Genomic DNA, 143,466 nt, shown 5'->3' with positions numbered 1-143,466 from the left:
TGCACCTTCTTCAGGCCGGGACTGGCCATCTGGCATGCTCTCTGTGACAGGGCCTGGTCCTGGGTCCACGCATGGTGCTGAGCAAATCATGTCATTATGCTCAATGCTCTGACACCACAGTGCTCGTTCTCACTGATCCTAAACTGAATTTCTTGTGTTTACGGGATGCCCCACTCACTCTCAGCTCTTAAAATTAAATGCTGTTCTTCTATAAAGCCAAGGAAGTTGCCCAGAAAGACCCATAAAATAGAATCAAAAAGAAAATGTCACAAGACTTTTAAAGGGCAATGGAGGAAAGATGTAGGATGGTGATAACAGTGCAAGGGACTACTGTTGGCGACTGCTCCACAAGGGCACATAAGTACTGTGAATATGTAATGAATGGTGAAGAAGAATTCGGGGGAGTATCAAGTGTAGAATCAAACTCAACTTGCACGTGTTCCTGTGTGTCTCACACTGTGATGGGCTGTTTATTTACATGGCTGCTCTGGGCTCCAAAACGATTGTCCTAAGGAACAGGTGGAAGTTAGTGGATCCTCAGAAGCCACGAGTGTCTCTTCTGCCACATTGAGGCAGGAGATTAGGACCATAGCAGGCTGGCTGGAAAACAGGATGTAACCTGTCAATTAGGAGGATCCCTCCTAGAGGCTGGGAACAGGATATGCCTATGTAACCTGATCAAGAACAAATGTGACCTGTCAATTACAGCGAGGATGCATGGGCAGAAGAGCCTTCAACAGACCAGATCTGGAAGGATATAAAAGGCAGAGACCATTGACTTCAACACCATGGCTGCAACCTTGCTGTTCTACCGTCCTGCTGTTTTTGCAGTAGCCCATCCTGCTTGAAGGACATGCCTCTTCCTTCTCTTTTCTCCATTCTTTCCTTTCCTTCCTTTTACTTCACTTTTCTTCCTTTATGTTGAATCTTCTTCCTTTACATTAAATAAAAGTTGTGTTTAACTGTTCCTTGGTTGTCCCACCCAATTCTTCTGTTGGCACAGAGAGAGCCTGGAATCTTCAGATACTGCACTGTCCAGCAACACCATGCTGTTGCTCTAAGTGGGTCACAGACATATCCAGGCTCAGGGGCCAGGTGCATAGATCTCACCTTTCAAGAAGAGGAGTGTCAGAGAATTTTGAGGCCACCTTTTTTGGTCTGCTACAGGACAGTAAGAATCTGGAAGCCTGGACAGTTGGCTCCAGGGTCCTGCTCAGGCGACCATAGCCATGTGGGAGGACCCAGCGAGGGGACACACGCCAGTTGGGTGAGGACCCACAGGCAGGTAGAAAGGGAGAGAGAGGGGTGCTGACAGGGGTGCTGCCCAGATCCTGGGCAGTGAGCCCTGGGCTTATCATCATGAGCCAAATCAGGAAAAAGATCAAAGTACCTTCAGCTCCAACCAAAGAGCTGGAGAAACTGTGCTTGTGGTGGGGATCAGACAGGAAGGAGGAGGAGGGAGAGGCATGGGAGGACCCTGCAGGGATGGGCTGGGAGTTCCGTGTCCTTCTACTCTGGCCCTGCCCTCTGAATGGGGACAGGGAAGCGTCAAGGATAGGGCTGGACTTGGGACTGTCACCCCCACCTGGCCACATCTCAGCTTTGGGATTATAGCCAGTAGGAGTCCCTGGATATCCCCAGAAGCACCTTTCCCTGGGCCCCTTCTCTAGCCCCTTCTGTGCCGAGCACTTTCCTGCATCATCACATCACTCGCTTCTTACCCCAAACCCATGAGGGAGGTCTAAGTCTCCCCACCTCTAAGATGGGAAGATGGAGGCTAAGAGGAAAGAAACCTTCGAGGGTCAAATAATCAGTCAGCTGAAGGCCGTCTGGAGTTGCGTGTTCCCAAGAGCCAGGCACGATGAAGTGTATGACTAAGTCCAAAAGGCCTCCTTTACTCACTAGTAAATACAATGCCGAAGAAGTCAGCGGGTGTCACCATCAGTGGGCAGCATCCTTTTTGTTATTCCTTAAAGGCAGGTGAAACGCAGCTGTATAGTATAACAAGGGCAACTTAGATTGGGCAATATTTGATATTTATCCATTCAGTGGCATTTGTTGGTGTCTGCTGTGTGTCAGCCGAGGGTGACAGGGCTCCTACCCTTGAGGAGCTTATGGTCTCATAGGAGAGTGAGGAAGATAAGTGAAAAGCTTATAAGGCCACACCAGAGAGGTCCGTGGGGAGCAGGTAGCACACCTGCTGCAGAGAGGTGGCATTTGGGCAGGAGAGGGCTTAGGGAGGTGGAGATGGCCCCTTAGGGAACTCTGCAAGCACCCAGTCCATCCCAGTCTGCCCACACTCCGACAGGTCTGGCCACCTGCAGGGCCAGGGCAGCGTCCAGCGGGCCCAGGTCAATGTCACAGTTCCCAGTACAAGGCTGTTGGGGAGCCAAAGAGCCATCGCTGAAGAACAGGGGACCGCCTCCCTGCCCGGGCTGTGTCTGACGAGCAGCCGGAGTGAGTGGTGGAGGAAGCAGTGCAGAAGGCAGAGCATTATGATTTGGGGCAGGTGAAAAAAATTCTATGGGCAAGCTTCAAACTTCAACATGGGGACAGTTTCTAGTTCACCCTCTTATCCACAAAATCTGGTGAAATTCCCTCTGTCACGGCCTCCCCAGAACCAGACACTCCACACAGCAGCAGAGTGGGGAGACGATTGGGAAGCAAGCCAGTTTCCAAGGTGATGCCCCAGGTTTAAAGTCAGGCAGCTGGGACAGTCACTCCCCTCTCTCTCTGCACTCACACAGGGCATCGCACTGAGCACAGAGTCAGGGAGGAGTAGGGCTGGTGTCTGGCTTCTCCTGTGGTCGGGAGGTTCAGTGGCTGAGGACCTCAAGTGGCTCCCTGCCCACGCCCTGCAGAGAAGGCCTGTGTGTGTTTTCCAGGGGGTGTTGGCAGAGTGCTGGGTTTAATTACAACAACACAACACAACACACCACTTTCCCATTCATAAAGCAGTGCATTTCAGCAGCGGATTAAATTCCATAAAGGAGCAAGTTGCCCGGGAAAGCGAAGGCAGTTCAGGGATGAGGACAATGAGCAGCTTCGGGGTGTTTTATGAGATGATGCATGGTGGTGGGCTGATAAACGGAGCTGCATCCATCGGCTCGTCAAAGTCAGCTAACAGGACCGGGCTTGTGGCGAGGGCGGGAGGAGGTGTAGCTACCTGTCCACCCCGGTCACCCAGGGGTCTTTGAAAACTTTCTTTGCATTAGCAGCGTTAGAAGCTTGTCATAACCCAGGGCCATGGAGAGGAGCTGGCTGCCTCTTGGTCTGTGTGGCTCCTGATGCTGGCAACAAAGGGAAGCTGGCGCTGGGACCCAGAGGCCATGCTGTGTTCCCAGGAGTGGGCCTGAGGGAGCAGCTGCCCAGCACCCTGGCAGGATGAGCAGGGGCAGCCTGGCTGTGGGCCCGAGGAGTGAAAGCCCATCCGAGCCTCTCTGGTGACTCCCTGCTGGCCTCGGATGCAGCTTGGAGGGACACAGCTGAACACAAAGGTGCTACAGCCCAGCCCAGAGGCAGCAGTGCTTGTCTGCCTTGTTCATCTCTCCACTCCCAGAGCCACACGTGGCATGGAGTAGGCACTGGGTAAGTAAACACATGTGAGAAGGAATAAACGGATGAGCACCTGGCAACTGCGGCTGGTGGGACCAGAGGAAGCGGGAATGGGATCGTGAAAGCATCCTCCTCTCCTTTCCTCCCCTTTCCTCCTCTCCATTCTTTTTCTTCTCCTTCTTCTCCTCCTTCTCCCCTCCTTCTTTCCTGCAGATTGAACCCAGGATATTTGCCCTGAACTATATCCCCAGCCATTTTGAGACCAGATCTTGCTAAGTCATTAAGTCGTCCAGGTTAGGCTCAAATTTGCAGTCCTCCTGCCTCAGCCTCCCAGAGTGCTAGGATTACAGGTGTGCATCACCTGATTGTTATGGATGGTTACAACTGATATGTATTGACTTATCATTGTCATGACTTTTTCTTTTTGTTGGATTCTCCCCCTTTGCATTTAATTTCTTGTTGTGGTCGATGGATTCATTCTGCTCGGTTTCCTGGGGTTGTGATCCTCATTGTCTTTTTCTAGGATCTTGTCTAAAATTTTTTGGAGTGCTGGTTTGGTATTCATGCAGTTCCTAAGGTGCTCTTTGTCATGAAAGTATCTTATTTCTCCATCAGTTTTGAAAGATAATTTTACAGGGTTCATCAGTCTAGGTTGAAGGCTGTTTTCCTTTAGGGCTTGAAATACATCACTCCAACCTCTTCTTGCCTTGAGGGTTTGCATTGAGAAGTCTGCTGATGGGCTTTTCTTTGTATGTGATTTGTTTCTTTTCTCTAACTGCTTGTAGAATTTCGTTCTTCTGTCAGGTTTCTGGAATCTTAACTACTATATGCCTATGTGTAGATTTTTTTTGATCAAGGCTATTTTGAGTTCTATATGCCTCACTTATCTGTATGTCAAGTTCTTTTCCCCTGCTTGGGAAGTTTTCGGCCATCACTTCTGTGAACAGATTTTTTTATGTCATCTGCACTCTCTCCTGTTTCTTCATTGATTCTGATCAGTCTTATGTTATTCTTTTTTGCATCATCTAGCAGCTGCTGGATTGATTTCTCGTGGTCCCTTACTATTTTAGAGAAATTTTTCTTTTCCTGGTCACTAATTGCAATCTTATCTTCTATATTTGAAATTCTGTCCTCACATTGGCTCATTCTGCTGTGTAAACATTCAATGAAGTTTTTAATCTCCTGGAAATCTGTTTGCATCTGTTTTATTGATTCCATTTGTTTCCTATGTTGGGATTCCATCATGGTCCTCAGATCCTCTATTTTTGTATCTGTGTCCTCTCTAGATTTATTAATCCTGTCTTGCACCATGAGCAAAATCTTTGCTGTTATCTGAGTAATTATTTCTGATTTCATTTTTCCCAGGTCCTGTTTTGTTGCCAGTTCAGAGAGTCCAGGTGGTTGAGTATCAGATTGTTCCATCTCATTTCCCTTTGGGATTGCTGTAGGTGATCCAGAAGTCTGTTTTTGAGGCTTGTTTACATGTCTTCTCATTTCCACGGGGTGGGGGTGGGGGGTTGCTTCTGGCACCCACGTGGCTCACCTTCTCTGCCCTAGGAGTGTGGGATAGTGGCGGGGGAGCTTCCTTCCAGGTTCTCTCTCTAGATTTATTAATCATGTCTTGCACTATGGGCACAATCTCTGCTGTTATCTGAGAAATTATTTCTGATTTCATTTTTTCCAGATCCTCTTTTGTTGCCAGTTCAGGGAGTCTAGGTGGTTGAGTATCAGATTGTTCCATCTTGTTTCCCTTTGGGGTTGCTTTAGGTGATCTGGAAGTCTGGTTTTGAGACTTGTTTAGTGTCTTCTCATATGAACAGGGTGGGGGGGGGTGCTGCTGGTACCCACGTGGCTCACCTCCTCAGCACTGTGGTTGCTCTGCTCTTTGGCGCTGGGGGCGGTGGTACAGCGGCCCAGAAGGCTCCTCCTCAGTCCTGGGGGCCACTCTGCTCCTTGGCATTGGGGGAAGTCTGAGCTTTTCATTTGAGAAAAGCACTTTACTGCTTCCTTTGGCATGTCCAAATGGCCAGTATAACTCCTTTTGCTCTTCGGGGCCATTACTAGGTAAAGTGAGGATTATTTAGGCACAGGCATCATGCAGTGATGTACACAGCTTGAATGTGCTACTTGGGGAAGATGTGCATCCCAACAGGACAGAGCAGGATGGCACTGGTCACACTGCTGAGGACAGTATGATATTTAGCACTTATGAACTGTTTATTTCTGGAATTTTCCATTTAATATTTTCAGACTGCCATTGACCACAAGTACCTGCAAGTACTACAAGTGAAAGTGCAGAAGGGGGGACACTATGTGTTTTATATGTACCTGCAACTCATTCTAGGCCAGTGGTTCTCAGCCAGGGACCATTTGATTCCAGGAGATATTAGGCACTGTCTAGGTTATTATTATTATTATTATTTTCTGTGCTAGGGACTGAACTCAGGGCCTCATACATACTAAGCAAGCAGTCTACCACTGGGCCATACTGTGAGTCCTGGGGACAGTTTTGTTTTTGTTTCTGTTTTGGTACCAGGGATCGAACTTGGGACCTTGTGCTTGCAAGGCAGTTGGCGGAACCACTGAGCTAAATCCCTGGCATAAGATGGTCTTACTTTCTTATCATTTGTGTTCACCAGAGAAGCACTTTTTTTTTGGTACCAGGCATCCAACTTGGGTCCTTACGCTTGCAGGGCAGGCAGCAGAACCACTGAGCTAAATCCCCGGCCCTTGGGGACATTTTTGATTGTCACAATTTCAGTCAGAGTTGGTGTAGCCTCAAGGGGCCAGAGGCCCTGGGATGCTGTTTTATATCCCACAGTGCCCAGGATGGACCCACAGAGAAAAAAATTCTGTCTCAAATGTTAACAGTGCTGAAGTTGAGACACTGAGACTAGTAAGCTATTTTAGTCTCCTCATGTCTTGCTCTTATCCCATAAACACAGGGTAAGACTAGTCCCCACCTCATAGGATTTTAGGAAGTAAGTGAGCCAATACATGTAAGGCACATGAAACCAACCTTAACTCTTACAGTAATACATGTGTTGATTTTATAAATAACTCCATGTGTTGTGGGTACAAAATTTTATTCTCACAGGAATGTACAATAAAAAATATTGGAACGAGACAGATAGATACTGTATAATGCTTTTTGAGTGGTGGGCATTTGCTGAGTGTGCTTGAAATGCATCAGCTCAGTAATGCTCTCAATAACCCTGTGGGGTAGGTGTTGTTATCAATATATATCTGTGGCTTAACAGTTAATATTAGACAATATAAATACCTTATAACTGGCACAGATAACTTTGACCGGAGATTTGGAAGGGGAGATTAATTTCATCTGAGATGCTCCTGTATTACTCCATGAAGAGGTAGAATTGAAGGAGTAGATACAAATTATGCAGGCATGAGGGTTTGGGGAATCATACAGAGCCTCAAATGATAGATGAAGGGGGTTGGATAAAATAGAGATTCAGAGGGTTTTTTGCACAAGATTTGTGAACTACAAAGAGGGGATTCATTTGGAGGTCACCCTAAAATATTCTATGGCTCCATGTGGCCAAGTCTTTCCCTGAATTCACCAAAAACAGGTCAATAAATGAAGAGTAATTAAACACCTTTGCCTGCACATCTTTGAGCACAGTGAAGCACTGCTACACTAGCTGAGCCCAGTTTCAGAAGTGTAGCCTTGTGCCTCCTGGGCCTGCTGTTATCCAGTGTATGTCTGATGAGGCTGGGAGACCATAGTAGCTTCGGAGGAAGCAGCAGTGTGGGAAACTGATACCCTGACCTCTCTCTGCTCCTGCCCATTAGACCTGCTGGAGCTTCCTGTTGGTGAACCCAAGAAGCCAGGCAGCAAAGGTGTTCTGCATAAGCAATCATGTTATCTGTTGAGGGGAGACAGCTCTACTTATTCCTCTCTCATCTGATGCCATTTCTTTTTCTTTCTTTATTGCTATGGCAGATCCCAATGCAATGTTGAATTGCAGTAGTGAGAGAGGATAGCTTTGCTTTGTGTCACCACTAGATAAAAAGTTGGCTGAAGTTTTTTGTTGTTGTTTTGTCTCTCTCTCTCTCTTTTTTTTTTTGTAAAAGCCCTTTATTAGGTTAAGGGAGCTCCACTCTATACTTACTTTGCTGAGAGTTCAGATTTTGAATCGATACTGAATTTTGTCAGATGCTTTTTTTGAGACTATAGAAGAGACTATAGATGATCATATGATTTTCCTTTTTAGTTTGTTAATACAGTGAATTGCATTGGTTCCTTTGGTTGATGCCAGAATGTGAAACCAATCTTGGTATGGACCTTATTCAATCAGGATATATAATCCATTTTATAAAATGATGGATTTTTTCTGCTATTTTTACATCTGTGTTCATGAGGGATATATATATATATTCATAATATATATATTTATAATATCTTTGGCTTTGTATCAGGCTAATTCTGACCTCATAAAATAAGTTGAGAACTATTCTCACCTCTTAAATTTTAGGGAAGACTTTGTACATAAAGGGTATGATTTCTTCCTTAAATGTTTGTCAGATTCACCAGGGAAGCCATCTACTTGGATTTATTTTCATGAGATAGCTTTAACTATATCAGTACCGCAAAAAATAAAATAAAAAATTTATAGTGATTTTCACATCTCTTCTTCCTCCTCTTCCTCTTCCTCCTCCTCTTTCTTCTTTTTCCTCTTCCCCTTCTTTTTTCACTGGGGATTAAACCCACAGACTGTCTATTTCTTCTTGAGTGAGGTTTGATAGTTTGTGTTCTTCAATGAATTTGTCCCTTTCATCTAAGTTGGCAGAAAGTCATTCACGATATCTCCTTTATTAGCCTTTTAATTTCTGATGCTCCTTGTGTTATTGCTCATACTGAACATCTATATTTTTATATTTTTCCTGATTAGTCAAGATATAGCTTTCTTAAAAATTTAATATTTTTGAAAGTTCAACTTTTGCTTTCTTTAATTTTAATTTTTTACTGTTTCATTTAACTTATATCATTATCTCCTTCCTTCCACTCATTTTGGTTCAATTTTTTCTTCTTCTTTTTTTTGTAGTTTCTTAAGATGGAACCTTAGATTACTAGTTTGAGACCTTTCTTACTTCTAATGTTAGCTTCTAAAGCCTACAAGTTTCTCTCTAGGCACAGCTTTAGTTGCATCCCAGAATTTTTATATATTGTCTCTTCATTTTCATTCCTTTCAAAATATTTTCTAATTTCACTTGGGATTTGTTCTTTGACCATCTGTATTTTATAAGTGTATTGTTTAATTGTCAACTATTAGGGAATTTTCCAAATATCTTTCTCTTATTGTTTTTTAATTTCGTTACTCTCTCTTTTATATGGTTTCAATATTTTTTTGTTTGTTTTTTTGGCTTGTAATGTGGTGTGTCTTGGTCAATGTTCAGGGTTCACTTAAAGGGATGTCTCTTCTTTTGTTGTTAAGGGGAGTGTTACTTAATATAATTTAGATTAAATTGGTGGATAGGGCAGTTCAAGTTCTATATATGGTTACTCATTTCTTGGCTTCTATCAATTATTGAGTGCAGGGACTGAAAATTTCCACCCGTATTTGTGAGTTTGTCTATTTCTCCTGCCAGTTCTATCAGTTTTTGGTTCATGTGCTTTGAAACTTGGTAGTTAGGTAAAACTAAACTTAGCATTGTTATCACCTCATAAATTGATCCCCTTCCCATGAAGTGTCCCTCTTTTTTTCTGCTATTCTTTGTTCTGACATAGTCTTAGTCTTTTGTTGATAATGATATGGCCACTCCTGCTTTCTTCTTACTAGCATTTGCTTAATATTTCTTTTTTCCACTTAAAAAACTTTAAACATATATATTCTATTTAACATATAATGTGTATCTATACCCAGTAGATAGATAGATAGATCTTTTATTTAAAAGGAACTTCTTACAGAAAACATAATTGTCTTTTAAAATTCACTATTTTTTCTCCTCTTTTTCTGACTTATTTTTCTTGAGTACTTTTATGATTCGAGTTTTTCCCCCCAGTAGTACCTCATTTGCCCCTCTGTTATTCAAGTGTGTACAACGTACATCTTTCCTCACAGTTTGCCTTTCAATAATCTTATCCCACTTTACAGGTATTTTAAGAACTTTGTAACATCACGAGTTCCCATTTCCTTCCTTCCGTGTTTTTGTTGTCATACATTTTGTGTCTACAAACACTGCACAACTCGCAATGTGAAATATAAAGTACAAAAATATTAAAAAGTACTTTATATTTGCTCATTTATTTCCCAGTTGTGATTTTTTTTTTCCTTTGCTTAGATCCAAACTTCCATTTGGAATTTTCCTTTTGCCTGAGGGACTTTTATTAATAGTCCTCACTTTAAAGTTATTCTGGCCATGAATCATCTTAGTTTCTGTTTGCCTCTGTGAAAGATATTTTCCTGGGTACAGGAAGTTAAGTTGCCTTATATTTCTTTACACTTATAAAAAGCACTCCGCTATCTTTTACATCATTTTATTGGAGAGGTCAGTTGTCGTTCTTATTTTTGTCTTTTCTTTCCTCTTTCAGGGATTTTTTCTTCATTGCTATTTTCCAGCAATCCGCCTGTGGTGTGCTTGGTGTGGTTTTCTTTGATTTCTCTGCCTGGTGTTAGTTAAGGATCTGTGGGGCTTTTGGTTTTCTTTTTTTTTTTAATCATCCTTGGGACGTTTTCACCCATCATTTTTTTTTTCAAGCATGTTTCTTTTTTACTTTCTTCCTCATTTCTGTAGCGCCCTTACTATTGCCCCCCGGGACTCCAATGTTCTACCCATTTTTTCCAGTCTTGTTTTTGTTGTTGTTTAAATAATTCTAATTGCTATTTCTTTGATTTTATTAATCATTTTGTCTTAAGTATCTAATGTACTGTTAACACTATCTAGTATATTTTTATTTCAGATATTGTACTTTTTGGCAGGGGATTTAGCTCAGTGGTTTCGCCTCCTGCTGCACAAGTGCAAGGACCTGAGTTCAATCCTCGGTACCAAAATCAAAAAACAAAAACAGATATTGTACTTTTTAATCTCCAGACATTTGATCATTGTCTTTTCTCCATCTTTCATTTCTCTTTTTGTTGTGTTCATTTTTTTTTTTTTGCTAACTATTCTAACATCTTATTCTGTTAATTTTATCTTTTATGTCATCTTAGGACCTTTCCCCTACTTGCTGATTTTGCCCCTAGTTATAGAACATATTTTCCTATATATTTCCATTTATTTCCTATTTATTTATTTTCTATTTCTTTCTTTCTTTTTGTTGGATAGTAGACTTTTAAACTTCTGTTATATATATATTTAAATATCATTAAACCATGTTTGAGGACACAGAAGTTACCTGTAATCAAGCTAATGCTTTGAAGAATAATTATTTTATTTATTTTGCAAGGCTGAGGGTCAAGCTCAGGGCCCTGCTCGTGCTGAACAAGTCTCTACCAAGTCTGCTGCATCCCGGGAGAATCATTTTTTAAGCTTTGCTAGGGTACATCCAGAGCATTATTTATTCTGGGACTGGTTTGGTATCAAATTACCTTAAAGTGATGCTCAAGGGCAGAGTCATCAAAAATAATTTTACCTTATTTATTATTTTATTGTTTTACCTTGTATTTGAAGAGCGTTTTCACCGTATACAGACTTCTAGGTTAACAATTCATTGTTTCAGCACTTTAAAGAAGGTATCCCTTTGTTCGCTGGCCAGTAAGGAGTCGTGGTGATCCTTATTGTTTCCTCCCTGCTGTGTTTGCTGAGTGCCTCCACTGTGTACCGGGGTGGCGAACCTATGGCACGCGTGCCACGGCCAGCTATTTGATATCATTGAAAGCTCTGAAAGGTTCACCCTGCTGCTGTATACTGTCAAAGCCTGTTGTTCCAAAGCCCATCCAAAGCCCATCCGAAATAACAAGCTGCCTTACTTATTTCATCCACTTTTGTAGTTGTGTGTGGCAGGATGGTGAGTCTGGCACGCATCACTCTGCCACGGCCACGTTGCCACGTATCTTTCTAATTACGGAGCTGGTTTTTCTCAGGAGCCATCCTCTGCCTGACCCCATCATGCTTATCTGTCCTTCTGCCCAGCCAGCTGCCTCCCAGGTCTACACCTGAACAGTCACTGACAGGGGAGTGTAGTCACCATGATTAACCTCAGCAAAACTAACTCCCACTCAGGCTGGGGATTCCCGCCTCCCGGGCACAGGCTGTTCTGCTGGCAAGGACACAGGGAAGAGTGGGTGTGGAGTGGCCCAGCAGCTCTCCCTCGCCCTGTTCCCCAGCTACCTAGTTCCCAGACACAGGCTCCAGGAGGCTCCGCTGTGCTCTCAGCCACTCCTTGTGAGGGGGAGGCCTCTTTGTGTGTAACATTTGCACTGGGTTGAAGCACATCCTCCCCAAGTTCATGTCTACCTGGGGCTTGTGAATGTGGTCTTACGTGGATAAAAGTTTGTTGGCAGTGTAACCAGGATAAAATGAGATCATAGTGGAGTAGGGATGGATCCTAACCCAGGGACTAATCCTTGTAAGAAAAGGGAAATTTGGACGCAAACGTGCTCAGAGAGAAAAAGACCCAGGGAGATCCGGAGTAGGCAGCTTTGTGAGTCTGAGACAGAGACGGGACTGATGTTCTCATCAGCCAGTGAATAATAAAGACTGTCAGTAACCACCAGAAGCCAGGAAAAAGCATGGAACGATTTCCCTCACAACCTCCAGAAGGAACCAACCTTGCTAACACCTGATTTTGGACTTCTCTGCTCCAGAATGGCGAGACAATGCATTTCCCTCATTTTAAGTGGCCCACAGTTTGTACTTTCACTATAGCAGTCCTGGGGAATGAATGAACCTTCCACTGACAGCCGTTTCACTGAGCTGGCTGCAGTAGCTTTCTGTCCCTTGGGTCCTTAGCTATAACCCTCCTCTTTCTCTTCACACTTCTTTGAAGATTCTACTTCCTCCTACCATGTGAGTCCACACAATGCCCTCACCAGCCCTCCCTTTCTCTCTGAGTCTGGTTCTTGTCCTCTTGTGCCTTCCAACTTCAGCCCAGGACCTCTTCTCTGGGCTAACACAGACCCCACAGGGCATCTACTCTGTCTTCCCCTGGACACAGTGTTCACACTCCACTGTTGACACCCAGAGAGTAGAGGAGCCTGTGGGCGTTCTGGTGCCTCACCCAGGGCCTGTTCCACAAGCGCTGGGAAGGTTAATCCTATGCATCAGTTGCACCAGGTTGAGGGCCGAGCAGGGACCTGGTGAGACATTATCTCTGGCGGGGCTGGGAGGGTGTTTCCAGCAGAGATTAACACTGAATAATCAGATTATCCAGGAAAGGAAAATGAAATGTGAGTGGGACCACCCAGTCCACTGAGGACCCAGTAAGACAAAAAGGCAGAGGAAGGGAGAATTCGCTTTCCTTGACCTGAGGTATCTATCTTCTCCTGTGCTCAGACAGGATCTCCTGGTTCTGGCCCTTCTGACTCCAGGACTGACACCAGCACACCAGGTTCTCCATCTTCAGCCTCCAGCAGGGAGTTACATCATTGACTCCCCTGGCTCCCAGACCTTCAGACTTCACCTGAATTACACCACAAGCTGTCTGGGTCTCCAGCTTGCAGGGCATGGGACTTCTCTGGGTCCATAACCACGTGAGCCAGCTCCCATAATGAATGTCTGCTTATCCATATCCACACCTCTCTCTGACCCACTTGGTTCTGTCTCTCTGAAGAGCCCTGATGAATACAGGTGCCCCGTGGGAATGGTTTGGAGACAGTGGCACCTATGTGAATTGGAAGCCTACCAACCAGACGGTCCCCATGCCCCAGCTCTACACTGGGAGCCACTTCCCTCCATCTGTCAAAGCAAACCCGAAGTGAAGGACGCCCTGGGACCCAGGATTATGGACATTTATAACTAATGCCAAATAAACAGACAGAAGTATACGAAATTACTCCTGAAGTCTTCTACTTGTATCCGTAATTGACCTGTGCATTCTTTAATCTTTAATGCTCTTTTAAAATTCAGCCTCAGGGAGCCATCATGATTATTGGCGTTTGTCATGGTAAGGACTCTGGAGGCATTAAGCTTTGGTTAAGGTGTCCTTAAAAGAAATAGCCAATTTAGGGAGCTGTGACTTTCACACACCTGCAGGAAGCCGCAGAGTGAGGGATCGTAGCACCTGCATCCTCCTGGGTTGGGGTAACAGTGGTGGTGGTGGTGGTGGTCGAGGTAAGGGTGGCACTGAGATGTGTTGGTGGCTCAGCATGATTTTGACTAAGCCCCTTAAGAAGCCTTTACAACAGGAGCTATCATGAGCCTCATTTCACTGGAGGAAACTATGGTGGAGAGAATTTAAGTAATTGTTCCACAGCACAAGCTGTGGGATGGTGGAGCCAAGCTTGACCATACATCTGCAAAGCCTCCGAGCCTTAGCCTCCTGACCCTCCAGCCACCACCTTGCAGTGTCCCTCTAAGGCCACCATACCTGCATGTGACCCTGGATAACTGTCTCTCCTCTCCAACCTTGCTTTTCCTGTGTGCGGAGTTCGAGCAGCTGTTCTTACTCCATGGCGGGTAGTGAGGATCACACAAGGGTGTAGCGAGGTGGCTTTGTCGTGGGCAGTGGCTCCATTTGCTTCCTCCTGTGTAAGGCTGGACAAGGGAGTTGGGCCAAGCTTGGGCAGCTTCTCCTCATCTGACAGGGCAAACGTGGTGGATGTGTTGTTGCTCTGGTTCTACCCCTCTGAGTGTTGCCCAGCTGGTGTCTAACGTTGGATAAAAAGGTTACACGGGGCTAGTTTTGGGTGCAAGCTCCAAATCTCTCTAGGACAGACTGGAAATATTGGTGATGTTTGACTAGATCTCGGCTCTTTTATCTCAGCCACTGGTGCTTCCTGGACGATGCCCCGAGAGGCTCCCCCATCCTGCCTGGGCCCAGGTCCCGTGGCCAAGGCTAGGAAGAGGCCAGGGAGCACCTTCTCAATTTGGACTGCATTGAGGTGAGAGGAATACGGGGGTGAGGGCACAGAGTGGCCTCTGTGAGTGTCCACCACGGAGCGGGGCCGGTCAGGAGCGAGATGTCCGGAATGGCGACTCCACCTCAGGACCCAAGGCCTGGACTGGGGTGAGCGCTGCAATCTCCAGGTCTTCCCCAGGCCCCACACCTGCAGTGTCCCAAAGAAGCTCCCAGAGCCACACCCCTCTCTGACCCCCAGGTGCCAGTGCTGCTCATGTTCTGTCCTCCAGCCTTGGGCCAGCACCTGCCTTTCCTTCCCATCTGAGGCCTGGTCAGTGCCAAGCTGGGCGGCCCTGGTTTCCCCCTCAAGTTCCTCCCGCCCTTCTTTCTGCCTCTGGGTTAAGAAGCCCGGAAAGTGCCCTCTTCACAGACCCCTTCCCCACCGATCGATCCAGCACCTTCCTTGAGCTGCACTCACCAAGCCATGCCCTCTTCCTCATGCCCCATCACTAGCACCCGCCAAAGCCACAGTCGCCAACCCTGACGTGTCACACTCAGGCCAGACTCTCTTTGGTGGTAGTGGTGGTGCTGGGGATTCACACTAAGCTTCAGTCTGAGTGCCTCCCCACTTTTAATTTTTTTTTGAGACAACATCTTACGAAGTCCCTAAATTGCCCAGGCTGAACTCAAACTTGCAGTCCTCCTGCCTCAGTCTCCCAGAGTGCTGGCGTCACAGGTGTGCACCACCACGCCCACACCCAGACTCCTACTTTCTGACGCTGTTTACCAGCAGCCATCCTCTCCCCCTCTTCCAAGCTGGGCCCCCAGCCCGCTTTCAGCTGCAGGTTCCCGCTCCTGGCTCTGCTTCCTCTCTCCCCGACCCACGTTCCCTGGACCATACACAGAACCCAGCCCGGCTCCTCTCTGGAATCCTCAGGATCTGGGGTCTATTTCATGATGTTCCTGTCATCATACTCCCTGAATGAGCCACTCACAGGGGCTTGAGGGGGTGGTGTCCAGGTCCTGGATTATCCTGCATGCCCTTGGCAGCCAGCCTAGGGCTGGGCAGTCAGCACTCAGTCCACCTCTGCCTAATGAACTGGCTGAATAAATTAATCTGGGTGCTTTTCCTGGGCCTCCTGCTCTGGTGGGGAGGCTGCCTCAGTGTCCTGACCTGCGGGGTGAGCCCCCCCTGGGTGGGGGGACAGGACAGGATGGCACTGTGCCTTGCAGAACCAGATGCCTCGCATTGCAGCAAACGGAAGGGGGAGGGAGCAGGAGTCAGGAGGCCACCAAAGAGCCTCTGTCACAGGCTATTTAAGGAGATGAGGAGAGAGGGGAAGGCACTGGCTAATTGTCCCACATTAATCACAGCGGGCTGCCAGCCTCAGCCTGTGGGAATGTTAATTTGGTAATTACTGAGGAGGGGGAGGCTGCTCTATAACCTTTGGCCTTTGTCATTATTTTTTAACTGAAGTATGAAATGCAAATGGAAAGAGGGAAAGATTTCAGCAAAGATTTAAAGCTGGGTAGTCCTGATCTCTCTCTCTCTCTTTTCTCTCTCTCTCTCTCTCTCTCTCTCTGGATTGAATGCAGGCCGGGGCCTTCACACTAAGCCATGTACACCCCCTTTTCTGAGACTGACCCTTACTAAGTCCATAAGTCGCCCAAGCTGGGCTTCAACTTGAGATCTTCCTGCCTCTGCCTCCCAGAGTTCAGGCGTGCTCCTCCACACCTGGCTAGCCTCCCTTTCCTGTTGCCTGATTTCTCCACTGCTCTGGCTCCTCCTTGCCCTGCACTAGTGACTTTGCCCCTATAAAGCAGTGGTCCCCTGTGTGTTGAGTTTCTGGGTCCAGTCACTGAGAGGGGCCTTGTCCTATTCGGTTTCAGACAGGACGAGGGTCCACACTTGGTACAAACGACACAATGGCCGAAAGATTCTAGACCCTCCAGGGGACTCAAACCCCTGCATCCTCCCCACCCTGCATCCTTCTTCTGGGCGCTGGTGCCCCCATGCCTCCCAGACCCTGCCCAGGCAAGGCTTCCTTTGGCCGTTGCCTGAGTGTCCTCCATTTTACCTCTCTCCTCCCGACTGTCTGCGCCCCATCATGGTTCGGACCCCAGATGGTCCCCAGGACTGGGGCCTCTGTTCCAGCTCCATGCGGGTTGGTGTTCAGGCACAGAGCCGCACAGCAAGCATGCAGCCTGGATCAAGAGCCAGCCTTGTCTGCCCTATGCCTGGGCCTGATGCCTGTTCTCCCTCCAACTGCCTCCACATCTAGCTCTGCCTTTCTCCCCGTTCCCATTGCTGCAGAATCTGAGTGCAGACTCTGAACTCTTGTCCGGACTATGCAGCTGTCTCCCCCTTCAGCCAGGCTTCATTCCCTCTGGGTCTCTCCCTCACACATGGGTGGTGGGGACAAACAGACCCTGTTGGGACCTCAGAGAAAACTCCCAGCTCCTCAGAGCAGCCAGCTGGGGCCCTCAATGCCCAGTGTCTCCAGTGTGGCCCGGGTCCATCTTTCCAGTTTCTCTTCCTCCCTGGTCCCTCCTTTTCCTCCTCCCAGTCCCCAGCTCACATCACATCAAAGCCCCGGCCATGGCTGTGCAGGCAGGACCTCTGCTAGCACTCAGATATCCCTCCAGCCTGGAGCTCCCTGCATCTCCTCCCAGGAGCCCCAGTGACCCCAAGTTCACTGTCTTACTTCATCCTTTGGGTTCAAAGAGCAAATTGCATCTACTGCTAACAGTCCTGTCCTGTGCTGCATCTAAACGTTTATCTATAGACTCTGAGAATGGGGAAATGTAGAAGCCCTGGTCCCACAGAGACCTGGATTTAAATCCTTATTCTAGCACTGACATTTTATAACAGCTCTGAGCCTCTGTTTCCTCTTCTGTGAATCACAACGATTCTCTCAACCCACTTTTTGAGCACCTACTATGTGCTGTGCATTTCAGACCTATCTTCTCTTCTCGTTTATTCCTTAAACCAGCCCTATGAGAGAGCATGTGACATTTGTAGGTACAGGCTGGGTACACGTCCAGCTCCATCCTGGGTCCAACTAGTCAACCACCACTCCCAACCCTAGATGTCCCCGGTTGTCCTGTGTGATGCCTCCTGCAGGAAAGGGGTGTGAGTGTCACATGAATCAGACCCACCTAGCTCTGAAAACACAGATGCCCTCAAGGCCTTCAGCTCTCATTGTCATCTCTAGCTTATCTTTGTGGGCCTGGCAGAGAAAGAGCTCCTGTACTTTCAATCTTACAGGATCAGTAAGAAGATTAAATGAGATAATACATATAAGTCTTACCATGTGGTAGATTGCTTAAAAAATGTTTTCTTCCCTCATTCCCTTCCATAGGCCTTAGGGACTTTGTTCCTTGGGCAGTGATTACAGCCTCTGTGCTCCACACCCAGCAGAGAGACAGGCATATCTTTGAGCTAAATATATATCAGGACAAGGATACTCACACTGCTGGTGCTGTCCTCTCTCTCCCAGTCATGTTGGCACTGCCTTGGAGAACCTGGACAGCCCCATGTGGTCACCGTATTTGGCTGCTGGCCATGCTCCTTTTCAGAGCCATCTGTGCTTGGCAAGTCTGGGCACTCACTTCGTATGTGGCAGCTGCATGGTTTCCTGAGGAGCAGCCACATTTCCAAGATGTTTTGGATCACTTTACTTTTCTCATCTATTCATCTATTCATCTACCCATTCACTTATCCATCCATCCATCTACCCACCTGTCCATCCATCCACCCATCCACCTATCTACTCATCCATCTACTTATTCAACCATCCATCTACCCATCCACTCATCCATCCATACATCCATCCACTTATTCATCCATCCACTCATCCACCCATGCACTCATCCATCCATTCATCCACTTATTCATCCATCCGCCCATCCACTCATCCATCCATCCATCTACGTATTCATCCACCTATGCACCCTTCCACCTATCCACTCATCTGTCCATCCATCCAGGTTTCCATCTTCCTGTCACCTGTCCCCTCATCCAGCTGACTGACCCCCACTTGTGTTACCCACTATTCTAGATCATAGTTCTTGTCCTCAGGAGCTGACCCTCCAGTGGGAGAGGGAGTGCCACAAACTGACAAAGATCTACCTGCTCTGCATAATCTCAGGTAGAAATGAGCACTGTGAAGAAAACCTAAAAGGGAGTAGAAGGATGGAAATTGTTTCCTTTCCTGAAGGCAAGGAATTATTTCCAGTACAGTATTTAGAAAAGTCCCCTCTGAGAAGGTGACATTTGATTATTTAAAAAATAACATACATCATCAAGGACATTTCAGGAACTGCAAAAGAACCAAACATTCTTCCACAACCCACCATTCGGAAAGTGCACCATCCAGTTGCCTTGTCTTGGTCTTCTTGGTTAGGAGCACAGATTTATATCGTGCCTTCTCTCTTTAATGTTATGTGCAATTAGACTGTGGCTGTGTTTGTGTTTTTCCATGTTCTGTGTATTAACATGAAAGATGCTTTTCTAAAAAGTTGGTGCCTTAAGTATATACGAGGTCCTTCCATCTTTACAAAGGATTAGTGTGCTGTTGGACAAATTGTAGGACATGAAGTTCAGGAAGAAAATCAAAATCATTGATAATCTTACATCCTTCCTATATTCTCTTTCCTCTGAGAGTGGAAAAGTTGTACAGAGTCCAGCAGTTTCTTCCATGAGGCTCTTCCAGACCTGGCAGGTGGCAGGAAGCCCTCACGTGTGCAAAGGCCCGGAGGCATCGTCAGAAACTGTGGTTCTACCCATGCTGCCGCTGACTCTGACTCTGCCGAGTCTTTCATCTCTGAGTCCGTATGCAAAAGGACATCATAAGTTCTCCTGGCTCCTAGGCCTGAGTAAGAAGCAAAGGTTGGGGCCTGAAAGGCATTGGAGGAGGGATGCCTGCCTGTAACCTTGTTCTGGGTCAGACATGCAGAGTTTACCTGGCGGAGACTCCCAGCACTGTGCAGAATTTACTAGAAGGTCCTCTGAGCACTCCTGAGTGCACTCCTCTCTTAGGATTTTCATCTTTAGTTCTTGCAATGTCCCTTTGAAGTCAGCATCCCTCTGCCCTTTGACAGCTGGAAAAGTGGGCTGAGTCCTGCAGCTTGAGGCTGGGTGTGGAGGGGTAGGCCATGGAGTGGGGAGGAGAGGTTGTTCACACCTGCATCAGTGTGGCCTGCAGCTGCCTAACCGGCCAGCTGTGGGAAATAAACATGAACACATAGCTCCATGACGGGGCGTGGTGGGTGAGCCACCCCAGGGAATCCTGGGAAGGGCAACTTATTAAGAAATGTATTAGTGCACATTTGTAGTACATAATGATTACACTCATTGTGTGAAGTCGGTACCTGTACTTAACACATTTTAATTCTTTTCATTCCTCTTCACCTCTCTTCCTATTCCCTCCATCTCTAGAGTCTCTTCTCATTTACAAAAGATCTATCTCTCAGTTTCCTATTGTCTATCTTTGGCTCTTTAAATTTTTTATACTTTGGAGTTCTCATGTACTGGCACAAAAACAGACATGTGGATCAATGGAACAGAATAAGAGATGCAAAACAGCAACAACAACAACAACTCAGGCACATTAAGTCATATAGAATCGAGTAATTGCATGTACACAAACAATTTCTGGAAGGATATACAAGAAATTCCCAATAGTTGCAAGTCTTTCTTTCTTTCTTCAAACAAGCTCAGGTTCATCAGAGATTTGTGCTTCTCTATCCCATAGGACCTGTCAGCCATGCTGCACCCTGAGGTCCCTGTGTCTGGGGTCCAGGGTTGGAGGATGGAGGGTGACATCAAAGCTGCTATTTCTCTGGCCCTGGATCTCATTTCTGGGTCGGCTCTAAGTTAGCTAGGGGAGAGTCCATGCTAGTGCTCATTCTCCCAATTTAACTCGAGCAGTTTCCCTCTAGTGTATGCTTTTGGCAAAGAAAGACTTGCAACTATTGGGAATTTCTTGTATATCCTTCCAGAAATTCTTTGTGTACAAGCAATCACCCATGATTGTGTCTCTGTATTAAACATTCTGCTCTGCATCTTTACTTTGCAATAGCCTATGTCTGACACCTTTGCATATCCGTGCATTTGGATCAGCCTTTGTATTGGTCATACGGTTCTCCACGGCCTCTGAGAGGACCCAGTTTAACTAGCCAGCCCCACACTGCTGGATGTTTTGGGCTCCAGCAGCTTGTTGCTCCTGGGGACATTGCTGCACTGACCCTTCCTGGGTGGCCTCTCCACATGCGTGGCCACATATGCCTATCTGTGCAATAATTCCTAAAAGCAGAACAGATTTCATTACTGCTCTGGAGATCCCAGCAAATAGAATAGAAGATAAGAAATAGAAATAAGAGGTACATGAATTGGAAAGGACAAGGCAAATCTGTCATTATTTGCACTCAGTGGAATCTCCTACCTAGAATAGCCAATAGAATTGACTGACAAATTATTAGAGCTAATAGGAGAATTCGGTAAGATGACCAGATACAGGCTCCATATTAAAAAGAAAATCAATTGGTTTCCTATGCTTCAGCAAAACCCAATTAGAAAATGTAATAGAAAAAAGAAAGGAATAGGATTTCTGGGCTTTAATGAGCTCCCAAGCAACAATTCTCAAAACTTAGGCTACATCAGAATTACCTGCAGGGTTTGCTAGAATGTATATCACTGGGCCCACTCACCGTTTCCAGTTCAGTAGGTCAGTGCCTGGACATCTGAGTTTTAACAAGCTCCGGGGGCGGGGAGGCTGGTGCTGGTGCTCTTTGGACCCTGCTTGGAGTACAGCAAGGATCTAAAGAGATTGTTCCGATTTGCGACATTTACAGTCTTGGGAGGGGACAGCTCCGTGCCCACTTCTTCACCAAGGCTGGCTACTGTCACAGTGTTTGCTGTTTGGCCAGTTGGGTTAATGAAAAATCTTATTTTATAGTTTTAATTTGCATTTCTTTAAATATGGATGAGGTTGGGTAGCTTCCCACATGTTTGGCCTTGGTCTTAAAGCTTCCTTGCCACCAGATGTTAAAGGGACTGCCATGGGCTAGAGTAAGCTCACATCACCACATCAGATGGCAGTGCCATCTCCCACCGAGTCCTGCCCACCCCTTCAGCTACAAAGTAGGGCATCCATAGCCCTGCAGTTCACCCCTTGCCTCCAGGAGGCTGCTTCTCTCTCCACTCCACCAGGGCCCGGGGAGCCAGTATTCACAGCCTCTGTGAGGGTGTTTTCCAACGTCAAACTCTTTTAAGTAGAAAAAACAAAGAATGTGAATCCAGAGAACCTAACACCCCCAGCTGTGACACCTTCACTGACAATGCAAAGTGATGCTGGATGGCAATGTTGAATTGCAGCATGCTTGCATCTCAGCAGAGGGCTTTATTATTTATTTAAAGCGAGGCTTTGACACCCAGGAGATAGTAAGATGGATCGAGGGGCCTGGAGAGCCACCCTGTGTAAGGGGGGAGGTCTTCATGCCATTTACATAGTGTGATTTTAGCAATGCATCCCGTCATATTTGTTAATAAAGACACAGAGCCAAAGCAATGCATAGTGGTTTGGTTTCAGCCCATTGTCTATCTCCAGAGAAATGTTATTGGAATCACATTGCACTTTCAGGTCCAATGAAGCTGCAGTAATACAAGCATTTTATGCGAATGTGTTGCGGTGGAAAGAATAGCGTGTTGTGTACCATAAATCTTAAGGTGACACGAGTCCTTGTTACTCCTCAGTGTTAACACATCCCGATAGGAAGCAATTATTTTGGACCAACATACTGCTTTTCATGGAAGTTTGTCTGCTTGAAGCTAGAGCCTGTCTGCTAAGATGGATTGGTGGGCTGGGGACAGGCCAGCCTGGGAGGCCATGACCCCAGCCATGGAGAGGAAGGCTGGCCCAGTCACTATCACCCACGCACCCTCTCTCCCCCCTCTATTCACTGTCCCTCTGTACCCCTCCATCCTTCCATTTGTCCTTCTGAGGGACAGCATCGTGTCATGGACAAAGAAGTTTCTAGGGCCAGAGCAGCTGAGGTAGGAGTGTTAGCTGTTCCGCTCGCCACCTGGGGATCTTGTGCAGGTATCCTAACCTCCTTCAGCTTGTGTTTCCTCATCAGCATCGTAAGGCCAACAAGGAAGTGCTTAGTCCTTGCTTGGGATCCTGGTCAGTGAATGCAGCCTCGATCACGTCTGTTCATATGACAATCACAGCGTGGCCATTGGTCCCCACTCCCTAAAGAAGCCAAAGTGAGAAGAGGCAACTGAGGGTGGGGTGGGGGCTGCATTCTGCAGACCACAAGAGGCACTGCAGGTTTGCAGGCTTGCACATCTGTGGCTTTTCCCCTACTCGTCCATGAGGAGTCTGCAGAGATGTCTTGGGAGATAGCTCCTCATTCTACCCCACAGCAACCCTCCCATGGAGACTGGACACTCCGTCTCAGGGGTTGAAGGAGTGAAGAACTCCCCCTACCAAGGCAGCCTCCCACCAGACTGCATGCCCAGCAGCTCTCCAATGTCCCCTCCCCACTCCTGCTCCAGCTCACTGTGGCCCCGGGAGCCAGGGGGCTGTACTCCTGCCCCTTTTCATCCCCATATGGGGACACTTACTGGCCACCCCAGGTTGGTGGCAGGGATGACTCCAAGTTGAAGAAGACCAATCCTTCCTCTCTGGGGCTGATGGGAAAGGGAGAGGTGGCCAGGCGACTGTGACTTCTCAGGTGAGCGTACTGTGTAGGAAGGAAAAGTCTGGGGAAAACTGGGGAGACTTCCTGGAGGTGGTGCAGAGCATCTTGTGGGAAGGTTGGCTGTGCCTTTGTGCATGAGAAAGCCTGGTGTTCTGTGGAAACTATGGCTCCCTGACCCCATTCCATATCCCCCTGTTCCTCCATAAGCAAGACCAAGGGTCATGGAGACTTCATACAAGTAGAAATAGGCTCTGTGTGGCCATTTGGTTCAGCTTTGTCCCCTCATCCTAATCTTTTAAGGTCCACCCATGTCGCTGTCACTGGCCAAGACTTCTCTGTTTTGTGGAAGGTCACATCCCTTCCATTTGTCTCTGCTCCTTGGGCTCTTGCTGTGAAGAGTTATCATCACTTTCTAAATGCATCTGTTCCTGGGCCATCTTGTCTGTCTTTTCTACTGGGCTTTGTGAGAGGCTTGTGAGAGCAGAGGGTGTGCTGACTGTATTACTGCCATGTTCCCAAGGCTCACAGGCGGTTTTGGGGGGAAAACTCCCAGAGTATGCAGGTGGATGGGCAAAGGGGGTTGGCTCAACTTCAGTACAGGACAATCCACCCCCTGACCAGCCTGGATCTTCCAGCAGCTCCTTGCCTGGGAGGTAACATCCTCCAGCAGCCTTCCCCCTTCTCCCCATGGAGCTCTGGGAATACAGCCAAGAAGGCAGAAAGGAGGGAGTGGGCAGGGGGAAAAGTTGGCCCGTGGGCTCTAGTTTTGAGAGGCAGAAGGCAAAAATTGTTACGGCCTGGTCCTGGCCCACATGAAAAGGCCAAAGACCTTTTCTTTAAAAAAGTCTTAGGGCAATTAACAATGGCAGAAAAACACAGACATTCTGGGACCTGGAATTGAGACACCTAGAAAAAAACTTGGTAAAGAGAAAAAAGTAGGTCTCCAGGAATCAGGAGGGAGCTGACAGGGAAAACAGAAACCACAGAGAAGCCAGAGAAATGGCGCACAGCCCAGAGAACAGAGCAGTCTGGAAAGCTCATCCCAACTCCTGGGGAGGAAGACCTGTCCCTGCTGACACAAGTTAAGCCTGGAGAGGGTCAGCAGCTCTAGGGAGAAACAACAGACGAGGACAACAGTGACAGCCCCAAGAAAAGCCCATGGCTATTGGAAGCTGCAAAAACTGTGAGATTTCACTCTGGAAGTGATTCCTTCCACGTGGCAGGCTAGAGTTGGAGAAGAAATCCAGTGCAGCACCCACCATATTTGAGAGGGTTTAATCAGGAGCCCTTTGAGGGAAGCAGTTAATTGTTTAAGACTGACCTACAGAGAAACTACAGAACAATTACACTTCATGGTTTCTGGGGTCATCCTACAACAGGGACTGGGTGAGAGATGGCCACAAGAGACAGTCACAGAGGGTGCAAGCTAGACATATACCCCCTGAGAAGTTTAAACTCAGGCCAAGGTAACCAGGGCCCTGCCCTACATGGTGAGAAGCTAGTTGATTGTGTGTGGCTTTCAGAGGAGTCTGGATCTAAAAGTGCTGGCATTAAGTCTGTTAGTCACCTTGAACTCCCACCTGCTATCTACATCCTGCATAGAACTTGGTGGTCTGTTTGCTTTCCCCATCTAACAACACAAGCAAAGATACAGCTTGGCTGGGATGGTTGCCACAGCCTGGAGTGTACAGAAAGAGAGGCCTCTGGAACATTGGGGCACTTCACAAACCCCCAGGCTGTAAGGCTAGGTGGAGAAAAACATGAGTTGGGGTGCACAGAGGGACACTGGGAGCTGCTGGAGTGATATAGCCTTAGCATGGGCACCACTGACCAATCATGCGCAACAGGAAAAGCAGGACAGGATTCACATTTGCATACAAAAATGTGAGCATGGAAACAAGACAAGTCTTAACATGACTCACCATCCCTTCACCATATCTGCTGGACTCCAATACAGGAGACACTGGAAAGAAACCACTCATTGAAAAAGATGGAGAAATTTGGGATGGACTCATTTCTGTTTTTCTTTAATTGGCTTTTTCTTTTTTCTTTTTTCTTTTTAGTTTTGAGGGGTTTTCCTTCTCTTTTTGCTTCTTGTTTTTCTTTTTTCTTATTTGTTCTTTTGTGTTAGTTTTATATAATTCTACTAATTTTCTTTTACTCCTTTAATAGTATTCTTTATCTCACTTTTCTCTCTTCATTCTCATCTTTTTCTTTATTTTTCAAATTTTACTTCTTTCATTCTCATTCCCTGTTGCCTCAATTTTACCAGTATAATAATTAAACTTTATTAATTTTTAGATATTTAGTTAACTGTATGCTATTATTATTATTTTTCCTATTGTTAGTGGTGGTATAATGTTGCATTTTGTAGTTACTTACTGTATGCCAATATTTGGCTTCTCTTTGTGTTTATATCATAATTCTAGATATCTTTTCTATATCTATAGATAAGGGTAGTTAAGGTGGTACAGTGGTAGTTTTATTGGTACTTATGGAATATCAATATTCAGTTTGTCTTTGACTCTATTATTGTTGCTATTGTCAAAGTGACATAATTGGTGCTATTAACTGGTTTTCACCATATGCCAATATCTGGTTTGCCTTTGTGTTATCAATGATACAGTGGTACCTTGGCTCACGAATTTAATTCATTCCACGATTCTGGAAAAGATGGCCATGTTCGTGCTCCTGTGAAAGATGGCTGCAGTCATGTTTGTCACTCAATACAGTTTGCAAACAAAAACAAAATTTTTCCAAACACTCCTATTTGCAAACCAAATCGTTTGCAAACAAAAGCCTTCATGAACTGAGGTAGTATTGTACTGTGGTTCATTTCTGGACAACTGGGTGCTGGAGCAATTACAATGCACATTCCCTTCCCAAACTAACAGAGGGAGCTGGATATTGGGGCAGAGGAAAAGGCCTATAGTTAGCCATGCCCAGAGGGCATTACTGAAAAGCAGACACTAACTAGAGATCTTCATACTAGCAATGAAGTCTTTCCACTATAATTACCCTGCAAACCACAACACTCAAAACTCCAAAAACTCACAACTTCCACAAAGCTGATCCATGGGGCTTCAATGAGAAGGAAATGAAAAACCAGCTGAATTATACAAAATCATAAAAGAGGAGACAAAAAATCAATCAGGTGCTAAGCAAGCTCAGAGAAGATATAACCAAACAGATAATGGACTTAATAAACAAAATGATCAGTGATCTTAAAGAAGACACTAATAAAAATTCACCTGAGCTAAACAAAATGATACAAAACATGAATGACCATTCTAGCAAAGAATTTGAGTCCATGCAAATGCACCAAACAGAAATCTAGGAGATTAAAAATTCTATTGAAAGTATGGGCAACAGAAGTGACCAACCTGAGGACAGAGTATCAGAACTAGAAGACAGGACTAATGCAGGTAACTATATTCTCAAAGATGACCTGGAAGGAAGCTCCCCTGCCACCATCCCAAGCTCCTAGGGCAGAGAAGGTGAGCCGGTCCCAGAACCTGGAAGGAAGCTCCCCTGTCGCCATCCCAAGCTCCTAGGGCAGAGAAGATGAGCCTCACAGGCACCAGAAGCAGCCCCTCTTCCCGTGGAAATGAGAAGACACTAAACAAGTCTCAAAAGCAGACTTCTGGATCACCTATAGCAACCTCAAAGGGAAACGAGATGGAACAATCTGATACTCAACCACCTGGACTCTCTGAACTGGCAACAAAACAGGATCTGGGAAAAATGAAATCAGAAATAATTACTCAGATAACAGCAAAGATTTTGCTTATGGTGCAAGACAGGATTAATAAACCTAGAGAGGACACAGATACAAAAATAGAGGATCTGATGGAATCCCAACATAGGAAACAAATGGAATCCATAAAACAGATTTCCAGGAGATTAAAAACTCCATCGAAAGTCTGTGCAGCAGAATAAACCAATGTGAGGATAGAATTTCAGATATAGAAGAAAAGATTGCAATTAGTGACCAGAAAAAGAAAAATTGCTTTAAAATTGTAAAGGAACATGAGAACTCAATCCAGCAGCTGCTAGACGATGCAAAGAAGAATGACATAAGACTGATTGGAGTCAATGAAGAAAGAGGAGAGAGTGCAGATGACATAAAAAAACTGTTCACAGAAGTGATTGCAGAAAACTTCCCAAGGAGGGGAAAAGAACTTGACATACAGATAAGTGAGGCATATAGGACTCCAAATAGCCTATATTCACAAAGATACTTTAAAAACTAAAAAAGAACATGCAAAATGGAACCAACACCTGCTAGATGACACAAAGAAGGCTAATCTAATATTAATTGGAATTAGTGAAAAATCAGGACACAGAACAAATGGCATATGAAACCTGTTTTCAGAAATAATAGCAGAAAACTTTCCAAACATGGGGAAAGAATTTAATGTAAAGATAAGCAAGGGATACAGAGCCTCAATAGCTACAATCAGAAAATCATTCCTCCACAGCATATCCTACTCAGGATCTTAGAAGTCCAACACAAGGACAGAATCTTAAAAGTTGTTAGAGGAAAACAACAAATCACTTATAAAGATAAAAGCCATTAGAATTACTGCAGGGGCTGGGGATTTAGCTCAGTGGTTCTGCCACCTGCCTCGAAAGCAGAAGGACCTGAGTTTGATCCCCAGTACCAAAAAAAAAACCTTATCAGCTAGAATTACTGCAGACTTTTCAACATAAGCCTTAAAGACCAGAAGGGCTTAGAGTGAAGTGTTTCAAGCCCTAAAAGAAAACACTTTCCAACCCAGACTGACATGTTCTGTAAAATTATCTTTCAAAATTGATGGAGAAATAGTCTTTCCAAGACAAAGAGCACCAGTACACTAGCATTCCAAAAAACTCTCAAGGATATTCTACAAAGAGACAATGAAGCCAACAATGCCAAAAAGTCTAAAGGAATGAATATACCAGGAAGGGTGAGCATTTAAGCAAAAGGGAAAAAGAAGAATCAGCAGCAAGAAAATTATGTAATGGCATGAATCATCAATACCTTTGAGTAATAACTCTCAATGTGAATGATCTCAATTCCCCAATCAAAAGACACACATTGACAGATTGGATCAAAAACAAAACTCAATAGTATGCTGTACACAAAAAACAAATTTAACCCAAAAAGAGATTTATAGACTAAAAATTAAAGAATGGAAAACAATATTCCATGCAATGGGAACTCAAGAAGGAGCAAGAGTACATATCCTATTTTCAAAGTGGACTTCAACCCAAAACTGGTCAAAAGAGGCAAAGAAGGTCACTACATATTGGTTAAGGGGACTATTCAATAGGAAGAGATAACAATTATAAGCACATGTACCAATCACCAGTGTACCCAATTTCATAAAACAAACACTACTGGACATAAAAAATCAGATAAACATTAACACAATTCTAGTGGGGGACCTCAATACCCCACTGTTACAAATAGGTCAACTAGACAAAAAAACCACACAGAAATATTAGAGTTGAACCACCTTCAAAGAAATGGACTTAATAGATAACTACAGTGTTTCATCCAACAACAAAAGAATATATACAGTCTTTTCAGCAGTACATAGAAATTTCTCCAAAACAGACAACATACTAGCCCATAAACTTGCTTAAGTAAATAAAAAAGAATTGAAATTATCCCATACATATTATCAAATCATAATCCTAATGAAATTAGAAATCAATGGCAAAAGAAACCATAGAAATTATGCAAACACGTGGAGATTAAACAATACACTCTTGAATAATCAATGAGTCATAGAAGAAATCAAGGAAGAAATTAGATAGTTCCTAGAATCAAATGATAATACAATATACCAGAACTGATGGGATACAATGAAAGCAGTCCTAAGAGGGAAGTTTATAGGTGTGACTGTCTATGTCAGAAAAAAAAAGTGATCCCAAATAAAAAATTTGATGATATACCTCAAGTTCCTAGAAAAACAAGAGCAAACCAAATCCACAGCTAGTATGAGGAAGGAAATTATAAAGATCAGAACAGAAATCAGTGAAGTTGAGACTAAAAAAAAAAAAAAATAACAAAGAATCAGTAAATTGAGCTGGTTCTACAAAAGAATAAGCAAAATATATAAACCTATAGCCAATCTTACAAAAAAAAGGAAAGAAAATAACCAAATCAAGGCAACTAAAAATGAAAAAGGTAAAATCACAATGAATACCACCAATATCCAGAGGGTTATTAGTAACACCTTTGAAAACCTGTACTTCAATAAGTTGGAGAACTTAGAAGAAATGGATAGATTGCTAGATACATATAAATTACCCAAACTGAACCAAGAGATTTTTAAAACCCTGAATAATCCAATAACAGGCAAAGAAGTTGAAGCAATAATGAAAAAACTACCAACAAAGAAAAGCTTAGGGACCAATGGGTTTGCCACTTGATTTTACAAATCTTCAGAGACGATCTAATGCCAGTATACCTCAAACTCTTTGATGAAATTGAAAGGAAGGAGTACTCCCAAAGTCATTCCTGAAAGCTAACATCACTCTGACTCCTAAACCAGACAAGGTCTCAACTAAAAGAGAAAACTACAGGCCAATACATTTAATGAACATAGACGCAACATTCCTCGAAAAGATATTGGCAAACAGAATCCAACAAATGATATAAAAGATGATATATCATGACCAAGTAGATGTCATCCCAGAGATGCAGGGATAGCTCAAGATTCACAAATCAATAAATGTAATACATCACATAAACAGAAGCAAAGACAAAAATCACATGATCATTTCAATAGATGCAGAAGAGGGGCCAGGAATTTAGCTCAGTGGCTCCATTGCCTGCCTTGCAAGCACAAGGTCCCCAGTTCAATCCTCGGTACCAAAAAATAAATAAAATAAATAGATGCAGAAGAAGCTTTTGACAAAATCCAAAATCCTTTCATGATAAAAAAAACTTGAAAAAATAGTTATAGAAAGGTCTTATCTCAATCTGATAGGAGCCATGTATGACAAACCTATGACCAACATCGTATTAAATGGGGAAAAGCTGAAAGCTTTCTCTCTAAAATCAGGAACAAGACAAGAACGTCCACTATCACCACTCCTGTCCAATATAATACTTAAAATATTAGGGCAAACAAGTAAAAGAAAGAAACGAAAAGGATACTCATAGGAAAGGGAGATGTCAAATTGTTACTTGCAGGTAACATGATCCTCTACCTGGAAGACCCAAAAAGTTCCACTAAAAGACTCCTAGAATTAATAACCAAATTTAATAGTGTAGCAGGATACAAAATCAACACACAAAAGTCAATAGCATTCCTGTACACCAGTAATGAACTTACTGAGGGAGAAATTAGGAAAACAAGACCATTCTCAATATCATCAAGAAAAATTAAATACTTAGGAATTAACCTAACCACGGAAGTGAAAGTCCTCTAAAATGACAACTTCAGTACTCTGAGAAAAGAAATCCTACAGGACATCAGAAAATAAAGATATCCTGTTCCTGGGTGGGCAGAATGAATATTAAAATATCCATACTATGAAAACTGATATATAAATGTAATGCAATCCCAAGCAAAATACCAACAGCACTTCTCGCAGAACTAGAGAAAACAATCCTAAAATTCGTATGGAACCAGAAGAGACCCAGAAGAGCCAATGCAATTGTTTTAGCTACTTTCTGACCACTGAAGCACAATTACTCAACACTCACAACTCTAAGGAGAAAAGGTTTATGTTAGCTCACAGTTTGTAGAGGTTTCAGTCCATCCTTAGCTGGCTCCAAGGCAGGGTGTCATGGCAGAGGGGCATGGCAGAGGAGAAAGAGCTTATGGAGTGGTGGCAAGAAGCAGAGACAAATCGAGGGAGGAGAGAGGGAGTCAGACTCTTCTGACTAAGGCTTCACTTCCCAATCCAACATCATATTTAGCTACAGGCTTATCAGTGGACTAATCCACTGATGGGTGTCACACACCCATGATCCAGTCACCTCCAGAGGCCCCACCTATAAGTGCCTGGGGTTGGGGGGCGGGCATCAGATATAAACCATAAGAGAAATCCTGGGCAATAAGCAGAAAGCAGGAGACATCATAATCTTCAACTTTAAGTTACAGCTACAGTGATAAAAAACAAAAACAAAGCCAAAAAAGCAGTATGGTCCTTGCACAAAAACAGACATGTGGATCAAAGGAACAGAATAGAGGATGCTCAAACAATCCCAGGCACATTCAGCCATCTGATTTTTGATAAAGGGGCCAAAAACGTATGCTGGAGCGAAGATGGCCTCTTTAACAAATGGTGCTGGGAAAACTGGCTATCCACATGCAGAGGATTGACTCTAGACCCATATCTTCACCATGCAGTAAACTAATTTCAAAATGTATCAAAGATCTAAATATTAAAACAGAAACACTTAAACTGCTTGAAGATAAAAATAGGTAAACTCTTGAAGTCATAGGTAAAGGCAAGGACTTTCTGAACAGAATCCCAGTTGCACATGAAATAACATCAAGAATCAATAAATGATGTCAAATCAGATTTAAAACCTTATGCACAGCAAAGGAAACAACAACAGAATGACAGGACAATCTAGAGAATGGGAAAATTAGGTGAGACAATCTAGAGAATGGGAAAATATAAAGAACTAAAAAAATTAGACCCATCAAAAATAACTCAATTGAGAAATAGACAAGTAAAACTAATAGATACTTCTCAGCAGAAGTACAAATGGCCAATAAATACAAGAAAAAAAAAAAGTCCAACACCTTTGGCCATTAGAGAAATGCAAATTAACACTGAGATTCCATCCTACTCCTGAAAGAATGGTCATCATCAAGAAATCAAATAATAACCAATGCTGGTGAGGCTTTTGGGGGAAAAGGAATCCTTCTACATTGTTGGTGAGAATGTAAACTAGTACAACCATTATGGAAATCAGTATGCAGATTCATCAAAACACTGAAAACAGAAATTCCATTCAATCCAGCTATTCCCCTTCTAGGTATCTTCCTGAATGAGTTAAAGACACCATATTATAGCAGCACATGCACACCTGTGTTTATAGCAGCAGAACTCATAAGAAAGACCTAAGTCTTAAAAGTAGTCTGTATATCCAACAACAGATGAATGGATAAAAGAAATGTGATATTTCTTTTATTATGATATTGTAATTTCATTATTTTACTTATATTTTATTATGATATTATACACAATGGAGTACTACTCTGCTATAAAAAGGATAAATTTGAGTCATTTGTAGGAAAGTGAATGTACCTTGAGACCATAATGTTGAGTGAAATAAATCAGACACACAAGCTTAAACATTACTTGATTTCTCTTATATGAGAAACCCAAAGTATAAATAAAAGAGTAAAATAGAAGGTAGATAATAAGAAACAATGAGTCACTACTTTTGCAAAAGGGAAGAGGATCAAAAGTTGGAGGATAGGGAAGGAGTTGAAAAAAGAATTAAGCTGTGTTATGTACATGATCCACTCCCTGTGATGAATGTAATCATCATGTACTGCAAACAGGTACTAATAGAAAGAAAAAACAAAAATGTCTTACTGGGCTGGGGATTTAGCTCAGTGGCACCGCACCTCCCTTGCAGGTGCAAGGTCCTGAGTTCGATCCCCAGTACCACACACAAAAAAGTCTTGCTGGTCATGGTGATGAATGTATATAATACAGGAACTCTGGGAGGCTGAGGCAGGAGGATTGGAAAGTTAAGCCCGGCCTGGGCAACTTAGTGATTTAGCAAAACCCTGTGTCAACATTTGTATCCATCAGTGTGTACTAGAGAAACATATATAATAGAAGATATACCAATATGTAAGAATTTACAGATGGGGCTGGGGATTTAGCTCAGTGGTGCCGCCGCCTTCCTTGCAAGTGCAGCATCCCAAGTTTGATCCCCAGTACCAAAAAAAAAAAAAAGAAAGAAAGAATTTACAGGTGGGCTTATGATGACCACCCTCAGAGTTGGGTGTGGAAGAGCACAAAAGGTCTATCTGTGCACTGGGGTTCTGAAGGATCCAGTAGAAGGCCTGGAGCTCTGAATAGTGTCCCATGTGAGTCCATATCAAGAGGCCGAGGGAAGGCTCAGGGGCTGCACTGGAAGCCAAGGGATGATGTCCAAGGTGAAGGTGAAAACTGGAGCTCCTCCGAAGAAACAGAAGCAGATCCACCCTTCTTCATTTTCCCTTTATACCACCCAGGCAACAACCCACCCTAGGGTGGGTCTTCCATACCCTAGGGTGTGGAATTGCTGAACCAATTTAGTTGAGCTTCTCTTACTCAAATTGACACAATCAATCAACCACCACAATCCAGCCCTTGTCACCTTGATAATCAGACACATTTCTTTTAACCAGTCTTCAGATACAAAGACGATCTCAAATTATATGAAACATGTTATAACTATCCTGTATACAAATGGAAATGCACTTATTTCCTCCCCAACATAGAAGGCAAGTTTTCTTTGGGTGATGCTTACTCTTAACAATTCATAACTTGAACATGATAACATACGCTTAACAATCTTTCAGAACCAGTATTAAGCCTATCAACATTATATTACATTAGAATCATCTTAGGAGAGAACTAGTACAATTATAATCCTCGTTTCTGTAGCTGATCATGGGGCTGTAGCTGGTATTTAGAACTACCTTTTTCTACTATCTATTCTGTATTCCCTTGACCTTCAGCAGCAACAAAAAAATAACTAAGACAGAATTTGGTACCAGAGAAGTGGGGTCATCCCTGTACCTGACCATGTAGCTTAGGAGCCTTTAGAACTGGCTTTGTGGGAAGGGGAAGAGTTAGGAAAGGTTTGGAGTTGTTAGCTAAAAGAGTAGAGCTGGAATACCTGAGGCTGTATTTGAAGGGAGATTCTGATCAGAGCTCAGAAGACCGGAAGGCTGACAAAAATGATGACAGTCAAGACCAGACTCAGGAGGTTTCTGCTGGGAAGAAGAACTGCATTGGCTGTTGGACTCCACACAATGCGTGCTATACCTTGGCAGAAACTTTGTCTGCATTTTGCTCATGTCCAGAGACTCTGCCTGAGACTGCAATTAAGGCCAGCAGCCTAATTAATCTTGCGGAAGAAATTTCAAGGCACTCTAATATTGAGGCAGTGGCATGGCTACTGTTGGGGGCTTTCAGCCAGTTTTATGTTGAGAATCAAGAGTAAAGAGCCCAGCAGAATGATTTAAAACGTTGTGAGTTTGGCCAGAAGGGAAGCTCCGGTAAAGTTGTGGACTGCAAAGATGGAACAGAGGAGAAATTGGTCACTGAAAAGACTAACAAGAAAAGCCAAGTGCTTCAGAAGACAACAGAAAAGATGGCCCAAGGACAACATGAGAACTAGCATAACTCCAGCATTTGCAGCCTCAGAGTTGCAAAATTAAGACTTTGCTTTGAGAAGAGAGCCCCAGAACCCCATGTTCCAGAATGGCGGTGCCCTACAGAGGTTGTTCCTCAGGATTTGGTTCATAGGAACTCGACCCCTACAGCCAAGAGAGAACAAAGCCTGGCTACTGCTCCAGCTGGCAGCAGACCTTGACATCATCCATGTGGTGCTGGTTTTGGGTGCATGAAGAATGCAAAAATTGTGGGGTCAGGAAGGCTTCCACCCAGATTTCAGAAGAAGGCCTGGGAGGCCAGGCAGTGTGCCCCTGAGAGGGCAGTGTGTGAAGGTGCAGTGGAGACCCCAGAAGTTTGGAGAAGCCAGGAACATGGATCATCTGAGGAAAACTGCACAGAGGGAGCATAACGGACCCAAGAGAGAAGCCATGGGAGCTACAACCAGTACCAGAGCCATAGGGACAGAGCCACCCAAACCCTTTATAGTTCACAATTTGCCAGATTGCTGGGAATACTGGAAGTGGACTCTGGGATTTAATGCTTTCCCTACTGGGTTTTGGGCTTGCTTTGTTCCCATTCCTTCATATCCCCCCGTTTGTACCTTTTGGAATGGTAAATGTCTATCTTGTGCCCTTGAAAGTTGGAAGTGTTTGACTTTCTTTTCCTTTGTACAGTGGCTTGCAGCTAAGAGATTGCCCCAAATCTCAGAGGAGACTTTGGATTGGACTTTTCAGCAATGCTGAAACTGTTAAGACTTCAGCAACTCTTAAAGATGGACTAAAGGCCTTTTGCATAAAGGGATGTACATGAGTCTTTGGGGGGCCAGGGGAATAATGTTAGTGCTGTGTCTAGATGTCCCCCACAGCATGCAGTCATAGGTGGGGGTTTTTCGGAGGTGGCTGGATCTAGAGTATGTGATGCTGGGATTGATTCATGGTGCAATATTAGAAACAAGGGTACTAAGATTAAGGGCGTGAGTGCTGCCCGCCCTGAGTAGCCTGGATGAGATATAAGGAAGAGAAAGAGCTGTGGTCGTCCCTTGCTTGCTTTCTACCTTCTCCCCACCATGAACTGTTTCTCCTCTGTGATGCCCTCTGCCATGCCACCCTGCCTTGGAGCCAGCTGACTATGAAGTGAAACCTCTACAAACTGTGAGCTAATTAGATCTTTCCTCCCTTAACTTTGGGTGTCAGATATTTTATCTCAGGAACCAGAAAAATAGCTACATTTTAATTAATTAATTAATTGGCTGAGGAAGTAGCTCAGTGCAAAAGCCCTGAGTTCAATCCCCTGTACTGAAAAAAAAGGGGCCTGCTGATGTAACATTAAAAAAAACCCAATACCCTCATTGCCATAGCGGACCTCCAGAACTGTTATGCTGCATGTACTACATGCCTCAGGGCCCACATCCCTGCGAGAGCCACAGCGGCCGTTCCAGCCCTGGCAGGGTCAGAGGCTCCAGTGAGTTTCAGCAGGCCCTCCCAGATGGGTCAGCCCCTGCCACTTCTGCCACATCCAGCCATGGGGATGGGAACCCGGGACCACTGGCCCCACCAGGCTGTGGCTGCAGGAGGGGCAAGGCCTCTTCTATGGCACTAATTTGCCACATGCTGTGTACGGCTGGCATGTAGTTGCAAGAGGCATATATCAATCACCCCACCAGTGAGATGCACCGTTTGTCCAGGCTAATTGTCAGCATTAAATCTTGCTTGGTCACAGTTTTAAAGCTTCATTTCAAATCTCTGTCTTTTAAGAAATCCATACTCCCTCCCACCGCAGGGATAGATTTGATGGGTTTAGCTGGACTATGCGTGTAGTGGCCCAGGGTGTAATTAGGTGTGGGCAGAGCAGATGTGTGGCAGGCAGGGAGCAGGCGGCCCCTCCTCTGAGCACAGACAGGTCCTGGTGGGGATGCCCAGGTCTTTGCTCCCCACAATGAGTCTCTGAACTAGGAGTTATTGCTCAGAGCCCCCGAGCACCCCCTTCCCCACTTATGGCACAAATCTCATCTGTGTGCTTAGAGGTGGGGAGAGAAAGCATCTGCAGAGGTGGGAAGGCACCAGAAAGCAGAGCCAGGAGCAGGAGCCAGCCGCTGGAGGGAGGCTGGGCCAGGGTTTCTCTGCTCGGGGTGGGGTCAGAGAACCCAGAGTGCACCTGGTCCACTGCCACCCTGGTGCCTGACCTCCTTGAAGGCCACTGGGGCCTGCAGCCTGCAGACACAGTCAGGAGCAGCTCAGGTGCAGACGACTGCTGGGAGATGCCTCCAAGGGTCCCCAGCCTCACCCTTTACTGTCCCAGGGAAAAGCAAGACCCAGAGAGGAGACAGAGCCTGTCCAAAACCTGCCCAGAGACACATTCATTTCCACAGTGGCCAGGCAAGTCACTTGGCCAGTGGATGCACTTGGAGATGAATTGCTAGTAACACACACATATCCATATGCACGGGTATTCATGCCTGTGCTCCCTCTAGGGGCTTGCACAGGTATGGAGGGGCGGGTGGAGACGCTGTGGATGGGCTCAGTGTGCCATGCCTGGGGACAGGCGAAGAGGTGCAAGAGGTGTCATCCGTGGTCCCTTCAGGGAGCCCGGACTTGGCAGGATCAAGCAGCGAAGGGGGTGCTGGTGGCTGGAAGTTGAGGTCAGATCAAAGAAGTGTCACTGTGGGATGGGGAGAAAATCCAGCAGAGGAAGGGGTGGTGCTGGTGGTGTGAGTTATGCCCAGGTCACTGTGGGAGTCAGTGAGCCTGTGACAAATGGCCCAGACGGTGTATGATGAAGGTCAGTGGTATCCAAAGACCCAGGAGCGGCAAGGTCAGAGCTAGCCTCAGGGGACGAGCCGGGGAAGGAAGCCCTGTCCTGACCTACCTGAGGAAGGTGTCATCTTTCTTCTATGCCAAGGGTCACATTTGGGGACGGTCTAACGACAGCCTCTGGGGACAGCCCCTCCCTGTCGTGTGTTTTGGGCTCTGCAATCACTTTGTCCTCCCTGTGATCTCCTTTCTAACAGCTGGGATCTGACAGGGTCTGGCTGAGGACACCCAGAATGATCTGTGCAGGTTCCTGGAGCTCAGAGTCATGGATGTGAGCTGGAGGGATGGCTGCCAAGTGCCCAGCATGAGGGACAGGGAGGTGGGAACGGGCCTTCCACATCTTTGACCAAGTGACTTCCCTGCTTCCGGGGAATGCAAACCAACAGCCACCCTCCTGTGGTCCATCCCAGCACACACCGGTGCCCCTCTGGGTGTTATCTGCAGACAGGCCTCTGGAGCCCACCGGGGGGCATCACAGCAAAGCACCATGCACCACGCACCGAGCAGTGGTGGCCAGGAGAGAAAAAGCGAGGTCCTGCAGGGTTAGGGTTAGGGTTAGGGTTAGGGTTAGGGGTTTGTTAGGCAGAATTTTAGAGGTGCATGCTCAGAATGGAGCCCAGGTTCCCAGGAAAGAGCAGGGCCTGTGGTCTGGAGCTGGGTACCCTGAGGCGGTTTTGGGAATCTGTGGAGTCCGTGAGTCTGTAGAGAGGTTGGCTTAATTTACAGGCAAAAGGGGCTGGGCAGTCCACAGGAAAGGCAGTGCCCATTCTATAGGAGAAAACACAACTTACAGGTAAAAAGCTTGGCTCCCAATTTACAGGCTTATTGTGTCTTTAAGACCCTTAGAATTATTTTTTTAGTGAGTTTCTTGGAAGAGAAAGAGGCTTGAATAACTTTTGCATCCCAAAGCGGCAGCTTGTCTTAAAAGTCGAATTTTGAAAACACGATTTGCCTGGTCTCCAGCCTGTCCTCCTTCACCTTGGCACGTGGGGCCCTCACCCGCAGTGTCCGCTGCCATTGCTGCTGTCTGTATCTTCTGAGGACCCTCTCACTGGATGTAGGGCCCACCCTAATCCTCACCGTAATGACATCGAGAGGCCCTTATTCCAAATAAGGACCGATTCTCAGGTTCCCAGTGGGCATGGATTTGGGGCACGCGATTGAACCCACTGGAGAAGGAAAGCAGAAGGAAGCAAGGAAACAGAGCCACGTCCCCGGGGGGAATGGGGCACCGGCTCCTCTCAGCTGACTGGGGAAAGCGGTGTCCAGGGAGCTGAGGGTAGATGAGCCCTTACCTCTCAGCCCTCCTCGGCCTCTCTCCTTGACCGGGGTGGGACAGGCTGGCATGTTTCGATTTCATTAAGTTATCAGGAATAAGCAGTACTTAATGATTACCCTGTCAGCCAGGTGATCTGGGATCTGTGCAGACAGCTGAGAACAAAAGACAGGAAGCAGCTCGGGAGACAGAAGCCTGGGTTGGTCTTGGGGGGACAGGGAGGGAGGATGGGGTTCTCCTTCCCCAGCACCTTTCCTTCCCCTCTGCTCTTTCCCTTTTCCTCCTGCCCCTTCTCTCCATGCCCTGGAAGGGGAAGCCTGGCTGCGATTTAATATGCAAAGGTGGAGAGGCTGGCACGGGAGGGAGGCATCGCTGCTGCCGCGGGGTGCAGTATTTCAAACAAAGAATGCACAACAAAGGGGCGGCCGGCTCGGGGATTTGTCAGAATTCAGCGGTGGGCGAGATTTATCTAAGCGAGCAGAGGGGCCTGTGACCTTGGGCTTGAGAGCTTTAAAGGGAACAGGCGGCTGTTGAAGACGGAACAGAGAGACACTTGTGATTATCATTATTTAATATAATGGCTTTAAACTGTTGGGAGGGGGATGGAGATGGCAGGAGAGAATTGTTTTTTATTCCAGGAGATGTAAGGAAGATGTAATGGAGGAGAAACCCAGTGGGGAGGAGGAGGGAGAGGCTGGAGAGATTTCTGATGTGCAGGGGAAGAGAGAGGCAGTCTGAGCTGCAGTAGATAAACAAGAGCGAACCTCTCTCTCTCCACCTCTCCCTGAGCTCCCCTTCAGTCCTGGGGCAGAAAGGTGGAACAGGAGACTGGCTGACAAGGAGAGAGGGGCCGCCTGTGCCAGAGAGGGCCAGGGACTTCAGGAGCACCCAGGGAAGGGGGACTGGGACCCGTCAAAGCCTGGGTGATGGGGAGGCAGCAGGGCTGGTGGATCCCAGGCTGGGGGTCCAGGGCTGCCTGGGGGGTGAGGAAAGAGCTTGTGGGGTCCTTACCCCAAGGCCCAGAGAAGGTGGGCTGTGCCTCCCCCTGCAGGTGCCAGGTCCCTGGAAGTGCCAGGGGGGAGGGAGGGCATGACAAGAGGTCATGGCCAGCTACAGCCCAGATCAGGCTGGCCCAAGATCCGCCCCATCTCCGTGCGAGGTGTTCCTGGCTTCCTGGAACCCAGTAGAGCAGATCATCCTGATAAAGTTGACTTCCCCTTCTTTCCCTTTGTAATTTTGTATTCGTTTTCTTAAAGAGCCTTTCTCCTATATCCTCTGAGTTTCAGGTCTCACTAAGCCAGGATCAACAAAGTATTTCAGGAAATAACTACGGTTGTCCCTGGAAGGTGCCTGCCTGTGGGGTTCACAGGCAGTGGGGCTCAGTGGAGCGTCAGTGTGTGTGTTGGGGGTGAGTAGCAGAAGCTGGTTCTGGCCTGGTGCGTGGACCCAAAGGCCCCACATCTCCCACCAGGGCGCTTACTCATCCAGGCCTATTCCCTGAGAAAGATCTTCCTGGCTGTGGCTGCTTGGACACAGGAGGCAGGAAGATGGAGGTGGGAGTCAGCCTGGAGGGAAGAGTCTGGAAGGAGAGGGGACCCTGAACACTGTTGTCCTTGCTCTGTGGCTGCTTTCCAGGCAGCAGGATAGGTGGCTGCTTCTTTCTCCTCTTTCTCCCCTTCCTTCCTGGAGGGAGGGGGATTTGTGTGGACACAACAACCAGCTGGATGCCAGCTTTTGGGAGGGGCGGGCACCTGGGCTAGCTGCTCTAGGGCACAAAGAGACATAGGCAAAATGGGGCCTCGGTGCACAAGGGACACCCAGAGATTTTTGTGGGGAGTCAGGGTACCTGGGCTAACTCGGCCACCTATGCCAGGGATGGCCCTGGGGCTCAGTCTTGTCATGGGGCCAACAGGAGCCCCCCTCTGGGAGACCGCAAGAACAGGAAGTGGTGCGCATGAGGGTCTCAGAGGCTGCACAGCCTCCCACCTGCTGCCTCCCCCACACTCTGCCTCTGAGTCAGCCCAAAAGCAGCCCCCTCTGCTCTCCTGAGAGGAAATACCGGGAACGAGAGCTTTACCCAGAGAGAGAAAACCTCCTCTGCTTTCTCCTGCATGGTGAATAACCTTCCTAGAGCCCAGCTTCAAAGCCAGGGAGCCCTTCGAGAGGCCACCGTGGGAGGTAGCGGGGAATCGGACCTGGTCAACTCGCAGTGTGGCCTAAAGTGAACACCTGCATCTGTGTCTCCATCGTGCTCACCCTCTAAGCCCTGCCAAGCCCCACCCCCACCCCCCGTGTGTTTCCAAAGCTATCGGTGAGGCCATGACCCAGAGACTATTTGGACTTTGAGCTGCCATCTGGCAGCTGTCTAGTTCTAGCACAGAAATGCTCTCCAAAAAGAAATTTCTCCCCAACCTGGTCACGAAATGTCCTGCCTCTGGGGAGAGCTGAGCCCAGCTGTAATTCTCTTACCAGAAAGTCCTTCTTCTCATCCAACCTAAACCTTCTTGCTGTAGCTTCCACTTATTTCATGCTCTGCTTTTCACAGTCTCTCACTTCTCTATTTAAGGGGCTCAGGTAGTCGAGAAGGGCCCTTGGCAAACTCTTCGTTCCATTTCTGGACCCTTTGCCCTTTCCTGCTCCAGGGGACCCCAGCCTGCTGAGGCTGCTACCAGGGATCCCAGGCGAAGCCCTCAGCAAGCTGTCACCAGTTTTGGCAGGATCCAGCTCTGGGGTCTTCTTGCCTTCACTCCACGTCGTTATCAAGGGATGATGCAGGTCTGAGAGCAGGAACCCTTTGGCTCTGGAAAAATTATGTGTGACACTTTACATATGGATCAAGTAATTAATGGATGCCCTGATTTCCTCCACCGTAACATAGAGAAGGTGCGGAGGGTGCTCTAATTCCAGATAATTAAAGAGCGATCGAGTTCTCTCGAGCTGCTTGGGAAGCGCAGGCTGCTGTCATTAACACCACTGAGCCCTCTCCATTCTCTGCACCTCACTGCAAACCACAGGCCTCCCAGCTCCCCGAGGCCACCGCTGCCACAATGCAATTGAAGTGGCCGCATCTGCTGCTTTGCTGCTTTCTGGGTATCTGTGAGTGTGCACGAGTGTGTATATGTGTGCATGTGTGTCTGTGCACACACATGAACATGCATGGGCATATGACTGCCCGTGCAAGTTTATGTGCATGTCTGTACACGTGTGTGTGTGTGTGTGTTGGGGGAGGACCCCAGACTGCACTTGCTGGAGCGGCCACATCTGATCTTAGAGACCTAAGTAACAAGGTCTGGAGCTCACCTGGCTGCCGCTGCCACCAGCAAAAAGTAAGCACATTGCAGAGCAGTTTCAAAGAGGGTGACATCTCCATGCCAGCTCCAAGAAGCCACCGTTTGTCCCCTGGTCATAGGAGACTCGGAGGACATCTATGGGGCCAACCTTCCCAGAGCTGAGGGTCTCTGGCTTTCAGAAGTGACAATAATCCGTGCACCCGAAGACAAAGACCAGCAGTCCCATTCCAAAGGGTCGTCTGTTCCTCTGAAGTCCTGGCTCACCAGGCTGCTGTTGCTTGTGGGACAAGGGCAGGGGGGGACAGGAATCCCACTGTGAGGGCAGAGCCTGAGTCCTCGGGGGCCCTTGCTGCCTCCCCGGGAGAAAGGAGCACCAGTTAATTGCGGCCGAAGGGTCTGACAGATCTCCCTGGCTCTGACAGTGCCTCTGTCACATTTCCTGATAGACATCAGCCTTTCGCTGTCAGAGGGGCCTCCCAGGGTCTCTACACTGCTCTGCTCACTCCTGGCTGGTGGCTATGACTCATGGCTATGACTGCAGAGGGCACAGTGGGCACTGGCTCCCACTGAAAGTGGGAAATAACACAGCCTGAGCCTCTTTCCAAGCGTGTGTGTCTAACTGCTCTCTTGACGTGGCCTCGTGATGGTGTCTCAGACTCAAGGTGGAAACACCGCCTCTTCTTTCCCTCCTTGCCTGCTCCCATCTCTGCCGCCAGCGGTTCCATCTTTTCATGGCCAAGAGCAAAACATCACAGTCACCCGAACCCCTCTCATCCTGATTGGTCAGGAGTCCTACGGGCTGCACCTTCAGAATCCTCCAGAATTCAATGTCAGGGGGTAAATGGAGAAACCCTAGCACTCTGCGCTGTGTGGTTAATAGCATTGTGCTGCTGTTAATTTCCTGGTTTAGACAAGTGGGCCGAGGCTACATAAGATGTTAGCATGGGGGAAACTGAGTGAATGATACATGGGAACTCTATGGAACATCTCTGTAAATGCAGTTATTTCAAAATAAAAAGTTTCATATATACATAGATATGTGTATTAGTTTGCCAAGGCTGCTGTAACAAAGTATCACAAACCAGTGACTTAAACAACAGAAACATACTGTCTCAAGTTCTGGAGGGCAGAAGTCCAAGGTCCAGGTCTGGGTGGGGTTAGCTCCTCCTGAGGCTGGGCCCCAGGGATCTCTCTGCTCAGCTTTCTGATGGCTTCCCTCTCCCCACATGACTTCCAAGTAACAGTCCCCCACAGACAGTGAGAGCACCCCACAGCGACAAAATGCTCACCCCTCTCTGCTGTCCCGTGTCACTGACACCATCTCACTTGTCTATGAGCACACCTAAGGTTGCATAAAATAGGAGATATGATAAATACAGTGAATATTTAAATTTTTTAAATGTACTGCAGTAAAAGACACATTGCCACGATGTCCTGAATCGATTCAAATCATTTGCCTTTCACGGTCATTTTGACTTTGGTGAAGAACCAGAAGTCACACAGTGCCAGACCCAGTAAATGCAGTGGATGAGGACAAGCCATCATGTTTTTATTTGGCAGAAATTGCTGTAGACATTTTTACACAATTCAGGATGTAGAGGCAGCCAAGAGAGCACATCTAAAGACACTGAGGAAAGAGGACTTCCAGAACTGCTTCAGAAAGTGGCAAGAAGGATGGGATAAGTGTGTTTAAAGTGAGGAGGAGTATTTTGAAGAGAAATTCATGGCAATGTGTCTTTTACTGTAAAATTTTTAAAAATTAAAAAAAAATTTAAACACACTTTTTTTTGAGCAGCCCTTCACGTAACATAGGCTACAGTTCCATTGTTGCTAGTATTAGTCTGGGCTGACTGTTAGCTTTCAGGTCAATTAAGAAAAAAAGAAACAAGAGTTTTCATCTGACTTTCACTAACTCCTTCACAGCGCGTCTCCTTATGTAGTTTCTGGCCTATATTATTTTCTTTCTTTCTAAAAAAAAAAAATCCCTTTTTAAAGTTTCTTGCAAGGTAGGTCTACTGGCAACAAATTCCCTCAATTTTCATTGGAGAAAGTCTTTACTCTCCTTTCACTTTTTTCCTACGTATTTATTTTATTGTGACAAAGTATATACGGGGTTAAAATGTACCATCTTCCCTGTTTTTCAGTATACGGTTCCGTGCTATAAAATACCTTCGCAGCAGCATTGTGCAGCCGCCACTGTCTGTATGGATGTGACTACTCGAGGATCCTCATTTAAGGGGAATCCGACAGGATTTGTCTTCGGGGGCCTGGCTCACTCTCTTGGCCAAATGTCCTCAAGGTTCCTCTGGTGGTGTGTGTGCCACCACTTCCTTCTCCTCAGGAGAGAGCACAAGGCTCGCTGTGTGTGTTTACATTGCAGTTTGCTCACCCGCTCTTCTGCCCCTGACACTTGGGTTGATTTCTTTCGCCTCTTAGCTCTTGTGATTAATGCTGCTGCGAACAGAGATGTGCACATTCTGCCTGCAATTATTTTGAGTCTATACCCAGAAGAAAAATTGCCAGAGCGTCTGCTGATTCTATTTTTAGTTTTCTGAGGAAACTCTGTCCAGTTTCCCACAGGGGCTGGATGACTTTGCATCCACCAAAGTGGTGCACCGGGCCCGCTCTTTCTGCTCTATGTCCTCACCCACACTTGCTGTGTTCCGGCTGGTTTGCTAGTCATCATCCTACCAGTGTGGACGGCTGCACAACTCCTTGAAGGTAGGGCACTCATTCTAGTTTTGACTCCTATTTTTCTCACGAACACAATTTAGCTGGGTTTATAATTCTACATTGCTGCTCCCCCCGCCCAACCTTGACACTATGTATTTTGCTTCATTCTTTTTTGCTTACATGGTTTCTAAGGAGAAACTGAATGTAATTCTTATCTTTTGTCCCCTATAGGTCAGGTGTTTTTATCTTCTGACTTCTTCCAGGATATTTTCTTTGCCTTTGATTTTCTGTGGTTTGAGAGCGACATGCCTTTATGGGGTAGGATAAAAAATGCAGTGAATGCTCCTGCTGAGTGTCATCCAACAAGAAGACAGGCTTGTAAAAGCATGACAGTGTCCTCACCCACCTTGGAACTTCTGGCTCTTCCCCGAGTCAAAACGAACATGCAAGGTGAAAGTTTTGAATCGATTCAGTACATCGAGACAGCCATGACAGCGTGAGTAAAGACACCAGGAAAGAGGGCTTCTGGAGCTGCTTTAGAAAGTGCCGAGAATGATGAGATAGTGTGTTCAAAGCAAGAAGTATTCTGAGGGAGATTAATGGCCATGTGCCTTTATTTACTGTAATAGACTTTTCAACCTTTACCACACTTTGTGATCATGCCTTTTTATCAGAACACCGGTCACATTGTGTTAGGATTCACCCTTGTCTTAGCCAACTATCTCTCCCATGACCCCATTACTATATAAGGTTACATTCTGAGGCACTGGGGGTTAGGTCTTCCGTATATGAACTTTGGGAAGCCTCACAGCTCAGTTCACAGACACATTCCTATATCATAAACATACATATCTCCAGAACCCCATCCCTCCAGAGCCTCCAACCTCCTCACGGAGGCTTCTCCTGGAATCCCGCCACCGGCCTTCCACAGCTGTAACCAGAGGGATTCTTTTAAACAAGGACTAAAGTGCACCTCTCCTGGGCCCCTCTCTCTCAGTAAAAGCCCTGGTGATCTAGAGAGAATCAAAGTCTACAGGAGGATGTGTGTAAGTTCTGCGCTAATACCACCCCTTTTCGTAAAAGCGAATTGAGCCTCGGTGCATTTTGCGCTCCTTGCTGGTCCTAGAGCGGGTCCCAGGGGCCACTGGGTGAAGGGAGGCCTCGGCCCCGCCCACCGTCGGACGGGTCACCTGACCGCCAGCCGCTCCCCACACTCCCCACCCCCACCCCCGACTTGTCTCTGTTGTGTCAGCAGCGGCTGCACCGAATGGAAGCAAAGAAGCTTCTCAGACTCCGAAGCCAAGAGTGGAGGAGGAGGCGTCAGGAGTGATTCTCCAGATGCTCCCAGCTGGACCTGGCATCAGCCGGACCTGCTGTCCTGCAGATGAGCACCGGGAGGCCCTCACAGTCACCACTGCGTCCAAGAGGCTGCTGCAGATACAAGCAGGGAGAGGCTCTCCGCTCCCTCCTGGACCAGGTGCCCAAGTGCAGGGCGGGCCAGGCGTCCTCTGGGAGAAGGCTCACCCCATAGTGTCAAATGCAAGCTTGCAGAGTGGTCTCAGCTAGGTAACAGAAAATTCTCGGAAGGAGAGGTTCCTTTGGGAAAAGGAGAGGTGTCGGTATAACTAGGTCTGTAAATGCAGATGGACTTTTTTGGTTTGTTTTTTGTTTTTTCATTTTCTGGAATGAAGAACAGCAATAACTGGCTAATCTGGGGGAAGGAGGTGAGAGGGTGGGACTGACCAGATGGCGGCTGCTGGTGCCTTTTTCTGTGGCTGCAACTGAAACATAGACTGGATGGTGTAGCAAGGATGGATGTTTACGTCCAAGGTTCTGGAGCTGGGAAGCCCTAGGACATAGCCACAAATACAGCCAGACCTGTAATCTCAGCACTCTAGGAGGCTGGGGCAGGAGGGTCTCAATTCAGGCCCAGCCTGGGCAACTTAGTGACTTAGCAAGACGCTATCTCAAATTTTTTAAAACATTTTTCTTTAAAGGGCTGGAAAAAATAAGTAAATAAAGAGCTGGTGATGTAGCTCAGTGCAAAGACCCCAAGTTCAATCCCCAGTAAAAAAAAAAAAAAAAAAAAAAAGCCACTAATGCCACTAGGGTCCTATTCTTGTGACCTAATCTAATCCTGAATCCTAATCTAATTCCATCTCTGAGTAACATGGACATAGGACTTGGAGACAAAGTATCCAACACACAGCTTTTGGGGACACGGCCAACCCAGCTGCAACTTCCCCTGGGATCCTCTTTGAGGACTCTTTCCGACTCCTATGTGGGAGACTTTTATTCCTATCTCACTTGCTGGTGGGGTTATTCGGCAGGCGGTACTTTTACCCCTCTTGCTTTCTTTCTCTATACCTCTTTGGAATAAAAAGCATTTTACAGGCAAACACATTGTTATTCAAGTTCCCAAGTGAATAAAATAGAAAATTAAACATACTTAAAAAGAATGGGAAAGGAAATGTCAAGGTTTTAAGATGCCTATCTCTGGTTAAGTTGATTATTAAAACATAAGTTTATTTTTTCTTTATATTTGCTTCTTCCTTGAGTTAAAACCAATGTCAGTAAGTTTAAAGGGAAAATAATATACCGTGACAAAGCCTGGACTGGTGACCACACCGTGGGGCGGGCTCCAACCCTGCGCTCCCCTCACCGGTCAGCCGTCCAGGCCACACCTGCTCTGTCTTTAGTTCCAAACCCCCGTGGATCTGAACACCTGACTCCTATACCCCTCCTTTTGGCAGTGATGGCGGTTAAAGCAACATGTCACTTTTTATGGCACGAGCAAATATAGATTCAAGGGAAAATCTGATCCATTTTGGTCCCTGGGGGAAAGATGCTGTAGACAGAGAGGAAAGCTGGATGAATGTGGTTGAGACCACAGATGTTATGAGCAAAGCCTATGGACTGCTGGCCCAGTCACAGTGATTTACAAGCTGTGTGTCTTTGGGCAAGTTAGTTGACCTTTCTGTGCTTTGTGTCCTCATGAGTAAAATGGGTATAACCAGAGTTCCTGAGAGATGCAGTGATTTGTGAGGCCTCTGTGAGGACCAAAGGGTGCATTTCCTAAGTCCCCACTGAAGGACGCACCTACAGTTATGACCAGGCAGCCAGAGCAGGCTGGGAGAAGCACCTGCATCTCATGTGCTTTGCACGATGAAGCCCAGGCCGGGCTGACTGCAGTGGATCCCAGGGACCAGGAGGGGAGCAGGGTGTCCTGTGGCTGCTGTCGCTTTGGGGTGAGGTCTTGGGGTGAGGGGGCTACAGAGCGCTGAGCAGGATTCCTCCAGCCTGGGGCTGGAGCCAAGGATGGCGTCCGGGGGCTGCACATAGGAGTCCGCACATCTCGGCGGGGTGGTTGCTTCGGTTTGGATTTAGGAGGATTGAGGCTCCAGGGTGAGTAACACTGAACAGAAGACAGGCCACCCCCTTTCTTCCTGCCAGCCCCCTCCCCTCAGTAGGGTGGCATCCAAAAGCCCTGGTGGGTTTCCCTCTCCTGCTCTCTGTAATGAATCCCTGCCATCCCTTAGCGACCCAGATCTGCTTCCCGTCAGCATCATTCTGCTTGTCCTGGAATTTTAAATATGTGGGATCCTTTAATATTAGTCTCTTCTCTCTATCTTCCTTCACTTAGCACAATGCTTTGCCGACTAACCTGTGCTGTGTGTCAGGAGTCGGTTCCTTTTCACTGACCGTTAGTACAGCATCACACAGACACAGCACACTGTGTTGTTTACTCATTGATCAATGAGTGGGTGGATCCTTGGGTCATTTCCAGTTTAGGGACTTTAGGAACGAAGCTGCTAATGAACCTTCTAAAAGTCTTCGTGGGGCTATGCTTTCATTTCTCTTGGCTGAGGATCTAGGGTTTCTGGGTTACAAATTGTAGTTGGACTTTACAAGAAATTGCAAATGTGCACCAGCAAGGCCACCTGCTTTGGGACTGTCGCCAGCTGTGGATGAACGTTCTGGTTCCCCTAAGTTCCCACCCGCACTAGGCCCAGCCAGCCTTCCTTGTGTGCCGCGTTCCAGGCCGAGTGCGATGGCGTCTTGGGGTGGTTTTTATTTGCAGTTCATTTGTACTGATGACAGCAAGCACATCTTCAGGTGCCCATTTGACATCTCTGTGTACTCTTTGGGGAAGTGTTTATCTACATGGTTCACACATTTGAAAAACTGAAGTCTTTTTTATCATGGAGCTGTATTCTGGATGCAGAACCTCGATCTGTTTGTGTATAAATGCAAATATTTTCTTTCAATCTGTGTATTGACTTTTCATTTTCTTAACAGTGTCTTTCGAACAGTGAAGTTTTCAATTTGATGAAAACGAGTTTGTCCATTTTTGTGGTTTCTGGGAAGTTTGTTTGTGCTCTCTAAAACGTCTTTCCCTATTTTTTGTGTTATTTTCTGAATATTTTGTTCTTTTAGATATTTAAGTCTGTGATCCATTCCAAGTTAATTTTTTATATGGGTTTTAAAGATTGAGGTTTTTATTTTTCCATGCAAATATTTAATTTTTTCAGCACTATTTATTGGAAAGGGTATCTTTTCTTCTGTTGAATCACTGATAACTTTACTAAGGATGAATTGAAGCCAGGCATGGTGAGGTACCCTTGTAATCCCAGGACTGAGGGAGGCTGAAGCAGGAGGATTACAGCATGAGTCCTGCCTGGGCAACTTAGCATGATCCTTCACTAAATAAATAAGTAAATGGCTGGGGATGTAGCTCTGTGGTGGAGTCTCCCTGCATTCAATCTTCAGTACTGCAAGAGAGAAAGAAAGAAGGAAAGAAAGAAAAAAAGAAAAAGAAAGAAAGAAAGGAGGGAGGGAGGGAGGAAGGAAGAAAGACAAAGAGCGCTATTGTGCACATATGTGTGGTTCTCGTGCTTCTCTTCCAGGACTCAACTTTGCTGAACTGAGCTACCCTTTCTCTCTCTCGCTCGCTCGCGCGCGCGCATGTGTGTGTGTGTGTGGTACTGGGGATAACCTCAGAGCTCACGCATGGTAGGCAAGGGCTCTGCCACTGAGCCACATCCCAGCCCTTCTGCACCTCCTATACAGCTAGCTTCATGTCTCTGTAGTAGCTCTGACCCCACAGGCCCAGGAATGGCAAGGGGTTCTGCTAACAGTCAACTGTGTCCACTCCAATAATACCTTTGGGGACAGAAAAGTGACCTGTGTAGGGAAGTTCTATTTGAGATCTATTTGAGCTGGACTTGGCCAGGACTCCCTTGATTATATGACTCCCTGTCTTGGTTAGCTTGGGCGGCTGTAATGAAACACCAAGACTGAGTGACTTAAACAACAAACCTTATTTCCCCCAGATCTGGAGGCTGGGAGACCAGGTCGAGGTGCCAGCAGATCTGGTCCTCTTCCTACTGAAGATGACTGTCTCTTTGTGTCCTCACATAGCACAGTGCAGGGAGACAGAGGAAGCAAGCTCTCTAGAGCATCTTTATACTCGGACACTAACCTCACTTTTGAGACTGCACTCCCTACACACGATGCCATCACACTGGGACCAGTACTCAACATAGGGATTTGAGTAGTACACAGACATTCAGTCTGTGGCACCCCGCATGCCATTACTCTGAGGGGCTATGATCATTTACTGCTGTTATTTTTATTATTGTTGGTTAACTCAATGGGCACTTTTGTGCCAGGCTCTGTGTGGGGAGTTGCCCTACATTATCCCTAATTCCTCGTGACTCTTTGGAATAGGTACTGTGAGAGTCTACATTTTGTACATGCTGTATGATCAAACTATACAGTGGATATTTAGACTTTAAAAACTTATTACAGTAAACAACGCATTGCCATTAATTCTTCTCAAAATACTCCCTCGAGCTTTGAACACAATTACCCCGTTGTTCTTGCCATGTTCTGAAGCAGCTCTGGAAGTCCTCTTTCATGAGTGTCTTTATGAGGTGTGATCAAAAATTCGGTGAATCCTCCTGCTGAGTGCCACCAAACAGAAAGCCAGGCTCCTAAAATCAGGGCAGTGTGTCTTTATCGAGCTTACTTACCTGAACAGGCACCATATGACTTCTGGCTCTTCCCCAAAGCCAAAATGGCCATGCAAAGTAAATGTATTGCATCAATTCAAGACATCAGGGGAGGCACAATAACGGCAACTAAAGAACTGCTTCAGGAAGTGGCAGGATCGATGGGATAAGTGTGTTCAAAGTGAGGGGTGGACTTTGAGAAGGATTAATGGCAATATGCCTTTTCCTGCAATACGTTTTTAAAATTTAAAGAACCACCATGATGTTCAATCACACCTCAACTGCAGAAATTGAGGCTGGTGGGAATAAACTTGGCCAAGGTCGAGGATCTGAGCCTGGGCTTCCTGGACATTCGGTTCTGTGCATTATAGCAATGCACACTTGTAGAGGGCAGAGTGGTGCAGAGAGGGTGAGGGATGGCAGACAGGGCCAGATGGGAACCCAAGTGGAGAGGGAAGGTCCTGGCCAGTGCCCTTGGGCCACCACAAAGGCAGGGGTTTGCCATAAGCAGAACCTGGCCTTATGCAGGGGTGCATCCTGTCCTTAACCCTTCACACTCTTTCCAGTACATTCCAAGCCTTCTTGCCTCAGGCCTCACATCCTGGTTCTCTTCTTCACTCAGCCTTGAGAGTCAGCACTGGGGCTCTGGCTGAGACCCTTCCCTCCTCTCCATGATAATTTAGAGCAGATCACACATTTCCTGTGTCCTCGCTCCACCTTTTCTGACCATACCAGACATTACTAATCAATCACAGCACCCTGGCTCTGGTTTCGATGCTATCTTGGGGCCATCTGGGTCAATGCCCAGTCTTGTTCAGCCAGTACCTTATGGTGCGTGTTCCTTGGTGATTGGGACATCCCTACAGAAGGGGCCCTGAGCACAGTGGTCATCTGGTCCACGCCAGTACCAAGGACAGGGCTCCATAGAATCTTCCAAGACCCAGTCCCACTTCTAGGCTGACCACGTCTGTCTGGTGGTCACCAACTTAGAGTTCCTTAAAACTTAGAAGTCTGTGAGCTAGCTTTAATATGTTAGAATGCCAAATAAAACTTTGCATTTCTGTCCTGAACCCCTATTTTGAACCTCAACTTGCCTGCTCCCTTTCCCATTCTCCTTGTCTTGCTCCATAGGCACCCATAGCATTGGTCATCTTCCAACACAGCATACAGAAGATGCTTATTTATAATGCTTTTTGTTTCTTCTGTCTTCCCTCTGCTGGAACACCAAATAGGGTGCTTTTTTTAGTTCACTGCACATCTCAGACACCTCCAACAGGGTCTGACACTTAGTAGGGACTTGGGAGTCTTTGATGTTGGGGGAATCCTCCCTACCTAAGTCACTCTCCAGTCTGGGCTTCTGCCTGGGCCCTGGATGCTACTAAGAAGCTCTGATTGGCAGGTCCATATGTCTTTCATTAATAGGAATGGGGAACACATTCACACTTACTGAACACATCCGGTTTTATTGACAACATCTCTCACAATGTGGAGCCCATGCCAAGGAGGTGGTAATGAAGAAGTCTTTCGCTAGGGACATGGACCTGAAGCCAGTGCTTCAGCCCCAGTCATTAACCTGGACCTTCTGCAAAACAAGCAAGAGAAAACTAAATGGTGCTAAGAATATGGAGTGCACATGTGTGGAGATCCCTCTTCCTTCAGCCCAGACAGGTGGCATAAGTCTGGGTACAAGGAAGCGCAGGAGATCAAAGACAGGACTCTGTTGTAACCAGGCCTGAGTTCACACCCCACTCTGCCCCCTCCTAGCCCCATGCCTTTGGGCAGACGACCACCACTTGGGCTCCGTGCCCTTCTGTTGGGAGAGAGGATCTGATGCAGCCCAGCCCTGGACCAGGCTCACAGAGGGTGCTCTGGAAGGCTAGTTTCTGTTCCCAGTTTGAAACACAGAATATGGGATGGGCCACTGGCCCCCTGAGTGTGTGACCAGCACCTCCACCCCACCCTGCACTGGCAGTGTCCCTGAGGGCTCGCTGAGAGTCTGCACTTTGCGAGTGTGAGATAGGCCACCTCTGTTTCCAACGAGGACACAGCAGCATGGCCCTGGAGAGTTCGTTTAGAGCCAGACTGTTCCAGCTTGTCAGGCTCCACTGCTGCCGCCACCATGGGCACACACGGCCCCAGCCGCTGGTCCTTTGCCAAGTAGGCAGCTCCTCAGCAGAAGGAGGCTTTGTGCTCCTGCCTCCAGAGACCGAACGGCCAGTGAGCCCCGTGGCTTGCTCTCCCCCTGATGAAGTACACAGCAACTCTGAGAGTCTGCACCCGGCATCTTCATCACTGGAGACCTCTCTAGGCGCCCTGAGAGGTGGCCTTGCTCTCCAACTCTGAGTCTGCCCCAAACCCCATTCATTTTGCTGTCACTGCCAGGACTCTGAATCCGTTGGTACCCTGGGTTGCTGGATGCCCTTTGGTGTTGGGGAGCCCTGATCACTCTTGGAGAGGGTTCCTGGGATACACAAGAAGCTGCACACAAATAGGGTGCGTTGGTGCATGCCTGTAATCCGAGCACTCTGGGAGGCTGAGGCAAGAGGATTGCAAGTTCAAGCCCAGCCTGGGCAACTTAGGGACTTGGTGAGACCCTGTTTCAAAACAAAAAATGGCTGGGGATGCAGCTCATTGGGAATGCTCTGGCTTCAATCCCCTGTGCTGCAAAAAAAGCAGAATGAAATGAAACAATACCTATATTGCCTAACTGGGGTCCAAGCCTTTGGGGGACACTTGAGATCCAAACTCTACCAGAGGCTCCCCCAGCCTGATAGGTCAGCCTAGACTCTGGGTGCCTCCTTCAGAGGCAGCCCCCTCATCGGGAGAGCATCCATCCAACAGCCCTTCCTGTTCTCACCAAATGGCCTGACAACCCCGGTTCCCGAGGGTTCCTGGGCCCTCATCCTCCTCTGGGTCACTGACACCACCATGGCGCCCCACCCGCTCAAGACCGCTCCTTGGCGTTGGCCACCCAATGGCCCTGGATGTGTCCCTGGTCCTCCTCCATCTGTCTGATTGAATGTCAGCGCAATCATCGTCTCTGTTTGATGAATCTAGGAGAGAACAAGGAGTCGGTGGGAGGGATACAGGGTTGGGCAGGGTTTCTCCAAGGTGGGTCGGAGATTTGAGCACATCAAATCTGGAAGAAGGGGGCTCTAGGGAGGAAGGAAGGATGGGGGTGCCTGGCAGGGACAGCAGCACAGGGTGGGGACACAGAAGTACGAAGATGCAGGGTGCTGCCCATTCCTGGCTCCCAGAGCCCCTTGGAGCAGAGTGTGCTGTAGGCCTCCATTGGCTAAGCAGGAGGAAGTCCCCTCTGACTCACACCAGCTCCCTTGTCCTCATCAGCAATGTCTTGCACCCTGACTGCCAGGTCACCCAGGCCTGTTGCAGCTGAGCACTGTTGTTGGCTCCTAGGCTCCCTGCTACTCCCTGCGTGTGTGCAGGAGGCATGGGGACTGCCCAGCTCCACTGGGCTCTGGATAATCAGTGCAAACACTGCAGACCAAGACCCTGGGGGGAAGGGGAGGACATTCTGTGAGCTGAGGGGACAGCAGTGGGCAGCCCAGGACCTAGGGGTGCCACTGAGGGGTCCGGGGTGGCAGTGAAGGATCTCAGGAGCTACTTTCTATGCAGGAGACTTTGAGCAGTGAGATGCCCCAGAGCCACACAGACGACTCATGCCCCTCCCACACCACTCTTTTGGGACAGTGTGCTCTGGGTCCTACAGGATGGATTCTCAAGGAGACAGGAAGTGGCTGGAAAAAGGGGCCATCCCAGGTCCCTTCAGAAAACAGGCGTCCTCATCTCTGTGGATGGTTTTCTGCCATCCATGCCAGGAAACACAGAGGGTGCTGCAGTGGTGACAGTGGCACTACCCAGGCCACTGCCATGGGAAGCTCAAGGGCTAAGGGGAGGAAGGGGAGGAGCTAAGTGCTGCGCTCGGAAAGCACCTCAGGTTAACGAAGCCCGAGAGTGGTGGAAAGGCTATAGTGGGAGGGGAGCTCATGAAACCAGGGAGTTCTTAGTCCATTTTCTGTAGCTACATTGAATCCCTCAGGCCAGGTGTTATAAAGAGCAGAATTTAGTGTTTCACAGCTCTGGAGGCCTGGGTGTCTGGGAACATGGTGCTGTCTGTGTCTGGTGAGGGCCCTCCTGCTTCATCGTGCCATGGCAAGGGGTGATACGTGGTGACAGCACAGGAGGGTGCACTGGGGTCTCTGTTTCCTTTCTTATAGAGCCACCAATGCCATCATGGGGGCCCACCCTCCAGACACCATTAACATATGACTGGGGATTACGTTTCCAGCACACAAGTTTTGGGGACACTTTCAAACCAGTCCGTGCCTAGGTCTCCACGAATGACTTCGTCCGGTTCCTGTCCAGCTCGAGTCCCCGGAGATGGTCCAGCTGGCTGAGGTCAGGATGCTGCCCCTGGGGGTCCTGGAGCAGGGGAGGGAGTGCTGCCTCTCATTCCTGTGCGACAGGAGGGATCCCTGGTGTCATGCCCCTAAGCATCACACCCCTTCCAGCAGGAGCTGCCCTCCTGACCAGACCATTTAGCGAGCACCAAGGAGAGGCTGATAGCAGAGCTGAGCCCTGAGAATAGGGAACATCGGAGCGGGAGCTCTGGGGCAGGCTCTTCCAGCCTTTCCCCGGCCTTCTGCAGACCCTGTGTCCTTATAAAACTCAGCGGCGGGTTAAATTCAGACAGTGGTCCCGAGGCTAAGGGCTGATCTCACGCTGTCCCTCGTGGGCTGCTAGCCAATGGCCACACCAGGAGAGCATTACCTCTTCTCTCCCCTGCTTCCACACCACAGAGCCTGTGAGCTCATTCGCTGTGCCTTTGATCAGCCCCGAATGGGAAACCCTAGGACAAAGGGGAAATCCCCCCGGATTATCCATTCCACAGTCAGTCCTTATTTCAATCAAGCCTCCATTTCATGTATTTCTTTTCTTGGGGCTGTGGATTTTCTTCTTAAAAATAAAGCCATTCAGTTGCCCCTTTGCATGGTCAGACACAAGGACGGAGGCCAAGGCCCCAAGGGGCTGGGACACAGGCTATTTCCGAGGCGAGAGAAGACCAGTCTGGCCCAGGCTCCCAGGACCCAGCTCAGGAGGGCTGACCTGCCCTGTCACCCCAAGTGGCTGTAAGCCAAATGTCTCCCAGCCAGGGGATGCTTTGCCCCGTGCAGCAGCCTTCCCTGCAAGCCGGGTCTCTCCTGCCCTACATCGTCTCCCAGCCCAGGTTCTGGCGCTAATGCTTGAGACCCAGCTGGAGCATAGGCAGCGTCTCTGGGCTTCCCACTGTGCCCTCGGAGCCCTTTCCTTCTCTGCATCAGGGTCTTCGCAAACTCCACGTCCTCCTCCTCCCACTGGACTCTAGACTGAAAGCTCCTTGAGTCATGCCCAGGACTCTCCCTGCTCTTTATCCCAGCCCGGGCTCCAATGGGTGCTGTGGTGGAGACGTTCCCTGCCATCACCCCTCCTGCCCTTCCCATTGTTATTGCTTGTGTTGATTTGCATGCCATTTGCTTGTGGTCTCCATAGCAACAACTACCAAATGGCCCTAGGATAACAGAGGGGCTGGGGTGGGCGGGTGGGGGAGCCTGATGAGGGGTTTTGATTTTAAAAAATGAAAACAGTGATTCAGTCCATACGCTTGACACAAGGAGGCAGCCCCTCCCCCACTGCCAGCCTCAAGCCTCGCAGGCTCCTCACCCAGGGCCAAGGGAGAAGGACAGGCTGCATCCTGAAAGCAGCAGAATAATGGAAAGGAGGGGGAAAAGAAGAGGCCAGTGAGGGAACAGGGCACGGAGGGCAGCAGGACCCGGTCAGAGCTCCAGCCCAAGCCTCTTTTCCATTGTCTACCTTTGTTCTCGCCTTGCCACTTCCTCCCACCCTCCCCAGCCTCCCTTCCACAGAAGGAACAGGAAAAGGAGAAGCATTACTTCATGTCTTGAGGCCTGGCTCCTGGGTCTACAATCCAGAGGAGCCTAATTGCTCCCATGTGTCCAGCACTGGCTGCAAGCACAGCCCTGGCTCAGCCTGGGGAGGTGGGGGCCCCAGGCTAGGCTCCTCCTGCCGACCTGAATCTGGGCCTGGGGGCTGGGCACCCGGGCCGGAAGTCTGCTCTCTGCTTCCCGTGTTGCACGTTTGAGCAGACTTGACTTCCCCACTGTATTTGCTTCAGAATAATTCTCTCAGCTGACAGCTTATGTGCATCTCGCAGCTCTTTGAGCTCAGGAGATCTGCCCAACAGGACTCCCTCCCCCTCCAAACACTGTCTGACTTGGTCCCCATGGCTGAGTGTGACTGGCTGAGTGTAGAGAGCTGGAGAAAGTGTCAGAAAAATCAGGAAACAGGAGAGACCAAAACACATTGCTGGGGGAGTGGGAATGAACCCACACGCTTGCCAGTCCCTTCAGAGGGAGAAACTGGGGCCCAGAGAGCTTAGGCAATTTTCTCGTGTGTGTGTACAACATGCTCACCCATCCATGTACATGAATGCATGAGTGCGCGCACGCACACACACACACACAGTGGGTCTCTGTCAGGGACAGACGTCACAATAGTACAGGTCCCACCTGGGGAAACCTCCCGAGTCACCTCCTGACCCTGTAAGAAAACACTTGCTGACCCCTGCTGTAGGGGTTCATCTCCAGAATGTCCTCAAGTTCATCTCTTCTCTTGGGGTCATGGGTCATCCAAGCACCATCTGTCAATCGCTGTTCGGGGAGAACCACTTTCTTAAGGGGCTCACTGACCTCCTGGAGCCAAGCACCAGGACATGTGGGCCTACAGAATGGGCACACAGCGCCTGCACCCCAGGGATTGTAACAAAATCAGTAAAGAAGTGGGCTGGCAGATAATCTGGGGGGACAAAGGTGGGGAGAGGCTGGCAGGACTCAGGGATGCTCGGATGAAAGGGACAGGTTGCTGGGTCTTAGGGGACCACCACCTGGTGGCAATGAGAGACGGAAGGCACAGGATTTGGAAAGACGCATTCCATTCTGGATGTGCAGAGTTTGGGGTGATGGTGGCGAATCCAGCTGGACATGAGCCCAATGTCAAGGTGCAGTGGAGGCCCCCAAGTTGGGCTGGAGGTGCAGAGGAGGGATCCTTAACATGTGGTCAGCGGTGGAGCTGCTGGTATCCCAGTGATAAAAGCCTTCAGCAGCATGATTGTCTCCTCTCAGAAGCAGCTCAAGCAGCTCACCTGTGCTGCTCGGGTAAGCACTTGGCCTTTCTGTACTGGGGTAGCCACTCTCTGTCCATTAAGCCGTGAGCCCCCGAGACCTGGCTGTGGTGGAGGCCTTTCCTCCTCCCCTGCAGCAGCTGAAAATAAAGCCAAGAGGGGCAACAACAGGCCTCAGACACGGGACAGAAGGTGTCACTGAAGAGCAACCTCAGAGAGGAAAAATAATGAGGTGAGTGCCCCAGCTCACACTGGGGGAGATCCCTAGCCATCGTCCCAGGTGGGACAACGAGGCAGCCACAACAGCATAACTAAAGACACTCACCAAAGAGGACTTCCAGAGCTGCTTCAGAAAGTGGCAAGAAGGATGGTATAAGTGCGTTCAAAGCTGCAGAGAGTATTTTGAGGGGGAGGTGGGGGTCAATGGCAATTTGTTTAATACTGTAATAAAAAATTTTTTAAATTTTGCAAAGTATTCACTGTATTGTTCAACTGCACTGCATATGTAGAAGTGAAACACAGGACAATAACATGAAAGCTAGGAGGGGAAAGGTGGAAGAAGACTACTTCATGGTTCATCAGCTGTTATGTAGGCATTGATAAAAAGGCGTATAATGTAAACTTTAGAGCAATGGTAGACAGTAATCCAACAAAGAAAATAAAACTGAATTATAAAAAAAAATGTTTAACATGGCAAAACAAGGCAGAAAAGAAGAGAAAAAGGAACAAAGGCTAGATGGCAAATACAGAACCAATAGCAAGATGGTGATTTAAACCCAACCAAGTAACATTAAATATAAATGGTCTAAACCCTCTTGTTAAAGGCAGAGACTGTCCTACCAGGAAAGGGAGAGAGGAATGATACAGGAAGTTGGGAAGAAGGGAATTTTATAAATTCAAAGCTGCTTTCTGCTGCTCACCCCATGCCATGGGCCCAGGGTTCATGACGATTCTTCTCATAACTGTCCCAGAACAGTGTCTATAGGGCCCCCCAAAGCAGGGCTTTGAAACAAAAACTTTAAAACCCAGATTGAAAGATAGGGTAGATGGACTCAGAGTTTCTAGAAGTCTGTTAATGAACCACAGGGCACACACTGTGCAGGGTTTGTGTTTGCTTCTTTTCCCAGAGCCAGGAACACTTTGCATGGATTTGGGCTTCAGTCTCAGCAATCAAAGTGGAAGGTTAGGATGATCATTTCATTTTTTTTTTTTTTTTTTTTTTTGGTACCGGGGATCAAACTCAGGTCCTTGGCTTTCGAGGCAGGCGGCGGAACCACTGAGCTAAATCCCAGGCCCAAGGATGATCATTTCTGTGAATGTTGGCCAGGGGCTGAGGCCCAGAGCTGCCCTGGTGGGCAGCATGTTCGGCACACACAGCTGTGTCCCACGCCCACAGGGTCCAGCAGGGCAGCCCCTGGCACTTGCGGCTCCCAAGCACTTGGAATGGGGCAGTGCAAGAAGGAAGTCAGTTTTTAATTTTATTTCACTTCAATTCATTGATGTTTACACAGCTGTGTGGGCCAGTGATTTCCCAGCAGCCAAGCAGCTCTGCCCAGGGCCTGGGTCTCCTTCCTCCTGGTGGTCCCTGCAGACAAGGGTGGGGCAGGTGTCCCATCTGTCGGACTGGCAGGTGCACCAGGGCCAAGTGATCTCCAAGCAGCTGGCTTTGCCCATCTCCCACCTCCTCCTCAGACATGGCACGTGGCATCTGACCCTTGGCATCTCCCACCGCTCTGCTTGCCAAGTCCCTCTCCCTGCCTCCCTCCTTCTCCAATTAACTCAGCGGCAGCAACTCTGTGTTCCTTTGCCAAGACCAGGATCTGGCATCCTGGCATGTGCTGGCCCCTGGAGTGCAGATGAACACCAGCACACAGCCAGGCACCACCCCCTCACTGCACGGCTGGGAGCCCCAGCCCCAGCCTCCGTCCCTGGGGAGGCAGACTGCTGGCTGGATGACAGGACAGGGCCTGGGCGCTGGGATTTGCATGCTAGTTAAGACACACTGAGTAATTGCTTGCTGGGTTCTGGCCCCTCCCAGGGGCTGAGGGATGTCTCCATCCCTGGAGCCCTGGCAGTCAGCCCAGGAGGCGGGGTTGAGCGGAAGGGGAGGAGAGAGGCTCTTGGCCCCTCCCACCCTGCTCCAGCCTCTCTTGGGCTCAGCTGCTCCCTGCAGAGAGAGGGTCTGAACAGGGAACATCTGCCATCCTCCCAGGAGTCAGCAGAGGCCTCCCACCTCCTCAGCTACACCGTGTAGATTCTAAGCCAAGCCCACCATTGCAACCTGAGATCCAGAGCAGAGCTCAAGAATCTGCATGGTTACCATGGCAGTCCCAGCACTGACCACCCTGAATCTCCTACCAAGGCTGCCTCAGCACATCCAAGCCCCAAGGTGCAGACACGACAGGAGGGCCCAGAAACAGAGAGGGACCCATTGTAGCAGCCAATTAGATGATGGCAAAGAGAAAACAGGCTCCTAAGTCCTCCTCATCTCACAGCTGGGACAAAGAGCCCTGAGGCAGAGGAGTGAGCTGGCCCTCTCCCACCCCAAATATCTGGGGAAGCAGGGCCCTGCCCGAGGAGGGGGATCTACCCCTCTGGGCCATGCTAGTATCGAACATTGTCTGCCCACCCAGCAGCAGTCTTGGCTCCTCAGCACCTGGCTCCCATAGGGATGATTAGGAAAAGCAGCTGACCTCAGTGCTGGCCAGTGGGCAGCTTCCTGGAGCCCCTGACCCTTCTGCAGCCCAGGCCCTGCTCTCCAGGATGCAGAGTGGGCTTGAGGAAGTATCTGGCCTGAGGCATGCTCTCCAATATCCATGAAAGGGAGAGAAGGAGGTGAGGAGGAACAAGAGAAGGAGAGAGAGAAGGGAGAGAGTGGGAAAAGAAGGGGGAAGGCAAAGGGGAGGGGCAGGGAAGGAGAAGACAGAGAGAGGGAGAGGGAGAGGGAGAAGGAGGGAGGGACAGAGGCAGAAAGGGGAGAGAGGCCAAGGAATCATTTATAAGTAGCTCCCAAGAAGCAGAAACAACAGTGGACCAGAAGCTAGAAGGCCCATTGCCCTCTCCTTCCCCAGCCTCTCTCCAGGCCTCGGGTTCCTGTCTGTGAAGTGAGGGGTAACCCAGAATTCCTGACATTCTACAATGCTAACCTAGCTTTCTCCCAGGCTGCTCACTGGAGCCAGGGCTGGTTCCTGGACCACCTGCCACCAGCCTCACACAGGTGAGCCTCATAGTGATGACAGGAAAGCATGTCAAGCTGAGTCTGAAGGCACCAGGGGCCCTGCAGTCTGCCATGCACCTGGTCATAAAATACATTGTCACCTGGGGAAGGATCATCACCAGTGAAATATTTGAGGAGATCAAAACAAGAGGTGCATTGATTGTTCACAGGGTCAGACACCTTCTGGGGAGCCTGTGTAATGTGGTTGTCTCAGTACCTCCCCTTGGACCTCTCGAAATTGGGAGATGTCAGTGGCTTTGGCGGGCTCCTCTCCCAATCACAGGCTGCTCTTTCCAGAGCCAGACCCTGGGAACCAAGGCTGACTTGGGTCCAGGAAGATTTCTACTCTGGGTTCAGAGTAAGTGGCCCTGAGAAAGGTCTGCTGGGTGGCTGCAGGAGGAGCTCTGCCCTTTTGTCAAGGTCATGACATATGCTAAAGTGGCCCATCAGGTTCCCTGATTGGACTGCCAACCCTAAAACTGAAGACGGAGTTTTAAAATATAGTGTATTAGTAGAAAATGTGAAGTATAGTACTGCCAACATATAGGGAGACCGTAACCACTGAAAATCAGTTTATTACTCACAGTTCCCAAGAGGCAAGGACATGCCATACCACACAGGGCCACATGGGGGCGCAGGGGAGAGGAAGAAGGAGCAGTGAGGCAGGCTCACCCTTGGCTGGTCTGAACAATTTCAGCAGTTCTGGGGCATGGCGCTGTCCCTAGCTGCCTGGTACCTGGGCCTGGGAGGTGAGGACAGGTGGACAGTGGCTGAGAGTGGGAGAACCTGATAAGAGGATCAGCTGACATGGTGACAGGTGCCTATAACCCAGCACTCTGAGAGGCTGAGACATGCGGATCACAAGTTTGAGGCAGCCTGGGCAACTTAGCAGTTTAGTGAGACCCTGTCTCAAAGTGAAACTGTCAAAAGGTTTGGGGATGTAGCTCAGGGCAAGACCTTGGGTTCAAGCCTCAGTAACACACACACACACACACACACACACACACACACACAGAGAGAATCAGGAGGCAGCTGTGGGCTATAGATTGGCTTATTTGTCTTTGAGAAGCAACTCCCAGGAAGTTGTTTACTATCTCTAGGAATGTTCTGCCCTGGAAAGACTCTCCAGTGTCAACAAAACTCCAGATGTCAAAGCATCAGATGGCAGAAAAAAGAAAAAGACTCAGCTAAATACAGAGCTGAAACAGGTGTCTGAGATTCACAGACAGTGGCAGTTGGGGCCTATGCAGCAGGGTGAACCCTTGAGCAGGGATTCCAACCTTTATGGGTTGCTACAGGTCCCTCTCAGGACTGTGACCAAGATAATAGCCACGAGCTGTCCCACACAGTAGTCACAAGCTACATGTGTCCGGCTCCTAAACCTGATTTACAGCTATGACTGAGGTGTACTGAACTTGTAATAACCACACTGGATTTTGAAGGCTTACATGAGTAAAACATTATCTCCTTAATAATTTTCCTATCGATTATATGTTGAAATGATAACACATTGGACATACTGGGTTAAATAAAATACATTATTACATTTAAGTTTGTTTCTTTTTACTGTGTGTGACCTCAGCGACTCCTGCTCTGTCTCTGTTGGAGAGCCCCACTGCCCATCTCCCACGAACGGTATTGAGGGTGATTCCAGAACCTTCGGGGCTTGGTCAGGAGCAGGAGTGGCCCAGGATGGCCCGGGAAGCCGAGTGTCTTGAGAAGGACCGAGCCCCAGCTGCAGGGGTCTGACGCTATGTGAGGAGTCTCGTGTCAGAGAATTGCAGCCACACAAGCTGGGCAGGAACAGAACCCTTTCATGAATGTGACAAGCTGGCCCTCCATCCTGCCCATCCCAAACCCTGCTGAGGACACCTCATGTTTGGTGCTTCTGCCAACAGAAGGCTGAACACGACACCCTTCCTGGCCTCTAGCCAGCTACATGGCCTTGGAAGAGCCAGCTCACCTCTCTGTGCCTCTGTTTCCCCATCTGTAAAATGTAGAGGCCACAGGCTACCACCTCTAAGGTAGCCTCAGGCTCTAAACCTGAGGTTGGTGTGCTGAACTGTTCCTGAAAGTGTGCTTGTGAATCTTAAAAATTATCTATACGATAGTGCCCTGGGCTTCCTCATTCTTAGAGTCGTAGTTCAAGAAAGAGATTGATTTTCATGGAAAACCAGAACCAAATAGAAGCACTGGGTCTCCTCGGTAGCCGAGGATGACAATCCAACTGCAGCGGATCTCAAAGCCCCCCAGTTCTCTAGGTGAGAGCTCATCCCTATAGAGGCAAAACACCTTGAAATTCTGACGTCATGAAGGGGCTCCTCCTACCGAGGGCCAGTATCTGCTCCCAGCACTCAGGTGAGCAGGCCCCAAGGAGCAGCTGAGTGGGACTCTGCAGGGTCTGCATGCGGCATCTGCAGAGCCAACCTGGTTTGAAAAGACTGTGTGAATTGTCCAAGAGAGAGCCGGCCTCTTCCCAGGGTGCTAAGTGTATTTCACTGGGTTCTGATCCCGTCAAGCCGTGACTGTGGCTGTTTAGGTACAGGAACCTCGGGGCACCTGTGCGATGCCACCACCCCGTCTCTCCAGCCCCTGCATCCTCTGGCTCCCCATGGCCTCATCTTCGCTGCCTGCCCTCATGGCAGACCTTGCTCTCGCTCTCCCCTGGGTCCCTCAGCCTGATGTTTCCACAGACCATGGCCTGCTCCCTGGTTCCTGCCTGTGGGTCCCCTTCCCTGCACACCCCAGCCCTGGAAGGGGCAGGGCCATCAGGGAAACAGAGCTGACTTCTTCCCTGCCAGCACGGAGATGAGCTATGGGTGCTTCCCAAGGGTACAGATGCTGTCGGGTGCCCACCGTGTGCACGCCAGGAACCTGCGTGCCTCCCAATTCACCAGCAAGAAGGGGACCTGAGGCTCTTAGAGGGCCCTGCTTGCCCTGGGTCACATCTTCTCCATCACAGTGTTAGTTCAAGGGTCCAGCAGTTCATGGCACGCACAGAACTGAGAGAACAGTTTGTCACAGTGAAGGACCCAGATGGCACTGGCCAGGGAGCAGCCCATGGAGGCCGAGTCCCAGAGAGACCAGCATGGCGCCTCCACTGTCCTCTCCAGCGGAGTCATGTGGGCAGCACTGACTGTCCTAGCAATCGTGTGCGACAGATGCACAGCATGGCACCAATAAGGAAGCCACCTGAGCCATGGTGTCCGGAGCTTTTCTAGGGTGGGTCAGGGAGACATGAATGTCCACCCACACAGCCACTTTAGTCTCCAGCCTGGCCAAAGGCTGAGCTGTTGCCACATGATGGCCCATGAGCCACACCATAGACCACTGGGGCTATCCAGAGACACTCTCACCAGGCAGGACATTCCTAGGCCTCAGAGGTGACCTCCAGGACATGAGGACAAGGCTATCCCTCACAGAAGCATCCCATGGTCCGCCTTGGAAGTCCTGCCATGTCAACTAGACCTCTAGGCACTCACTTGAGACCTGGTGATACATGCTTAGTGATTTGGAGACACAAGACCTGTTGGCTCTTACTTTTCTATGGACTAACTGGTTGTAAGTCTTTTAACTTCCCTTGTAAGATACGCAGATTCTCACCAACACAGCCAAAGCAGGAAGAAAATAAAAATGTTCCTGAGCAGCCAAAATTGGGATCATATAGTCTCTCTTTTATCTGCTAACTCAGTGTGAGGACAAATACTTTGGTTTTAAAACCCACCATGTACCGTATGTGTTACATTAGGGTTCAGAGTAGGTCTTCGCCACCATGGGCTCTGTGGTAACGTAACCAGGGTGGGGATGGGAAGATGGAGGCTCATTTCCTGGAACCCAAGGAAAGGATAGTGTGGTTTATCGATGAGAAGGCATGAAAACAAGCTGTGCATTTTGAAAGGTGATGGTAAACTTGCAGAAAGTGGAAACCTCCCAGGCCTGGAGGGCTCCCTAGCACAGACGCTGGTGGAGAGCACCCATGTCTCTTAGTTCTCGTGGGAACTTCTGGGCCTCTCCATCCACAGTCCATGATCCTGGACCAGGAACACAATGTTCACCGAGAACCCGAGCCTGCACTGCCCCCTCCAGGGGTAGGCAGATGAATGTGAACCTCATTTCTGGGCTATAGATGACCTTCAGACCTCAAGGAACCTGGTGGTGGAAGAAGACAGAACAAGAGTTAGGATTTACAAGGCCACAGAATGAGGAGGAAACTGGAAGTGGGTGCTGGGGCACAGCCCCCCCCCACATACACGGAGCCTCTGTCCCTCAGCAAGAAGGAGGGGCCCGTCTGCTTCCTCTTGGTCTCCTGTAGACACCAAAGCTGGGAGGAGCCAAATTGCCATCCAGTTTCATCTGAAACTGAGACTTTTCTTCCCTGAAGCAGGCTCCAAGATCTTAAGGGAGACCTAGGCCTAGACCATGAACAGGCCCTAACCAGAAAGACACAGTTCTGTCAGCCAGGACAGGCTGGGCCGGCCCGTGTTGCTGTGCCCGAGACAGCATGGAGGCCATCTTCCTCTGGGTCCAGCAGTGTCCCCGATTGCTCAACTCCCTGTGTCTCTGCCCTCACAGCTAAGCCAGCCGCCTCAGGAGGCCTCCCTCCCTTGCCCTGCATCTGCCCCAGCCCATCCTCCCTGGCCACCCTGGCCTCACATCTGGCCCTTGGTGCCTGCCTCTCCCTACTCTGCCAGTGCGGCAGCCCGACCCCTACCCACCCACACAGCGCCCCTCCCGTCCTTTGCCAGTCCTCTCCTTGGCAAATACCCATTTGCCTTCCCCTTCTGTTGTCAGCCCATTGGGAACATGGACCACTGTGGGAATCTGCCACGTGCCTGAAGCAGAAGAGGGGCGCCCCTGCATTTCACACACAACTTCAGGGCCTGGGACCTTTCTGAAGCCCAGCCAGCAAGCCTTGAAGGTTACAGACGCAGCTCAAGGCCAAGCCCCAGCATCTGCAGAGAGGTCTACAGGAGCATCTCCTCAGCCCACTTCCGCATCAGTGGCTGTGTGCCACACATTTCGGGGAGGGCGCCACTGTCACTGGTCAAGGTGACCCCCCTCCCACTCCCTCAGCGCTTGGCTTCTGCCTTACATTGGTGACCAAACCCTGGGCCACTCAAAGTTCCCCAGAGTATGCCTGTAGCTTAGCAATGTTTCAATACCCAGCAGAATTAGCACTCAATAAATGTTTTTTTGAATGTCTGAACAAATATACAGTGACAAAATAGCAAATCGGAACTGTACTGCAGGTGACTGTCGGAAGGGTATGCTGCATGTGCTCGGCCTGACCGGCCTCAGGAGGTGGCAGTCAGGAGAGTAACCTGAGCTCAGCTCCCCGTCTGGTCACCCCAGGTTGGCCACTTTGTACTTAGAACATTTCATTTTTCTCTTGCATGCTTTGTTCAGAAACGCCCTTTATTACTTTTACTTTTATTATGATTTTATCATTTTATTTAATAAGAAGTATGTAAGTAGTTTAATGTGACAATGTGGCTAGGGAAACCAGTATCCTTCTCACTTTGTGACTGTCATTATACTAAGGCCTTCGGAAGAAAGTACCACAGTTTTGCAAAGTGGTCGCAGACGCTTGACCGCATCCTGACCTCCCAGCTGCTATCTGCAGTAGTTGGGTTACTGCTCTTGTTGCCAATGTAGAGACAGGGCCCAGGAGCTCTGAAACTGGAGTGACTTGCCCAGGTCAGGTCCCTGCCACCTGATTGTCCTCTTCCAAAGTACTGTCCTCTACTTGGTTCCCAGCTCGCCCTCTGTGCCTTGTCCACAAACCCCTTTCTCTCTCCCTGTGCCTTCAGAACCTGCTGAGCCTCCTGCCCCCAAAGTCAGACCTCAGGAGAACTGATGGTGCCCAGGGTTTCCCAGTAACACCGTACTGGTGTTCAGAGGTGGCCTTGCTGGACACATTTATGCCATGAGAAGTGGCCACAGCCCAGTGGCTGTCCCTGGGCCCACGTCAAATCGCCCCAATCCCTTTCTCTTTACCACAGCTGGTCATAATCAGAACGTCGGCGCTGCTTTCCAAGAGCGCTGCCTTCTGGAGCACTGTGGAGCAAGAGCCTGGGGTCCTGTGGGGAGGGGGTCCTGCCACGGAGACCGAAGCCTGGGGCTGGCAGGCAGAGGCAGCAGTCGGGAGTGTAACCGGAGCTCATTTCCTCCCTGCTCAGCCTCCTTCAGCGCCTCCTTATAAATGCCAGTCAAACCCCGTGATTTTCATCTTTCATTATTCAGTGACGAGAAGGCAGATTAAAAATACATGCTGGCATTTTCCAGGTCAGATGGCTGAGCATCAGAGGCTGTCTATCAAGGGTCCTGCTCCCCCGGGAGCCTTTGGGGTGCACAACTCAGCCCCACTCCTAGCCCGAAGCCCCCTCTACCCCCCAGACCCTGCCTGGGGCTCTGGTTCCTGGAAGTTGTTTCTTGCTTTCCCTCGAGGTCTATGCTTTAAGGTTCCCTAAAGCCAGAGGGTTTGAGAATCAGCAAAGAAACCAGATCCCCCAGCACAGTGGCTTTCTGGTGAATCCGCTCCCACCCACGTGACTAGCTGGGACTCCTGGCCTGCTCAGTAGACTTCATCGATCCTCAGGTTGGACGGTTCCCAGCTCTCACTCACATCAAGGACATTTCTAGGGATCTCCTTCCATCTCTGCACAGGATCCCGTGCAGGGTGCTGCTTCAGGGGAGCCTGGGCCATGCTGGCTGAGTTCCCACGGTGGGCCTCCCCTCTGTCTCCCCGCTCAGGTCTCCCTGCCTGGCAGACAGGTCACTGCCTTTCTGAAGGGTCCAGGAGGTGGAACAAAGACCCCTTATGCACGAGGCAGGGGTGTCTGGAGACGGTGAGGGGTGTTGGAGGACAGGTTAGGGATGGTGTCTCTGTCCTCTGTCCAGCATGGGGTGGAAACCAGCTTGCACCCACTTGCGGGAGCCGGTTCTGCACATCTCTTTCCAACACAGCGTAGCGACGTTACCTTGGCAACCTGAAACTGGCCTTGGAAGGAGAATTTACACCACAGACATAGACCAGCAGCATGTTTTTTATGAGCTTTATTTCCGGAAAGCCAGCGGCTCAGCAGCCCCAGTGCACCACCTGTCTGAGTTGCCTTCCCTGCCCTGGGTCCACACGGCTGCCAGGCCCTTCCACATAGGCAGAAGCTAACAAAGCTAGGACTTTGGTGTTACCCTAGTTGATGGGAATGGGGGATCCTGAACAAGGCTAAACCAGAGCCTTCCACTCTGTGCAGAGAGATAGAGAGAGAGAGAGAGAGAGAGAGAGAGAGAGAGAGAGAGAGAGAGAGAGAGGAGAACCAAGAAGATTCGCCATCTCCTCCAGCCTCAGGCTCCGGTCCGGTCTCCCTTTCCTGCACAGGGCTGTCTCAAGCCAGGGCTTTGAAGCAGTGAGGTTGGGGGTGTCCGCCTACCCTGGCTCAGGGATAGAGAGGGGACCATGCGGCAGGCTGATAGGCCAAGCACATCCCAGAGGCAGACACTGGCCAGGCCCCCACCCTCAGCCAACTGTCCAGGCAGGTCACCCCACATCCGCACCTCAGGCTGCTCCAGAGCCAAACCGCAAACCTCAGGGCTCTCCCCAGTGTCTCCCCGACATCTGTGCCCCCAACCCGGAGTCTCGGGTGCCCCGGGAAAGAGCGGCCTCTGTTGAGAGTTCAGCGGCTTCCCCTAACCTGGACTTGGCCTATTCTTCCTGCTGCTACTGCTGAAACTGGCTCCAAGAAAACAACAGCACGGGGTGGGCCTTCCTCAAGGATGATGACCCCCGGATACTGAGAAAGTACCCACGGGAGGGCACCCAAAAGAGCCAGGCTTGGACCTCAGGGCCTCCCTGCACTGGCCCCACTGAGGCTAGGACCTCTCTGCCGGCCTCTCTGGCTCCCAACTGGGGACCAGGGGACTTGGCTGTGGCAAGGTCATGTAGAAACTGCACCAGAGCCCAAAGCTGGAGACCACAGCCCCAGAAAGACTGGGTAGTGCCTGCCTTTTCCCCTCTAGCCACATGGGCCCCAGAGAAGTACTTCGCTTGCCACTTCCAGGACAGGGCCTGAGGCTGCCTGTTTGAGAGACTGTCCCCGGCTCCTTCCAATTAAATGGAGGCTCTGTCATAGCTCCCAGAGGGAGCAGCCTGGCAAGGTCTCCAACCGCCCCCTCCTCTCAAATTAGAGGGGCTCTAAAGTCCAATTATAGCAGGGAACACGTGGCCTCTTTCAACTGGAGAATCTCGCTCTGCTCAAGGGATATTTGTGATTGCCTGCAGCCTCCCCCGAGCTAAAAATTATATGCTTTTCTCTCCTTGCTAAAGTATAACATCCTCGGATTTGTGCTGGGACCGGAGGGAGTCCCTGCCTCAAAAGCCCAGTGCCAACACTCTTTGCGAATCCGGAGCCAGTAATTGGTTTGGAAATACTGAGTGAACAGCTAAAAGGCTTCAGGAGGATTAATGTCAAGCACTGTGCCCCCACGATGACTCAGAGGGCTGTGGTGTGGGCAGAGGTGTCAAGGATACCGTGCATTTCTGCCTGTGGCTCAGTAACGGTGTTAGGATGCTAGGGCAGTGACGTGGCTTCCAGAGCCACAAGCCAGCCCAGGAGCCAAAGAACCACAGAGGCATCTTTCTAGCTGCACTCTGCTTGCCCTAGAGGCACTGGGACAGGCAGCTTGGACTCAGGCCTCGAAGCACCCAGCTCTGCCCATCCCCAGCCCCAAGGTCAGTGAGCAGTCTGTGCCTGCTGGAGGAAGGGACTGTCAGGTCACAGGTGAAGCCAAGTCCCTTCTCCTCTGCTTTTGAGCCCTAGGGCTCCAGGCAAATCACCAAACCATTCCAAGCCTCTGTTACTCATGTGTAAAATGGGAAGAATGATTCAGTGAGTCTTACGGACACAAGATGCAGAGGGAAAGTGTCAGAGTTGGGGCTGAGCATGCTTGGTTCATGAGTGACTGATAGTTATTATGATTCCCTCTTTCCCCCAAAATAAGACCTAGCTAGATGCCTATCCCAATCAGCGATCAGCCTCTCTTTGCCTTACAGAGCAGCCACCAAGCAAGAGAATAGTGATGGCATTTTAACCTCTAGCTTCCAAGGCTGATTGTTTTCAGGGTAGGTCTTACCTTAGGGGAAACACAGTGGTGCTTCTCTCTGTCCCAGGCATACTGCAGGTGTCAGTAAATGTTTGTTGGCTTCTGGGTGCCTTGGGGACTGGGCACTTAGCTAGTGACAGGGCCAGAGTCCAGGCAGTTCAGACAGCACTGCCCAGCTGGGTCACCAGACCTACAAAACCACCATGCTCATTGGACCCCTGACCTCAGGATGGAGCGACCTGGGTCCTGCCACCCCCTACCCACAACTCTGAGGCCAGGTTTCAGAGGAAATGGAGCAAAAGGGGCCCAGTTTTCAGTTGCACAGATGTCCCCAGAGGGTCAGTCTGCCAGTGCCAGGGAACAGAGGGAGGAACCAGGCTTCTTCCACATCGTCACTCTGGAAACAAGTCATGTGCCTTTAGGACCAAATTCAGATACCACCCTGCAAACCACCCCCATTCTCCCTCCCAACTGAAGTCATTTCTCTTTTATGGTTTGCAATTAAAATTTAGTAGAAAATTTAAAAGCATAAAATGATAGTAAGAAAAATCCTAGCACTCTAAATATGTGGAGACAGCTACAGAAAATTTGCTGTGCTCTCCTTTCCGCCCCTTTTCTGTGCACTGGTCTCCTGACACTAGAACTATCCAGTGTGTAGGAGAAGCCCACAGACCTGGGGTCACTGGAGAAACTGGGGACCTTTGCAAAGAGTCAGCCTCTTCAACTCTGAGATGCAGGCTGGAAAACTGTCTTCTTAAACTACCTCTCAAAGTTTCCCCAAACGAATCTTATATGTGATCCAGTTTGGGAAACACTGTACCATCTTATATCTTGCTTTTTAAACTTGACTTTAAACCATGGTTTTCAGACCATGGCTTTTAAGGTTCTCCTAGCGGCCATTTCTGTTCTTTTTCAACCCTATATAATGGGGGTTTTCCCCCCTGTGGATTTTTTTCCAATGGAATTATCTAAGATTATTTAGTACCCACACCAATGATTTCCAGCCTGACGCCTTCCCAAAAGCTAGAATCTGGAAATGAGCAAGCAAGCGGCACATTACTTACCCTTGTGCTGTGGCACATGCTGTCCAGGTGACAGAGGCAGAGTTGCTTTAGTGGTAACAATTGCTGGACCCTGTGTCAGCCTTCGGAGAGCTGGCTCATCTGCTACTGCTCCAGTAGCAGAGTGGTTTCCTGTCCACTGTCACCCCAGGTGGCCACTGATGCCCATTCCCCACCCAGGCTTCCCGTTCATTCGTATGGGAGTTGCAGTCCTAAAGCAGTTGCTTTTAATTTAGCACTCAGTACCTTGACCAAAACATGCTACAGAATTATAGCTCCCTCTGAGAATAGTCCATGAAGAAAATTTCTTGATGACACAGTTGTCACTTTTTTAAAGAAAAATCCTCATATGTCACATATAGAGAGAGAGTTGGCAGCAGCACAATAGTGGGAAAATTGCCACTTGTTGAATTATTTCAAGATTTTGGTTTCTGTGAATGCACTGGGCCAGGAGATTGCTGGTATGGCTGATAATCTTACGCATTGCAGTGTAAGATTGTTTTGGGCCATCTTGGGCTTCAATAGTCTCAGCTGGGAGGAAGCCCTGGTCAACCAGATCCCGAGCAGCCCCAGGACCCCCTGACAAGAGGAAGGCCCTGTCTCCCTGACTGGAGTGGGGTTGGTTGGGGAGGGTACCCAGCCTTGCACCCTTCCTCCCTGACCAACTGGGGGCCCGAGGTAAGGGCTGTAAGTTGGGAGCTATTTTCTGCTCTCTGCAATGGCCTCCAATGCAGAGCCGGGTCGGGGGACCCTTCCCTCTGCTAACAGGGTCCTCCCAGTAAGGCCAGTGCTTGACTTCTGCACTCCAGAAGGCTTGGCAACGTCACAAAGCAGCCTCTGAGAAACACAAACCATCATACTAGAGGCTTTTTTGATGCTTTGTTGCTGAGGGTGCAGGCGTCCCCTGGCCCCAGGCACCCCTGGGAGAGAAGCTGCCCGTGCTCCCTCACACCCAGCTATCCCCAGGCTCTGCCTCCCTCCCCTGCTGTGGTAGCATTTGCACTGCTCTGGTGTTCACAGCCCCAGCTCAGCAAGGCAGGGCAGAATAGTGGTTAGGGATATGCCCACAAGGTCTATACCTGAGCTATTTTATAAACTAGCTCCATGTGGCTATTTAGATTTGAATCCAAATTAGTGAATTGAAGATTTAGTATCTCTGTCTCAGTAGAGCAGAGCACCCCTCCTTTCTGCTATTAGAGGGACAGATGTGATCTCACAGGACCCTGATCTCAGACAGGGCTCCCTGGACTGTCATAAAACGAGACAAAACAAGGCCTCGTCATTTTCTCCTAAGTGCCACAAAGGCAAGGTCTTTGTGCCCCCTGCAAACGGCAAACACCCACCATCTTGGCCAAAAGGAGCGGCTGCCACTTCTCTCTCCACTGCATCCTTACCCTGGTTCTGGGCTGCCCTCCGGAAGTGGACTGAGATGCCCTGCCATCCCCTCTCTCTCTCTGACAGTGTCTAATCTGGGGGGAGCTCCTGGCCCTCAGTCCCCTCTCAAGCAGCCACAGACCACTTCCGAAACCAGATCCTTTTGACACCTTACACAGACTTCAGTGGGCTCCTGACTCCCACTGGGGTTCATTCTCCTTCATGGCAACCAGTAGCAGACCCAGCCAGTTCAACCCCAGCTACAAGCCCCTGGTCTTCGACACAAGTTGTATTTCGTTTTCTTTTTCGTAGTGTTGGAGATTAAACTCAGGGGTGCTCTACCACTGAACCATATTCCTTGCCCTTTTTATTTTTTATTTTGAGACTTGATCTTGCTAAGTCACCCAGGCTGGCTTCAAACTTGTGATCCTCCTGCCTCAGCCTCGTAAGTAGCTGGGATTACAAGCATACACCACCAGACCCCTCCACCAGCTACATTTCAAGTCCCCAGAAATTGCACGTGGCCAGGGGCTACCATATTGAACAGCACAGCTGTAGAACAATCCCTTCTCTGTAGAAAGTGCTGATTCCAGACCTTGGATCTGCAGGGAGCTGGCTGCAAGACAGTGGCACCTCCTGTAACCCATGAGAGATGGTTTTCTCTTCTGCAAAATGGTACAGATGGTAGCTGCTGTGGGAATTGAGATAACACACGCACCCGACATTCTGCCTGAGTGGTCATTTTGAAATATACTCACAACTTTTTGACACCCCTCCCTATGAGATGTGGAGTGGAATCTCCCCCTTCTTGAGTGTGGGCTGAATATATTGACTCACTTCTAATGAATGGACGTGGCAGATGGTGCCAGTTGCAAAATGAGGTCTTAAAGGGCAATGCTGCTTCCTTGCATTCTCCTCCTGGGTCTCGTGCTCAGGGGAAGCTCAAGGCCATGTCCAGAAGATGCTCAAGAAGCCACCTGGAAAGGTCCATGCAGCAAGAACCTGAGGCCCCCTGCCAACAGCAAGCCTAGAAGCAGATCATTTGGCCTCACTGGAGTCTGCAGATGCCAGGCTGGCAGCTTGATTGCTATCTCATGAATGACCTGCAGCCGAACACCCAGCTAAGCCGCTCTCAGATTCCTGGCCATCAGAACCAGCCTCAGAGTAAAAGTGTTCAAACATGCTGACTGCATTTTCCTGAGAATTTTTCTATAGAAATAATACCCCTGATAACAGGAATTCAAGTCAGAGTCCTATCATTCTGTAACTCAGGAGTTGACCCTACCTTCCTCGAGGACCTACACTTGGGGACAGCTCCTTGCCTGGAGTCATTGGTCAGCCGCAGTGTCAAGATACAACAGGGTCAGACATCTCACAAAATCTGTGTGAAAGGATAAATGTTCACCATAGACAATGTGTGTTATTTTAAGCCACTAAGCTTTGGGGTAACTTGTTATATGGCAGTAGCTAACTAATACACATAGCCTATGGTAAGTGTGTAGCTAATACTGGCCATTCTGGCCCACTGTCCGTCATATTGGCCTACTGAGAAAGAGTCCAGATCCTCCAGTACACACAGTGAGGTCTGCCTTGTCATCCTCATCACAAATGCAGAAATCGGCCTCTGGTCTTGGATGTCCATTGGTGAGTGTGGGCAGTGGGGCCACTCTGAAAAAAAGAGTCATTGTACTGCAAACAACAGTGAGTTGCGCTGAAGAGTTGGGGTCCAGCTGGGTGTCCAGGCCCTAGCACCGGGCTTCAGGTACTGCACAGCCAGTGTCCTCTCCGGCATGATTATGTGTCATCATGTGTCCCCACATTAGCCCTGGAGCCCGTGGGAGCCTGCAGAGGGGAGAGTGAGTGGCTAGAGGGCGGGAGAGAAGTCCAGGGCCCTCAGCTCTGGCCCTTCCTTTCCTCTGCCCTTCCAGAACACCTGAACCAACTCGGGCCTCAGCCCACCTAGGCGGCCTCTCCCTGATTCCAGGGGCACCACAGTATCCTGAGAAGGAGAGAGATTCAGAGGCTGCATGCTCTACCCCACAGAGGAGGCAGACATCCCCAGGCCTCTCCCTGCTAGAGCCCGAGAGAAGAAAGAGGCACCCAAAAAGCAAAAAGATACCATAAGACCAGCGTGGTGCATGCATTTCAGAACCGAACACGTGCAGGCCTGGTTCTCTCTCCAAATCCCACAGCCTGGAGGGGAAATCATCCTGCCAGCGAGTGCCCAACAAATTAACCTGAAACACCCCATCCCTGGCTTCCAGAACTCAGGTGGGCACATTAACCGGGTGTTGAACTCCATGCTCTGATGAAGAGGTAGGTGCTGCTGAATGCAGCCTAGAGCCCTCCCCTGAATGGTTCTGCTGACCTGGACCCCTTCTTCTCTGCGTAGGTGAAAGTCGGCCGTCTACATGGGGTTAACAATATATATTTATGAGATGCCGCCAGCTGCAGCAGTGTTTTCCCACGTGTTTGTTAATGAAGGGTGACCTGGGGTCAGGCCATTATGTAAATAACCACACTGGGGGTAGAGGTGAAGGCCCCATAATGAGCGGTCTCTTGAAGCTTTCAGAGGCGCTAATGAATATTGGGTCTTGTCATTTGCCCACTACTCAGCCCCCCCACCCCCATTTTACCATAGCAAGGGAGGGACAGAAAGAATGTGCTCCATCTGAGCTCAAACAGTCTGCTTCTCCCTTCATTTCCGCATGGCTGGAGCGAATTCAAATTCTCCCACCTCCTCCCTCCCAGCTCCACCATGCTTCGGTGTTAACCCAGCCCAGATCAAAGTGACAGGTGGGGACACTGGCTGCAGGACTCCTGGCTGCCACCTCCCAGGCCTTCCCTTGCTGCCACTGTCTGGCACAGAAACTGGTGCTTCCCCAGAAAATAAGGAAGAGAAAAGCTAGTCAAGGAGCGAGTGGCCTCGCAGAGCTCTGTGATGGAGCCGTGGCCACACAGCGGGGACAGAGGCTGGCAGGGAGAGCAGGTGGAGCCCAGGGCCCTGACCAGAAACTGAGCTGGGGGATGTTAGGGTCAGACACAAGCCTCACAGCAGCAGTGCTCTCCAAGGAGGGGCAGCAGTGTCTGGAGGACATGCACGCTGCCCCAGAGCCTCCCTGCAGGCTGGAGGGAGAAGAGCCTGCATTTCTCCAGCGTCTAGGCAAAGGCAGGCCTCTGTGGCCCCAGCTGCTCCATCCGATGGCAGGGGGCTGCCCCGCCCCTGCCTCCGGCTCGAATTGTCCGTGCAGAGCTCACCAAGGCTCCGAGGGGTGGAGTGCTGCTGGTGGGGTGTCTCCACACGTGAGCTCCTGGTCTCCCCAGACCTCCCTGGATAAAGAAAGGCTAAATATAAATAATGTGCCTGTGTTGCGCTCTGACGCTGCCTTTGACTAGACGGAGCACGTGGAAATGGTTGATTAAAGATAAATAAAATTAGGCTCCTCCAGCCCCTCCAAACAGGGAAGCAGGCCTCTCTCTCAGCCCCTGAGATAAAGCTGCCCATCCTCGGGGGGACTCGGGGAGCTGGCTGTGAGCTGCTATTATGGAGGCTGTAGATTCATAAGGGGTGATCAACATATACAGTGAATGTTTAAGTTGAAAAATGTATTACAGCAAAAGACACACTGCCAAGAATCCCCTGTCAAAATGCTGCCCCTTGTTTTGAACACTTATCCCATCATGCTCGCCGCTCTCTGAAGCAGTCCTGGAAGTGCTCTCTCGCAAGCATCTTTGCAAGGTGCGACCGAAAACACAATGAACCGCTGCTGCCAGGGGCCACCCACAGACAGGCAGGCCCGTGCAAACGTTAGTGTGTCCTCATCCACTTTATTCACTGGATCTGGCGCCCCGCGATTTCTGGCTCCTTCCTGAAATCAAAATGACCGTGAAAGGCAAGCATTTTGAACAGATTCTGGACACTGCAGCAGTCACAACCGCACAACTAAAGATAGTCACAAAAGAGGACATCCAGAACAGCTACAGAAGATGGCAAGGGTCGTAGGATGAGTGTGTTCAGAGCAAGGGCGAGTATTTTGAGGGGGGTGAGTGGCAATGTCTTTTACCGTAATAAATTTAATTTAAATATTCACCATAGTCTTTGATCACACTGAGTAGACCCAGGAAAGCTGGTGGCTGGGACAAGGTGGTGGGAAGCAGTGTGTTGGGAGTGGTCTCCAGGGGACCGAGAGGCAGGGACCCTGACGAGCACCACCCAACCTTCCTCTGTCCTTTCTTGAAAATGGTGACAAACACTAACCCTGAAACCTGAATATCTTCACAAGAGTCTATTTTCCCAAGCCCTGGGCAGGGTGGGAGGCAGATGGGGTAAACCTCAGCTTTGCAAGCTGGCCTCAAAGCTAGGGGTTCTGGACTGCTGCAAAGCTCTTCAAGAGGGGCCAGACTCACCGACAGGGTAGACACCCAAAGGAAGCAGCTTGGTTCCTGTGTGGCATAACGTGACGATGCAGTGATGCTCCAGACACCACAGTGTCTTTGAGGAGGGATAGAAAGGTTCTGGAACCAGAGAGAAGTGGTTGTCACAATACTGTGAATGTCCTAAGTGCCACTGAATTGTCAATTCTGCCTTTTCATTCAGTACTGAGGATTGAACCCAAGGCCTTTGCATTGAGCTGCATCCCCAGGCCTTTTTTAATTTTAATTTTATTTTTCATTTTGAGACAAGACCTCCCTAAGTTACTGAGTTGCTCAGGCTGGACCGGAATTTACAATCCTCCCTCCTCAGTCTCTGGAGAAGTTGGATTGCACGTGTGCACCACCCTGCCCAGCATGAATTGTGCACTTTTAAATGATTAATTTTTGCTCTGTGAATTTCACCTCCATATAAGAAAGGGGAGGTTGGATGAAGCAGTTCCTTGAGCCCATTCCAGATGTGATAGTCCATGAGTTCTCATCGCGGGGGATCCAGCCTTACTGCCCTCCCTCCACCAGACTGCTGGAGAGGCCTGAGCATCCTTGTGGCACCCAGCGAGGAGAAGGGACTCGGTGGCACACTTCAGGGTCAGAGACTAAGGGTAAAGGCCACCCAGAAGGGTGCAGTCCCAGGCCTTGGAAGGGGTAGGCAGCAATGACAGCGTTGGTAATGGCAGCCTGAAGAGTGGGCTGAGACTTGCAGACTCAGGAGCAGAGGGAGCCCTGGGTCAAGGCTGGGGAGTCAAGGGATGGGTGCTCCCTTGGGGGATGGGAGGCCATTAGGGTCAAGGGACCTGGGCCCAAGCAGGGGTGGGGAGCTAAGGTAGAGGCCAGAGCAGACTCCAGCCTGGCCAGAGCCGATGGGAGACAATGACAGCCATCCAGCCTGTAGAGTCTGCACACCCCAAAGAGCCCTCATCACACCTCCGGGCTCCGTGGAAAAGCATGACATTTTCCTTAAAACCTGAAGCCCCATCCCTCAGTATCCCTAATTCCTCCCCACGACCCCTTAGTGTATTAAGACAGGCTTCCTGGATCCGCATTTACACAGCACTCTGTGTCCAAAGACATTTCATGGGGAGCTCCTGGTAATTTTCTGCTGCCACTCAGACTTTCAGAGGTGAAGATGTGTTCTTACCAAGCCTCAATTTCCCATTAAAACTGCTCAATAAATATGCAGGCAGGCACTGCTCCAGGTGGGGGTGTAGGGGCTTCTAGGGCCATCTTTGGACCAGGGAAGTGAGGCCACAGAGTCCTGTGTAGGGCTGAACCCTGATGGGCCAGATGTCCCTGATGGGACTCAGCAGAGTCCCCTGGTTCTCAAACTCCCTTCCAGGAACTCATGCTGGGGGTGGCGGTGGGGTGGGATGAGAGATGAGGGTGCTGGAGGAGCCATGGGCAGGAGGGTGCCCTCTCCCCTGCTGCTATCTGAGAAGCTGTGTAGCTACTCCATGTGGTGAGCTTTCAATCCAGATTCCACTGGGGAAAAGGCTTCACTGCAGGTAAACAAGCACAGTAATACAGCCCGCAATCAATTCTTGTAAGTAAAGATTTTCTGGAACATGGCCATGCCCACTCGTGTACAGATTGTCCTTTGCTACTTCCCGTATGCAGTGGCAGAGGTAAGAACCTGCCATACAGACTTCCCGCCTGGCAAAACCTGGGATATTTATCTGACTCTTTACAGAAAAAGTTTGCTGACCCCTGAAGTGGTCAAATCCTCGCCTTTTATAGATGAACAAACTGAGGCCAGAGGCAGAGTGAAGGTCACAAGTTAAGACAACAGGGGTGGGAGCAGGGAACTGGGAGCAAATCTCCGGTCCAGGGGATTCTTGTGCCTAGAGTATCTCGAGTCTCTCTCTACCTCACCCCCACAGTTCACCTCCCAGGAGCCACAGACCAGAAGAGCCAGTTAGAGAGGGACAGAGGACTCAGGGCACAGCCAGTGTCTCCCTCTCCCTGCAGCTCCTTCACTCTGGCTCACTGCCTCCACTTTGGCGACCACAGATGACAAGAGTCATCCCCACAGATCTGAGGGAAGGTGTCTTAGTTTTTCCCATTGCTGAGACAAAATACCCCATGCCCAAAGTTAAAGGAGGAAAGGGTTATTTAGCTTACAGTTTGTAGAGGCTTCAGTCCATAATCAGCTGGCTCTAAGGCAGGAAGGCATGGCAATGGGGCATCACAGAGGAGAAACACTCCATGGCAGGCCAAAGGCACAAAAAGCAGCAAGCAGTAAGCCACAAGCAGCAATGACAAGCAGCGCCCCTCTTTCTGTCCCTTATGTCCTATCTAGGGTACCAACCTTAGGGCAGGGACAACCCAGGGTGGGGTAGACTTAATCTTAGCATCAAACCATGAATCAATCCCAGCATCACATCTTTGATCCCAGTGTCATGCACCCTAGACCCAGCCATCTCCAAAAAGCCCACCTATGACCCCATGAGGCTTTGGGGGGACATCTAGACACAAGCCATAACAGAAGGGCAGAAAAGGAAGGGGGGACAGAACAGGCAAGGACAGTGTGTGAGCATCACCTGGCCATTACCCCTGCCTCCCTCCTCCACCTTCTCCATCTCCATCTTCCTCTGTCCTCCTCTGCACAGGGCCCCATAGCTAACAGGCAGACCATAGATTTGCTGATAGAAGGCAGACCTTTGGAGAAGGAAAACCACAGTGGCTGCAAGGCACCCATGTAGCCCAATGACCCTCCTGGACTTAGTGGAATAGAGGCATCATGAATACCAGCAGGGCAGGATGAGCCTATGCAGGAACTATGAGAATCTGCTGGGGTTTGGGCCCTGATGGGAGGTGCCTAGAGTCCACCCCAGTGGGGGGCAAAGAGCCCCACTTTGGGAACAGACAAGGTTCACGATGCATTCCAAAGGGCTACATGGAACCTAAAACCTAGACTTTCTCTGCACCTGGCCTAGACAACAATGTCCCGGTGAGGCACAATGCAGTTGGGAAAATGTCCCTGGGCTTGAGGACAAACAGGGACCTGTGGTTTGAGACTGGTTTCTAAACATCCATAGGCAACATTCACAAAGTGTTGCAAAGCCTGGAAGGCATGGGAATTGAGCTAGAAGGGATGGAATATTTGCTCCAGTTCAGGGACATCTCTAAAGCCAGGTTCCGTGCTGCACCCCTGTAATCCTAGCACTCTGGGAGGCTGAGGCAGGAGGATCATAAATTCCAGCCCAGTCTGGGCAACTTAGCTACATCCTGTTTCAAAATAAAAAATATCTACTCATTAAAATCGTTGCATGGCTTTTTTATAACCTGCCCTGGGAAAGCCCATCTTCCCACGGTCCATCCACTGCTGATGTCTGAGTCCTTCCATTGCTGTCCCCAGGGACATTTTCTGCACCAAACACAAAACATGCCAAGCCTTTTCCCTGTTATACCTAGGGGAGCAGAAAGGGTGACTCCCTAACTTCCATTTGTTTCTTTGCTCAGTCTACATGGGCCTTGGGAGAGGGTCCCTGCCTCTCTCTTGTTATTCCCTCCTCTAGAAGTGCTTTCCTTCGCTCTTGCTGCAGATTAGCTGTGACACTAGAAGGATGGGCCCAAAAAAGCAATCTCTCTGGGGACAAGGACAACTGTGTCACCCAGCGTTTTACCCAGCACAGCTGCGACACAGGACCAACACCTGGTGGACACGAGTGGCATGCCCATGTGCTTGGGCGGGTGGGCAGATAGATGGGTGGGAGGGTGAGGGTAGCATTCAAGAAAGCTAATCCCTAGCTTTCAAAGCCTAGTTCCAGCCCAAGGAGCCCCGGGAACCCTTGGGGACCTCTCCCTTCTGGGTGCTTCTGCCTCTGCACGTGGTTTCCACACTGGCCCTGAAGACGGTGGAAATTGACTTGACAACAGCCCACGGGGGCTCCTCTCTGCAGGCTGCAGCTTTCAAAATCATTCTCCCATCATCAGTGGCTACAAATAAACCACTAACGATGCCTGGCAACCTCTGAGGATCAAAGGCGACCGAGAAAAGCAAAATCAAATTACCCTGGATGGCGGCCGCCCCTGGAAGGTCCTAAGAGCAGAGAAACAGGCCTGCATCAGCCCTCCTGGGCCAGCAGCCGCCTAGGGGGAGAGCAGATCCGGCAAACAGCCCAGCAAGGGAGGAGAGGCAGCCCACAGCAGCTTGGGATGGGCTATAACGTGCTTTTTAACTTTAAGATTTGGATGCTAACATTTAAAAAGCATAAGCTTTCACATAAAACTGAATGTCTGGCTCCTCTCAAGAGACTAGTGCCCTGCAGGCTGCTGGGCCTGGGGTCAGAAATCCCCAGAGCCACACAGTCGCAGTCCCTCAGGACTGAGGTGTCTCCAGTAGACCAGCCCACTCCTGTGCTTGCCTGGCCCCTGGAGGTGGGTGAATGTGGGACGTTTCTGCTCTAAGAGGCTCCTGTCTCACTCAAAATGTTCCCACATGTCCAGGGTGAGGACCCTTCCTTGCCTTCCATACAACACGATCACCTGTCTTCTTTTTTGTCTTTCTCTGAACTCCATAATCTCTCTGACTCATCTCTCTAAAGAGAGGTCTGGGGCTCGTCTTGGCCAGTCCTCTGCTCCCCTGATTCTGAACTGCGAGTTGCCTGGGGCCTGAGCTGGGCCTCTCTCTAAAGAACAAAAAGAAACCCAACAAGGCCCTCACCAAGTCCCCTTCTGCTCTGCCATCCCTTGAGCTGAGTATTAGTGAGTGTCTCCAGAGAAACAGCCAATGGGATGGAGAGATGGAGAGGTGGGGGTGTCTGCGGGAATTGGCTCATGTGGTCATGGAGGCCCAGAAGCCTCACAACGTGCTGCCTGCCAGCCTAGAACTGGCGAAGCCCGCACTGAGACGCATTCTCAGCCTGAAGCTCTGAGGACCAGGATCTCCAATGTCAGAGGGCCAGAGAAGACAGGTGGCCCAGCTCAAGCTCAGAGAGGAACCGGGCCATCCTAACTTTTCATCTCATCTGGGCCTCGATATCCTGGATGCTGCCGGCTCCGAGCACATTAGTGAAGATGGATCATCCTTCCTCAGTTTTCCTATCTGATGCTAATCCCTTCTGGAAACATCCTCCTGTACATCCACAACATCGCATTGTCCTGGGAATCTGGCACCCTTGGCCCAGTCAGTTTGGGCCCGAGAGTTAGGCCTCACAGGCTGCCCTGCCTGCGGCTGAGACCCACCAGCCTTGGGCTCTGCTGTGGGAAGACCGGCCCTGGGAAGCGCAGGCAGCCAAGAGGGAGGAAGTGAGGAACAGCACCTGTTTGCTCTGGGATAACACTGCAGGCTCCGTTTGGAGGGAGGGGCTGAGAGGGCTGTTTGTTCTGGGAATGGTTAATCCCTGTTCAAATTTACATCCTGAATCTTTAATGCAACTGTGTCCACAAGGAGGTGGCAGAGTCTCTGCACAGCTGGGTCTGACTGCAGAGAACCTGACTCTGGCTCAATGACTCCTTCGGGACCTAGGAGCACCCAGGACCCCGCTTCCAGGAGGGCTGGCTCAGGGAGAGAGCCAGGTGAAAGTTCCACAGGCCCAGCAGAATTCGTGACTGGCCACGCTGGCCAGGGTCCATGTAGCATTTGTTCTGCAAGAAATCACACTATATAGGTCTGTGTGGGACCCTTGTTTCACTCAGTTTTCAAGTATTTATTTTTAAAAATAAGTTCTGGAACCAGACAAGGGGGTGCAGGCCTATAACTTCAGCACTCTTGGAGACTGAAGCAGGAGGATGGCAAGTTTGAGACCAGCCTGGGCAACTTAGCAGTTTAGTGAGACCCTGTCTCAAAATAAAAAAATAAATAGTGTGAAGGCCCTGGGTTCGATTCCCAGCCAGAGGACACTGTGGAGCAAGCAGCCCAGGTAGCCCCTCAGTGTGGGCACCATGCTCTTCTCTAATCAGGGGGAACACACCTGCCCAGGGGGCCTGGCATGCACTGGTAAAGGTAACCTTCCTAGGAAAGCCTGGACTGGTAGCGTTTGCCAGTTCCCATGGTGTACACGTCCCCAGCATGGCTGGTTTCACTGTAAGGTCAGCAGGGGAGTGTGCAGGATGCCCGAGCACCACCCGCCACACCAGTCTGTCCACTTCGGTGGGCTTTATTCTCTCTTCAGCTGAGCTACAGGCTGAAGAGACAGAAAGCTTGGGAGGAAAAGCAGGGGTTTTCACCAGAGACATAAGAAACAAGCAGCACAAACCTTTATCGCTGGTGAGAGGTGAGAAGATCAGCTTGAGGCCATCTGCAAAGACAAGACTCTCCGAGGCTCCAAACAGCCACAGCGGCAGGCAGAGCCATCAGGGCTGTCCCAGAGCCTGGACCTAGGAGCGGACGGTGTAGGGATTCAGTCATGAGCAGGAGCCAAAGCTGGTGGCTGCCCAGAGGAAAGGTGGAGCACAATTGCCCCATCTGTGAAAAGGAGAGCTATTTGTTAGAATGAAAGGAGCCAGTGCCTTCACGGTGTTTGGTTCAGTGCTGGCACCCAGTATTCACTCACCCAGAGGCAAGGGGCACACAGCGGGAGGAACAGTCTGGGAGCAACTAGAAGGCAAGTGAGACCTGTCCGTAAGTGCTGCACTGCCAGCCAGGGAGCCAAGGCAGAGAGCAGAAGCCCTGGGTGTCCTCTCGGGGCTGCAGGCCACCTACAGCAGGAAGGGCAGGGAGGGCTCTGGGGTCGGCGAGGAGGTGACAGTAAGGACTGGGCTTGGAGGACAGGACACACAGCAGGCTGGGGAAGGAAGAGGATCTAGAAGAACCCAACAGCCAAAGCAAAATCTGGTGGGGTGGGGAGCATCCCATGGGGTGCTGGGGGATCACCAAGATGGTGACTGTGTTAGCTTTTCATCGCTATGACAAAACACCTGAGAATAGCAACTTAGAGGAGGAAAGGTTTATTTTGGCTCATGGTTTCAGAGGGCTTAGTCCATGGCTGGCTGGCTCCACTGCTTTTAGACCTGTGGGAAGGCAGAAACATCATGGAGGAAGGGTTTGGCTGAGGAAAACTGCTCATCTCATGGCAGCCAGGGAGAAGAAACAGGAAAGAGCCAGAGAGGAAGGAACTAGGGACAAGGTATAGTCCCCCAGGGCATGCCCTCTTGATCCACTCCCATTCGACAGACCTCACCTCCTGGGTTTCCATCACCTCCCAGTAATGTCATTGAATTGTGATCTCGTCCACTTGATGAAATTAGGGCTCTCAAGATCCAATCACCTCCCCAAAGCCCATCAGCTGCCAGTGAGACCTTCAACACCTTGAGCCTTTGAGGGGCATTTTGGATAACAATCATAAGAGTGACTGATCCATCCCAGCTCTGAGCAAGGTCTTGACCACTCCCTGAACAAGTGTCCCAGCCTGAGAGCTTGGAAGGAAGGAAGGCAGCAGCATCCGGTTAATAGGCAGCCGAGGAGAAGGGCCGCACCACCAGGCCCAGCCTGCCTCCTGCACAGCCCCTCTGCCAGTGGTAGCCCTCTAACCCTGGCAGTGGCGGGCTGCCTCACCCTGCACCCTTGCTGCCCACTGCAGGTCTCTCAGTGGCCCTGCTGGAAGCCATGGAGGCTCCAGGGAGGGTGGGCCCTGTGGCGGGACCTATTTAGGGCAGCATCTTTGTGGTCTCTTCAAATTACAGCACCCAAGGATGTGGCGAGTGTCCTCACAGGAGGCTGGCCCTGTCTCTCTCCATCTCTGTCCTCCTGTCCTTTTCTCTCTGTCTTTTTGTCTCCCTCCTCTTCTCTCCTCCCCTCAAACAGGCCCTGCCCAGCAAGGATTGGATGCCATGAAAATAGAAAGGGGCTTGCTCTACCCAAGTTACAGTTTGAGGGGTGCTTTTAGCCTGGTGGCAGGTGGCGTGAAAGAAACAGAGCAGAGAAGAAAGACAGCCCCTCACTCCACCCAAGTCTGCCCTCCCCTGCCTTCTCCCCTCTACCTTCCTCGCCTCTTCCTGGAACTGAGGAATCCCTAGGAACAAGAACTGTGCCGAGTACTTAACCTGCAGCGTGGCTGAGTCCACAGCAAGAAAAATTCAAGTTGGCCCTGGAGGAGACAAGGGTCCTGCCAGGTCATGAAGTCGGGCAGTGGCCAGGCTGGCCAGACTCTTCCTGGTCCCAGCGTCATCGTCCCTAGGCGCCCACATCTTGGTGGGAGGGCTGGGTGTTCTCCTGCCTTGGGCAGGGACTGGTTCTCCTACCCATGGCTCCTCGGGTCCCTAACAGCCACTCCTGTCTCACTGAAGTCCCCAAACAGAGGCCCAGGGCACATGCCTCCTGACTCAGGATGCGGACTCCATAGCCCAGAGCACAGCACCCCCATGTCAGCAGGTGATCCGAGGACAAAGATGGCCAGCAGCCCACCTGGCTCTGCAGCCCTGGCCTCCAGAATGGCCACCAGCCTGCGAGATTCGGCCCCCAGAGACCAACCGGCCTTCAGCAAGTGCAGAAGGAGCCCAGCTCGCTCTGGTTAGCACGATCCACTGCTAAATGATCTGATTAAATGGGCCTTTCTGCTGCCCAGCTGGAGGTGATAAGCTCCAGCCAGGAGTTTGTTTTACCTCAAATTGGGATGTTTAACCCCAGAAAAACAAATCCCTGTTCGCCACCTCCCCCAGCCCACAACCCCTTTCATGGCCCTCGCTGCCTGGGGACAGCTGAGCTGATGGCCATGCACAGGGCCAGCTGGAGTGGCGGGGAAAAGGCATCGCTCCAGGCCTTGAGAGAAAGTGATGGTGAGCAAGCCAGGCTGGGTCCTCCCCTCCAGAAGCTTCTGCATCGGAGACTCGAGGCCGGAGGGAAACCAGCCTGCTTCGGCCAGGCACAAACCTCTGCACTCTCACTATGGAGTGACTGGTTGTAAATTGGTCGTAACCCACAAGGCTGGACTCTCCGGGCAGCCTGTGCTACCCCAGAGATGCAGCCCAGGGTGCTGGGTATTTGGTGAGGGTGGAAACGAGGAGGACCTTGATATTAAGGAATTTGTCCTATACCATGGGGCTCGGGTTTGGCCCTGACTCTGCTTCCTAGCTGTGTGACCTTAGGCAAGTGACTCGATGTCTCTGGGCCTTAAGGTCCTGTAAGGTAAGGGTGATAGTACTACCTTCCTCGCAGCATGATTTTGAGAGTGGAATGACCTACAAGCAAAGCACCCAGCCTAGAACCTGACCCTGCACGGGGACAGGGGATGAGAGAGATGCTGAGAAGGCACCAGAGGAGGATCCCTTCCGTTCTCATCTTGTGACCCAGACACTCCACCCCACTGTCCCCACCGAGGGGACACCTGGCACCTCAGATCTAGAGACAAGCACAGCGTGAGTGTAACAGGGTCCCCCTGACGCTCAGTTTTCCTTTCCACGGTTACCCAGGCTCAAGTGTGGTCCAAAAATATTAAATGGAAAATGTCCAGAAATAACTTGTAAGTTTTAGAAAACTTTTTAATACAATGTATTGTGGTAATTCTTCTGTTTTTATTATTGGTAATCTCTTACTGCACCTAGTGTGTAAATTAAAATTTATCGCAGATGTGTATGCCCAGGGAAAGCCCGGTATCTACAGGGCTCGAGATTGTTCTCTGGCCAGGCACCAGCATGGTGTCTCGGAATGTCTAACCCGAGGGGAAGGAGGGACGGCTGTTAGCACAGAACCCCGGGGAGGAGGGTTCCCGTGTCCACCAACAGGACAATGGATAAATCGCCACACACCAGCCAGCGGGACCTGAGGCAGCTTTACCAGCGTGCGGACTCCTGTCCCATAATGACCCAACTGTTCCTTGGGTGTGGAATACTGAGTTAGAAAGAAACGGGATCCCTACTTAACATTTTTTTTAAGCCTCCTAAACAAGCAAAGTGAGCACCACCATGTTGACCAGAATATACATTATAGGAAGGTCTTCTGTAATGTAGGTCTTCTATAATGTAGGTCTTCTATAATGAAGGTCTTTTTGAACAGGACTGGAATAACAAATGCAGCATTTCAGCCAGGGCTGCCCTGGTGAAGCAGGACTGGACAGGGGACAGTAACACAGGTGACTCCTCCACTCTGGCACTTTGCAGGTGTCCGTCTGAGTCATGTCCACCACTTAGATGAGGCCGTTTCCTTTCTACATATCAAAAATACTTTTTAGGACAATGAAAACCATTTTTTAAAAACTTGGTCTGGCTTAGAAATAACATCTTCCTTAGGAGGCAGTGGGTGAGTGGAGGAAATGGCACTGTGCTCACTGCTGGTGGAAATGGGAAATGGCTCAGCCACTTGGGAAAACAGTTCGGTAGTTTCCGGTAAGGAAATTACTTCCTACAATTACTCTATGACCCAACAATCCCACTCTTCAAGAGAAAAGAGAATATATTCAAATATCCACAGCAGCTCAATTCATAACAGCCAAAGACTGGAACCAACGCCACTGTTCATCCCCAGGAGAATGGAGAGCAAACCGAGGGCCATCCACCCAATGGGACACCACTTGGCCACAGGGAGACAGGGATGGCTGAGCCACCAACAGCACAAAGGATGCTGAAGACCTCATCCTAAAGGAAGGACATGAGGTGCAAAGGCTACACTCCATACTGTATGACTCTGTTTATAGGAAAATCTAGAAAAGGCAAAACTACACAATGACAAAAGCCAATCAAAGTCACCAGGGCGAGGGAGGCACGGACTTCCCCTGACACAAAGGGAGCACGGTCCATTTCATCTGCATCCTGGGCCCCAGGATAATGCCTGCTGAGATCGGAACCCACCCCACCTCTGTCCACGGTTCCCTAGGTTTGCTTTCCACCCAGACTGCAGGATTTCCTCCTGGAAGGTAGAAACAGCCTTCTTGCCCTAGGCCCCTATTCCCAGACCCTCCAGCAGAGGTCGCTGTCCACCGCCCCCCCCCCAACTGGTCCACCTCAACGCCAGGTCAGCAGCCCTAGGTGGAAGCCTGCTGGGATCTTGGACCCCTCCCTCTTGTCCTGTGGGACCCAGGGCCCCTCCCAACCCCCAAGGCTCACTTCTCCCTGACTCTGCTCTCACCTCCACCTGTGTCCCTGGAGACCTGCATCACAGTCTCCAGATGCCCCTGGCTCAGCACACTCTCCCTACAAGGCAGCTTCAGGCTGGCTGCCCTGCTGGGGCAGGGAGGCACCTGACCTGGCCCCCTCTGCAGAGACCACCTGCCACGCTCACTGCCTTGTCACCTCCCGCCAGGATGTCCTGACGCCCCACCCAGCCTGGTGTCCTGCCTGCTCCCAACCCATCCCTCACCCTCCTCCTCCCTGACATACTCCTGTCCTCTCCTGGCCTCGCCCTTCTGCCCATCCTGCAGCTGTGCACCCAGCCCCCACCCTCACTTTGGCGACTGCTGCCTCTGACACCAGGGCTTGGGAGGAAGATTCTGAAGCTCGGAACCGTCCTGGTCGCCTGCCAGCTGAGAGACCCGAGCAGGTGCCACCTCCTCTTGGCGCTTCTGTCTCCAGACCTGAGGGACAGCGGTGGCCCCACAGTTGAGGCCCCAGGATGTCTGCGGTTTCAGTTCCACGAGGTCAGCAAGGAGAAAGGTAAGCAAAGCACACTGTAAGGTGTCTTTTGAGCAAGAGAGAGACCACATTCTTGTGACTTTTATTGCAGTACATTATAATTGTTCTATTTATTATTAGTTATGGTCGTTAATCTCTTGCTGTGTCTAATTTATAAAGTAAACTATCACAGGCATGTATTACAGGAAAAACCACAGCTTACTAGTGTTCAGTACTATCGTGGCTTCAGGTGCCCACTAGGGATCTTGGGATGCACCCCCCAGGACAAGGGGACACCACCATATCTACGGAGCCTCACTTGTGGTGAGAGATCAGTCAGGACTCCCGCAGCAGCACACAGAACCTGCACACCCCTGTGTGGTTCCACTGCTTTCTCCAGAGACACAGCTATCCCTCCACGCCAGCCCCATGCCCATCCTCCAACACTATTTTGGCTTCTGCCAATTCCCATGTGTTGGGGACCTCCCATTTGTGCAGCTGGGGCAGAAGAGAGGGTCAGAAGGGGTGTGCAGGAGGAGGCAGGGTGTTTGTGGGAGGTTTGGCGGAGCTGCCAGTGTCTGAATGCTGGGGCCTGGGGTGGCTGCATACACCCTCTCTCCGCCCCCTCTCTGGCTGCTGCTGTTTTTGCTGCAGCGTGTCAGTGATGGATGAGACTTTAATGAAAGTAATGAGATGTTTATGACAGTGGTTATCTCCAAAATTAGGCCTTTTAGCAATTATTCCTGGGGACTGTTCCCCAGGTAGATAACTCCTTTTTGGGGGGGGGGGGCTCTTACCTGAGAAGGATTCCCAGCATCCCCCAGTGCTGTGATGGATGAACGATAGGGTATGAGCTCCTTGGGAAATGTGGCACAACTTCTGCCTGAGGCTTCTCCCCAGAAGAGGAAAGGTTTGATGTCTGTGGAGGCTATGAAACCCAGAGAGGGTACCTCTGGGCTCAGAACCTGAGGCTCTGGGTTCAAGTCCTACCTTTATAGTCCTCTTTGATTCTGAGAGTTCAGAAAATTTGTGCCTCTCTGAGCCGTGTTTACATCTATGAAATGAGATAAATAGCTCACGGGCTCTTGATGAGGACAGGTGATGTGAGGCACATGAACGTACTCAGTGAATGCTCAGGCAGCAGGCCTGTGGTACACAGCCATAATGCTGATATCAGCACGTTTCAGAACATTCTTATTTAAGCCCCAGGACAGCCCCTTCCCTGGCCTTCCCCACGGTAGTACTATCTGAGTGTCCAATGTGGTCACTGTCTCCTTATGAAAACAACCACCTCCTAGGCTTTACTACTTTTGTAGACCCTCTGGTGTTTTGACCCCAGCCCTTGGAGTGGGGATGCATGGGTCACCACTGATCCCATCTTTCTGGAATTCTGTTCTCACTCCCCTGACCCCACTCCGCCTACCCAGACTCTCTGTCGTGTCCCATGGCACTGCCACCACAGCCAGTTCACGTCTGTGTCTGCCTCTTCCGAGGTCCCATAGGAAGGGCAGAAGTGGACAGTCCTGGCCACGAGGAGGTAGGAGATGTCACCTCTCGGGTCACGTATCTAATGGACCCTACCATGTGCCCAACACTGTACTGGGCGCCAGGGTGCAGCTGTTCTCAAGCCAGGCATTTCCTCCCTGTCGTAGTTACTTCTCTCTCATTGCTGAGACAAAATACCTGACACCCAGAGTTAAAGGGGGGAAGGTTTATTTAGCTCACAGTTTGTAGAGGTTTCAGTCCATAGTCGGCTGGCTCCAAGGCGGGGGGGCACATGCCAGAGCGGCAACCGTTCATGGCGGACAACAAAAGCAACAAGGGAGCTTAACAGCCTCCTTTTGCCCCTCATAGCTCATCCAGGCTACTCAGGGCAGGCAGCACTCACACCCTTAATCCTAGGGCCCCTGAGCCTAGCACTGCACCATGAATCAATCCCAGTGTCACACACTGTCGATCCAGCCCCCTCTGAAAAAGCCCCGCCTATGACCGCATGAAGCTTTGGGGGACGTCTAGACACACCCATAACACTGCCCTCCGGGAACTGGCATTTCTGAAGGGTGCGTGGTTCCCCAAAGCCTGAGACAGACCCTGGCTGTCTGTAGCTGCTGCACACCACACACCAGGGGACAGGGTAGTGAGAGAGCCAGGAGTGAGGTGCCCACCTGCCCACTCACGCAGGCCACTGGGGGAGGATTTGGCCTGGCCGGGAAGGAGAGCAAGCCAAGCAGGCAGAGGCAGGAGAAGTGATCTCAGCTGCCACATGAGGACCGTGATGTGCGGACTGGGTGCTCTCGCTGCCCTGTCACTGGGCACTGGTCCCCAGGGGTCTGCCTCCACAGGGTAGCCTGGGCAATAGAATGACCCAGCCCCTTGCATGCTGGCATCGCTTCTGCTCTGCCAGGAAGAGGCAGAAGGGCCAATGCCAGAGGTGGGAGTAGATTCTTGCCCAGAAACAGCTGCCAAGATGCCAGAAGCTCCCCTTCCCACCTCCTCCCAGGGCCTTGGCTTTGCAAATGCAAGAACTTGCCAGCTTGGGCTGGGGAAGTGGGAGGCACCACCGTCACCACCCCCTCAAGAAGAGCAAGCTGGAGATTGTCAGGGGACCTGCCTGGGGCAAGGACATCCTGCTGCAAAGTACATCCTAAACCCAGCCAGGAGATGCCCCTCACTGCTGCCCATGGGGTAGGGCACGAAACTGGGGACAGCTCCCTGAGGGTCCATGGCTGTGAGGTGCAGTGAAGCAGCTGTCCAGTGCCCAGGAAGGTGGGCAGTGGCTTCACTGTTTCTGCAAGCCACAGCCACTGGTGCTGATGATGGAACTATCCAGAGCTCTGTCCAAGAATGGTCCCCTTGTTTGTAGGAAGGGCACTGGGCCCTGTCCCCCAAAAGGATGCCTGCTCTGATTGCCTTCTTCCAGCCCAAAGGAGGAAGCAGCCCTGTCCCCTTTCAAAGGGACTTGCTTCTCTCCCTTGAAAAGCCTGAGAGACCAATTCGGCTCCAACCTTTTCTCCCAGAGCAGCTGCCCAAAGATGTGCATTTCAGCCAGATGCCCATCCCAGTGCTTAGAGACAGGGCAAGGACAGAACACGTCGCACCTCAGAGGTGGGCCTGGAGGCAGAGCCCCAGAAGGCACAGGAGAGCTGAGGCGACCGGAGACAGACTCCCCAGCCACCCACCAGGCTTCTCTTCCTGAGCTCCACGAAGCCCCTCTCCCTCAATCTGCCTTTGCCCTAAAGCTGCCCCGGCCCCAGCAGCCCCTCTGTGGGTCAGTGTGTACAGGTCACTCCCCTTTCTCAGTGATGTGACTCTCACCCCCCGGGAGGGTGTTGGCAGCCTCGATTCCATGCAAAACAGAGGCCCTGGCTGGGTAGTTCTTTCAGATCTGTGGCTCTGTGGGTGACCCTGGGGTCAGTGCTCCCCTCCTGTGGCTCTCTGTGGACTTGGACAGGGCCAGGGCATCAGGCAGGCCATTGGGTGGTCCACGTGCAGCAAGGGTTGGATGCCTTCAAAGTAGAAAGGGGCTCGCTTACCCTAGTTACATCCGAGGGGTGTTCTTAGCCTGGTGGCAGGTGGCACGAAGGAAACACAGTGGAGAAAGCCAGCCCCTCACCCCCCCAAGGCTCCCTTCCTCCTCCTCCTCCTCCTCCTCCTCCTCCTCCTCCTCCACCTCCACCCTTTTCTCCCATCCTTTCCCCTGTTTCCTTCTCTCCCCTCCCTTTACCTCTTCTCCCCTCCTCTGTCCTGGCCCTTCTCCCCCTCTTCAGCATTACAAGACAGGCCCTGGTGTCAGGACCCAGTAGGAATAGGGGATGCACCCCCTTTTGAGGAAGGGGTGCTTCACTCACGCATGAGCCCCACCCCTCACCCACACAGACCATCTGTGTGTGTAGGCAGCTATGAACCCGCACACCCGCCAGGCAGGTGGCCCAGGCTCACGCTAAGTGTGCTGGAGTGAGGAGATCACACCCAGCCCCTTTTATGCTGAGCGCCCGGGCGGGGTCCGGCTGGCAGCAAAAAGTGTTTGGAACTTGGTCTGGGTGGAGCACAGCAGAAGCTCTGACACCACGGTGGGGAGGAGGAGGTGCAGAGCTCCCCGGTCTCCCTGCAGTGCCACCCGGCCCACCTCACTCCTCACATCCCCGGGGACCCCAGTCCCACCCTGGGTCCTGGCCCCTCACCCCGCTCCTCTGCCAGCCTGGCCCAGAACCATCCTAGCACCAGCAGGTTTTTTCTCTTTTAGTCAAAATCAATGACAATGCAGAGTTATAAGGCAGCCGTGGGGAGGAAGAAGAAAGCGTCCAGTGTCAGGATTGATGGGGAGGCAGCTGGAGGAGCCTATTAGGGCCGCAGTCCCCTTAGGGTGTGCGGCTCTTCGCAGCGCGGTGTGATGTCAGCCAGACGCCCTGGCTGGCAGCAGCCTTGGTCTGCGTGCACCTGTCATTAAGGTGGAAGGCGTGACATCGAAGCCGTTAGTCTGGCGGTTGCGTCGCGGAGATGTCTCGGTCACATGAGGGGGATGGAGGGCTCCACTGAGAAGGGGCACTCTGGGAGCCCGGAGTTGGTGGTCGGGGGTGCTTCCTTGTGGGAGAGAAATCACATGGCGGTGGAGGAGACTGCTGAGCACTGCTGTCTGGTGGGGGTCCTGGTCACAGGGTAGGACAGCGTTGGCACCAGGCTCACATCCCTCCCCGCAGAGAGTAACAGTGAGTGGGGGAAGGGCTGTCCTGTGAGTAAGACAGCTGGAAGGGGAAGTCAGGCAACGGACCTCACTCCCCAGCAAGCTCGGGGGCCTCCTGACTGCCCCTCCATTCCTCCTCCGTCAGCTTAGGGGGCCAGTGTCTGCTTCTGGGAGCTGCTTGAAGTGGAAAGGCAGGAGGGGCCCCGTTAGTAGCACTGAGAGGTTTGTACTGCCACAGGGGCCCGTGGGGCTGAGCCCTGCTGGTGCCCAGAGCCCCCTGTCCTGGGTGTCTCAGGGGTGCCCGTGACAGGAGGGCACCCGGGTGGGGAACCACTGACAGCTCGCTCCCCCCACACCCCTCTGAAAGTGGCTCTTTCTGTGCTGGAGATGAGCTGCTCCACCACATCCAGCCAGTTCCGTGCTGGGTTTAAAACAGGAGCTTCTTTGCCTGCACCGCTAGCCTCCCTCCGAGATGTACAGCGGAGATGTGGGCTCCCTTCCGCCGATTTTTTTTTTCCAGTACTGGAGAATGAACTCAGGCCCTTCACTCAGAGCTACACCCCCAGCCCTTATTTTATTTTGACATTCAAGGTCTCACTAAGTCACTAAATTGCCCAGGCTGGGCCCAGATCTGCCACCCTCCCTCCCCAGCCAAGCAGAATGCCTGGATTGCAGGAGGGGAAGAGAACAGATAGGGCACAGGCACTCCACCGCACCGGGGCCCCGTGCCCGGCTGATGTCTCGCTGTCACCCTGCAGGAACAGATTCTTGTCCCCATCTTACAGATATGAAGGAAACTGGGATTTGGAAAGTTCAAGCCCCTGCCCAGGGTTTCCAAAGGAAGGACCGAGTGTGTCGCTGGAGTCTGAACCTGGTGAGAGTTTGCCATTTCTCTGCTTCCAGCTGGAAGCCCTGCCTCAGACCCTGCATCTGTAACTCGTGCGTGACCCCTGCTCGGAGCCTGATGAGGGACACCCTTGACCACCCTGTTCCCCTTCTCACACGGTCCCACAGGCTGCTTCGTGCTCCTAAAGGGCACGCACATCTCAAACAGAGAGGGCTGGGCTGAGGCTTGGTGTGGGATGGAGAGCAGCTAATATTCCCATTAAATAAATACATTTTGCTAATTGGATTACTCAGACAGCATCATATACTACTGGGTTTCTAACATGGTGCTAATAAATTGTGTGAAGAACTTAATCATGTTAGCATCCCAAAAGCTTGTAAGAGATGAAATGAGAAAATCAGGCAAAGTTGACAAGCAGGACTTGTGGATTGGTCTCAGCCTCTGTGCCCCCTGCATTTCCCTTGCCTGGGCCTTTGAAACTGAAGCTGTTGTTGCTTGGAGTGAGGTTGGAGGGATGGGGTCTGCAACCAGAATGTGAGCATCACCGGCCCTTGCTCCAGCCCTGTACCCCATCTCCATGAGCTAAAGGTCCCCAAGGTGTAGGGGGAACCAGGGGGCTGTGGCTCCCTTAGGGTCCATGCAGACAGCCCCCAGCCCCTAAGTCACTTCCGACCCTTTCAGCAGACTCCTCTCTTCTGCTGGCTCCTGCCAAGCTATGCCTGCCCACCATTGCCCACCACAGCCCCTTCACAAATGGAGCCTCATGGGCTCAAGGTGGCAGATAGTCTGTGGAAGCAACTGTGGAATTCCAGGAAGAAGGGCAAAGGCTGAGCAGTGGCAGAGGGACAAATCTTCTCTTTGCCATCAGTCGCCTTCCAGGGGACTCCAGAGAGAAAGACAGCTTCCCCTTTGCTTTCTGATGTGGAAATCAGGGTGCCCAGTGACACTTGAGCAGTAAGGACCCCCTCTTGCCTTCATATCTGGGCTCCCAATTATCCCAGAGGGGATGAGGGGCTGTCACAGCCTGGGGCAGGCCACGCAAACAGACTGCAAACACACACACATTTGCAGGTGTGCGCGATCACACACACACACACACACACACACACACACACACACACACACACACACCCCTGCAGTCAGCCACAAAATGGCTCTTCTATGACCAGAACTAGGGTAAAATAGGGACCAGCTTCTGGGGCAGCCTCCGGAGGCATCAATGCAAATGTTTTTCTAACTCCCCAGGTTCAGGAGCAACAGTTTACAAAGTCCAATTAGCATAACAAAATCCAGCAGGGAAGAGAAGAAAGCTGATTTCTGGTAATTAGCAAGAACAATTATTGCAGTATCCAAAATTGCCAGCCCCCCAAAGATGCCAAGGACACACTTGAGCACATGGGGAGTCAATTTAGAGAAGTCAAAATTAAGCCACTAGGAGAGATCCATGCCCAGTGCACAAGATGCTTGTTTGCAAGCAAGAAGCACACACCTGCGGCTCTGCCACAGCCACACCCAGCCTCCTCCCTGCTCTCACACATCCATACTCACACGCCAGCTCATGCACCTTTATCAGTCATCCATTCATTGAGCAAATGTCAGCAAGGGTCAGCCTTGGATCAGGCCCTCTGTTTCATACAAGATGAGGCTCCCGCCCCCCAGAAGTTTTGTTTGACCCGTTCAGCGTGCATTCAGTGCTCCCCTTCTGTGAGCCTGTGCCAGTGAGGCTGAAAATGAAACAGCCCTCTCTTCACAAATGTAGTGTCCACACTGGTACTGGACACCTTCTGGGTGACGAAGCCCGTGCATGGCTCAAAGGATGCCCAGAGAGACAGGTTTCAGGGAAGGCTTCCTGAACCAGGAGACGCAGAGCTGGGTCTGTGGTTGAAAAGGAGTTGGACAGAGCAGGTAGACGTAGGTTAGAGGAATAAAAGAGTGTGACACAGGCACCACAAGGCAGCGGTGAGCAGAGCCAGTGCCTACCCACGTGCGAAAGATAACTAGGAAATACTCAGAGATTCTGTGAATAGGGGTCAGGAGTGTAGCTCAGTGGTAGAGCACTTGCCTAGCATGCAGAAGGCCCTGGGTTTGATCCCCAGCATTGCAAAGAAAGAAGAATTGTATGAACTCATTGTTAAACCTAGCCACTGGAAAAATTTATTCTATCTACTTACAACTAAATAAATTATACTCAAAAACAATAGTAATGCAAAGCTCTGCTGGTCACTTCCTAATGATCTTACTGTCCTTTGGTATTACCTATACTCTTGGAGTCATTTGTGCTTTTTGTGCCTGCATGGTGGAAGTGTTACATAATGGTGGCTGCAGTATATGTCTTTCAACTAGGTGGGTGACACTTTGTTGTTGATTTGAAGTTCACTGCTGCAGAGGTATTTACTTCTTGGAAATTAGAAAACAACAAAGTAAGGCTTGATTTATGTAGTTTTGTTGATTATCCAGACTTGAGAAAATGTTAATACAGTGGACCCTCAAGTTATGACTGGCCTGACATACGAACAAATTGGGTTACAACCAGAATTTTAGTTTTAACTTATGAAAAAAGTCTTGAGTTACGATCCGAATGCTGGGTGCTTGTGCTTCCAGATGGTCTCAGATAGAGATATAACCCTTAAAGCATTCTGGAAGGAACATTACAACATCCTTTCCTGTGTGGGGTTAATTGAGAAATCCCGGGCCAAGTTCTCTCTAAGGGCACTGAGATCTGCCTGGATACAGGAGAGAGATTTTGAAGGCTGTGTAGAGAAGCCTGAGCCTTCAGTTGATCAACTTGAGTTACAACCAGCCCTCGGAAATGAATTGAGTTCGTAAGTCAAGGGTCCACTGTAATGCAGATTCAACTTGAAAACAGGCTCACTGCCATTACATGGTGAGTATTACCCCAAAAATGTTGCATTGCAACCACAGATTGGCAACAGATGCAAGAGTCCAACAAAAATCAATGCAAGCATTCTGTGAGTCTCAGTTGGTTCCATGGGATTTACAATAAGGAATTCTGTGTATTTTATCAGTATTTGTAAATTTATGCTGCCCATCACTTATCTCAGTAAAATTTATAATGATATACAGGCATTTATTTTTTCAAGAAGCTGGCTATCAAACATTCGCCAGCACACTATGCCCAGAAGGCCACATATGGGATGAAGAAGACATAGCCCTTTGCTAGGACTGAAAGTACAGAGGAATCTGTCACTGGAGTTGGGATTTGGACACTGGTTATAAGCTGGAAAAGAGACAGGAAGCCACAATCCTGGAGCCAGGGAGCCCAGAGAGGAGGCTGCGAGAGCTGTCCCCGGGCCGTGTATGTGGTAGTGATAGGGCAGTGGGCACTGCAGTGAGCAGAGGAAGGGACGCTGCTGCTAGAAGCCCTGAGCTAACCCTCAGTGTTCTCTTGCAGCCTGGGCTTTGTGGCCTGCAGGGCAAAGGGCCTGAGCTCTGTACCCAGCGTGTGTGAAGCCACTCCCACAGGCCTCTGGCTGATTAGACTCAATCTGTGAGTGGCCAAAACAAAGACTGACCTTATTTTTCAGATGTCTCCCACGGCACCCAAAGCAGGGCGTTCCACAGCACAGGCTTCCACTCTGGGCAGGTAGATCAGTTGTCCGGTCTTCAGCTTTATGTATCCTCAAGGTCATGTTTGTGCTGACCCATCCTTCCTGGGCAAACAGAAGCCATTCTGAATTCCCCCAGAGGCTACCTATGTCCAAGGGCCAAGCTCCAGGCTGGGAGGCTGAGGCCTGAGATGTGTGCTCTTTCCCTCCTGTCCCCAGCTGATCCTGGAGACCCCTCCCGAGCCTTCCAGAGGAAATCAAAGCCAGCCAGAGCCGAACCAATGTTGAGAAGAAGTCTCTTATTCCTGGCAGCTTTTCACAGGCTGTGGGGCCTCATGCCCTCTGCCCCCACGCAGCACGAGGCCAGCAGCCAATTCACGGCATTGTCTGAAGCCCCGCATGGTGCCACAGCCGTGATCTTTCATCCCGGTTGGCAAAGGATCCTTGCCATCGGGCCCTCTGAAGTTCCGGAGACGAATGTCTGGTCTGCAGGGAACACGCTGTACAAGGTTGGGCTTGCAGCCCAAACATGTGCCCGAGAAATGTGGATAATGTTCTTATTGCGTGTGACCTTTTCGATATGTGGAACGCTGTCGGTAACAAAAGCTCCATTTTTTACGTGGCTTTCACACCGGAGTACCTGGCCTTGGATCACAATGTGTGTGAGTGACTGTGGGCAATGCCTGGGAAATCCTGGAGTCCTGCATTAGACTTGGGGCCGGTTGGTAGCTGGGAGTCTGCTTCATGATGATCGGCTGGCCGTGATCTTGATCCATCGTGGCTGCCGGCTCTTGCCTGGGACTCCAGGGAAGAAGCCATGTTCTCAGCAACCCTGGCAGCGATGTCAACCAGCTTCCTATTCTAAGGAGGAGGCTTTTCGTCCCCAGAGCTGATAAACAACTTGCTCCCGATCCTCCAGTGAGCCTGTGTCATTTAGCACGGACAAAACGCATCTGAGACACTGAGGGGCATTGCCCTCTCCTCCATGCCTGGTCTCATCCTGGGTATTGTTCACAGGGCTGGCTGAAGCTGGCCAACTCCCTCCTCCTGCCCCTGCCTCCTGCTGTTGCAAGCCTAATTGGAGGAACGGCAAGCCGTAGAATTCAGGACGTGCACTTCCACCAGGGCATTGTCACCTAGGAAGCACCTCACCATCTCAATTAGGCAGCCACCAGCACGGTGACTCTGCGGGCCTGGAAATGAGGCTGGTCAGACTGACAGGTGTGGATTTCAGAAGCTTGGCTCAAAATTAAATTATCTCCTGAATAATTTTTATATTGAATACATGTTGAAATGATAATATTTTGGATCTACTGGATTAAATTAAATGTATTATTAAATTTAACTTTGTCTGTTTTGTTTTTATCTTTTTGCAGTACTAAGATCAGATCCAGGGCATTGCACAGGCTAGGCAAGCACTCCATCGCAGAACTATAGCCTCAGCTTTTTTTTTTTTACTTTTATTTTTTATTTTGAGAGAAGGTCATGCTAAGTTGCCCAGGCTGGTCTTGAATTTATGATCCTCCTGCCTCAGCCTCCCAAGTAGCTAGGGTTACAGGTATGCACTACTGCACCCAGCTGCCTGTTCCTCTTTATTTATTTTGTGTGGCTACTAGAAAATTTCATGCTGCAGATGTGGCTTGCACTGTACTCTGAAGGAAGTGCAGCCAGAGGCCAAACACAGCTCACAGGCAAAGACACTGCCTGGGTGTGGGACATGCTGGTCCACCCTGGGCTAGAGCTACCCTGGGTCTATCCCATGTGCAAACAAACAGAGAGTAGGAGCAGGCTAGGGGTGAGGGTAGAAGAGTGCAAACACACGCTCCCTTGGTAAAGGGTCCTGAGCACACGGAGACTCCAACACTGGACATCACTCAGCCCTGGATGGGTATACACCAAACCTGGGTTTGATCCCTACTGCTACAAAAATAATCACCAGCATCATCATAACAATAGGACAGTTGCACAGATGCACAGAGGTGAGAAGGGCTTTCTAGGTCAGTGTTTCCCTGAGCAGAAGCGTGCAGGATTTACTGGGGAGGTGCAGGGCCAGGACAGTGGATTGTGCAGGTCAAGGTTAAGGTTAGGGAGTGGTAGGAGACTGGCTGGTGAGTACAGGGGGTGGGAGGTGACAGGAGGAGCCATCTGAATGCCACGCCCAGAGAGTGACCTTTCTCCTGTAGGCAGTGGGCCCTGCTGAAGGGCTGTGAACCCCAGCACTAACAGGTTGGATTTAGAGTCTCCATAAAGTACTCTGGCAGCCAGGGCAGGAAAGGTTTAACACCAAAGGGGCTGAGTTTGGGGCCTGAACTTGGACACTGATGTTAGGAACAGAAAATAGGCAAAGACCCCAAACCTATCTGAAAGATGTAATTGGCTTGGTTTGTTGTCAGAATCCAGGCCAGGGTGAAGAAGGAGTGGACGCTGCATGGCCCCCAAATGTCAGCTCTGGTCTCCAGGGAAAAGAAGGCCATATAGCCAGCCCCAGTGGCTCCTAGTGGTAGAGAAAACATTCACGATGACAATGGCACATCTCTGGGCCGGAGCAGCCTTCCACCAGCCAACAGCTTCCTGCTGACCTCTCCTCAGGTGCCGAAACTGCCCTGGGCACAGGGGTGACTGGAGGCTAGCCAAGATGGTGGGTCAAAGCCAGCTAACTAGCTTGATAGAGATGTGATAGTAATGATGATTGAATTGAAGCACCTCATTAGTTTCATGTGAGAGGTGGGGAAACACTAGACAGTATTCCCTGAAACTCATTGTTTGCCTGGCCCCAAGACATCCCCCATGAGGACGTCTGGTTGGGTCTAATTTAAGTATGTAAATTTAATGGTTCAGTAAGTAAAGTTGCCTTTATTGTTTGGAATGGTTTGTGCAATAATTCATGGGCTCGGCTGGTTCAGTTGATGGGTCCTTGTGATAGAGTAGTGATGGGTCCTTGTGATAGAGTAGGTGACAGCCCTTGCAGCGGGTATTTATACAAAGACCTCACAGAGAGTGTGCAGAAGGATTCCACCACACGGCCCAGAACACCATAGGCCCAGCCAGTGAGAGCAGACTGCTGATGCCATGTCCCCGGAGTGTCATCCTGACCCCAGAGAGCCTGGCTGGCCACAGATGCCCAGGGCCACTTCAGGCTTAGACCTTCTGGGGACCACGGGGCAGGAGTCCTTTATCCCATGGCTTTGAGGTGCATTACAGTACAACCTGACATACTCAAACTAAAGAACCAGAAGCACCATGACTGGGAAAATCCTAGGCACATTCCACCCCCTGCCCTGGCAGCCAGACACAACTCCATGCCACTCACTTTCTGACCCAGACCCGCATCCTGTCCCTCTCCCCAAACTCCAACCCTGCCCCAAGCTCTTGCCTGCTGGGGGCAGAGGGCAATGAGGACGCTCTTATCCAAGGAGGACAAGGCAATATGACCAACAAATGGGAGAGGCCAAGGGACAGGTCTTAACCAAGTCTGAGCAGAGACCACGACTGTGTCGGAAGCAGCTAGAGGACCAGGATGAGGCTCCACATGGGATCTCCAGTGCATTCCTGTCACTGTGGAAGATGCGAGAGTATCTGCCATGGGAAGACCAGGGTCTGGAGGGAGGGACTGGAGGTACTTCCTCCCTCTGTGGATTTCAGTGGTGGAAAGGCAGAGCAGGTCACAGCCGAAGCTGATCCTCAGGTTTCTCCCTGGGATAAGTGACGCGTGACACCAGCAGACAGTGGAAGAAGGCAAGCTCAGGACCTGCAGGCCCTTTATGCCATCGATTCAGTCCTTGATCGTTTGTACCCCCTTTGTCCTTTCTGCACCACCCCTGGTCCTCTCTGCCTCCTCTTCCTCCAGAAGGCCAGTGCTGAGACTTGGGTAGAGAAGAGGACCTTCAGATTGCTCTGCTCTGGTTGCTAATTTCTTGGGGTGGTATGGAACTGAGCCCTCATGGGAGGAAGCCAGCTTAGAGGCTCCCAGTCTAGTAGCCCTGTTAAAAATATCCCATCCGTAAAGGGCAGGGATGCCTGAATTCAAGTCCTAAGGATGCTGTGCTTGGCACACCACAGAGGGGCTGTGCCTCCTGGGAGAAGCCTGGGGCCAGTAGTGGGCACTGATACAGGGAGTCTCTGCAGCCCTCAGCTCCAGAGAACAGTCTGTGCACTGAGGGGTGAGGGGCAAGGACCCCACTGAACCCCTCCCCTCTGTCCAACTCTGTTTTACTGACACCAGCAGCTTCATCCCTCCTACCCTGTTGCCTGACAGAGTAGCTCTAAATAAGCACAGTGCCTCTCAATTTTCCATGGCAGACTATCCCCTTTGTGGATTATCTAAGGCCAGCTTCTGCTTCTAGGCCAGCATGATTGTGCCTGGGGCCCTCCACACCCCACCTAAACCGGATACTCGAAAGGGAGCCAATGTTGTCTGCTACTTGGCCTTGGAAAAATGCATTTTGGCTAGTGAAGCTGAACAAGGTAACACGGTGAAGGCCAGGCAACTAACAGCAGCAGCGGATTCAGGCTCCAAGGCGCACCGCCCCCCATGATGCTGTGAAAGGCCTCCTGCCCAGCAGCAATCCCAGCTGGGATCCCACAGTCCCCCAGTTCCCAGGCTAGGGGGATTTGCAACCCTCCTTCTGCTAACACCCTCTGTTCCCACCCCAGGGAGAGCCACCACAGCCTGCCAAGGGTTGCTGAGGATGTGGAGAAGTTGGAATCCACACACACTGCTGATGGGAATGTGAAATGGTACAGCCGACCAAATCATAAAATGGAAAACAGTTTGGTTCAGTGCTCCCTGAGAAAGTTCAACACTGAGCTGCCAAATGCCTCCAGCAATTGCACTCCTGGGAATATGCATGCCCCCCCACCCCGGCCAAAAAACAAAAGCAGGTATTCACACGCAACCGGCACACAGATGGGCTAGTAGCATCAGTCACGGTCGTTCAAGGTGGACTGCACCTTCCACTGAGGAGTGGATACATAAAATGCAGTACAGCCATATGGCAGAATAATGCTTTAGCCATTCAAATGAATAAAGTTGTGACACACGCTACAACCCGGATGAACCTTAAAACTGCGCTGTGCGAAAGAAGCCAGATGCAAAAGGCCATGCGACATATGATTCCCTGTACAGGACGTGCCCAGAAAAGGCACAAGCACAGATGGGAAGTGGACTGGGGTTGCCCAGGATTTTGGAGGGCAGGGGAGGAAGGAATTGTAGTCGCTTGATGGGGATGAAGATGTTTTGGAACTAGACAGGGACCATGGTTGCACATCATGAATACACGGAAGCAGTGCTTGAAAATGCTTCAAATGGTAACTATGTAATATGCATTTTGTCACAATAAAAACCCTCCCCCTCTATCCCAGAAGAGGGGAGAAGCAATACTGAGATTACAAACATTTACTGCCCATAATTCAAAGGGGACAGTTAAGATACATGAGAGTAATCAGGACTCTTTTTCATGTCCCAAATGGAGCCTGGGGACAAAACCAAACCAATAATAATAAAATAATAAGACCTAACAGCTGTGGGAATAAAATCCTCTCTTGGGCTCACATGTGGATAATCGAGAGTTAACTCTTAATAAAGTGGTAAAACGCAGGAGCAGTGGGAATAAAGATTACCTCCTCAGCCAACTGCCAGAGACCATATTCATAAAATAATGACTCCCCTTTCATGTCCCCCATTTTATTGTATAAGACGTAATTGTACCCAGGCAGTTACTGAACTTCCAGGGGAAGGTAATTGTCAATCAAGATGAAAAACGTCACAATGTGAGCATGTTCCAGCCTAACAAGAAGGTCCATATGGTCTGTAAGTGAGCGTGTGGAGCAGTGATTTACCACTGTCACTAGCCGAGTGACCTCCTCTGAGACATTAAGGACCGCATGGGTCCTGGGGGCGATCACCCTCAGCAGCCAGAGCCCCTGGGCCGAATTCCACTCTGAAAGGAGAGCTCCTGATCACAGGATGCCCACCATCATGAGGTCCTCAGCGAGTCCCTTTGGGCCAGGGAAAAGATTCAAGAAAGGGGTGGGCTCCCACCAGACAACACCAGCTGGAAAGGTGATCATGGAGAGAGAGGGCCCGGAAGGCCAAGAGAGGAACTGACTTCAGGTTTTCTCTTCTGCAGCTGCCTCAATCCTAAACCTTCATAACAAATAATAAAGTATGAGCCAAGTGTACCGGTGCATGCCTATAATCCCAGCGCTCTGGGAGGCTGAGGTAGGAGGATTGCAAAGTCAAGTCCAGTCCAAGTGATTTAGTAAGATCCTGTCTTACAAAATCCAAAAAAAAAAAGGGCTGGGGATGGAGCTCAGTGTGAAGGCTCTGGGTTCAATCCCTAGTACTGCAAAATGATAATAACTAACAAGAGGGAGAAGGAGAAGGAGAAGGCATAGTCATTAGACATCTGAACATTGGTTGCATCTGGTTTGTTGTTATTACATTGCTGATTTTTCTGTCTTATATTGAAAGGTTTGGTTTGTTGCTTTTATAAGAATACCTAAGTGAACATGTGTACTGAGGTGGTCATTTACTTTTGAGGTTGCCCTGGAAACCAGAATATAAGAGATGCCCTTGAACTTGGACACAGCCAAAGCTCTGTACCAGAAAGGCAGGGTCACTGCGGCCCCTTCAGCACCCTCCAGACAAAGGCCGCGTCATGGACTGGACCCTGCCCCCCAGCCCTTCCACCACGAAGTAGGAGATCAATCTTCAGGGCCCTCAAAGACAAGAATCAGAAGACCCTGGTTTAGAAAAGTCCTGGAGGCATGTCTGACTTGGGACTTTGCAGAGAGTCCTTGCATCTCCCCCTGGAAGCCAGCTCGATATCTGTGACTCTGCCTCCTGCCTGGATCCCTCACACCAGGACTTCAGCGTGGGCCGTGGAGGATGAACTGAACAGAAGCAGCTCTGGCTCCTCCCACTGTGGACACACTTACGTGCATGTACACGCACACACTCACGCACACACTCATGCTGCTGTTTTGATCTTAATAAGCTCCATGTGAGCAGCCCCCCCACCCCCGGCACACAGCAGGAGCGCAGCTGGTGGGAACATCAGCCCATCTCCCCTGTGTTCTCTTGGGGCAGCCGGTGTGTGTGGGGGTGCTGGGATTTCTTAAGGAAATCAGGAGATGGGAGGGCTTCATGAGTTTCTGGACAATAGGAGACTGCAGAGCCTTTGCACGCCTCCCCCGCTCTCAGAGCACCCTGCATGCCTCATGCATTGCCCTCCCGGACCTGGCCGCTTCTCCCCACCTCAGTGTCTGAGGCCTTTCTGCAAAGCCCCTTCTTTGTGTCCTCTCCTGCGTCCTTCCGAGAGAGCACTGTTTGGATTCATCTTCACGCTCCTTCTGGACCTCCTTCCCCACCACTTTAAAGGGCAATTCCTCTTTTTGGCGGCTGCATTGATCAATTGACAGAAAGCAGAGGAGGGGATGAATAGGGCGGGGGGAGGCAGAAGGTTCCAGAGTCTTGGGACAGCTAGAATTTGCTATCTTTTTCTTCCTAGAATCTCCCTCCTCAGCTCCCCAGACCCTGAGCTTCAAACCTGTACAGGCGTCTAGGACCTACAGCTCAAATCACCTCTAAAACAAGGTGGTCATCAGTGGGCAGGGAACAGCCACCTTGTTACCTTCCCACTAATCCTTTTTGACGTCCCCTTCCCTTCTGGGCCCTCCTCTCCTTCCAAAGCCCTCTGCTCTGGGGGGGAGCCCCTCATGCAAGGGGCCTGGCTCCGTGGGGACGAAGGCATCAGCTTGGGGTGGGCAGGATGCTGAGCCCCTACTAGCTCGCCCTCCTCTCCCTCCGCACCCCTCTTCCTGCTCTCCAGATCTGCTGTAACTGACATTTTCCATCTGACAGGTTCTGTTTCCCCTGCCTCCGGTTGCCAGGGCAACATGCAGAGAGGGCTGCAGCCAGGGAGCCAGTTAGCTGTCTTTTTAAGGTACCCTGGACATAAACAGCACTTTCCATAATACAAGCCCAGCACAGAGATTTAAAAAAAAAAAAAAACAATACCAAAGAGGAGGCTGAAGTGAAAGAAAAGTCGGGGGAAGGGACCCCCACTGGTTACTGGGAGAGCAAAGAAAGAGAAACCCAGAAAGCCTCGCTCCTGTGGACAAATCCAGCCAGCTCCCTGCAGGCTCTGCTTCCCTGGCGACCTGGCCCCCATCCTGCCTGCCTGCCCCTTGCCTTCTGCAGGACCACAGATCTCTGTGGCCAAACCTCAGCCTGGCAACTCGGCCGTTGGTCCCAGGGAGGTGCAGGGGGCCTCAGGGTTGAAGTCACCACCCTTGGGTGGGGAAGCCCCAGGGTCTAGAAGCCCCCGGGGACTAGCCTGCTATTTAGAGGCCTTGCAGGCCCTTCTTGGAGAAAGATTTTAGAGGTTCTTGTCTCTTGGGGGGCACTTGCATCCCAGACTAATGGGAGCAGAGGTGCTAGAGCTGGAGAGAAAACACCTGGTGTATGTGGCAGAGTCGAGGCGGCCTCTTTTTGCAGTAAACTTGGTGGGCTTGGGAAGACAGAGCTACCAGCCACACATCTGGGGGTCTTTTCGAAGCTTTGGGTTCCCAACCCTGACTGTAGTCATGCACAAGTGCACTCCACAAGCTCACTTTTGTGTGTAAACATCTGGGGTGTGCTTGGGGGGGTGTAAGTGGGCCTGGCCTTGGAGCATGAGAAGCAGGCCATGGTTATTTGGAAGCCCCCCCAAATAACACACCTTGTATTTCCCTCTGCCTCCAGGTCTCCTCTGGCCTCACCCCACCCCAGCCGACCAGGCAGCTTGGTCCTCTGCTGCCCACCTACCCATCTCTACCAGCTTTGCCCATGTCACCCCAGGCTTCTGCCCACCAGACTCCTGATCCTGCAGGCCCTGCTCCCTGTGTCAGTGATGCACCCACACACCCTCAGGCCCACATCATCATGAGTAAGTGGTTGCCATGGATACCATGCCCTTGTCACTTCTCTGGATAGCATTAAACACTAGTATCATTAAACATATTTGTGCCTTGTTTCTAGTGACTCATCATGCCTCCGAGTTTCAGGTCCATGTTTTCATCTCCCCCTGACCTTTGCCCACAGATGCCCCACTCCTCTGCCAAACTTGTAGACTCAGAACTGAATTTGTCCCAGGTCCAAAGCCCGTGCCCCTCCCTCTGCCACAGCACATAGACTTGTGTGCCCACTGGGCTCTACTGCCTGAGTGTTTCTGCCCACCATATCCCAGGCCCACCCCTCCTGCCCAGCCAGGCAGTCCTGCTCTCCCTGAGCTATTGCAGCTGCCTCCTGGGCAGTTCCGTCCTCACCAGCATCTCTGTCCTCAGGGCTGCTGTCAGCAAAGTGATCCTTCCTGCCACAGATCTGTCCCTGCCCTGGTGCCCTCTGGGAGCACCTGTCAGCTGGCCCAGCTTTCCAGCCCTTCCCACCTGCTCCTTGCTTTCTGATCAGATGGCCCCTGGGTCCCAAAGCACCTTGACCTTCCACAGTTCCATTCCCTCTAGCTGGAAGTTCCTGCCTTCTTACCCCTGCTCAGCCTGGCAAATGCCCCTTCATGAGCCCCTCTAAGCCTCTCCTGGCTGGATTGGTTGCCTCTCCATTCACACCCACCTCTTCTGCTCTCCACCCACCATGCGTGCAGCTGCAGGCTTATTGTCCCCATGGATCTGAGGACTCTGAGTGCTGACATCTAGCCTTGCATCCCTAGCACCCAGCATGGGTCTTTGGATATAGCAGGTGCTCCATGAGTGTTTTTCTTTGTCCTGTGGTGGGCCCTGGGAGGGGCAAAGACAGATCTCCCATAAAAATGAGAACCCTGCAGCCTACCACATCGCCTGAGCCTGCTGCATAGCAGGTGCACCTGGCCCCAAACAGGATGATGCCCCGCCTGAAGGCACTGTGTAGGGGCCCTGTTCTAAATGATTCCTTCAAAAATCCTTGTGGTAAAATGTTGGAAAAATTTAAAAGGAGTTAAAATGTGGACTCAACTTTCTATAAAGAAGAAAAGGTGTTATCCATAACCCTACAACCCGATAACCTTTTCTGGTATTTTTAAGAAGCAATACAGCACAGGATATGCCCTTAAATGCCCAGTTCACAGCACCAGTCAGCAAGTGCTGAGACAGGGCCCCCATTTGAGGTGAATGGGGGTTGTCTTTTTGAGACAGGGTCTCACTTTGTAGTTCAGGCTGGCCTTGAACTCACTGTGTAACCCAGATTGACCTCAAACATGTAGCATTCCTCCTGCCTCAGCCTCCTGAGTGCTAGGATCGCAAGCTGCACCACCACACCCAGCTTTGGGGATCGTCTCAGCTGCACTACCGAGGAGGCAGTGATAGAGCTGGGTAGTGAGTTAAACCAAGAGAGGGGAAGTCGGGGACAGCGGGCATGCTGGGTGGCTCACACCCTGATTTGGGGTAGAGAGCGGAAGGACATAAAGTGGGAGAGGGGAATAGCATTTGGAGACAGGGCAGGGAGGTCCTGAGTGTGACAGCCTCTGTGCCTGGGAGCACGGGCATGCTGTTTGAGAAAAGCTGATTTGCTCACGTTAGAGCAGACTGAGAGCAGGCGGCCCGGGCCATGAGAAGATGGAAGGGTGACGACAAGAAGGAAGGGAAGGGGCTGAATGGTGAGGATGGGCTGTGGGCCCAGGGGCTCATGGTTGAGTCTCAAAAACGTTAAAACGCTGTTGTGCTATTTTCACACTCATAAAAGTAAAAGGAACCATCAGGACAACTGCAACAGGACAGCGGTGAGGTGCTGAGGGGTCTGCACAAGGTGGGGGGCAGCATAGACATGCGAGTAGGGTGGGGACCAGGGAAAGATGGGCCAGCATGCCGAGGCCCTGGGTGCATGGCAGGGATGGAACAGCAGGATGGCCCGGGTCTGCATTCACCCTGCCTGGGCCTTCCCTCTGACCATGGTATGAACTGGATGGGTGGTGGCCTTCCTTGACCCGCCATCAGCTCCAGTCTCCTGTCCTCTCTGGGGATGCAGGTTACACCTGGCCAAGCCAGGGGCAATTGGTGATGGCTCCGGCAATGGTCAATGTTGGCAAGTACAGAGTGAGTTTTGAATTGGTGGCTTAGGAGCACCAAGGACATGCTCCACAGCCACAGCCATCCTTCCTAGGTGGCTGGTCCCAAAGCAAAGGCCAGCTGTAGGGTCTTGGACCAGCATTCCCCTGGCTCAGGCCACCAGGGACACTGCAGCATGAGGCTTGCTCCCTGGAGTGTGTGCTGGGCTTCAGGCTCTCCTCTGAGCACCCTGAGAGTACCAAGAAGCCAGCGGGAGAGAAACAGCTCAGAAGGGACAACAGCAGAGGCTTCAAGGTGCTCCCTCTCTGCAGGAACCTGACTCTCAGAAACCCCTTTCTGCTCTTCCCCGAAGCAAAGAAAGCTGACGTGTCATGAATGCCAAGTTCATCTCCAAAAGCTGGGGCCCATTCCAGAGTCCAGGTGGCCAACTCCCAGGGGTTGAGAATTATCATGCATCTTATTTGCATCACATGTTTTAATTTCCCAGAGTGCTTTCCCGGCTTTCACTTCATTTCATCCTCACTATAGCCCCGTGAGATCTGCAGGGAAGCCACATCTTTGCTCTTCCTTCATGTGTGCAATGCTTAGCCAAGTCACTAAACACATCGTTAAATGATTGTAGAGGGAAGCTAAGGCCCAGAAAGGTTAGATCAATTGTCCTAGGGCCAGGGGCAGAGGTCCGTCACTTCTAAGTAAGAACCCTGCTTGGACAATGCTGTCTTCTGGAAGTCATCCTTAAAAATACTGATGGTGAAGATGATGCTGGTGGAAATGATGGCTTGTACTGGATTCACATTTTATTAATTTACAATAGATAAAAAAGTCAAAACAGGGATCAAACACCAGCCTGAAAAGGATCTTGGATGCCAAAGTCAGAAGTTCTAATTTTTCTAAGACCAGAGATAACCTGGCATGTTTCCAGCAGGGTGTATGTGATGGGCTGAATAATGGCCCCCAAAAACACAGGTCTTCATCTTAATCTCCAGTAACTATGAATGTGACTTTACTTGGATAAAAGGTCTTTGCAGATATTGCAGATCTTGAGATCCTTGTGGATTACCCTGGTGGGCCCTAAATCCAATCATGCACTCATGTCCTTGTAGGACAGAAGCAGAGAGATTGTACAGACAGAAGCGGAGGAGGCCATGTGACCACAGAGGCAGAGACAGGAGCTATGCAGCCACAAGCCAAGGAACACAGAAGCCACCAGATACAGGAAGAAGCAAGGAAGGACCTCCTCTCCTATAGCCAAAAAGGGCACAGCCCTGCCAGATCTCAGACTTTGCAATGCCGGAACTGTAAGATAATCAACTTCTATTGTTTTAAGTTGCCAAAGTGATGCCAGCTTGTTATAGCAGCAGCAGGACTCTAATACAGTGAAAAGTATGAGATGCTGCAGGGTGGCCTTTAATTCACACCTGCCCCCACACACACACACAGGTGGACACCCCCACACCTTGGATGGGGGAGGAGCTGGCCTCTGGGCCTGGCCCAAGGTCACATGGTGAGTAAGTATAAAGGCAGGGCCACCGCCCAGTGTCCTTAACCCAACTCAGCTCCAGAAGGCTGGGTGGGCTAGATGGGCCCCAAGCAGCTGGGTCTCCACTTCCCAACCCCCAGTTATTCTCTGCATAGACTCTGCTTCTCAGGATCTGCAGGTATTGTCATCTGATTTCACCCATCAATCAAAGACTGAAAGGCTGGGGATTTAGCTCAGTGGCACCACACCTCTCTCACAAGCACAAGGTCCTAAGTTCAATCCCTGGTACCAAAAAAATAAACAAATAAAAATAAAAATAAAATAAAGACTGAAAAGAAACCTGTGCCTTCATTCAAAAAGAATCTACTTTTTAAAAATAGTTGGTGGGGGCAGGGCCGACAGCAGCTTCTGAGGGCTAGGAATAGTCTACTCTTTTCTGTCCGTACTATGGTGGTTGCCTCCTTTACAGCTCTGCTGAGGCCATGACTGAGACTGGGGGAGTCCAGGAAGCTTTGGGAGTTCCTTTTGTTCTCGGGATTCCACACCTTTGGAAGCCAAACCTAAATCTCTCTGGTCCTCAGTTTATTCACCTGCAAAATTGAATCATTTTATTGGTTTCTTCCCAGGGCTAGCATAAAGAATAAATCTAGTGAGATAAGTGTGCAATACATTCAGCAAGATGTCTGGGACTTGTGGAGCTCTCATGGACATGTCTCCATAACAACAATGATGGTGGTGGTCATGGTGATGATGGCGGTAGTGGTGATGATCACGGTGGGCAGGACTCCAAGGAGCCTGTTGGGGGCCTAGAGCTTCAGGAAGGAGGAGTCCACATTCTCTGACACTCCCAGGTAGAGCAGAATTGCTGTGATCACGAGGTGATGGCACCCACAATGTCCGGGGCTCCAGGACCATGCCAGGTGCCCCCTGGAGCGCAGTTTTCCTCTGCTGTCCAGAGAACTCCTTGGGGCACTTCCTCCCTTGGGCACTGTCTGTGGCACCACCAGGTTTCCTTCCCCTATCCTTTTCTGGAGCAAAGAGCCAGCTCCAGTCCTGTGGGTTAGATCCAAATTAATTGCCTTTGTGATGGTAATTGTGCAAGTATCCCCTTGGATTCTGTCAGGCAGCAGATTCCTGGGTGTTGCTAAAAATACAATCACATGACTCACACAGTCTCTGACTTCCACAAGGAAAGCACACAACTTGGCCTTTCTGCTCCTTGGAGCCTGGCCCGGGTGCCAACCCTCCCCGGAGCCTAGAATGAGTCTATGCCCAGCTAGCTGCAAGGGGTCAGAAAAGAACCTGGCCTCCAGTTCCAATTGCTGGCTGGTCACAGTCGTCAAGAAACCTTTCACATCATTTCTTCAAGGGCTTCTCTGCTTTGCTTTTGGGGTCATTAGCATGTGCAAGGTCAAGATCTCAGGGTTCTTTTTGTTTGTTTGGTTGTGGCTTTTTGTGGTACTGGGGATTGAACCCTCTATACTGAGCTACATCCCCAGGTGTGGCCGGGAACGGGCTCCATCAGTGTCTTCGTTGATTGACATGGATCAGCATTTTCACTGGGTTCATTCGCCCAGATTCAGAGATGGTCTGGCCGGGCAGGACCTTACTCTGCTGTCTAGATGTGGGGCCCATGTCCACCCTGTCTTCATCCCACATGTGGTCTCCAGCCCTCTCCCTCCTGGATGCCTCAGCCCTGAGTGGAGTACAGTGGCTGAGGACCAACATTGTGATTCCCTCCCACACCAAGCAGCTGAAGAAGGGGAAGTCCTCCAGGGAATGTTCTTAACAGCCAGGCCTTGTGATAAAGCAGGCCCTGGGCCCTGTTTCTGATCGTGTGTGTGTGTGTGTGTGTGTGTGTGTGTGTGTGTTACCGAGAATTGAACCCAGGCCTTTCATACTGAGCTACTTCCCCAGCCCTTTTTATTTTTTATTTTGAGACAAGGTCTCCAAGTCCCTTGTAGGTCTCCTGCCTCAGCCTCCCAGAGTGCTAGACTCGCAAGTGTATACCACCATACCCGGCTCTTATGACTTACTTTATACCAGGGCAGTTGCCTGGATCTCTCATCCTCCTCCTGGATGATGAGATAGCAGGTATAGACATTCGGGAAGCCAGAAGGAATGGAGATGGTTTGTGCTCAGGAACAGGATGCAGATGAGGCCTCCTCAGACCCCCAGGTAAATCTGTCTTGTGTTGGCTTCACATGCATGGAGGTGGCCAGCAGTAGCCACTGTCACCTTTCTCCGGAAGTGCCCCCTACCCAAAGGCTCAGCCTCATGCAAATCCTACCACCCAGCTGCATTCAGTGTGAGGGAGAATTTGGAGAGGGGTCTGCAGCTGGGTGGGCTGGACAGAATGCAGGGAAAATAATGTTGCCAGACCCAGTGGGATCCCCAGGGTGATTTTTCTCCATCCCATAAAAGTGTGCCCAGTACCTGCTGCATTTAAGATGCAACATTCAGGGTCATGTTGGGTAAGAAGAATCTGCCCCAGGGGCCTGGGAGGAGACACAAGACCTTGCGCCAGTAACCCCACTCCTGACCAGAGCAATGGCAGGAAGAAGTGGGGCAAGTGACATCAAGGAGTGAAGTCACATATCTTCAGAAATTATGACTGAAGCACAACGGGTCCTCAGGGTGAGCTTGCAAAAAAGTGACCTGGTCATTGACAAGGATGACGTGGGGACCAGACCCCAAGCTGAGCTGTCCGGTTTCCCTGTAGAGGAGTCTCATCAGGTCTAGTTAGAGTCAGTGTGCCCCTGGAGTATTGGAAGGGCTCAGCTACCTGGGACTGGACCGTCAGCATCAACATGGGACAGGGCCAGGCTTTGGGCAGGGAGCATCTATGCCCCAGAGAGCCCAAAGCCCACGGATGCCTCCCGAACTTTCTTTCCCTTGCTGCTGCACAACCTCAGAGGCTAAGGGATGAAAACATGGCAGCTTCCACCTCCCTCTCTCCCACATCTCTCCCTCTAGGGTAGTCTGCCTTGCTATGAGACTCTGATGAGCTGTGTGGAGAGGTCTACATGGGGAAGAGCAGAGCCCTCCAGCCTCCAGCCAGCATCCAGCTGTTGGCCACCTGAATGAGCGATCTGGGAAGCAGCCCAGCCAACCCCAGTGAAGCCTCTCAATGACCTGACAAAGCTTTGAGGGACAGCCCACCTTAGACTCTAGCCAGGTGCTTCCTATTTCCCTGAGTCTCCTGAGTCTCAGAAAGTATATGAGATAACAAATGGCTACCCCTGTTCAGATCCCCCAGGTTTGGGGAAAATCTGTCCCCAGTAGATAACAGATAGCAACACCAAAAGGTCTGCTTTGGGTGACACCCTGCAGTCTGATCCTTGCCTGACCCTCGAAGCAGGTGGAACACCTGGCTGACTTTCCTCCAGCACCTGCTGTGACTCCCCAGCCTGTCCTAGCTCTTTCTGCCCTGTCCTTCACCTCGCCACCTGTGATTTCCTATTTGGGTCATTCAGGATGCTTTCAAAGGGCTGTTTGTCATTTTCAGTTTTTAAACCACAAATGCCATTGTCACTTTTTAATTATACAGACCAGCTAGGGGCTAGAAACACTGAAGGGAGAGAGGGGAGGCCAGAAGCACAGATTACCCAAAGGGGAAAACGGTCCAAAGAACAGTTTGCTCCTGAACATGAAAATGGTGGTGGGGGACACATTCAGACCTGCTGGGGCTCCTTCTACCTCATCACTGTTAAATTCCTTGCACAGCCGGTGGGGAGGGAGCTTGCTGGGAGAAGATGTTGCAAACCAGAGGGTGGGTATAGCCTGGACCCGCCCCCTCTCTCTTCTCCCATTCAACATCCAGATACAGCCAGGATACAGCCAGGAAGGGGCCCCTCTGCATAAGAAGGACTCCTGGTCCCCAGGGATCTTGGTCCTGGCCTCTGGACCAACTGCCTCCTGGTCCCTCCAAATGCAGGGGTATGCTCAAAGGTGGGGTTCACCTGGAATCACGTTAATCAATGGGACAATCCGGTAGAGATCTGGTGGAGTGTGCTCCTTACCTCCAATGCTACCACATGTTCCTCACCTTTATGACTGCTTGGCACAGCCACATCCACCCACCTCTGGCCAGCCCTGGCAGCTGATTATCCTGCAGCAAAGTCCCAGTGTGTTCAGGGTAGGAGAGGGAAGAAAAAGGTCTATATAATTATGCCTCTGAGTCAGAGAGGGCAGCATCTTGGCAGAAGGTCGATTCTAAAGTGGGTACACTGCTTTGAACTTGGAAGTTAAGTGCAGCTTCCCCCCCACCCTCCACCCCTCAGTACTGAGGATTGAACCCAGGACCTTCACACTGAGCTACATTCCTGGCTCTTTTGTTATTTTTTATTTGATACAGCCTGGCTAAATTGCCCAGGCTAGGCTGGAACTTGTGATCCTCCTGTCTCAGCCTCCCAGAGGGTAAATGCAACATTTTAATTACAATGTCAGACAGTTGGGATTATATTTTTCTTTTATTGCCACCAGAACAGATTCATCTTCTTGCACCTCTGGGATGGACTGTCCCAAGAATGGAACCCAATTTGTCCATGTCTGCCTGTACCTATGTCCATAGTAGCCCCTTCCTAGACTGATTCTGGGCCTGCCATGCCCTTGGCTTTGCCCAGTAAAGGAAGAAACAAAAACAAAAGAAGACACACTGTGAGTTTCCATTTCCGGAATTTTTTTAAAGCCAAACAACTTTTGGTGGTGTAAATCAGAATGAAAAATCCAGGTGGCTGGATTTCCAGCTTTTCTCTAAGTAATGACTCTTTCTCTGTATGGTATCTTTATTTACATCTAATTTTTTCTAATTACAAAAATTTATTACATAATTATTCTTTAAAAATTTAGAAAAGGGTAAAGAATAAAAAGTTTTAAGAAGGTTATTATATATACAATGTATAGTTAACAGGAACACAAAATATCAATAAAATAAAGTACAAAATTCTTAATATGTATTGTGCATTTAAAATAAGCATCCACATTCTCACATCAGCTGTGTACTTGCTTACAAAACCTAAAGGATAGGTGGTGCCAAAGTCCCTCACGGCATCCATCTATCCTTAAGTCTGGCCTGTGCCACCTCTCTCCACAGTGCCCCCGAAGAAACGGGCTCAGGCCGGGGACAGCAAAAAGGAGGAGCAGAAAAAGAAGGAGAAGATTACTGAGGACAAAACCTTCAGTCTAAAGAATAAGAAAGGAGCAAAGCAACAGAAGTTTATCAAGGCCAGCACTCATGAAGTCAAATTTGGTCAACAAAATCCACGGCAGGTAGCACAAAGTGAAGCTGAAAAGGAGTTGAAGAAAGATGACAAGAAGAAAGAATTGCAGGAGCTAAATGAGCTGTTCAAACCTGTAGCTGCAGCTCAAAAAATAAGTAAAGGTGCAGATCCCAAGTCCGTGATGTGTGCCTTCTTCAAGCAAGGACAGTGCACTAAAGGAGATAAGTGCACCTTCTCTCATGACCTGACTTTGGAGAGGAAATGTGACAAACGGAGGCTTTACATTGATGCAAGAGGTGAAGAACTTGAAAAGGATACAGTGGATAATTGGGATGAGAAAAAGCTCGAAGAAGTAGCAAACAAGAAGCACCGTGAGGCGGAAAAGAAAAAACCAAAAACTCAGATAGTCTGCAAGTATTTTCTTGAAGCTATTGAAAATAACAAATATGGCTGGTTCTGGGTGTGCCCTGGAGGGGGTGATAATTGTACGTATCAACATGCACTTCCTCCTGGATTTGTGTTGAAAAAAGATAAAAAGAAAGAGGAGAAAGAAGATGAAATTTCATTAGAAGATCTCATTGAAAGAGAGCGTTCTGCCCTAGGACCAAATGTTACCAAAATCACTCTAGACTCTTTCCTCATGTGGAAGAAAAGGAAAAGACAAGAAAAGATCGATAAGCTTGAACAAGATATGGAAAGAGGGAAAGCTGACTTCAGAGCAGGGAAGGCACTCGTGATCAGTGGCCGAGAGGTGTTTGAATTCCGACCGGAACTGGTCAACGACGATGATGAGGAAGCAGACGACACGCGCTGTACTCAGGGCACGGGTGCTGACGAGGTTGAGGATTCGGTGAGCGTAAATGACATAGACTTGAGCCTGTACATCCCAAGAGATGTAGATGAGACGGGCATTACTCTAGCCAGTCTGGAAAGGTTCAGCACATATGCTTCGGATAGAGATGAAAACAAACTAAGTGAAGCTTCCGGAGGTCGGGCTGAAAGTGGTGAAGGAAGTGACTTGGAGGAGGACAACGAACTGGATGGACAGGAAAATGGAGCCATCGGAGCCGTTCCTGTTGATGAAAATCTTTTTACCGGGGAAGATCTGGATGAGTTAGAAGAAGAATTAAACACGCTCGATTTAGAAGGATGACACCAACCAAGTCAAGGCAAAGATGAAGTCAGCTCAGCATGAGTTGAAATTGACTACATTCATTTTGTTCACCTAGAATCAACAGAATGTTTGTTTCCCATGCTGATTCTGGAGGGTTTACTCTCCTCAAAAAAGGAATACTCTCCCTACATCTTCTCTCCTGACTTTGGCTACATCTCATAGTAAGTTCATCATAGTTCATGATAAAATGAAATATAAAAGTCATTGCAGAAAATGAGTGTTGTAACTGTCCACTCAAGTAGGGAGTGTAACTGCTTTTCTGGCCTTTGGTTTTCATTGGGCATGTGTTAGTATCAACAACATAAATTTACACTTAAGATACCCTTCATCTGATGCAGTTTTCAGTGAGTGATTTCCTGTCCTTTGTGTTTATATGGTTTAAAGACTGCCTAGAATGTGAGCACTGTACTTTATAAAGGAAACTGCTCGTACAGATTCAGTATCGTGTATCTGTGGACAATTCCACAGACATCTGAAATGGATTATGAACCCACCAGGATCAGCTACAGTGCCCTGTGTTTTCCTTATTCTTCTTTGCCAATAAAGTTGGAAATAAAGACCATCATACAATAAAAAAAAACCTAAAGGATAACATCAAGATAAATTCATATATGAACTACAATGAAAATACCAATAGAACTTTAAAACAAAAATAATCTTTGCTTCAATTACATATCCAAGGCAGTCTTCACACAAGACAACTGCATGTTCCATGCACACATCTCAGTTACTCTGACAGCACATATGCTTAGCTCTCCTTTCCTATGTGGCAGGCCATTCTTGTCACCTCTCTTCTCTTCCTGTTTTGTCAGGAGCTTCCTACTATATTGTACAATGTGTACTTAGCAGGAAAATAAGATATCAACAGAATAAAATATCAAATATGTAATGAGTGCTTAGAGTAGACATCAACATTTTCACATCAGCTGTGTACTTGCTTACAAACCTAAAAGATAACATCAGAATAAAAACCTATGTGAACTACAATGTAAATACAAACAAAAGTCTACCACAGAAATAACCTTTGCTTCAACTGTCTCACCTAAGGGAGTCTTCACATGAAAAGTGTATGCGCCTTACACAAGTATAGCTTACACTGACAGCACGTATGTTTTATTTTCCTGTCCTTTCTTGTAGGGCACAGTTGACATCTTTTTGGTTTTCCTGTTGTTGTAGTAGGTCTTTGTGATGCTGCACCTGTCTGTTCACCTGACCGCTTACCAGTGTGCTCCACAATTTTTTTTTTTTTTTTTTTAGGTACCAGGGATCGAACTTGGGTCCTTGTGCTTGCACAGCAGGCGGCGAAACCACTGAGCTAAATCCCCACCAGATCCACAATTTTTTAATGTATTTTCCTGGGCAGAAAAATTTTGTTTTTCCTCTCCTGTAAATGATCTCTTATGAGTTCCAGTCCCAATCCTCTAAGAAAATTTCCCTGTGATATTTTGCCCTTGTTATTTTCTTTGTTAACAATCAAATTATTTGTGCCACACATGTTTAGTATTAAGTAAAACACAATCATTGGCCAACACTTTGAGTGATATCATAGTTGCCACATAACTCATCAACAACATCTACTCCATCTTAGGTTTGGTTGTAGAAAGTTTCTATCTCAGGCTTCCATTTTGTCAAGGTTTCCTTATCAATATTTCCATTATGATGCAATGTTGATGTCAGCAGTACCAGTTTGTTTTTCTTTGCCATATACAAGGGCAAGGTTAATCTTTCTGAAATCCAAAAATTACACTATACAATTCTCTGTTTTGAAATTGCAACAATTCATTTGGAATTTCTGCTTTGTTCCTGCGTACAGTCCCTACATTGGTCGATTTGTGCTCTGTTAGCAAGTGTAACATCAATTGGAAACTAGTAAAACTATTGTTGAATGTCACGTTCCAATTTGTTTTGGAGATAGGAACAACAAGTCTGTTCACAACATCATTCAGTTTATTACTATATGAATAAGAACATGGTGGCTGAGTTCCAGGATAAATTTCTAAATTGAAACCATAATAGGTGTTTGCATCTACAAGGGCATATGCCATATTTTGACCCATTGCTTTTCCATAAATCTTTTACATTCCTGTGATTATCATGAGAAATCCCTGCTAAGCACAGCAGACCTATGAATGCTTTCAGTTCAGTTAATGAAGTGTCATAATAAATGCATCTTTGAATACAGCTATTGGTGCTTACAGAACATTTTACTTGTATTTCAGCCTTTGTGTATTTCACAACATCTTGTAGCGTTTCGTCTGTTACAATTTCCAACATTGAATGGCAATGCTGGCATTCGTTCTATCCAATAGGTTTCATCCCTGCCAAGACGCTCACTATATTTTCAGACCTAGTTCTAACACTGGATAATTCCATTTGGTTGTGTGACCATTTTGCAACATTTCAACTAGTCAAATATGCACTCACATTGCTATTTTCTTCATCATCTGAATCAAAGAGGTCTGCATTCCCTGTGTCTGTATCAGTCTATTCTTGCTCCATTTGACTGTCACAGAAACCTTGGCTCACATGGCCAAAGTGATTATCATCTTCATCATCCATGCATGAATAATCTGCTGATTCACTTTTGACCTCCTCCAAAACTTACAAATCTGGTTTTTCATGTGCCTTTGTACTGAATTGTGCTACTTCTACCAGAAAAATCAAAAGAAAACTTTTTTTAAAAAAACAAATCATAAATGCACAGAAATTTAGCCATGAGCATTTCATGGGTAAAACTCGCCTGTTGCTGTTTTGAAGCTCCTATACACACCCCTTGCCATCTGCCAAATGGGAGAATCCACACATGGGTTTTTGCTTTCCCCAGGTGCAACTACTGTGAGTCACACCCACAATCCATTATGATAAAATATATGTTTTCATAACAGAAGAGTGATATGGGTGTATTTTGCCCCCTGTGATGCTCAGGTAAAAATACAAAAAACTTGTTAATCAGATCATTATGTGGGTAAAAATCCTGGTTTGATACTTTTGCACACAAGCACCCATCTTGCCATTCATCTACCAAGTGGGTAAACACAAAGATTGCTTCCTGTATCCCCTGGGTGCAGCTACTGAGACACACAGCTGCCTACTTTTATGCAAATGATTGTCAGGCTTTTTTTTTCTTTTTAATCAAAATATGCTCCTTATATAATCACAGAAATGCAGAAAGTAAACAATGGGTGGAAAATGGCACAGGATTGTTCCCACTCATGTGAGGAGCACTAGGCAAACTGGGTGACATCTAGACCATGACTCAGCCTTGCTCCCTCACACTGTTGTTGATATCTGGCACAGGCAACTCAGGAAGGGGCAAGCACCATGCTATTCAAATCTCATTATAAAGCACATCACAGGGTCTGCTGCCTCCCAGGGAGGAGGAAGATGCTCAGGACCAGTATCCAGCAGGCAGTGAACCCAGTGGTGCAAGGGCAGCACCCCAAAGTCAAGGTCATGACTTCATCCACATATGGCCCAGGTCTCTACTTTTTGTTCACAGTCAAATACCTTCTCACTCGCCCCCAGCAGATGTCCCTCTACTTTGCCCCTTCTCTTGCAGAGCAGAGGTCCTCCTCTCAGGAGGCCTTTCTTGGTTGAATTTTAGCAAGGTTGTCAACAGGGTTTCAAATGTGGGTAGGACATGATGGCTTAGGACATGTTAGTCTAATGCACCTGTGGATGGTTCCGTGTGCTTCAGAACTTGAGAGACTGCAGACAGTAAAGTATATGTGCCAGGGGTTCAGAAAGGGGCACTCCTGAAACACGGATGCAGGGATTGTTCTGATCCCATGCCTTGTGATATACCAAATCATCCCTAACTGAGAGGTGCAAAGCAGCTTTTTGTTTTGCATCTCAATGGGTCATGAATTTGATGGATCACTGTGTAGGAGACTTGTGTCTGCCCTGAGTATCTGGGACCACAGCTGAAAGACTCAAAGGCCTGAAAGAAGTATTGCAGTGAGAGCTGGAAGGCATGAATCCCCATCCCCATGCTGACTTGAGAATGGGTGTGGCCTCTGAACCATGGAGCTGCTGGAAGGAAGGGGAGGTCGAGCCAGTTTCCCCAAAGTTCACATCCTGCTGCCTCCACTTCACTCCATTTCCACTAGGGACTGGCCTTGGAGGGCAGGGAAGGGGTTGGGGGGCCTTAGCACACACCCACCACTATGAAAACAGCTGTCCTTCACCCTCACCTCCACTCACATACATATTCAACACATGCTCTCATATGCTGACACGCACATGCATACACTCATATGCATATGTATTCACACATAAACACATATTCCACAGTCTCATACGCTGACAGAGGTGTGCATGCATACCTTCACACACATGTGCACACATACATTCTCATAATGTAGTACACATGCACACATACATGCACACACATAGGCACATTTTCCTACACCTACACACATGCCTGTATTCACACACAAACAGAGGCTCTAACACTCCTACACGGACGTGTACACTCATCTACATTCATACACACACACAACGGAGCCTCTTGCCCAGTAGATTCTGGTGCTTTTCCTGATCCAAGAACCAGCCATGAGAAGCAGGGGCTTTATCCTTCTCTGTCCCTCCACTGTGATTCCAGATAGGGATAGGGAGGAGGGTGCAGTGGCAGCCCACAGGAAGTGGCAGCAGCAAGCCCACTCTGCCTCGCCCTCAGCAGCCAGGAGGCTACTCTTCCTGGGGTTCCAGGCTAGGAGAAGGGAGATTAAGGGAAGATCACCTCCTCTCCCTGCCTCCCGGCATGGTGAAGACAATGCCTGTGCTGAAGAGTGTTTGGGCTGCTGCTGCCCAGCAGCTGGCCACACCTCTGGCCTCTTTGTGCTCCCAGTCACGTCCTCAGTGCCAGGCTCAGTGGCCTTCTGGGAAGTGGGCTGTGAATAGCAGAATCTTCCAAGGCCTTTTTTGGAGAATCCCATGGCAGTGGCTACAAGAGCACTGGGTGAATCATGAATGCATGCCCTGCTTGAGTAATATAGTTATTAAAACCCACACTTTCTCTTAACACGAGGTTAAGGGGACAAGCTCTGGGAAAGGCGAGCATGCACTCAGGAGCTCTTCCAGGGCAGCGGCATGAAATGTTCCTGAGGCCTGGGGAGGCAGGCAGAGAGCAACGAGAGGCCCAGGCAGGGCAGTGCACAGAGGAAGCAGGACTCTGGGCAGCACCACCAACTCTGCTGGCCCCACATGGGGCCCTGTGGCGCCCAGCAGAGCCAGAGCCTCCCTCTACCTCCAGCGGTTTCCAGGAAAGGCTCTGTTGCCATGGGAACATTCAGCCAATTATTCTACTTTGCAGAAAAATCACTTACCAGCCAACTTGGCTGGAAAGCGTCCCTTCTCAAGAGCAAATGCTACCTCATGGTGTTTGGCCTCACTGCAGCCATATCTGTGAGTGGAGAAGCAGGAGGACAGCCTGAGTCACAAGAAAGTCCACACAGCAGAGTGTGTGGACAACGCAGGAGAAGGGCGAGCCCTTTAGAAAATCACAGATGGCCTTGAAGGGGTTTACAAGTCCAGACACAAGCAGGAGCCTCCTGAAGATGCAGAGTGAGTCAGGACCAAGGTCATCCAGTTCCACCTGACTAGCATCACTGAAAGCCAGGCTCAGCTGGACACTGGGAATGCAGACAAGCTTCTAGTACCTTCCATGGGAACTTGGAGTCCAAAGAGGAGTAAGGACTGGTGAGCAGATCAGTATCATCAAGTGACAAGGACAATGGTACCACATGTTCAGATTAGTTAGAAGTAGCCCAAGAGAGGAAAGAGAATGCAGGAAGGCTGGAGGCTGGGTTTTGATGTGTGAATAAGAGCTTCCCAAGCAGACAAGGGGTGAGGGTGGGAGCTCTGGGCAGAGGAAACATGAGTAAGGAATGGAGTCATGGAACAATGAAGTACATTGTGAGGACAACAGGTTGCTGAGTGCTGTCAACAGCCAGGGGCAGGATCGTGGGGTTGGAAGTCAAGCACACCCTTCGGATCTGGCTTTGGGCCTGTGTGCAGTGGGAAGAACCAGACTGGCAGGTAGCCAGGGCAGGCAGGATGGAGAGCAGGAAGGAGGTCAGAGATCAGCCAGGAGGCTGAGGCCCCACCCAGGCAGGAAGTGAGGAAGCTGGACCAGAGCTGGCATCAGGCAGAAGCAATAGAGTCAGCAGGCGAGGACTGCTGGGGGCCTGGCGAGGAATGGGGTGAGACCCCCCGATCTCCACCTGAGAGATGGGGTTTGGAGGCCACTTTAACCAGGCTGAGGAGGAGAGTAGAACAAGGTTGGGCTGCCTCTCGCTGAGGAGACAGGACACATCAGTATCCAGGAGGCATGCTGCACTCAGGCACTCTGGAGCCAGATTGCTGAGTGCAATGCCTATGCAGATGAGTCTTAGTTGTGTGGCCTTCAGCAAGTGATTGAACCTCCCTGAACTTCAGTTTCCTCTTTTTCTTATGGTACTGGGAATTAAATTCAGTGCCTGCACATCGAGTTACATCTCCACTCTTTATTTTTTATTTTGAAACAAGATCTTACTAAGATGCTGAGTTGCCCAGGCTAGGCTGGAACTTGAGATCCCCCTAACTCAGCCTCCCAGGATGCTGGGATTACAGTTGTGCATCACCATGCTGAGCATCAGTTTCCTCTTTTGTAAAATAAAATCCACCTCACTGGGTCTATATTAGTCAGCTTTACCATTACTGGGACAAAATATCTGACACCCACAACTAGAAGGAAGAGAGGTTTAATTTGGCTCATCATTTCAGAGGGTTTAGTCCGTGGTCTACTGACTCCAAGGCAGGGATATCATGGCAGAAGATGTGGTAGAGCAAAGCTGTTCATGTCCTGGTGGCCAAAGAGACAGAACACAGGGGAAAAGAACAAAAGAGGAAACAGCCAGGGACCCCACAGAGTCCCCACAGGCACACCTCAATGACCCACACAGCCAGACTCAGAAGTGTGCTTCACTAATCCCCTAGGCAGATCTCAGGCCTGCCAAGTTCACAGGCAAAATTGCTGATGTGAGCGCTTAAGGCCCAGAGTCCAGGCCTGGGTCCTCCTGCAGCCGCCATTGAATATGAGCCCTGGTTGCCTCAGAAAAAATATGTTGTGTGAGGGCCCCTAGGCCAGGCCAAGAGACCACATGACACCCTCCAGGGTGAAGACCACCTTGCCAGGCTGCCCCCATTGGCACAGCCCACCCAGCTGTGCCAGGCAGAGCACAGTTAAGATCCACTTACACAACAAGAAACCAAAGTTATAAATACAACCACGTGGAACACAGCAAGCTGGCTGGAGAACAGCAGTGCCTCTGGGGCCCCAGCCCACCCCCCGCCAGTGCATAACCCCCCAAGAACATCAGGAGAGGGAGCTCAGGTGCCCATCTGACCCCCACCTTGGGAGGGGCACCTCGACCTCACACTACCGATTTCTGGTACAGGACCCTTGAGCCTGGCCAGGAAATCCTCCCTCTGCCACACCTGGGCAAACTCATCTGCCACCGCTCCCCAGTTGTCTCCTGTCCCTGGCTGCTCTTGGTGTCCATGGGGATGTCAGGAAGTCAGGAACCAAGCAGGAGAAGAAACGAGACGGTTTGCTTTCCCGCCGACACGCCAGCCTGCCTGTGCACATTCTTCACCGCAGCATCAGTGAACCCTTGCACAGACCCAGGACCCTCAGGGTTATTTTACAGAAGAGGAAACTGAGGCTTGGAGAAGCTCAGTACCTGGCCTGAGGCCGCCCAGCTGAGAATCAGCGGCACAGGGATTTGAACGCAGCTGCACCTGCCTCGCTCCTGAGCAGCTGAGCATTAGCGCGGTGAGTGTATGTGTCTCTAGGTGTCCTCATGGGTGCCCCCTATGCAGAGCCCACCGTGGTGGGCATTCCTGGCCTTGGGACCCCACTATAGTCACCTGGCTCGTAGTGCTAGGGCCTTAATCCTGGCGTAGTGTGCTACCCTTCCGGTTTGATGTGACTCCTTAGGGACAGAGGCCATCTTTCCAGCTTTCCCATCCTGTTGACTATGCAGACTCGGTTCATGGCAGCCTTTGCTGGCCAAGCCCTGACACCTGGGATGGGATGGTTGGGTATCCCTGCCGACTTACTGTGCCCTGGAGAAGTCTGGGGAATGACTTCCCTTGACACAAAAGCACCCTCACCCAGAGATGGCTTGCTGTCACCAGCACAGCAACGAGGAAGGTGACTGTATAGAAAACTTTCCACCAAGGCTCAGAGCCCCTCAGAGGTGCCAGCCCAGCTCGTGCTCGTTGCATTTGTGCCAGGCACCTAGGTGACGCCAGAGTGTGTGAATGAATGAATTAATGAATGAGGGAGTGAACAAATGAACAAATGAACGAATGGACTCGTCTTTTTAAATGCCACCTCTAAGGCAGAATCAGTTCTCCCTGGTGGTCAGTATTCCTCTGCAAGGGTGCAGGGTACCTGGAATGTGTCTGGCAGGCAGACCCTCAGCCAAAACTGAGCAGGGCTGTACCAGCCATTGGAGAGCAAAGAGGAGTAACCCAGCGTGGAGGACCCGGCCAGGTGTGTAGGTGCCAGGAAGCATGTGTGCAAGTGGGCCAGCTCAGCCAGGCTGGCAGTGAAGGAGAGAGCCGAGCACGGGTGGGCATAGACATAAAGGCTAGGATTCGATCTTGAACCCCAAAGGAGGGGGGATGGGGACACTCCTCCAGGGTGAGTGGTCGGTGCCTGGGGAATGTTTGAACAGAGTTCCACAGAGCAGCCCTCTCACCAACCCACTGTGCCAGCACCGAAGGACCAGTAATCCAGAGATTTCTAAATCCATGGGACATCTGGGATCGTCCTCACCTGAATCCCATTCCCCTCAGAGCCACACTGCTAACTCAAGACTTTCCGAGGTTAGCGTCTGCTGGGGGTAGCCCCTTGGCTTTCCAGCTGCAATACACCCACGGCCCCAGAGAATCCTCCCACATGCCCACCCCAGTTCCCCAGACCATGTAATGGTCAGCTCAGGGGACATCCTAGAGGGGGTAAAACCAAGAACCTGGAGCTTTACAGACCTGTGGCTGAAAGCCAGCCCTTTCAGCTATGAGGCTTTGCACAAGTCGACCTCTAAGATTGAGGAGGAGATGACATCCCCGGCCCCAGAACTGCTGGGGAGAAGAGTCGGAGGTGCCACACAGACAGCGCCTGACTGGTGCTCCTGGTCTGTCCCCCAGCCCGGCCCTCATGCTGTGGGTGGAGGGACTACATTGTTTCCACCCACATCTGGAGCATTCGCCTTGATGAAGGGTCTCTGTGTTTTTGCTTGACACACAGTGGGTCCAGAGGACTATGTTGGAACATCAAACAGTGGAAAATTCACCTCCTGCAGGAGGAGCTGATTCAGACAGTCGGACAGTCCTGGATGGGGTGGCCTGGACAGACGTGTGGACAGTGCCCTGCCACCAGGTGCCGCCCTTCTGCCTCACTTGTCACCTAGGCCATTTCCCAGGGGCTCCACTGCACAGCACCTGCCCCGTCTTGACAGTCGCACCCTTCGGCCTTGACAGCCACAGCCTGCTGAGGAGCTGGTGCCAAGGGGAGCTTGGAGCAGAGGAAGAGATCAGAGCCCCTGCTACCATGAAGGAAAATAAGAGGAATTAATTAAATAATGCAAATAAGACACCAATCGCTCACAAGGCCCAGGTGCGGCTGCTCACAGAGGCGGAATCCAGACAAGGGCCCAGGGGCCATTGCAATTTACCCTATCTGGAAAGAAAAGCCCTTCATGTGGAAAACCAAGACTCGTTTCTGTTTGTTTATTCATTTGTTTGCTTGTTTGTTTTAAGGCAACACTCTCAGCTCTGCAGAACCATTTCAACGTCCCAGTGATTTAATCAAAGGGTAGGGGGTGTTCTGGTCCACCGTGAAGTGTGTGGCATGATTTTCCAGGTATCTATTCAGTTCTAGCGAGAATGAATCTCTTCCTCCCTAAAACAATGAAAAGGTGGATAATTAGCGTGTAATCGTTAATGGGTAATTTCATAGGGGGTGAGCAGATTTCATAATATCATTCTGAATATATTTGCATTTAACTGAACTCCCTTTTCCTCACTCTCTTCTGTGATTTTTTTTTGTTGTATCTGTAATTATTTTAATTGAAATCTTCCTCTAATGGAAACAAAGAACTGCATCTGTAGGAGACTCAGCTTCTGGAGCCTCCCGGCTGCTGGTGGCATGGCCTCCACCAGCCCCCAGGGACCACAGCCTCAGGGGGCTTCTGCCCTCCACCCAGCTCTCTAAGTTGGCTCTGCTGACAACAGGACCAGCTGGTGTGCATGTGTGTGCCCGTGTGTGTGCCCATGTGTGAACATGGGTGTGTTTCCCCATCTGGGCCTGGTTGGCGTGCTGAGTGGGAAAGGCAGCTCTGAGAGCCAAGAGCCCTGGACCACCATTCTAGTCCTCAGTTGGAACCCGCGAGTGGCCCTGAGCAAGTTTCCTTCTTGTTCCTTAGTTTCCCCACCTGCACAATGTCAAGCCTGTCCTTAGACTCTTGAGGCCTTTCACCCCAGCCAAGCTCTGAATCCCTGACCTCTTCTCAGGGACTCCATCGTGGCTGTGGGCCAGAGTGCCCCATCTGTCACTCGGAGGAATGTGTCCCTCTGCCCCATCCTCAAAGAGCCTCATTCTAGAGGCTTTCCTTGCAGGTGGAACTGTGTTACAAAAACGCAAAGAGGAGGATGCTGCTAGGCCCAGCCTCAGGGCACAAAGGAAGAGCAGACTGGTGAGGGTTGAAAGAGGCTACCCCCAGAGTGCCCTCTGAGGGGCGCCTCTTCCCAGGCAGTTCTGGGCTCCCAAACCTCACCTGCCCTAGTCCTCACCCAGTTTCCTTTTTGCTGAGTCTGCTCTGCCCAAGGCCCAGGGCCTGGGGTTCTGCACCCCCAAGCTACTCTGGGGACCTCAGTTCCTAGAGGTTCTTTCCCTCCACAATTTGACTCTGAAATCTGCCAGATGCTGCCAACCAGCACAGAGGCAAGACTTTTGACCAAGTTGTCTGAACTGCAACTAAGAGCAGCAGTGTGAAACCTGAAGGGAAGCCAGGAAGCCCAGCAAGGGACCCAGGGTCCCCCAGAATGCCAGCTCAGAGCTGAGTCTCCAGGGTGTGGCCAGCATGGAGCCACTGCAGGACAGATATCTGACACGAGGAGTTGGGTGAGATGGACCTGCTAACCGCAACCTCCCTCCCTGCCTGGCCACATTGTCCAGCCTGCTCTCCACAGTTCCGCAGAACTGTGGCTCAGCCAGGCTGACACTGTGAGGGAACAGCGAACCCTGAGGGCTAGGCCACAGTGTGGCCATCTGCATGCCAGGGGCCCCTCAGGACAGCAGGGACACAGGCAAGCAGCCTGGCTGGCCACCCGGTGACTGGGGCACCCTCCTCCAGAACCAGCTGCCTTCAGCCACAGAACTCCTGGGGTGCTGAACGTCTGGAGGCGGAAACTCCACCCTGATTTTTCATTGTTGTTACAGAAAAGTTAGTTTCTGCCAAAAGGGAAAGATTAAAATGGGAACAGTGCCCACCCCTTGGGGATTGTTATTCTCCTCATCAGACCTCCCTGGCCATGCCGGGCCGGCTCCTGACAGTGTGCCAAAAGGCCTTCCCAGTCCGGGGCTGAGGAGGCCTCAGCTTCTCCGATCCAGAGCTGGAGTTGGAGCCAGAGCGGCAGGCCCCCTGGACGTCTGGATCAGAGCAGGACAGGGCAGGACCAATGCAGATGGTCTGTGAGTGAGAGAGAAAGAAGCCCAGAACACACCCCAAGGCCGCCTGCTCCCCCGGTCCCCATCTCCCCTCAGCACACCGGGTTGGGGTCCAGTTCTGAAAGCCTATCAGTAAGCTTGTGCAGCCTGCAGGCCCAGCCTGGAATGCACCCCTCCCGCCTCAGGGACCCTTTCCCTCCTTGGAGAATCCATATCCCATGTGTGAGTGTTTCACGTTCACCCTCCAGGAGCGAAAGCATGTCTGGAGTTGGCCCTTCTCCCTCCTCTGGTGGCCAGGTACCAATGCTGGAGCTCCCGCCCTCACAGGCCCAGCACACTCCCTCCAGCTGCCAGCTGCCTGTCCCAGGCAGGCCGAGTCTCTCGCTCCAGCCTCTGCTCCGGGGAGGTCAGTGAAGGGTACAGTTGGCACCTTCGCCATGATCAGTTGACAGGACAGTGCCCTAGCCCACTGAGAGGACAAGGGACAGTCGCCACCTGCCAACTCCTCTGGGGAAATTCAAGGAGGAGATGAGGTGAGTGAGGGCCACTTGGCTCTACCTAGGTAGGGGATAGGGAAGGCACATATGCCAGGCACCAGCAGCAACAGCCTCGGGCCTGCAGCCCGTCTCTGGGCACGTCAATCTTCCCCATGCCTGAGTCTCTCATCCTGGGATGGCAGTGCAGGCCCCAAAAGTGTCCCCCAAAAGCAGCTCTCATTCCAAACCCAACCCAGCTACCTTTTACCCGGAGAAGATAACCTGGTAGCCAGGGGTATCTGGTTCCAGGTCCCCCGAGAATATCAACATCTTCAAGTGCTTAAAACCCTTATATAAAATGGCATATGCGTTCAGACATGGTGGTACACACCTATAATCCAAATGCTCTGGGAGCCTGAGGCAGGGACATTGCAAGTCGAAGCCCAGCTTGGGCACCTTAGCAAGACCTTGTCTCAACATAAAAAGGTAAAGGGCCAGGGATTTAGCTCAGTGGTGCCACCACCTGCCTTGCAAGTGCAAGGTCCTGAGTTTGATCCCCGATACCAAAAATTATAAAATAAAATAAAAGGGTAAAAAGGGCTAGATGTAGCTCAATACAAAGGCCTTGGGTTCACTCCCCCATACCAAAAAAAAAAACCCAAAAAAACTGCCTCCAGTGCACTTCAAATCATTTCCAGGTGACTTATTATATGCCTAATATATTGTAATGCTATGTAACTAGTTATTATATTGATTTTCTTTTTACCTGTATCATTTTCATTGTTGCATTATTCTTTTTTTTATTGTTGTGGGGTATTTCTTCCCCAAACATCTTCTTTCCACCATTGGTTGAATCTACAGAGGCAGAACCCATGTGTACAAGGGCCAAGTGTCCTTAGAGGCAAGTACTGGAGCCAGGCTCTGCTTTTCAGGGAGTCCAAAGTAAGATGGGAGGAAAGTAACGGCTCAGGCTGCTGTTGCAGTCTGGGGTGATGGTTAAACTCAGGTGTCAACTTGCCCAGATTCATAGATGCCAGATTTAAAGGAGGAGAGGTTTAATTTGGCTCATGGTTTCAGGGGAGTCAGTCCATGGTCAGCTGGCTCCAAGGCAGGAGTATCATGGTGGAGCAAAGATATTTAGTTCTTGACAACTGAGAAGCAGAACAGAGGAAGAGTACCAGAGAGGAAGGGGTGAGGGACTAGATATAGTGCCCAAGGTCACACTCCCACCACCCACCCAATGTGGTCCTTTAACTCCCTGGGTGGCGCCCAAAGCCAATCAAGTTGACACTCTGCCCTGTCATACTCAGTCTGATTCAGATGCCAGTCTCTTCTGGAAACACCCAAAAGTAACATCTGGTATCCATGAACCTGGGGAAGTTGACACCTGAGCTAAACCATCACCCCAGACTGTATCAGCAGCCTGAGCCAGTCAATTCCCATAGATAAACCAAGACCACACAGCACTCTGCAACCAGCCGGCTGCACCCTGGCTTCCAGAATGAACAAACTGAAACTCTCAGGTCAGGTATTATGTCCCAGCAATGTGAAAGCTGACCAATACACTGAGTAAAGAGCTGGGCAGCCATCAGTGGTTCCACTGAGGCAGATAGAACAGAAGGGTGGCAGGAGAGCACATTTTCTCTCCCCACTTGAGCCAAGGTTGTCCATCTTCTGCTGCCCTTGACACCAGAAGACACCAAAGCTCCTGAGTCCCCCAAATGCCAGCACGTATACCAGTGCACTGGCCCCTGCCCACCCTGTTCCAGGCCCTCTGCCAGGGACTCATCCTCGGCTCCCTGGTTTTCGGGCCTTTGGACATAGACTGAGTCATACCCTTGGCTTTCAGGGCCTTCAGCCCATCTGACACTCCTTGGCCAAATATTTAGTTCTCATACAGGGAGAGTAGAGGGCAGAGACTAAACCAAATTAATGTGCACTAACCAGGAAGGTAAGGGAACTTGAGATTAGGCTCCCTGAAAAACATCTAGGACCAAAGAAAACAAACTCAAGAGGGACAAAAGCCTTTCTCTAAGAATTTGTGCTGCTACAAGGAAAATGAATTTCTTCTGAGTGGCCCTATCTTAGCCCATGTGTGCTGCTATAATGAAATACCTGAGACTGGGTGGTGTGTGAAGAACGTTAATTTATCTTAGTTTCCTGAGAGACTGAGGTGGGAGGATCATACATTTGAGCCCAGCATGGACAATTTAGCAAGACCCTGAGTCAAAATAATTTTTTTTTTAAAAAGGACATAAATTTATTTCTTCCAGTTCTGGAGGCTGGGAAGCCCAAAGTCAAGGTTTGGGGATCCGTACCTGTGAGAGGCTTCTCTCTGCTCCAAGACAGAGGCTGAAGCAGAAGGGCCAGGGAGCGCACCAGCCCCACATCCTTTGACTCAGGTGACAAAACCATTCATGAAGCCTCACTCAGCCTTCGTGTGACTCAGTCACCCCCAAAGGCCCCAGCTCCTAGTGTGACAGCACTGGGGGTTGCATTCCACATGACCCCAAGGGATGAAACTGAGATGTATACTGTACTAAAGCTCCAGAAATAGATTTTCAGTCTTGTATGTGAGCGAATACTGTCACAGCCCTGACTGCCTCAGGGTGTCATGGGCTATCATTAAAGTGCTGAGGTCCTCCTTACTTGAGGCATCAAACGTCACCAAAGCAGATACAGATAAGGTTACACAGAGACCTCAAGTACAGGACCAAGACTTCTTGGGTCCCCCATGCAGGTGGTAATTTGTACCATGGAGAAGCTAACAGAGTACATCCCTTGCATCTGATCTTTGGAAGTATTCACTGTACATTTATTCAGATGAGGGCTAAGGAGGCACAGAAGAGGACAGGAAGGCAGCTGGGCAGCCTTGGTCCTCTGCAGTCAGAAGCTAACGGGACCTCTTGCAGGGGGAGCCTGCCCATGAGGTTGGTCCTCAGCCCTGATCTCTGGGGCACCTCGCCCACAACCTCAGCACCCTGCCACCCCAAGCAGCTTGTGAAGAAACATTGTCTAGCTACAAACAGCACTGACCACAAAGGAAGCCTGGGAAACCACACTTTCTTCTTTGCATTGCAGTTTGGAATCTAATGTCCCAGTGACAACGTAGTGCCTTTGACTCCAAAATTCATGGACCTACTGCCACCCACTCCCCATAAATGAGGCTGGCTGGACTGAACCAGATAGGCAATGCTCCATCCTCTCTCTGCAGGTGACCTCCAGAGCTGTCCCCCTCCCCCTGTCACCAGAAGGTGTCTTCCCCAGCTGTACTCTCCAGCAGACCCGTAGGGCTTGCTTGGAGACCATCAAGCTTCTGAGATGACTCCAGGCCCTCTAAGCACCCAAGCCCTGAATGCTGTCCTGCTGGGGCCTCAAAGATGTCAGGAAGGTAGAGTTGGCTCCTCACACTGCCCTCTTGGCCAAAGATTAGAGTCACTCAGTGTCCTGCTCAGCACTGGGGTCACTGTGTAAGTTGTAGCAAGCTTACAATGATACAAACAACCCTCATCCACAGAGACTCGGGTATGAGTTATGGCCAGTGGATCCAATTGACACAACAGACCACTGTGGTTACAGACCAGCCCAGCCTGTTTGCAGACTGACTCTGCATTCCAGATGCCCGTGTCCTCCCTTTGAATCTCATTCCGTCATTGAGGAGTTAAATTCTTGGCATGTATTCAATTTCTATTCATATGATTTTCATGATCTTATCTTCTGTCAAGATTGTCCTTTAACAGGGATGGATCTCTAGTTGGCAGACTTTCAAGTTCTTGGGCAAGATTTGAAGACAGGGCTTTCAGGCTCTGTCCAGGTTCCTCCCCACCCTCCCCCGGTCCCTCTGGCCTTGCCCAGTTCACCCTGGAGCTGATTCAAAAGTGCCCCAGGGCTCTGTCTGTGACAACTGCCCCAGGCCACTTGCCGAGTAACCCTAGAGGAACCCTATCACCTGCTGCTGCAGCCTGTCCCTGCAATGACTCGAAATCTTCACCCAGGTACCACACGACTGGGCAATTCCACTTCCGGATTATACCCAGGAGGAATGAAAGTATTGCGTTCAAATCAAAATTTGCCCACAAATGTTCACAGCAGCATTAGTCACACAGCTAGAAAGTAGAAATAGCGCCAATGTCTGCCCACCGACACACAGATACACAAAGCATCATTGGGCCATGTGGGGACATAAGGAAATTCAGACCCAGGCTCCAACACGATGAGCCCTGCGAACAAGCGGCTGGGTGAGCAGATCCACATGCAGAGGCCATATGTCACGTGCGCCCATTCACAGGAAGGGTCTGGAGAGATGGAAAGCAGATTAGTGGTTGCTTAGGGTGAAGGGAGAGGGGATGGGGCAAGGGGGACAGTAAAGGGCACAAAGTTTCTTTCTGAGGGGATGAAATGCCCTGGCATTGATGAGTGATGGCCATGGATACGGGTGAACACATAAAACCCTTTGAACTGGATGGCTGATGCGGAACTGTGTAGGGTGTTAGTCTTCTGTCCTAATAGGATAACAGACCAAGTGGCTGAAACCACGGAAATTTGTCTTCTTGGGGTTCTGGAGTCTGGAAGACCCAGATCAAGCTGTTGGCAGGGGGCTCCCCAGGCCGTCCCTCCCCTCCTCCCCACATGGTGGTCCCTCTGTGGGTGTCTCTGGGGTCTCTTTGTGGGTCCAAATTCCCTCTTTTATGAGGATACTAGTCATACTGGAGTAGGCTCATCCTGATGGCGTCTTTTTAATTTAAGCACCTCTTGGAGGCCCTGTCCGCCAATACAGTCACATTCTGGGGTAATTCTGGGGGGTAGGGCATCAACATGAGTTTTTGAAGGACACAATTCAGCCCATAACATATAGTATATGGATTATATCTCAAAGCAACTATTTTTAAAAATAAGTGAAGGATCTCTACAGCCTTTCCAAAAGGGGATCTTGTTTCTCTCTGAGAGTGGGCACGATTTAAGCTCCCCCTTATTTCCCCAGCTCACAGTTCTGTCTTCCCCCAACCTCAAGGACAGGTGGAGTCCCAGACCAATGCCTCTCCCGGAGTCTTGGCCCTGCAAGGTACCACGAATCCCTCTAACCATCCACAAGGAGACAAATCCATCTATATACTACTGAGCTTGGTGAAGTACACCTCACAGTTCCCACCTGGTTTCCAGGCTCCTGCCTGGAGCATCTCCAGGGCAGGACTTGGCCCTGATCTCAGGCTGTCCAGGTCCCCCATACACAGGCCTGAAGCCAGGCCTGGGGAGGAGGGCAGAGATGGAGTAGGTGGGGGCTCATACTGTGACTGCAGCACTGGGAGGGTCCCAGAGGCACAACCTAACCACAAGACAGGGACAGGGCCACCCACGGCAAGCTGACAGCAGGGCTCAGCTCCCTCTCCCAAGAAATCTCACCCACCAGGATGCTGGTGGGAGCCTGCAGCCCCTGTTCACACGCCAGGAGGGCGATGGCCTGGGGACTTGGGCTGTCTCCCCTTCTGCTATGAATCGCTCTCCTGTGTGCTGATCTCAGGATTGGCACTCTGTGGATATTAACTAATTAGTGTAAATACAGTAATGCAGAGATTACCTATTAGGAGGCTGTTGTTGATATTAGATCATTAGAGGTGATGAAAGCCTTCCCAAGAGCTCCTCTGGGATTCCACTCCAGCTTTCCCCTGCAAGTCTGGTCTCATAGCCTGGGGAAGCACAATGGGGTGAGAGTCTAGTGAATTTGGAGGGTCCCTGCTATTTTGCCCCTGTGGTTAACCTAAGGACTCTAAGGGGAAATCTGAACAAGAGGAAATCCTGGCCTGGACCACAAGGGGTGGGAGATGTGGACTTGATTTTGATGGCCACTGGGAGTCTGAGGGACTGGTGATGCTGTGTCCCCGGGCTAGCACTCATCTGGGGCCAGGTAAGCAAGAGGCTGGCTGCTCTCTTGGCACGGTGCTAGGATCTCTGGAAAGCCACTTCATTCATTCATCCATCCACCAAACACTCCCAGGCATTAAAAATAGACATACATGTACTCTTGGGGCTCAGCAAGGCCTGGCAGTCTTGCCTTCTAAGTTTGTCTAGATCGGCCCCTCCTTATCTTCCCCTGTGACGGTTAATCCTGATATGTCAACTTCACTGGCTCAAGAGACACCTTGCAAATTATTAGACCACACTTCCAGATGTGTCTAGGCAGCTCATGAGAACACAGCCTTGGGGTATTATATATGCTCCCCCATCCTTCCTCTCTGGCACTGTTCCCCTGATCTGCTTCCTGGCTGCCATGAACTGAGCAGCTTTGCTGCACCATGCCCTTCTGCCATGATGTTCATGCCTTGGAGCCTGTTAACCATGGACTGAATCCCCTAAACTGTGAGACAAATAAAACCCTCCTCCTTGGAGTTGTGGGTGGTATAATGTTCAGCAAAGCTGACTAATGCGTCACCCAACCTGTTGCTGGATTTCAAGACAACCAGATTACTACATTCCCCACCTCGCTCCCTGCACAGACCCCAAGTACCCCCCAGCCCCTGCCCCCACAGTGTCTGCACATGTCCGGCTCCAGCACGACAGCTTCTGACCCCTGAAGACCCCTTTGCTGGCTCCCTCCAGCCTCCCAGCTGTCCCCCACCTGCCTGGCACCTTCCCCTGCCTGGGCATGGAACTTGCAGTTCCCACTTCTCAACCCTTTACCCACAACATCTGCTCCACCCTCTCCCCTGCCCTCCCTGTCCGCACTGGCTGCATGGGTTGGTGAACTTTTTTCTGTGAAGGGCCAGATGCTAAACATTTTCAGCTTTGCAACCCGAACAGTCTCTGGCAAGTCCTCAACTCAAAAATGGTCACACCCGATGCATAATTAGAGGAGCAGGGCTGTGTTCCCAATTAAACTTTATTTATAAACACAGATTACAATGGGCCATAGCTTGTCGATGGCTGACCTAAGAGAAAAACTTTTGCCTTTCACACATTTCTCTCTCCGCTGCATTGTTCTTGGTAGCATTCGATGCCAGATGACAACGTGGATATTTATCTGTCTCCTAGTGGCACACGTGCCCCAGGAATACAAAGACGATTTTGCTCATTATTGTAAACCTGAGATAATACTTGCATATAATAGTCACTCAGTGTATTAAAAATAGATAAATAAGTGAAAAGGTCACCAACTCTTAAATAGTTAATGAAAGCAACAGAACATCATAGCTAACACATATCAAGTGCCTTTCTGTCAGTCTCCAACTGCCTGACAGCCCAGAAAGTCACAAGAGCTCCAGCTCAAGAGCAGAAAACAGTGTTGGCAGCTCTTATAGCAAATTTGCCTCCACAATGAAATTGAAGTTTTGATCTGCGCCAAGATTTGCCGCAAAGGGTGGAGAGTTAATCTGCAAAGGCACTGACCTCTGACATCCTGGTGAGAAAATCTGTCACTTCCCTGCCACTGTCCTATCCTATCTGCCTCTGCCTTGTAACTCAGAAGCCAGCCTGTGGTGCCCACCCGTATTCATGAAGAAGATGCCCTTTGCCTGCCTGGCCCTGAGGCCAAGCCGCACGCACGGTGAGTGCTGGGGAACAGACATCCTCTGGCATCCACAGACAGGTACTCATATCTCGGCATGGTTTCTCTGCAGAGAGAGAAGGAAGGGCCGGTGGGAGCAGCACGGCCTTCAGTCCTGGCCCGGAGACCTGGGACTCCCAAGAAAAGCCTTATTTGGAAGGGAAACTCTCAAGTCTCAGAGCCTCATGAGTCAAGCAGCAGGAATGCTTGTGACATTTCCTAACAAATAATAACAATCCCTTACCTCTGTGGGCTTCTTAACAGGCCGTCATGTTAGCTCATTTGACCTGCACCAACCTGCGGGTGGGCAGGTCCCCTGTTTGATGGATGAGGTACCCTGAGCCCAGACAGCCTTGCCCAAAGTCATAGGGGGAGGGAGAGCTGGAGGGAGCCCGACCTGGCTTCTGGCCTCCAATCAGAGCGCTCAGGCACATCCTGCTTGTCGTCAGCCAGGCTGCTTCCCTGAGGCAGGAACACAGGCTAAGGCAACACTTCCATACCCAGCTGTGCCACGAGTCCCTGGCTAAGCACAACACAGAACAAAGTGAGCAAGGTGTGGTCATGAACTCTCCAGGCCGGGAGGGGACTTTCTAAGACAGCCAGTCTGGACCAGGCATGGTGGTGCACACACTTGTAATTCCAGCTACTTGGGAAGCTGAGGCAGGAGGAGTGCAAGTTCAAGGCCAGCCTGGGCAACTTAGCAAGACCCTAGCTCAAAATTTTAAAAAATGAAAAGGAGCTGGAGATGCAATTTTAGGAGACTATCCCTGGGTTCAATCCCAGCATGGAAAAGAGAGAGAGACTGGTTTTCTGGCTGATGCACACAGTTCCTTGACAACATCTTGTTTTGGTTACCAGCGGCTCCGGTGGCAACAACGTCAGCTTCAAAGAACACACAACTGTTATCTCTCCGTCTCTGTGGGTCAGGAGGAGACTGATGTGACTCAGCTGGGGCTCCTGCTGCAGGATCTCAGCCGAAAGCTGGGATCAAGGTCAGGGCTTTGATCAAAGCCGCAGCTCAGTCTTGTCTGAGGCTCAGCCAGGGAAGAACCTGACTCCAGTCCACATGGTTGTTGCCAGCGTTCTGTTGCTTGTGGCCTGCTGCGCTAAGGGCCCCAGTTTCTTGGTGGCTGTTGGCCAGAGGCCACCTTTTGTTCCTTGCTCTGTGGGGTCTCCCCAGCATGGCCACTGAGAAGCCAGCTAGAGAAGAGTCTCCAGGCAAGACAGATGTTACAGTCTCAGTAATCGCTGGAGTGACATCCTACGGCCTTTGCTGTATTATGTTGGTTAAAGTCCCAGGCACTGCTCACATTTCAAAGGAGGTGCTATGGCTTAGATGTCGTTTGTCCCTTAAGGGTTCAGGTGCGGAGGTGGTGGGACCTTTAAGAGGCGGAGCTTAGTGGCAGGTCATTGGGCACATACTCTTGGAAGGGATTAGCATACTTCTCACAGGACCCCAGTCTTGCTCTGGCTTCCTACCACAACCCGTGGTCTCTCTCTCTTATACATTGTCCTTCCAGCAGGGGCCAAATCAGTGGGCCCTCCCAGTCTCAGACATTCAACCTCCAAATGGTGAGCTAAATAAATGTCTGTTCTATACATTACCTAGCCTCAGGTATTTTGTAACAGAAAACACTAACACAGGAGATGACCACACAAGGCCATGAACACCAGTTGGCAGGACCAGAAAGACCTACCGCCATCTGCTAGGTCTCCCATCTCCTTCTGACCACCTCCAGGGATAGGTTGGTTGCTCACTGCCCCTACAGCAGCACCTTGCACTCTGATGTCACTCGAGTGGTTAGAAAGTTCTTCCTGACAGCTAACCCAAGCCCACCTCCCCATTACTTTTACGAACTGGCCCAGGCCTCATAGTCTGGAGCCACACAGAGAAGATCTAATCTGCCAGAAGTTGCCCAGATGTGGTGTCCTTATGACAGAAAGAGATGCGCAAGGGCTTCGACAGGCTGTACTGGGCATCTCTAGGATTCACTGCCTGCTTTGACTGAGGGTTACTTTGGTCCTGACCTGCATTCCAGAATGTAGGGTCTCCCACCAGGAACAACCCCACTCTGTGTGCTTCCTCATCAGGACTCTCAGGCTGCCAGGTTCCTGGTGGTCAAGTTCATCTGCTCCAGAGCTTCTTAGGGAATCCCAGGTTCTTTGATGGGAGGATCCGCAGTGACAGCCAAGGCCTGACCCAGGGATGCTCAACACAAGGTTGAATGGGTGGCTCAATATAAGGGTTTAGGAGCTTGGCTCAGAATGAGGCAGAGCCCACTGGAAGCCAGTAAGGGGAAGTGGAAAGTCTCCTGGGCTCCAGGAGGCCCTGGGCAGGCCACTCCCAGCCTGGAACTGAGGCTGCGAAATGCACACGCCTTTCGAGGAGAGGCAGGCCCTGGAAGCGGGTTCATTCTTGGAAACCTCCCCGTCAGCCCAGATCCCTTCTGTCCTGCTGTCCTGCCTCTGAGGGACCCTCTGCCACCAGCTGTCTCCTGCTTCCTGTGCCTGCAACTTCTCCTTCTGCCACTCCTGTGTAATGAGCACTCAGTAAATACTCATAATGAAATAATGATTGTTACTTCCCCCCTCCCCTGCACATAGGAACATGCTCAAGGTTGTAGCACCTAAAAAGAATTGAAAATCCTTGAAAATGTGTTACAATGTAGGCTGCTGGTGACTTATTTCTGCCTTTGGATTTTTCACACTCAAATTCCTCCACCATGAGCACATATTTTCAAGGATTATAAAGAATAGCAGCCACCATGGCCTGAGATGTGGCCCAAAGGCCTTCCGTGCCCATCTCCGTCTCCCCTCGGGTGCTGACCAACTGTCCCGCTTTGAGAACGCAGAGCTTTTATTGCTAAAACCAGGACAGTTAGCCACTCTTCCACAGGGACGTGCAACCATGCCTCCCGTCTTACAATGAGGAGACTGAGGCTTACTACAGCTTACCACACCCTCTCAGAGCCTGATCACAAAAACGGCCAAAGGGCTAAAGTACGAGATTGCAAAAGGCCGAGAAGCACATGAAAAGATGCTCACCGTCATTAGTCATCAGGGAAATGCAAGCAAAACCACACGAGGAGCTACTTCACACCCTCTAGGAGGGCTGCCATTAAAAACAACCACAATAAAGAACCCTCAAATGTTGCTGAGCAAGTAGAAAACTTACACATTGCTGGTGGAGATGTGAAATATTTCAGCTGCTGTGGAAAACAGTTTGGTGATTCCTCAAAAAGTTAATCAAGAAACCCCGATGTAACCAGGGGTTTTACTCCTAGGAATATTCCCAAAAGATCTGAAAACGCCTCCTGCCCTTCCTAAGTCAGCCCTTCTGACCCTGGCCACTCCGTTCCATGTATTTAGTCAAAGCTGTGCTTCAGTTTGTATTTCTATAATGACTAACTTTTCTATGCATATCATGTCTCTTCCTCACTGACGTTGTAGTTTTTCCCATATTCCAGGCCCTAAACCTAGACATAGATTACAGGTGTCCTCTCGGCCTCTAAGAGGTGGCTTTTCTCCTAGATTCTGTCAGTGCAATGAGTCGCACAGGTATAATGTCAATTCTTAGCCCATCTTCCCATTCTGGAGTAACTCAGCTTGGCTGTGAGGTCTTCTCTCCTGTTGCTGAGTCTGATTTGCTAATGTTTGGTTTAGGACTGCCGGGCCCATGTTCAGGAACAAGGTCTGCGTTGAGCCTCCTGCCTCCACAAGTCGGTGTGAGGTTGGAGTGTCCAAGTTAGATCGGCTTGTGCAACTAGGTTTTTAAATCCCTCCCTTTCTGTTCCCTGCAATGCTGAGTACAGGGTTGCCCTGTGGACACATGCCTTGTGGACCTGGAGAACACCCCCTACATCTGCTCACCTTTGGGAGGCCCTGTGCCTGCGGCCTCTTGTGCCTTCCCATTGGGTAGGAGCATGGAGTAACCCCTCATGAAGTCAAGGGTCTCACATGGGAAGTGCCCCACAAATAGGCTTGACCAATAGGGCAGAGCTGCACCAGGCTTCTCTCCGAAGCCATCCTTCTCAGATGCTGTCTCTCTTCTCCCTACCACCCCTTTTCTCCCCCTCCTGCTTCCCTCCTGTTCCCTCCAGGCCCCTCCTCCTCTGTCCCTACTTCTCTCCCTCTGTCTGCCAGGACTACCCGTGCACCCTTCCCCCATCCCCTCCCCCATGTGTAGGCAAGTGCGTGTGTGTGCCCGTGTGTGTGCCCGTGTGTGTGGTGTGTGTGTGTATACATGCCCAAGCCTGCCTGTCTGACACAAACACAGCTCTCCAGTCTCCAGAATGCGAGGTGGGTGGCTGTGAATGGGAAGAAAGTCTACAAAGGGCCTGTACAGACTGTGCCGCCCAGTTCGATAGCGGCAAGGATAGCCAGTGGCCCTGTGGAAGGCTCCTCTGTCCCCTGACCTCAGAACCTCCCTCTCACTCCTGTTGTCCCCCTGTCCCCTGCAGCTGCAGTCCCGGCCACCCTGCAGATCTATGGCAAGACCACAGCTGAGTCCAGGCAATGAGGCTGATGAAGAAGAGCCCCTGGCCAGGGGGCCTGGATTAGGAACTGTCCTCCTCTTCTGCTGGCCCATGCCCCTAGTCCAGGACATCCAGCCTCGCAAGGACAGTCAGCGCAAAGGAGCCCAGCCAGCCCAAGGTTGGTTTCAGCTAAGCTCTGGCCCGGTGCTGTGGCTGATCTCTCCAGACCCTGTGGCCCTCCCTGCAAAGACACGGGATTCCCTGGTGACAAGGACCATCCCTGCCCACTCCACCGTCTACAGCTCAATAGGGTGTGGGCTAGGAGAAGCAGCAGTGCCCTGGAGACCTCCAGGGCTGCAGGGCTATGAGATGTGCTCCCTGCCATCCTGAAAAGGGATCTCTGTGGGCTTGCCCCAAGCTGGGCTGTGGGGGACTCCCAGCAGAAGCTGTGCTCATCGGTATTCGTTGCAATAATGAGAACAGCAGTAATGATCCTGAGCATGGCCTCTCAGGCAGGCCAGCAGCTGCCTTAAGGAATCACTTAGGGAGAGGAATAGTCTTAGACTGAAAACTCCCCAGGCTGTGGCCGCTGCAAAGTGACCATGGGGCAAACTCCACATCCCTAGGCGGTGACGGTGACCTCAGGTTGGCACCTCCACAAGGAGGCTGCTGACAAGTCACCAGCAAACAGAAGGACTTCCTGTCCTAGGCCCCAGGGGACCTGCCCTGGCCTGAGTCTCATTAGCAGGGGAGCTTGTGCCTTGGGATCCCCAAGGCCAGCTGACTTCCCTGCTCCCAGGAACAGCCCTCCTCTCCCTGACCCTGTGGACCTGCTTTCAAAAAACATCCTGTGTAGAGTTTGCCGGTGCAGTGGGAAACATCCTGCTTGCAGGAAGGAGCGCCCATCCCCAGTGCCAAGAAGGAAAGGTGATAAGGCGCCATTGAGGCCGTTACTGGGCACCTGTGGCCAGGGGTGGAGTCACACTGCTCTGACATGAGGAGGTATGGGGCAGTTACAGGGCAGGCACCTGCATCATAGCCGGGCTGCCCCATCCCCTTATCTGCTACCTCATGGGTTGTAGAACGAGGAGGCGTAGGGTTTGGTCCTTAGAGCAGAGGGAAGGCTGCAGAAACACAAAGAGCTCCCCAAGGCCCCCAGGGGAAAGCCAGGGAGAGGAGGTGGCACGAGCGGGGCAGGTTCAAGTTTGGTATCGGGAACCTGCCGGGAGCCGGGGACACTGCCCCACAAGGAGTGAGCTCGCCGTGTATTCCACACAGGCAGTGCTGCCACGAGGTTTGGGCAGGAACTCTGTGTCAGGTGCCCTGGTTTCATCCCCCAGGCCTGCATGACCGCTGGGGCTGTGGGGCCAGTGTAGTATAGGGTAAGGGTGGTGTGTGCAGGTCTAGGAGACAGCACCCGAGGGTGCCAGGCTGCGTGATGCATTAGACAGTGAGGGAGTTGGAGGGCAGCTACCTCCAAGCTTCGCTACACATGCACACACCAGCCTCCAGGTTTGTCAGGAGTTTGGCCTATCATGCCTTCCCTCCTTGCACTAGTGAATCCACTCTTCTGGAGCCACCTTGGCAGGGCATAGTGACAAGAGCCTCAACCCGGCTCCCAACTCAGAGGAGCGCACACTTGCATCGTAGAGGACCTAGCAAGCCCTCTTCTCTTCTAGCAAGCTTCTCTTGCAGAGAAGGGGTCTGTCTTCGTTACTCTCCTCATCACTGGGACAAAATTCCCAATACCCAAAAGTCAAGGGAAGAAAGGTTTATTTTGGTTCATAGTTTGTAGAGGTTTCAGTCCATAGTCAGCTGGCTTCAAGGCAGGGTGTTATGGCAGAGGAGCATCACAGAGGAGAAACAGTTCATGGCATGGTGGCAGGAAGCAGAGATGGAGGGAGGAGGGAGGGACATAGACCCTTCCGGGCCATGTCCCCAGTGACCCACCTCAGCCAAGCTTCACCTCCCCAAATCACATTTAGCCAAAAATTCATCAGTGGACTAATGCACCAATGAGTATCACACCCATGATCCAGTCACCTCCCAAAAGCCCCTTCTATGAGTGCATGAGGCTTTGAGAGAACATCATATAGAAACCATAACAGGGTGTCTGAGTGTTTTGGATCCCAGCAGGGCTGAATTGAGATGCAAACCTCCCTCCATTTTCAAGGGGGCTGAGCAGATTCCAAGGAGGGGAACATGGACCATGTCTAGGCACAGCGGCAGGGATCTACAGGCATCCTGGAGACTGAGCAGGGTGAAGATTGAAGATGATAAGGAAAGGGGGGACTGGAGCCCCTGAGAAGAGTCTGGATCCCCAAGATAAGGCAGCAGCAGCGGCACACAGATACAGGTTCTTGAAGCCCTTCCACCTGGGTGCACATGCCAGCCCTGGAGGAGAGAATCCCAAAGTGGCACCAAGTGAACAGTCTTCCTACACACACCACCACCCCCTGGAGCTCAGGCAGCCTGGTATGGGGCCCCCCAAACTGCAGAACCCATAGGAGTTGCAGTGTCCCTAGCCTTCCAAAGAAAGCAAGCAAGCATCAGAGTCCAGGCAGCGCTTCAAGATGCCAAGGTGGCAGCCGAAAATGGTGGGCAGAGGCCAGGCAAAGACATATGAGGGGCCCAGGATCTCCAGGTGTGGCAGGAGAGGAAGAGAACCAACTGCCTGAGGTGAGGTCCTGCATTAACTCAGAGGCCCCTGCAGTGTAAACATCACTGTGCCTCATCTGTTCCCAAAGGT

At 50.1% G+C, this 143,466-nt stretch overlaps 1 long non-coding RNA gene and 2 pseudogenes across 1 annotated transcript; 1 reads left to right on the top strand and 2 right to left on the bottom strand.

Annotated features, from left to right (window-relative positions):
• Window positions 1-76,147: 76,147 nt before the first annotated feature.
• LOC110345062 (uncharacterized) lies at window positions 76,148-83,424 on the bottom strand. Its single transcript, XR_002388104.2, has 3 exons — window positions 83,220-83,424; window positions 76,999-77,106; window positions 76,148-76,460 (listed from the first exon to the last, which is right to left on the bottom strand). It is a non-coding gene; the product is annotated as an uncharacterized LOC110345062 (long non-coding RNA).
• A 24,752-nt stretch (window positions 83,425-108,176) lies between these two features.
• On the top strand, window positions 108,177-117,090 carry LOC110345070 (zinc finger CCCH domain-containing protein 15 pseudogene; annotated as a pseudogene).
• Window positions 117,091-142,124: 25,034 nt separating this feature from the next.
• Window positions 142,125-143,466, bottom strand: part of LOC147828744 (uncharacterized) — an 11,321-nt pseudogene continuing 9,979 nt past the window's right edge.

Source organism: Heterocephalus glaber, unplaced genomic scaffold (assembly GCF_053883595.1).
Source record: "Heterocephalus glaber isolate CG9 unplaced genomic scaffold, H.glaber_assembly_v1.0 deba00000937, whole genome shotgun sequence".
In the NCBI taxonomy this organism is placed as follows: domain Eukaryota; kingdom Metazoa; phylum Chordata; class Mammalia; order Rodentia; family Bathyergidae; genus Heterocephalus; species Heterocephalus glaber.
Note: the sequence above shows the minus strand (reverse complement) of the source record. Positions and strands in the feature narration are given on the sequence as shown.